Raw genomic sequence first — 144,179 nt, 5'->3', positions numbered from 1 at the left:
GTATAAGATTCAATAAAATAAGACTTTTTAAATCCATTGATTTTTCCAGTTGTTGTAACCAGAGTCTTTCAGAGTGCTTTGATATAAAACTTACTGGGTCAGAATTGTTCACAGTGGTGGTGATAGGAACCAGACGTCTGAAGAGTTTCTTGTGTCTGAAAAAACCCTTTCACAGAAAGTGGTAATGAATAAGCTGCCTGTCTGAGATATTGTTTTATGGCAGTTTTGAGATCAGTTTTTAGCCTAAAATGTATTTTTTAAACATATTCACACATTTTAAACACAAACCTTTTTTTTGGAGATATATGACTATTTAACCATCATCAACAATGGATGTCATGACCCCTGGTTCCCATCACCATCACTGTGTCTCTACAATGAACCATTTCACACCAGACCACTCTGAATGACTCTGTTTACATCTCAATGACTATGCAGGAGTTTTGCAAAATGGGTGGAATTCCCCTTTAAACAGCCTTTCTTCACCTTTAAATTTGTAAATGATACCTAAATCACAACAATCTTCATTTAAATTTTAAATGCATTTTGTTTGTTTGTTTGTTTTTTAGGGGGGTTGGTGGGTTCCTTCATTGTTGTCTGTTTTTGTTTTTTTTTTTGTTTTTTGTTTTTTTGTTTTTTTTGCCGAACACAAGGCTCTCCAGGAAAAAAATAAATAAATAAATAAAACAAGCTACATACTTGGTGAAGTGTTTTGAAACAGAAAAGTGGTGTCTAGACAAAATATATCCTCATCTGTTTTGTTAAATGAATTATGCAAAAGAGGGGTCCCAGCTCCTCGTTGGTTAAAAGTAAATATTTAATATTCATCGGCGCACTCTGAAATTACAAAACACTTTGTGTGGCTAAATGTTTTTCCTAGCCCTGCGAAAATTGCCCATTTTAGCCAATTTGGTTCGCGCCCCTGAAGACTTTGATTTGGATGTATCGAGCTTTTAAGTCCAGGGCGCTTTATAAGACTCCACTTGTTGTACTGTAAGCGCAAATAAATGGCTTTCACAATTAGAGGTTTAAATAATGCAGCGGCTCATGCTCGGTCTTACGCAGGATTCCAAAGAGCTTTCTAATGCACATAATGATTAAGTGTAATTCAAATACCAACTGTGTTGTTCAAAATCTGACAGGCAATAATTTGCCCTATTATATTGTGCCATTTAATTGCCCGCTACCGACATCCTTTGACATGTCATGAGGCAATGATTTACAATTACTCTAGCAGTGAAGCTCGGCGAATGACAATATAATCATCTACATATCCCCTCTCATCTGCCGCAACTAGTACGGCAAGTAAAAATAGTTACCGCTTGTAGTTTTAACGGGATTCTATTCGAGGATTAGAAAATATTACAGCAGAGGACGACGCTCAACAATGGGCTCGGTTTAAGAGTCGGCCGGGAGCGGAGATGAGTTTGATTTGCTGTCAGGAACAGGCCTGTAAGTGAGGGTGAAGCATTACTGATGTCAGGCTTTAATCTTAATGGGGAAAAAAAGCAAAGTGAATGATCTAAAAACAGGCCGGAGTCGTCTACCCTCGGACATTAAAACCGACTCGACGCAACTTTATCACATCAGCGAGAACGCGCACAATAACCGCACTCCCGAAAAGCCACACAGTATTTATCCGCTGGATGAAAATGACCAGAAATGAAAAAAAAGAGATAAAGAAAAGGAAGCCATCAACTACATCCAGCAGAGGCTGGCTGGAGAAAGTAGGGGGGAGGGAGGGGGAGGTGGGGGGGGGGTCTCGAGCACTGAATAAAGTTAAAGTATCCTGCCCTAATTTGAGCGGGGAAAGATGGAAAACAAGTTTGTTCCGTATTAAACCAATGTTTCACAGCGTTTAAGGAGCTCATGCATAATTTAGCGGGTACAAAAACGAGCACAAACGTGGTGGGGGTGGTGGCGGGGGTCCTTAGAGGGAAGCCGAGGCTGCTGAGTGCACTGCCTGTTTTAAAAATGATGGAGGAGAAGAGGGGATTCTCATTAAGTGGCTTCACTCCACCCCGAGCGGCAGACACCAGAGAGAGGCGCCCGCAAAATCACAGCCTCATGTTTCCCCATTAAATATGAAGAATCGCACAATATGTGCAGCGAGGCAGTTTGCCGGGGTCAGCCGCCGCGCCGCTTTTCTGCTGTATCTGCAGGTCATGTTGTGATGACCGACTTTACCCGCGTTCAATCAGGTCCCTCTGTTTTAGGAGAGATGGAGCAGGGAAATTATAACAACACAAGGCAGGGGGACTTTTAATGAGGAAAAATTAGGTTTAGTGCAGCGCAGAGTGCAGCGCAAAGCCTTCATTTGCATGGAGAACATGGGAGAAGTTGTCCAGCGCCAACTTCTGACGGCTGCTTCACCTCGGACACTTACCACCAGCCAAAAGTGTGCAAACAGGGAGTTATTTTTTTAGTACGTTTCAAACATATTTGACTATGAAGTCAAGCAACCAACACATCATAATGTGTTTACAACACTACATATATGTATGAATGTGTGTATATCCACTATATAAACACTTAAAAAATATGGTTCTTCAAGGGTTCTTTAGTAAAAAATTGGTTCTATATAGATTGCATGATTAAAAGGCTCTTTGCATCATGAAAGCGTTCTTCAGATTGATGGAGAATGTGCTGTATATGGTTCTATATAGCACCAAAAAGGGTTCTTCTATTATTACACGCTTGACATCGTAACAGTAGAAAAACCCTTTTGGTGCTATATAGAACCTTTTTAAAAAAAACTATATAGAGCCAGATACAACACATTCTCCATCAATCTGAAGAACGTTTTCATGATGCAAAGAACGTTTTTATCATGCAGAAGGGTTCTTTCTTTACGTCCAATTGGCCTGACTGCATGTTTTTGGACTGTGGGAGGAAACCGGAGTACCTGGAGGAAACCCACGCAGACACGGGGAGAACAGGCAAACTCCACACAGAAATGACCCTGGTCGCCCGGCCGGGAATCTAACCCAGGCCATTTTTGCTGTGAGGCAACAGCGCTACCCACTGCGCCACCGTGCCGCCCGGCATATATATATATATATATATATATATATATATATATATATATATATTGTCCTGTCTTGTATTTGTTGTCTTGTGTATTTATTGTTCCGTATATTTATTATCTGGTGTATTTATTGTATATTCTGTGCTCGTTTCACTCTGTCATGTTCCTGCACTCTATTTAGTCCTGTGTAATGTGCTGCTCTTGTGTGTTTGGGGCCTGAAAAATGACACTTCGTTCCAATGTATACAAGTTATATTGAGGAATGACAATAAAGACTACTTGACCTGACTTGACTGACATCTAGTTTAACCAAAGAGGTCTGCTGTACTCTTGCTCCAGTGCCCATGTGTCAAACACAAGGCCCGAGGACGTTTCTGGCACGCAAAAAGTATTTTAATTTTCTATTAATATCAGCCTGTTTTACAGTGCGCTGCACTACAGTCCCCAGCATGCACAGCTCATTCGCTCTGACTCTCCTACCCCAACAATACATGGGACAGCGGTTAAACCTGAATTCTACACACGTCTATGCAATTCCACCAAACACACTAGCTTAATTTCTGCTGCAGTTCAACCAATATAAACACTTAACATCAGCTCAGCAGCTTAGAAATTGAGCCTAAGTCTTAATGAACTTGCAGCGAAGAAAGGATGCCAGGTGTCTAGTTCAAGCAGATAGGTAGGTTTAAAAGACTGAGCACCTAGAGACATTTAAACTTTGAAGGTTTGAAGTATTCATGTAATATTTCAAGGTCTACCACAGGTCTATGGTCTATGTATTTTGAATAAACAATGGCCAGCACAACATTGATTAAAAATGAAATAAAAACATTTTTTCTCTGGCCCACAGATTTGTTGAGGTTTTTTAATATGACCCCTTTAGTGGTTGAGTTTGACACCCCTACTCTAGTTTATTCTACGGGAAAAGCCTTCTTTGCTCACTTCGTTGATCATTTTTAATAATTATACCCTCCTAATGTAACACCTGATTGAGCTGCTAAACCTTCAAGAGCTTCTGAATGGACGAATCAGGTGGATCTGATTAGAGCTGCAATAAAACACCGCAGGAGAAACAGCTGGAGCTCAACTCATTAACTATCAGTTCTACACAAATGCTTTCAAATATTCCTGCAGTTGTATGTAAAAGTTTGAACCCCCCTGGTCACATTACATCTTGTTCTGCCTAAAACAAACTTGGATATTTTCTGCAAATTTTCGAGCACAGTTTCTATCAATTTAACATGCGCCAAATCTTTTTCACAGGCATTTTATATTTTATTCTTTTGCCCAAATATGCTAAATTCAGCAAATAAACAATAATTGTGCACTAAAATATGCAGAAGTGTGTTCTTTGTAGAGGATGTGTTCACTTATTTTCACTTCAAATCAACAAGACGTCAATTGACCGGGGTGCCCAAACTTTTGCATTTGCCTGTAATCACTATCTTTGGAAAAATCACATGTTCAGATTTACAAAGTGAGCAGCTACCATTCAAAAGTTTGGAATCGCTTGCTATATTATGTTTTTTTAGCTATTTTACATTGCTGTGCAAAAGTTCACATTATATTTATTTAATTTTCAGTCAAAAGAGCCACTAAATACAAGTTACTCATTTTTCATTATTAAGAACAAAAACAGTAAACATATTGAACAGATATTTATACAGACATAGAAGCCTCAGTAACTAAATATATCAATTTTTCAGTACTTACTGTGTCCACTCTTTTCTGCATCTCACAATCCAAGTAATCCCAAACACATTCAGTGATGTTGAGGTGTGGACTCTGGGGTGGTCAGTCCATTGTTCAGCTTCTTTGTTTGATGTGTCCATCTCCTTTTCTCAGTGAGGGCTTCTTGACAGCTACACATCCTTTCAGACCCATAGTGCTGAGTCGTCTTCTCACAGTGGAAGGATGGATGTGGATGTTTTCAGATCTGAAGCAGCTTGATTTTCTCCTCTCTCTCAAAGATGAAAGCTTTAAGTGCTGTTTATCTCATGGGGACAGTTTTGGAGTCTACCAGGTCTTCCAGGTGGTTGTTAGGAGTCTTACTTACTCTATAGCTTTTAAATGCCATGACAACCAACAAATAAATTTGGCAGAATTTGCAGTTTGTATGCTTGCTTGAGGTGATTTTAGTTGATCGATTCAATGAAAACGTTTTAAAAAAATGTAAATATGAATAAAACAGTCATGTGACTGATCAGGCGTTTCCGTTTTTGTGGCCATAGTAACAAAACATGACAGGAGGTGGCAAATGCCATTGAACTAATAAAGAAATTAAAATATAACAGTGAGACAATTCAATCTGAATTCGACTGAATATAATCCAACACCTGGCTAGTGTTGCTATTGGCCTATAATGTTGTTCAGTGTGTCCCACTGCTGGAGAGGACAGCCCGTTTCACTGCTGCAAAGCTACAGATGTTGAACGAGCAATGAATGGTGCTGAGAACCACAATGTCAGAAACAAAGGTTCTGTGTGGGTACATTTTTCATTCATAAAGGTATAAACAGTGTAGATGTTCCCTCAAAGGTTCAGCAGTGGTTTTAAGGTGCAGTTGTGTACTTTAGGTAAGTTTGTTGAAGAGCAAAGGCAAAAAATAGTACCTTTTTATAACCTAATGTTTTCAAACAGAACAATAAGATAAAAAGCCTGGAGACGAGACAAGGTGTGTAGAGTCAATACAACTTAAAATTATGAATAGCAATGTATCATGGCCCAGTTATGTTCCCTAACTAAAGGTCCTGAGATGTACCCTTGAAGATACCAACCCAGTGACAAGAGGAGAACCACCTCCTGTGACAGTTTAGTACCTTTTATGCTGAGAGTGTACAAGCCAACACTGATCTTAGAGCCGGACACCAGTTCCACCATCACCCATCAGCAGTCTATTCCTTTGATCTCGCCTGTCTCCAACTTCACTGCCTCCTGTCTGACCCCCGTAAAGACTCTGACCTTTCCCCTCCTCTCCTCCATTACACGAGGCCTTCTGGGTGCAGGCTTTCAAACAGCGAGAGTTAGTCCGGCCATTAAGGAGATGTAGATGGGTGTCGGTGTCTGCGCTGGATTCCCTGCTGAACAGCCTAACTGGCTCCTGACCGTCATTTGCATTCGTTAATCAAATGTCACACGGAGTGGAGCGTTCTCAAGGAGTAGACGGACACGTGTGCTTTAAAAGGGTGACGGAGAGCCGCAGTGAAGAAAAATTTCACCGAAATACTTCACTCATTTTGAGCTGGATCCACTCAGTTATGTAGGTTAAAGGGAATTTTTTTACAGATTTTCCAACATTTCTGTGTAATTTAGTGGTTGAGATTTATAACAAGTCAGTCAGAGTTGTTTGATGTGAAATCAGTCGTTGTAGAGAAACTTACAGACTCTGATTTCTTTACAGTGGTGGTGATAGGAACCAGGGGTCACCATGACTACAACACAAATATAAACATTTTATTTACTATCCAAAACCACCAGTGAACACTTGTTTTCTGAGTTTTATATGGAAAATTGATGGTAAAATAGTGGTAAATCTGGAAAAAAATAGTTTTCTTTTGCATCTAATTTGCCTCACTACCCCCAGAATGTATCCCACCACCATGAATAGATTTGTTGAAAATAAGTTTTACCTTCTCAAAACTACTGTAAAACAATGTCTCAGGCATCACGCAGTGTCTTTGTGACCATGTCATGTTTTAACTTTATGTGATGGAGCTTTTAGAGCCATTTAGATGTCTGGTTCCCATCACCACCAATGTGAAAAATCCTGACATGGTAAGTTTCTCTAGAACAGAGTATTTTACACCAAACCACTCTGAATGACCTTGTTTACATCTTAATCATTTAATAAAGTAGAAAACAGAACATTTTAAAAAATGTTGAAATTACCTTTTAAGTTGTTGGTTCATGCATTGTGCTGTTCACAAAGGCTGCTCCTGCCAAGCACACAGATCATGTAAAAGTTAAAAATTTCTTACAATTCAATCACTGAGAAGTAGTTCAGAATTGAGCGGTTTATCGTGAAATGCTTCATTGTAGAGAAATTTACTGACTCTGATTTCTTTACAGTGGTGGTGATAGGAACCAGGGGTCGCCATGACTACAACACAAACATAGCTATTTCATTTACCATCCAAAACTAGCACTGAATCTACATATGCTTAATGTGCAGTGTTGGTAAAGGTAAATATTGGTATATATTTGGGTACTATGGGCCTTAAAATGCCCTGCTTGTACCTCTTCGCCATTAATGGCTTTATAAAACTACATTGTAGGCCAGAAACATATCACAGAACTATCATGAAACAGCATCTCAATCAGACAGTGTTGATAATTGTTTTGCATAATATCTTTCAGAGATGTAGCTTTTAGAGATGGATGTCTGGTTCCTATCACCGCCACTGTGGACAATTCTGACTCTGTTTCTCTAAAACGAAGCATTTCACATCAAACCACTCTGAATGACTTTCTTTACTTCTTAACAAATTAATGAAGCAGAATTTAAAAACTGGTGAAATTCCCCTTTAAGCTACTAGAACATCATTATCCTGTGTATTTCTGTGCTTTCCCTGCTCTAACACAACTACTCCTACTGATAATATAATTAAAAAGCCCTTTTTGAGTTAAGGTGGGTGTGTTAGAGCAGAGAAAACACTAAAAGGTGCAGGTGAGAGCGCTCCAGGATCAACCACTGAGTTAAACGGATGGGCCTGCTAAGAGTATCAGTGTTAAAAGCCCAATGTTTCAGAAGCAGCTCAAGCTCTGCTGGCCAAAGCTGTTCCTGGCAAGCAGGTTGAACATGAATTCCAGCACTTTTTCAAAATGTCTGCACAATTCAATCATTGAGATGTGGAATAGCTCATCGTAGAGAAACTTACTGACTCAGATTTCTTTACAGTGGTGATAGAAACCAGGGGTCGCCATGACTACAACACAAATATAGTCATTTTATTAACTTCATGCTCTTAGACCAAAATCTTACCTCATAACTATCGTAAAACAATGTCTCGGACATCAAGCAGCACATGCATTTCTATTTCATGTAAGAACCTTCTGTGACGGAGCTTTTAGAGGTCTGGTCTGATTTCAATTCAGACAATTCTGACTCGATACGTTTCTCTAGAACACAGAATTTCACACCAAATCACTCTGAATGACTTTGTTTAGATCTTACCGATTTAATTATGCAGAAATTTTGGAACGAAATCAGTAGAATTCCCATTTAATACAACATTGTTATGCAGTCTATAGACGTGGCTGTTTAAAGCGCTGGCCTAATGGCCAAAATGGCGCATCTCACTCTCTAATTCAGTCGTCGGCTGATCGTGAGTGGACAGTGGCCCTCTCTTTCTCTCTCCCTCGTCTCTCCCCAGACTGCGAGAGGCTCTAAAAGGTCAAAATGGCCGACATTAATCAGATCCGCATATCCGCGGCCCTCCCCTCCATCATTACTGCGCTAATCACGGAGGGGTTTGGTCGTGGAGAGGTTTACTCCTAATTATTGTCATTAATAAATCAGACGAGTCAGGCCTGTCGGGATGAAAGAGAGGGCGTCCCTGCCCGCCATCCATCAGAGCGGCGGAGAGCATCGAGTCCAGCCATTAGCAGGCCTCCGAGACACACCCAGCCAGCCAGGGCTACGAGAGGACTCCGGCAGCCTGGACAGCACGCACACATACAGCCTGTGACTTTATCAACAAGGAGAAGACATCTTAGAGAAAAGAGAGGAGCTGACTGATATTCTGTATTCACCATTACGATAATGGTAAATAAAGCCATGGAGTTTCAATGATAGGCTATACCATCCACAGTAAAGAACAGTTAATCAAGAGTTTTACACCTAAACAAGGCAACAGACATAATAAAACAATAGCAGCCACACTGAATGTGCCTATATTGTCACCGTTCTAACAAAATTTCCTAAATTATAAGTTTATAAGAAGAAAAAATGCATGTAAGTATAATTATTGGACCATTTTCATGATATGCAATGTTCACACAATGTAAGGTGTATAAAAAACATGTTGGTAACACTTTACTGTAGGGTACAGTTCATAAGACTACATGATGCCTACACAAGCTTGTCATGAAACTGACATAACTGTACAGAAATGTTTATTAATGCTTATTCCAATAGGTGTCATCTGTCATAAAGGCTACTTTGATCAAAATTGGCAAATGTAACATTAATAGCAAATAATGCCTATTGGAATAAGTATTAATAAACATTGATGTAGGATTATATCTGTTATCATGACAAGCTTATGTAGGTGTCATGTAGCTTTATGATTTGTACCCTATAGTAAAGTGTAACCTTGTTTTTTTTAATGTTACACTAATATTGTTTATATAGAAATATAAAATTTAGGGCTTTCAGGTGATTAAAATAATGCATCGTGATTAATCTGATTATTTTGTGTTGTTGATCGTGATTAATCACATTATTTCATGCTTTTGCCCAAATTTGACCACAAAAAAAGATTTATTTCCGTGTAAAAGCAAAACATTTAAAATAAAAAAGTCTACAACAACATGCAAAAAAATATAATAAATTTGGGCTGTCAGATGATATAAAAATTAATTGTGATTAATCACATTATTTTGTGTAGTTAATTAAAAAATAGTCCATATAAAAATAAAAATAATATATAAATTATATATAAAAATATAACAATTAGGGCTACCAAGCGATTAAAATAATGAACTGCAATTAATCATATTCTTTGGTAGTCAATCACGATTAATCACATCTGTAAAATTTGCACTAAATGGACCCTATAGGTGATTTTTCCATTTAAAAGGAAGTGAGCATAAAAAAAAACAATTGAGGCTGTCATGTTATTTAAAATTACTTGCGATTAATCGCATTATTTTGGGTAATCACAATTAATCGCATTTGTCTTAATTGTTCAAATTTGCCCTAAAGTTTTTTTTTCCATCTGGAAAGCAGCGCATTCAGTTGCAGCTGTGTGAGTGGACAAAATAAGCTTTATCAGAATGTATTTATTATTTTCAATAATTCAGTAACATTGTCCACATTGTGTTAATGCAGGCATGTCACTAACATAAGGTAAATATACCTTTCCAATTTTCATCCCCAACATCCAGCGAGGGCAACAGTGCCTGCATGTTCCAACCAATGAGTGTATATATCATGTATGTCACTCATACAGTCAATGGTTCTGTGATTTATCCATCACTGTCCAGCGTAGTCTGCCAAGGATGCTGCTTTAAAAGCCATTTAAAGGCTGTATTTGTATGAGACGATTACAATCGACAACGTGCTGCAGCTGGGCTTCAGCTAGGAAAACCACAGATGGTTCAAAGGGTCAAAACAGGATAATGTGTTAATGCCTTAACCTCTTTCTGCAGGACTTCTAGTGACCATCCTGCCACTAGAGGGCCTACAGATTGGAAATGGACTTAAATATTGTCAATAGAATCAAATAAGATATTTCCCTCATAACTCTGTTATCAGATTAACAAGGACACTGTCGTCTCTGTGTTGAGTTGCTAGTGAGCAATGAGGGGTGAAAAGGGAGGTTGAGACCCCCCTGCTGTGAAAATAATCCACAAACATGGCTGTGCTGACATAAAATGAACACAACTGTGAACGATTTCATGTCCAGTTCACTTCTGATTTTGCACATCATGCATATTTCCATCCAAATATATTCCATCAACATAGAAAAAAGGGAACAGTTCAAAAATGGAGGGAGTTTTTTATGGCTATGGTGAAAAAGGGTTTAAAAATGCATGGCGTCCATGTTACTATGTTATTACCATGTAAATACTGCATTATTAATGTGTTATTAATGCCTTCATGTTGACAATCCTACCAAAACCCACATAAATACAAAACAAACACATTTCCACCTTTTGTTTCTGCCTTTTTTTAACCGTATAGTTTCCCCAGTAAAGACTCCACATTACTTTTGCTTCGGATGAACCCTGGATGTAAGAGTTATTTACTTCTCATAGCCTCCCGATAACGTGTTAGCACTCATTAGGAGCTTCTCGAAGAGCTAATGCAGTCGCGTGTGGTTCACTCACTGCCAGCAAGCGCACGCATCACGTCTTAATGTGCTAACGAGTACTGATCCGCTACAGCTACTCACAAAGCAGTTACTGCTAGCGTACCGCAGTGCAGTTTATCGCCAAAGCCACACTTCCAGCTCAGTCAGCATCACAGGCCGAGACTGGTGAGTGAGCATGTGTCTGCGCGAGCGTGCGTGCGTGCGCGTGAGTGTTTCCCATGCCGCAGGGAGAGCGGGAGATGGAGAGAGACATGGCATCTCACTGCCATCACATCTCATCAAATTAAGGGAGTCCATTCCACTTAAATGAGTTCTATGAATCTGAAATTGACCATTAATGCAGTGTCATGTTAAATTAATACTGTCATCTAAATTGCTGGTATGAATCTTTCACATTTGAAATGAGACCAAGAATGACTTATTCATTCGCTACTATCTCCTCTGATGTCATCCCCATTAAACATAACCAAGCGAGCTGTCTCCTCCTAATTGTATTAGAGCGTTAAAGAGGAACTCCGCTCAAAAATCATCATCCAATATGCTGATCACCAGCTTCTGAACACCGAATATCACTTCCAACGTTGCACGTGCTGACAGTGGTTAGAAGTGACAAGAGATGAGTAAGAAATCAAAGCGGTTTTAGTGGAGCTGTGTTATGGTAAACATGCACAAGTGGGATATTTCAGCTGCTGAAGGCTTATCCTAAAAATTTAATATAATAGTTTATTCAGAATGGATAAATGGGTCCCACTTGGTATTATACATGTAGTTACACATTATCAATGCATGTAACTACAATGTAACTACTGGTGGTGAATTACAATAGTACAACTTATGTAAACACACATGTATCAGCTTCTGCTTGTACTTATGTAATGTCTCAAGTCTACCTTAGTAGTTGACGGAAGTTACTCTAATGTAATTACACATGTATAATAGGGTCAACTACTGTTTTCACATAAGACTTTTTCTGATTGTAACAGATGTGTTATAACCTATATTGTGAAATTACATTGCATGTGCACAGGAAACGCCAACTATCCTAACATTTAGCTAGCTGTAGAAGTGTACTTGGGACATTATAACCAAAGTTCTGGCTTTAAATCATTCTGAAATGTGACTGTATTTACATTGTTGTTGCATGCATTGTTAATGTGTAACAACACAGTTATTAGAGACACTTAATATGGGATCTAAATATAGGTTGAGTCAGTGTTATGGAGCCAGTTCCCCAGACCCAGATTAAAGGGGAACCCGGATTAAGGGGAGAACTTCTTAAATGGTTGAGATGTAAACACAGTCATTCAGAGAAGTTTGATGTAAAATGCCCCGTTCTGGAGAAACATAGTCAGAATTGTCCACAGTGAAGAAGACAGAACACAGTGTCATGTCCAAGAAACCAGTTTGAGATGACTTTTGCTTTGACATGGATCATGGATTGCATTATCATGCTGGAAGTAGCCATTAGAAGACGGTAAATTGGGGCCATGACTGGATGAACATGGTCAGCAACAATACTCCAATAGGCTGTAGCATTCAAGCAATGATTGATTGGTATTAATGAGCCCAAAGTGTGCCAAGAAAACATTCCTACACCATTACAGCACCTCCACCAGCCTGGACTGTTGACACAAGGCAGGTTGGATCCATGTTCATGCTGCTATAACCCTACCATCTGTGGTATGACCCTACCATCTTTTCTCACTAGAAATTAAGACCAGGCTACATTTTTCCAGTCTTTAACTGTCCAGTTTGGTGAGCCTGCGCCCACTGCAGCCTCAGTTTTCTGTTTTAGGCTGACAGAAGTGGAACCCGATGTGGTCTTCTGCTATTGAATCCCATCCACCTCAAGGTTTGATGTGTTGTGCATTCACCACAATTGTAAAGAGTGGTTATCTGAGTTACTGTAGCCTTTCTGTCAGCTTGAACCAGTCTGGCCATTCTCCATTGACCTCTCTCATCCACATTTTTTATTTATTGCACCATTCTGACTTTATTGCAACTCTAGAGACTGCTGTGTGTTAAAATCCCAGGAGATCAGCAGTTAGAGAAATGCTCAAACAAGCCTATCTGGCACCAACAACCATGCCATGGTCAACACTTTCACACAACATGGACAATCACACTTACGCCCCATTCTGATGGTTGATGTGAACATTACCTGAAGCTGCTGGCCTGTATCTGCATGATTTTGTGCACTGCAGTGCTGCCACAGTGCATGAATGAGTAGGTGTACAGGTGTCCCTAATAAGGTGCTTGGTGAGTGTATTTTTAAATATTTTATGGTGAAGGGGTACATGCAGAGGTGCATACAGGCAAACCAGTCCCCATTATTATTATTATTATTATTTATTTTATTATTTTTTTTTTTTTCACAACTATTTGTGGATTGGAGAACTTGATTTCAATTGTAAAATATACATTGGTAAACCAGTTTGCTGGGGGTTGGGTGGTGTTGCTTTACCTTTCCTTCCCTATTCTCTACCTTTATTTGACAGTGATGAAGCTCCAACTCCTATACTATTACTGTATTTACTCTGAGTTTGGTGCCAGAGCTGGCCTGATCTAACAAGCGACATAACTTATTGCTGCTAAGCAACCATGGCCAGCAGCAGGCCCCATAACTATACGCCAGCGATAAACATCTAATATGATTAAACTTATGTTTTCTCCCTCCACAAAAGACAGAACAAGCCACAAGCTAATATATTCTGAAAATGTATTTTGTTAAGTTTCACTGAACATAACAAAAGGAGATTCACTCGAAAGAGGCCCTGAATATTCTGTTATAACTCCCGTTAGGATGAAGCCTCCTGAACTTAAAAAATATACATACCTTGATGTATGTGTAATCGATTGCATTACATGCGATGCTGGAAGTGATCTCTGTTTTCTGCCAGACACATGAGGGGGTACGGGGGTACGCACCCGGAATTTATAAACAGAGGTTAAACGTCGTGATGGCTGTCCGGTGCCTGCCTCATCACTCTGACGCAGGGGCATCCTGGCTTGTTCGAAGCTCCATATACTGGGCAGCATATTGCATGTTGTTTTGTTCAGATTGCTTCGTCCTAGAGAGAGTTATTACAGAATATTCAGGGCCTCTTTCGAGTGAATCTCCCTGTAGTTTGGAAACACAGATGATGGAGGCGTTGGTCATTAAGAGACCGTCTATAAACTTCATAGTGTGTACATCTAGGTTTTATTTCTCATGTATTTAGCCAAAAGAAGGCAACAGGAAAGAGGCTGTCTTCCTCTAATTGGGATTTGTAATAGGCCTACAGGAAGTCGCTGTCATTACTACAAGTGATTTGATGTGATTTTGCTGTCTTTTGGCTCAATCCATGAGAAGTCCAGTGCTGTGCTCTCTGTAGCCACTTGGCTTGACTGTACGAGAGCTGAGACTTTATAGTGTTTTTCCTGAAACCCTGGTTTGAGGATGTCCTAAATGTACAGCAAACCATAGACGGCTTTTTGTAGGAATGATATCTGCCTGCAGCACCAAGCGTGTTCAACCAGCTCAGCTCAACAGCTTCATATGTACAACAATTTCATCTACAATAAATGTGGTATTAATGTAACGTAATGTTTAAAAGTTCAGTTATGTTCACATGTGGAAACCTTAGTGTCTCGCTATGGTCTGCATGAAATAAATCAATAAATGAATGTTTAAAGGACCTCTTGCCGAGACACATTGTCATTTTCTTGCATGTACAGATCCCAGTTACACAGCAATGCACGGACATGAATCAGTACAGATCAGTACCGTTCATAGCTGACTGGTACACCAGTGACAATGTCATTGGCATAAATTCAAAACATGGTCATTTCCAAAAACATGACATCTCCTTTTAGAAGCAAATGTGATTAATTGCTTTTAGACACTCTCTTAAATGCGATATCTTTGATTAATCCGTCAGAGCATGGAGCTAATTAAAGTAATCTGGGAGAAAGCCAGTCTCAATAAAACTGCTAGAGGTCAACCGCCTCGCTGCAGGTGAGGCTTGGAGCATTTCGTCTGTTGTTTTAGGAACATGTATGCTTTCAGTCTAATTTATAAGCTTTATTGACAGGAACTACCCACACCATAAAATCAGCAGTTAAATGAACTCCAGCAGAGTTCATTTTGCTTCTACAGTGTCAAATTAGATGTGGTTTATCTCTCCAGGAGTCAAAACCAGGCGATTCCACTGAGCTGTAATGCTCAGATCTCATTTCTTCACGTCATTTTTCTTTTCACTTCTGCGCTTAGGCGAGATGTGCGATCGGTCGCGATTGAAAAGCAGTCAAACGCGGCCCAAAAACTGAGATTGAGAAGATGAGATTCCGTGTGTTCAGCTGCAGATCAGATATGCAGGGAAGAATCAAATCTGACTGCCTTAAGTAGTCGAGGTGTCACACAATACATTCCTCCAATTGCTGATGCCACAAAGGCTCCTTAATCTTTCTTAGGCTGCTTACTTTGCATTCACAACACATTTACTAAAAAAATGAGTTTTAATATGTTTTACTTCAGATATTTGTGAAATTAACAACATCTGAGATAATATAGCGATACTATGTGATTGGACTTTTGTCTAGAAGATTTGAAGGCAAAAACAAAAACAAAAACAGCCTGTTTCCCTCTCAAACATGTCCATCTCTGCAGCAGATCACTATATTTAAAGGAAATCATACACAGTAATGACCAAGTATTTGTCGCCATCTAGTGGTAAAGGACACAACATTCAAAATCACTTTATTAGAAACACCCACCCTGTGCTTCCACTCAATGGCCACTATACTGGAAACACATACCTTGTGCTTCCACTCGCTGGCCACTTTATTAGAAACGTCCATCTTGTGCTTCCACTCACTGGACACTTTATTGGAAACACCTACCCTGTGCTTCCACTTACTGGCCACTTTATCAGAAACACCTATCTTGTACTTCCACTCACTGGCCACTTTATTGGAAACACTTACCCTGTGCTTCCACTTACTGGCCACCTTATTAGAAACACCTATCTTGTGGTTCCACTAACTGGCCACTTTATTAGAAACACCTACCTTGTGCTTCCACTCGCTGGCCACTTTATTGGAAACACCTACCCTGTGCTTCCACTCACTGGCCACTTTATTGGAAACACCTATCTTGTGCTTCCACTCGCTGGCCACTTTATTAGAAACCAAGGCAGGTGTGCCAGATATGAACCTCTCAATCTAAGAATAATTCTAACCATTCTGATTCCGCCAAAACATTACTTGAAAAGCTTAAAATGTCCTCCTGAGGCCTAATCTGATAGCTAGTCGAAACAGAATGAACCGTTTTATGGTTCTGACCTTTCATCAAAGTTCAAGGAGCGATAGCCCTTGGAGAACACATCTCAAGAAGAACACAGCGTACGTGCAAGTCCGTCTGTATCAGGAAAGTGCATAAAGATTAAGCCATGGCACATAAAAAGGAATGCAAATAATTTTATCTTCTTTTAACTGGGTACATTTCAACATCTGGTCTAAAAGCCTCTCACAGCAATTCATGTAGCAAACTTTGACCTGACTGTCATGTGATGGCCTAATCAATCGTCAGAAAGCTCACCCACGGTCAGACACATTGCATGGAAAGAATGTTAAGATTTTGGGGATTAAGCAATAAAGGGTTCTTGTACTCCCATCATGAAGAAACTGCATCTTTTCAAAACTCTTTTAGCTTTTGTCACTTTTTTTACTTTCTTTCTTGCACCAAAAGAAAACATGGAGTGTGATTATCAAGTCGGAGTTGAGTCTTTTGTAGAGAATATTAGTTTAGTCTTATTATTAGTTACAGCATGTTACAAAAATAAACTGTCAAGTTTGACAAAATAGCTTCAGGCTTGAAATATCGAGCCTTTCATTACAGAAAAACCTTCAGTCTTTGTGCTTCCACTCAGGGGCTGCTTTAATAGAAACACCTAGCTTGTAGTTCCACTTGAAAAACCTTCAGTCTGAAGGACAGACCTGAAGCGCTGCATGCAGTAAATGCAGCATCTAAATAAGGTCAAAACCTGAAATGGCTGGTTTGTCTGTAGTTTGTGCAAGATGCATGCTAACTAGCTAGCATAATAGCTAATCCAGCTGAAGCTTTATTAAGTTTTAAAGGGATCTGTTATTTATTGTGTCAATTGCATTAGCTAGCATACTTGTTGTCTAAACTATATGCTAGCTAACCATTTCTGGTTCTTTTGCTTCATAGTTACAGCATTTGCTGTGTGTAGTGCTTCATTCTGTCTTTCTGATTGAAGGTTTTTCTAAAAAGAAAGGCTCATTATTTTAAGCCATATCAAATCTAAGGTTGCTGCATACATGACTGCGGATACAACTTCATTACTTCTGCTAGCTGGCTAGTTAGCATGCTCAAGGCTACACGGCTAACAAGAACAAAAGGAAAGGCACTACATCATGGTTCTACTCCAAGTTTGTAGCCAGACAAAGTGATCACTTGCAAATGTTATGCTGAAACTTAATAAAAAAAGGTTTTACATTGCAAAGTTTGCATGGTTAGCTGATTAGCCCACTGAGGCTGACCTTCTGAGGCTAAGAACAAGCCTCTCCTCACTGTCCCCTCCTCGATTTCTGCCATAAGTGGATACTTCTGTAATGTAGGTGTGAGGCACATCTGAGTGGTGAGTCAAAGTGGATGAGAGCATTTAAAAAAAGAAGAATTAAAATGGGATCCAAGAATCCTGACATCATAACAGTATACATCATAGCAGTAACACTGATGTAGTGGTGGTATTGTGTTAGTGTGTGTTGTGCTGGTACGAGTGGATCAGACACAGCAGTGCTGCTGGAGTTTTTACATACTGTGTCCACTCACTGTCCACTCTATTAGACACTCCTACCTTGTCAGTCCACCTTGTAGATGTAAAGTCAGAGACGATAGCTCATCTGCTGCTGCACAGTTTGTGTTGGTCATCCTCTAGTCTTACATCAATGGTCACAGGATGCTGCCCACAAGACGCTGTTGGCTGGATATTTTTGGTTGGTGGACTGTTCTCAGTCCAGCAGTGACACTGAGGTGTTTAGAAACTCCAGCAGCACTGCTGTGTCTGATCCACTCAGACCAGCGCAACACACACTAATACACTACCACCACATCACTGTTACTGCAGTGCTGCGAATGATCCACCACCCAGATAGTACCTGCTCTGTGAGGGTCCATGGGGGTCCATATGCTGTGTCTAATGATCACTTACACTAAAAAACAATAATTTCTCTGTACTTAGTAAAAGAACAGCAAAAACTACTGACTTATATCACGGTAACAGTATTGTGCAAAAGTCAAAGACAACCTTCCAATCAAATCAGCCATAAAATTATTCATTTTCCAGGATATTTATGAGGACATTAGATAGAAGATGATCCACTGGCACAAGGAATGAGAAAGTCCAATAAAGTGCTCAATCCTGGTCCTGGAGATCTACCAGCCTGGAGAGTTCAGATCCAACACACACCTGGCTCTAATATTCAGAAGCTCTTAAAGGTCTTCATTACCTGGACCAGGTGGGTTAGCTCAGGGTTGGAGCTAAACTCTGCAGGGTGGTAGATCTCCAGGCCCAGGATTGGGCACCCCTGTTGTAGAGAATATGGGACTCCTAACAACCATGCAAGACCTGGTAGCCCACCAAAACTGCCTCCATCAGATATACAGCACTAAAGCTTTCATCTTTGAGAGAGAGGAGAAAATCAAGCTGCTTCAGATCTGAAACATCCACATCCATCCTTTCACTGCGAGAAGACAACTCAATATGGGTCTGAAAGGATGTGTAGCTGTTCAAGAAAAGGAAGCAAACAAAAAAGAAGATTCACATTAAAACACTGAAACTGGACAGCTGTGATGTGGAGTAAAGTTTTGGGTCTAAATTTGTGTTTGGGATTATTTGGATGGCGAGAAGCAGAAAATGCAACCAACTTCTAAGACTGAACTTTGGAGGCGTGGCTGAGGATTTCTTTGAGAAAAATGAAAGTGAGTATCCTAAAAAGAATAGTCAACAACATAAATACTGAAAAATGTGATATTGTATTTAGTTGTTGTCGCTTTAATTTCCTGTTAAATACAGATTTTCTGATTTGTTACTGACACTGAAAATTGAATACTTTGTACTTATTGGCCGTTGCTGGTCTCAGACTGTACTGTATAATAGAAATCTATGGGCAAATGCTGAATTGGCTTCTTCTATAAATGTATTTTGAGTTTATTATTGAGATTATTGTCCATGGTTGGTGGTCATTTTCATGATTTTCTGACTTTCAAATGCCTAAAAAAACATGCCTGATTCAAATTATACTAAAAAAAAATGCATCTATTATTGCCAAAGCTTGGAAGCTCTACAGCTAAAATCACACTTTTGTATACTGGAGACCCAGTTTCTCCAAAACCACATGAAGCATTGTGAATTGTACATCACAGCATTTGAATGTCTCCTCACCACTCTCCTGTATAATACACCTCCCTGTTCAGTCTATAAAGAAGAAAAACCTGCATTTGCTTTGAGCTGTGACATCCTTTTCACCAATCAGGCCTAATCTACCGTGGCTTTGGAGCTCAAAGCGAAGCCTAGTAAACACGGCTCTTGCATTCAAAAGCCTCCGCCGCACGCCTTTTCCTGCTGACAGCCTCCGCCACAGGCCATGGTGTCTCGCAAAAGCGATGTGCACTTCAACATGGTGAATTTATGGAGGGGAGGAGAGAAAAAAAAATGGAAAAAAGCAGTCCGACGGACCTTTACTGTTCCGAACGGAGCAGAGGAAAACGGAGAGACGTAACGAATCTTAAGGGCAGAGACAGGCTGTCCGCTCCCATTTGCAGAGCGGCCGTCACTGAAAGTTAGCGCCACCAGACAAGTTTGTCCATTCGGATCCGTCCACCTCGCCGGGGCCTGCGCTCATGCCCTTCCTCGGGCTATGAGAGGGGGAGTGTGGGATAGATGTGACCTCCCGCGTGCGGAGGACAGACCCACCGGTGTGCTGTCAGTCCACCTGTGGGCACCACGAAGCACACCAGCAGACAGATGTACCGGGGCAGGAAATATATTTATTTATTTAATAGCTTTTTTTTTTTACCCTCATGTGTCACGGCATCAAAGGCAAAAGCTGAGCTGTTTGGGCTGTGAAGTGCATTAAATCAAAAGCACTGGAAGTATTCCGTGGCCGCACACGTTTGTTTTCCTTCTGTAGCTGCTTCGAAGCACAAATTCGCACAGCGTTGAAGCATTTCTAGCTGACAGCGTGGCTAGGCGATGTAACGATATGTCAAATGGAATTGGATATCAGAAGTGATGCTGAATATTGCAATATAGCCTAAAGCTAACCTACATCTATTCTTGGCCTTTGACGCTGCATTGTATTATTTTGAGCCTAATATCCAGAGGCCTTGTTTATCAGGACTGTCGCAGTAGGAACACTGATCCTGGACCTGTTTTCAGCTCTTAAATTTGAACAAATTCAATCTAAAGGTCATCCTAGATCAGTGTGGGAGAGCGGGGCATGACATAATTTGTTTCTTGTTATTAAATTTAAAAGCTACCTACACACTCCTGCTACAAATTAAAACATGAACTTTTTTTTCCAGCAGCGTTTATGAACAATTCAGCAAGTGCAAATGTTACAACTTACCCCATAGGTGAGGTTAATGGTAACAGATTGAGGGGCTAGTTGTAACATGTTGCTAAAAGGTCTGGTAAACTGATGAAAAGCTCTTCAACCTGAATACATAAAAAATATATTCATCAAAAACAACAAATATTAAAAGAGGCTGTGTCAAAGTAGAACAGCATGATGAAACTGAAATATATTTTATTAACATGACATTTATAGTCAATTCTCTTCCTAGGAGATATGTACATGGGAAATGTGGTGCATGTTTCAGGCATTGGAAAGGTAAATGAATTAATATGAATGATTATAGATGCAACACACACTGTTGAAATAAAGGTTCTGTGCAGGGACATTTTCCATTCATCAAGGTACAAACAATGTAAATGTTCCCTCAAAGGTACAACAGTGGTTTTAAGGTCCAGTTGTGAACCTTAAATAAGTTTTTCCAGGTGAAAAGTTCGTATTTGTACCTTTTCATAACCGAATGTTTTAAAACAGAACAGTAAAATAAAGTCCTGGAGACGAGACGGGGTGTGTGGAGTCAGTACAGCTTAGAACATATCATTTCAGTGGATTATGGTTCAGTTATGTTCCCTGACTAAAAGTACTGAGAGTGACAAGTCCCACCCCAGTGACAAGAGGCGTACTGCCGCAGTGACAGTTTCATTCCTTGAAAGCTTTCGTCTTAAATGCGACAGTCAACATGCTACAAACTAATGCTAACTAACCAAGTTAAGGTCCTCTCAGCATTTCTCACTGCCCACCTACTCGGATATGTCCTCATCCTCACGTGAATCACGTATGAAAACTGAAAACAAAGTAATTAGTGTTTATACCACTGCGTAGAATTTTCTTATTCAAGTTTATGTTCCACCTTAAACAGTGCAGCAATTACATGCTAGTGACTATACAGGCGTCTGAATGTAACTGCTACATCATTTAAGGCGGAACGGGGAATTAAAATGCTAACTTGAGTTTCATCTAATCTCTATCCACTTTTACGAGACCTGGCTACAGTCAGCAAACCGGAGCTGTACTGCTTGAGGTGGGGTAACTGGTTTAACCCCTAAATCACTAAAAATATACACTTAGGTAAAACATGTATAGCTTGTCTGAGCGTTCTTGTCCTTATCTGCGTAAGTTTATACATTAGCTCACAGTATCTGGCCCATAGCGCTACCGGCCCACCAGGAATTCTCCCGAATCTCCTGATTACTCTCTCCGGCGTTGCTCAAAGCCCATTACTGCAGTCTATTTCCCCTCTTTTAATTCTTTGATGTGAATGCACATGCAAATGTCAAGCCAGCCAAATCATAACTTGCCAACCATTTTTAGTATCTATGTTATCAATATTGCCGATTACTTGTTGCAATTTTTTAAATTTATTTATTTATGCTGTGGGACCACCCTTTGAACTAATACTGTAGAATGATCCACATTGATGTGAATTCTGTGACTTATACACAAACCCATTAATCTAAAAACACTTAGGATGGACAAAAGTTACTTTTAAGGTACAAACACAGGGTTTTCAGGGTGAATCTTGAGAAATATCTGTCCGGCCTGCTGTCAAAATTCTCTGAAGGCATTGCTATGGGCATTTGAGAAGTAGACGAAAAGCAAATTCTGATTAACTACACAAACAGATCACATTTTCCTCCCTATGCTTCGTAACTGTAAGGCCAAGCTTTCATTGTGATCGTCAGTTAATGAGAAAACTGCAGATTTGGTCATAAAGCTGTCAATGAAACTTAACTGTGCTAATTTCTTACAGATTATTTCATTCATACATATTTTTTCATTTGTTAGGAAAGGTAGGAGCCAGGGGCAGATACTGACTTTCATGTTGGAACCACACGGGGGCGCCAACCACCTCACGTATGCCTTTATTAATTGTGATGAGGCTCAGCCGGAAGGAGGAGACCAACGGCGGGAAAACGGGGTCTTGGTTGGAACGGCAAGCGGTGGACCGGTGGGCGTCTTTCTCTCTCTCTCTTAGGCTCTCGTTACCCTTTTTGGACTCTTAGTGTATATATTTTGGATTTTTATCGGAGCACCCATTCTATTGACTGATAAAACCTGAACGCTATCATGGACACGGCTTGAGCTGGTCGACCACGGGCTCAAGGCTTGGGCTGACCCCAACCCCTTTCCATGTGACTCAGAGACTTGGCAGCAGGTGGGTTGGCCTTCGGCGGGGGATTTCCAACTAGGCTTAGGCATGCACTTTTACGCTAAATCGCAACACGTAGGGACAGTGGGCCTTGGTTACAGTCAGGACTAGAATATATTAATTAGACCCTAGACAACTTGCCATTTCCTTCGGCCTTAGTAATTCCTGAGCTCGTAATACATTGTTAAACATTTTTAATCAGCACTTAGCTTTCTCTATTTTTTCTTGTGTTTTTTCCCCTCATACTGTAACGTCTGCAGTAACTTGGCAGCAAAATAAAAAAAAAAAAAAACTAATATTGTGCTGATATTTGTGTCATAGTAATCCGCACCTCTTTCTTTGACTCGTTTTTTCTCTTTGATTTCTGTGTAGTGTGCAAATAACATCACAACAGTTTACTTTGCTTGTGACTTGCGTATTTCATTTGTGTAAGAAGTGAAAAATATGTGAACATTCTTTAAAGGGGAAATGGAAGCTTTAGCGAAAGTTCTGCCAGGATGACTCTAGTGCTACGTCATTCATTCATTCATTACTCATGCCCAATCATGGGCCTACAGCTGTCTTTAAAATGACTCGACTTATGTACCTTCTGCTGCTTTCAGGTGTCTATGTTTCAACATTCCCCTCCTTCCTCCCCACCACCACCAGCTGGGTCCCTATCTGGACCCAACTGGGGGTAGGCTCCGCCCCTGCCACAGAGGGTCTTGATGCTCCAAGACCTGGACCAAGGACGGGGCCTATGTCAAGGACTGAATTGTTCACTGTCAACTTGTAAAATTCCATTCACTTTTGCCTCCTGAGTCCTTCTGGAAGAACTGTACTAATTTTTTAAAAATGTCTGAATAGTTTAACACCTCTAACAGCTCCCTTACAGAATTTTTGCATGAAATTATGAATATGCAGCCTGAGACATTGTTTTACAATACTTTCGAGGTTTTGGCCTAAAACATATATATGCTTTTTTTAAATCTATTACCTATTTTTAAATCTATTTGTGGCAGAAAGGTAAAGAAAACCGTCCAAAGAAAAGCATATATAAATTTTTACTTTTCACCATTAGAGCTGTCTTTTGCATTCTGTGAAAATTTCATGATGAATGAACCAACAGAAATGCTCCAAAATTGCTTGGAACACATTAACTTACATTGAAAGTAAAGAATGTTTTTTTTCATTCCCCAAGAAAACGTATTTTGTCAGATTTACCACTATTTTACGATCAACAACATTATATAAAAACTCAAAAGACACGTGTAGGTTCACTGGTGGTTTTGGATAGTAAATAAAATGGCAATATTTGTGTTGTAGTCATGGCAACCCCTGGTTCTTATCACCACCAATGAAAAGAAATCTGAGCCAGTAAGTTTCTCCACAATGAGGAATTTCAAATCAAACCACTCTGAATGACTTTGTTTACATGTGACCGATTTAGGGTCACCCCAAATGGGTGGAACTCCACTTCAATATTTATTCCTGTGCAATTAACTTTCACCGTTCAGCAAATGAGAAAGTCAGAAGTCTAGAAATTACAGCCAGACTGATGCAGAGTGATGAATGATCCATGTTTTTATTGTTGACATGTTTATGAGAGTGCATATGAGGCAGTGCGCAGTCGATTAATGTTGGATGAGGTGAAAGACAAAACGGACAAAGACAGTCTACCACTGTACGCTAAACCAGTTTGAGAACACTTAGCAGCGTTGGATTAAACAAAGAAAGTGGCAGCTGAAGAAGTAATGCAGCCCTTCTGCACACTGAGTCAGTATCTGATCTGTTCAGTGCGCCACAACCGTCAGTTAGATTGTCAATTGTCATCAAGGCTTGGTGTTCATTTAAAACTAGTCAAAATCCAAGCCACTGCTTCCTGAGATGCAAATTAACATCGCTTGAAGCACATTAAACAGCATATTTGGACATACTGAGATTAATTCATACACAAAAAACTAACACCATACTGAAGAGCAGCGTTTAAAAGGCTATGATGACACATACGGCTTTCTTGACAACCTGGATAAACTTTTATAAAGGCTTATTCCAACAAGCGTCAGCTGGCATAAAGGCTGCTTATATACGTTTGAACTGGCCCCTGTTAGAATAAGCCTTTATAAATGTCTATATAAGTTGTCATAACAGGCGTCATGTAGCCATATAAACGCTGCTTTTCAGAAAAGTGTGCCAAAATACTCAAAGGCGTCTTTTCCACTGTACTGAATGGGTCTGAGCACACAGAAACGGCATTTCCACACAGACATGGTTTGACAAGGCCCAGCACAGTGATCTCAACATGGTTCACTGACCATGCTCAGGGCCACAGAACTGTTTGTTGGGATGATGCAATAGCGTCGCTATTCGCTGACTGGCTCTGCGTTTATATTGCTATCATGCTTAATTCCGGCAGAAACTGAAAAACATATGTTGAGGTCACGTACACGGCTGTCAAAGAAACGAAAGCAGTGCATGATTCTCAGTCCACCATTCAATAAACGTCACACCATCAATCTAATAACAATTGTTAAATCAGTGCTGCTAACTAGGAGAGAGGAGCTGGTTAGCATTAGCTTAGCTAGCAACCTTCCAGCTCTTCTCACCACAGAACAGGTTCAGTTCCGACTAACAGAGGCTTTACTGATGCAAGTTTAGATAACAGATTTAAATCTGGGGAAGCAAAGTTGAGCAGCTGGAGGGGCAGAAAGCCATAATTGAACCTGTGTGGTAGTGCTTTGAGCTGCAGCTTGCTGGGCTGGGCTAACACTAGAGTAAAGATAATTAGCAGGCTAAAGGTTCCACCCACCAAAGAACAGGCTTGGTTCTTGCTAACCGACACTCAAATAAAACCTATTTAGTGGACAGAGAGCACCACAGTGACTGGTGTGGGAGTGACAGTCTGAATGTTCTGTAGCATTTCGCCAGTTAGCTGTCGTGGAGCTACCGTTTTGTTTAGATTTCTTCTGGTTCTGATTTAGCAGCGCAGCCGATGGCAAAAGGTCTCATGACTCGGAAAAGAACGGTACGGCTACAGCCAGACCCATCTGGCTCCACAGTGGAAAAGAGGCCAAAGGCTTACATGTGTTGAGGTATATCAGCAACATATAATGCATGAAATACAATGCATAAGTTAACTTTATGTAATCTTTGTTTAAATGGACTGATGAGTGTAATCTTAATGAAAATTTCCATTATGAAGAGTATAAACATACCAAGTGCTGCTCATGTGCAACACCGGAGGACGACGGCTGAAAATGAAGTTATGGTTTCTGGCATATTTCCTGCAATTTGCTGGCAATCAGCTTACTGACATTTTCTTAACAAAAGTGTCTTAATTTGCTGAGATACATCATATTAAGACATCCTGGATGTACTGATCCAAACGGGTCCAGTTAACTGAGCTGAGATACTTCATGGAAGTAAGCGCCCAACATTTTGGTGCCCTGGATGTAGTTGGACCTGTTAAGGAAAAAAATAATAATAATGAAAGAGGACCTATGAAAACAAATCACACTAGAAAAGTGGTTGTTTTTACATACAGTGGAATTGGAGGGGAGCCATTTGATTATCATCCTTTAAAAAGTGAAATCTAAAATTTCACCATGATTCGATTGGACTTGACTGAGTTGGTACGACTCAGTACCGAAACATACTGAATAGTTATTCACACAGTGGTGGAATAGACGATTAAAACTATCCTCCAAAATAGCTTGAAAATTCAGAATCTGAAAAAGTGACTTCACTGAACAGATTAATAAATCAACTATAATCAATTTCAAACGTTTTAAAATCAATGCAGTTGAATGGTCACTTTCAGATAAACAGTACTGTGAACAAAGTTTCAGGCACCTTTAGAAAATTATATTTAACCAGCTATTTAATAGGTCACTAAGCATTTATGTGTTCCAAAAAACAACAATAAACACAAATAATATTAATACGTAGTGATTTTATCAATGTGCTCCACCATTTCTAAACCTCTTCTCAAGGAAGCTCAGTATTATTTGCAGTTGTCTTCCAATACTTGATTTAACTAATCAATGCTTCATTAAATGAAACGGAAGCTGCTGATGGAACTTGTATGGCTGGAAGTGTCACGTTTTATTGTATTAATGTGTTTGAATTTATTCTAATGTTATTTGGTGTTTTAACAGGCAGAAACACAGCTATTTTCCAGATGAATGGTTTTAACAATTTGCTTAGCGGCCTAAGGCTCTTGCACAAAACCACAATGCATTTTCACAGCCCTCGTGTGATCAGTCACAAAAGATCAGCCACGCCCAGCCTAATTACTGTGGGTTAATATTACCTGTTGATCTTCTCGTTCTGGGAGTGAGCTCCATCATCTGATGAGCCGACAGGAAGCAGCATGACGTTGCGTCCGGTGGCCTCCTGGAAGGTCAAAGTCACTGGGATACTTCCTCCTTCACGGGTCAGATCGGGCTCCACTCCAAATACTACAGAGAGAAAAAGAGTCAAGAGTACAAATTAGTCTCCATATCAAAAGAACATAAAAGGCCATAAGTTGCCAAACAGGGCCTTAGAGATCCCCATCCAGCCACATTTTGCTGCCAATTCAGTTCCCACTCTAATGAGTCAACATTCCGACCCAAATTTAGCCCAGAATTTCTCATGCTTATCCAGAGATGCTCTCATTACAAGATCACATCAGATCACATCTGGCTTCGCAAGACTAAATCATCCCCGTGGAATTATAAGGTCCTATCTGACATTTTCGTCAAAATTAAGTTATTCACATTTTCTTATTCTGTCACTTCTTAACATTACGTGGTGTTTTTTTTTTTAAGTTGTGTGCATTTTTTGGGGCTCTTCATCTAGAAAACAAATAGTTTCTTCTCCAAAGTCAAACTCTATCTTAGTTCTATAAGGTTCTATCTGTGAGGCGATCAGCACTTCAAATACACACAAGAGGACCAATCAGGCTCTGCTTCTTTGTCAAGTCGCCCACTGCTCAGTGGCTGCAGGAAAAGTTTATAAAACTTTTTGAAACATGAAAACATGTTACTGAAACTCTGCCTGTCTTCTTACAGTTCTTTAAAAATTCTTATCGCCCTACATTTTATAAATATTAAGCCTTAAAGGCAATTAAACAGGGTACCATTGAATTGATAGGGTCTTAATCACAACATAAACATTAATTTAATTAATTTATCCATCTCTTCTTTTTTTTCTTTCTCCCAAAATAAAACATTTTGGTACATTAGAGTCACATTTCAGATATAAAACAAAACCTCACACAGCCTTTAGACTGACCTGCTACACTTACTTGCTGGGACAGTTTTACAGTAGCTGGAAACTTAAACTATTGGTTTCTACCTAAAACTCTAAAACTGACCTCTGCACTGGACAAAATATTTAGCACTGAACTTTATACTTAATCTATCAATCAATGCTTTTTTGAATAAGATTGAATAATTTGTCCTAAAACAAAATTAAATACATAAATAATAAAAATGTCATACATTTCTTTTAACTTTTTTTTAAATGTAACTTTCTAATAATGTAGACACTCTGTTATAACACTAATTTATGTACAGAGAGTACAGACTGTTTGTGTTCCTTGAAAATCATTGCTTCTTTTCATGTTTTGCCAGATAGAACCTTCTCATCCTGGGAACTCTCTAAAAGCTTGGAGTTATAAGGTTCTATCTGGCAAAACATGAAAAGAAGCAATGATTTTCAAGGAACACAAACAGTCTGTACTCTCTGTACAAATTTACAAATTGGGTAGGATTTGATATTGTACATTTATAATAAAATTAGGGTGTCTGTCATTTTCATGTATAAAGAGACGTGTTCCACATAACAGTTTTGCTGTTTAGAATGCAAAATCTTTGAAGCTCAATACCTCAAAACGGCTCAGAACACAGACAGAACCTTATAATTCCAAGGGGACGACATGTCTACTAATACATACATCCACTGTCTTTTGCCTTCAGTTCCACTCAGGTCTTCCTCATATTTATACTGTCATCATGATTTCATTGTATTCTGCGCTGCACTTGTCTTATATCGACTGGGTATTTTGTACTGCACATGGAAATGAGCTCATAGCTGGCGCTGATGCAAAGCATCTCTTCTCACTGAAGATTAATGCCAAAATAAACATAATAAACCCAAATAAACACTTTTACCACCAAGAGCTTAGATAAACACAGGGCAGCTCTACTGACTGCATCTACACTCTTAAAAATGATGGTTTTTCAAGGGTTCTGTAGTAAAGAAAATGGTTCTATATAGAACCATGAACACTCAAAGAACTCTTTGCATGATTAAAGGGTTCTTTGCATTATGGAATCGCTCTTCAGACTGATGGAGAGTGTGCTGTACATGGTTCTATATAGAACCTTTTTTGAAAAAAGGTCCTATAAGGCACCAAAACAATCTATTGGTAGAAGCCTGACATATCTACATTTCTTCAGATTGATGGAGAATGTGCTTTATATGGTTCTATGTACAAACTTTTTGAAGAGAATTCTATACAGCAAAAAAAATGGGTTCTACTAATATTACAATGTCAAGCTTGTACCAATAGAAGAACCTTTTTGATGCCATATAGAGCCTTTTTGAAAAAAGGTTCTATATAGAGCCATATACAGAATATTCTCCATCAAACTAAAAAACAATTTCACAATACAAACCTTTAATCATGCAAAGAGTTCTATATATAACCATTTTCTTACTAAAGAACCTTTGAAGAACCATCATTTTAAGTGTGTACAGTAACACAAAATGGTCTAATGGTAACTTACCAGTCTTCATGGCCTTTCTTCCAGCCATGTAGTGAGGATGGTTGAAATCAGACACCCAGGCTTTGGCTCCATGGCCCATGTACACCTTCATCTTGTTGGGGCTCTCCAGCTCGGCAAACTTCTTCTCCAAGTAGGAGGTTACCTAAGAGACAGGCACGTCATATGATTTCTGCAAGGTCTCTTAAAAACAGTGTCCAAAACACCAAGTTTGTTCCAACTCTTTCTATCAAAAGCTGAAATTCATCTGCAGAGAGAAAATTCAAAAAATGATATCTTCCAAGTGCAAACATGTTAAATTTAGTCAAAACATTTATTATCCCTCATTATGAGACTGTTGTAAGAATATTATGATATAATTGTATTTATTTATAGATGTTTGTTACTTGTCTTGAGTAATTATCAACTGAAATTTGTCTACTGGCAGATAATTTTACTTTTTTTTTCTATTAAGTCAAGTTGTGCCAACAGGTATTGTAAGTTTATCTGCAATGTTTTTGTTCTGATGAAGCAACATAGCAACAGGGCGTATAATAATCTTTCTATTCTCAAGGGATGACAATCATGGAGGACATTTCTTGCATTGATGGAAAGGGTGTAGGTTATTGTTCTTTCTGTCAGAAGCACCTGCGGGGCCACATGCTCTATATGGTTGGCACTGCTGGAGGGCCAATCAGCCAACAGCTCCTCAATGCTGACACGTCTCCAACAATGACTCTTCACATTCAACGCATCAAAGATTCCTGACTTCCTTGAGGACCCTTATTATACCACATTTCAGCTCCCAGTACATATGAAGCAGGTGGTCAACACTTGAATCCCTCACTTCTAGGTGTAAGAAACCAAAAGAAGTGGCCTGGCTGGAGATCCTTAAAGGAATGGTTTGGCAAAAAATCGAATTTACACAGTTTTTCTACTCCAGATGTAGTCAGTCCGCCGAGTCCAAATTTTGCTTCTTTAGTTTAGTTTCAGCTACCGTTGCAAACAAACACTAGAACCCAATAGTCACCCAAATAGCCCACATCATTTCTGTAAAAATCCATCAGCAAAACTTCTCTCAGCTTGCTCAGACCTCATCCAGGCATACGTCATAATGCCGTAAATACGGAGTCTGATTCAAGATCAGCCCTGCTTTTTGCTTTGTGAATACCAGCCCTGGTGTTGTCTGAAATGGCTGCCCAAAGTTTTGCTCACTTTTATAGCTCACGGCAAGTCACACTGTGCTGTAAACCACACTGACAAGGCTGTGCAACCTTAAAGAAGACCTGGATGCAGTTCAAGCAGATCGAGAAAAGTTTTTCTAATGTATTTTCACAGAAACGATTTGAGCTATTTGGGTGACTATTAAGTTCTAGTGTTTGTTAGTTATGCTTGCCTTGGAGTTTTACACTCAAGAAGCAAAATTTGGGCTCCAAACATGTCACGGCCGACTGACTATATCTGGGGTAAGTGTAAAATGGTTGAATTAATTAATAACATAATCATGACTGGATGGTTTGGAATGCTGCAGACAGGTGCCGGTTACATGTTTAGGCCTGCAATAACTACCCACCTGTTTCTCCACCACTTTTGGGTCCATGTCTGGCACCAGGCGGATGGAGAACTTGCCGTTGACTTTGCGTGGGATGACTGTCTTGGCACCACCACCGGAGAAAGCTCCCTCAATTCCATGCAGCGACAGAGAGGGGAACCTCCATCGGTGCATCAACACTTGCTCCTACAGGGAAAAGAGAAACTTATACTATTTCATCTGATTTGTTAATAATTAGTAGGAAATGTTTCAGTTATTCAAATGCATGGTCGTATTTGTTTATTTAGTCAAGCTGCATGCAAAAGTTTGGGAACCCCTAGTCAAAAAGCATGTTTTGTTGATTTTCTAAGTGAAAATATGTTAACACCTCATCTACAGAGAACATACTTCTGCACATTTTTATGCACAATTGCTGTTTAATTGCTGCATTTAACACATTGGGGGGAAAATAAAGTGTGAACCTGTTTAAAAAAAAATTATGGCACATTTTATATTTTACACTTTATGTTAAATTCAGTAAATAAATAGAACTTGTGCACTAAAATTTGCAGAACATGTCACATTTAAATGTATTCTCTGTAGAGGAAGAGTTTCTTTATTTTCACTTAGAAAATCAACACAACAGCCAATTTGTACAAACTTAAGACTGTAAGACTGTAAACGCAAGACTGTAGTTTGGAATTGAAGTGGAATAAACCCTACAACATCCTTTTTTTTTAAAATAGTGTTTGCCTGAGTGCAATGCAGAGCTGTACATGAAAGCATTTCATATAAAAAGGTGAATAAAGGCAAGTTGTGCAGCTCCGAATAATCATTATGTAGGTCAACATACCTCTAAAACACAGTTAAATCACTAAATCAACCCAAACTATCAGGTATGGCTCACATATTATGCTACATGTTTGCAATAAACGAATGTAAATTTTTATTTGGTTAATTTTCACTAGTTTTTCTTCATAGCAGCATTAACCCATCCCTAATAATTATCAGATTAGGACACCATATAGAAATAAGATATAGGGTGTGGCTCTTTCACCTCCGTACACAGAAAGCACTTAACCGAAACAGCTTTTGCCTTTTCGACAGGTCGTCTGTGTCTGAATGGTAAAAGAGAAAGGTAGGTGTACCTTGGTGTCGTGCAGCAGCCGGTTAGCGCCCACATCCTTGGCATATTCTTCCAAGTCAAAGTCGATTTTCTCGTAGAGCTTCTTCTCATCTTCAGTGAGGGGAGCCACGTCATCATACATGCCTGGCACCAGGATCTTCCCCTTCTTATCCACCAACGAGGCTGAAACCCCAACACAATCACACAAAATACATTACACAGGAGGTAAGAGAACTGTGGTGAATTAAAGGGAATTCATCTTTCACAGTCAAAATTATTAAAAATATATTTAAAATAAAATATATAACTTAATATAAATCGCTGCTGTCGGAAGAAAACCTTGTATCTCCATTTTTGTTGTTTTTCAGTTTTTGACATAAGTTGAAAATGCCTGTTTTTCTTTACATTGTGTGTAAATTTCACAAAGAATGGACCAAAAGAAACGGCCCAAAATGACTTGGAAAAAACTCTGGTTCCATTGACTTACATTAAAAGTAAAGTAGGTTTTTTCCTTCTCCTGTAAAGTTATCATTTTGGAGATATGAGGTTTTGTTCTGACAATAGCAATATATCTTTTTTAATAAATTCAAGCCAGAGAGATGCTTAGAGGACATTATGAGGCAAAATAGTCCCTTGAGAAAACTTTTTTGTTCAGATTTACCATTTTTGTACACTTATACTTGGCAAAATTACATATAAAACACATTGCAGATATCAGAGTCCTGGTTTCAATCACCATCGCTGTAAAGAAATCAGAGCTGATAATTTTCTCTGCAATGAACCAATTCATATCAAACCACTCTGAATGACCGGGTTCACATCTCAACCACTGAACTATGCAGAAATTTTGACAAATAAGTGGAAATCCCCTTAAGACACTAATCACTTCACCACCACCCTAGCTTCCATGATCATCTCATGTTATTAGGACAGAAAAGTCAAATGGTCTTAATAACCAACAAATCATAAAGTCCAAAAGATAATATCCTACTATTAGAATATAAAAGCAGTGTGATGGCAGTATAGCATTGTGTTCACATCGTGCAGCACAAGTGGAGTCGTGTCTGCTCAGACTCACCCATAAGAGCAATCAGGTCAGTCATGGCTTCATGAACAGAGCCTCCAAACACTCCAGAGTGCAGATCCTTATCACAGCACTCCATCTAAGGGCAAAGCAGAAAAGCACTCTGATGTGAGACAAAAAGATGTAATATGACTGTCCAACTGAAACAGCATGATAATCTATAAAACACCATATATGATGAAATGAGGTCTAAATAATATTAAGAATGTCTCTTCATAAAACTTGTCGCATCAAGATGATGAAACACTGATAGGATGTCAATAGGAAGTATACCGGCATAAAGCTGAATACCAGTGTGGCATTGTCCCATGACATGGATTTTACTGAGGACACTGTGAGAAGCCCAACATTGTTTTTATAAACTCAAAAAAATCATAATGCAAAATATAAACAGTTTAAGTATTTACAGTGTTAATACAGATCATTATTTTGTGATGAAGAACGGGCTTCCTTTTCCATTGTTCTACTGGATAAAAAAAAAAAATCATATTTATTTCATATCATTATTTCTGTTGTTAGTATTTTGCAAATTGTGATAAACATGTTACTGTGCTAATAGTGGAAAATTCTGGAATATTAACTGAATAGAAAAACTGTGCAAAAGTCTCAGGAGCTGAAGCAAAACCACAATTTAGTGTCTTTGCTTGTAAAAGCACGACATAACACTGGAATAAACAAATAAAAAAAAAAAATTAAATGTCATAAAAAAATAGGAAAAATGTCTTGTTTTCAAAAAACTAGTTCAGATGTGTCCATCACCAGCACTTCTGATTTAACAGGTGAAGCACTGATAATCCAAACTAGGTAAAATCACTACAATTAATACTGGGCTGCCACAATGGTAGGTTTGGAAATGAATGAATGAAACCAGGGACATACACAAAAAGCACTGTTTATTGAATATTAATAAATTAATTAATCAATATTATTTGCATTATCCTAATATATGTATAATATGTTTTTTATGAATAAATGAACACTTACTGCCCAGATAAACAGCTTTGTAAATATAAAATTATCAGGTGCTAATACTTTTGCACAGCACAATAAACACACATTAATCATCAAGTGTGCTGACGATGGATATTATGGATATTAATAAATCCATCTGATGGCCAGGGAGAGAGAAATCTGGAACCAAACTTGGTTCTTTAAACTAGCTCACAACCACATTTTTGCAAAATATATGTGGTGGGTGAACTTAAATTTATATTATATTGATTGTACATAAAGATTCATCTTGCTGAGCACTGGACAGGAGTGGCTGAATGCAGAGAACAGTTATTTCTTACTTCAATAAAGAAGTAGCAGATTCCTCTCAGGCCGTAGGTGATGCAGGGCTTGTTCTTGCCCAGCCAGTAGTTGTCGGAGATGCAGACGTAATCCACATCTTTAAAGAAGGAGTCTTTGCGGGAGAACACCAGCTCGTCCAGACCCTCAGAGCCAGACTCCTCCATCCCCTCAAAGCAGAACTTAATATTAATGGGCAGCTCCTGCAATGAAGAAGAAGGAGAGACCCTTTAAACCCGTTATTTCAACAGAGTGGTGTAGCACTGGTCCTGTTTCAGGATGTTCTGATCCACACAGGCAACACCATCACTGCACAAGAAAACATTTAATCTCAGAGCTGTTTTCCCCTTTCTTTACGCTCTTTTAAGGATGACTAGTCTGTGAAATTCTTCTCTACTGAAAACTAGGGCTGGGCAATGTGACAAAATGTATCATTATCGTGATAAAATCTGTCATAATATGCTTTTCTAAGCATATTGTGGACATCATCAGTGCTTAAAAACACTTCCCATCTGGATGTTTCACTAAAAATGGCAAGAAGAGAGCATAATTTGCCCTGTTTGAGTGGATATACTGCAGTACAATGTGTGAAATGTTGAATACAAATCATTGTATTCACAGTTTTTGATAGTTTTTTTTAAAAAAGGCGGCACTTCATCTGTTCCAACTTATCAGATATCAGGAAAAATTAATACCATGACATATTGTGTATCATGAAAAGTTTTATATTGTGATGTAACATTGTAATATTTTATATTATGCACCGATCAGGCATGACATTATGACCACCTCCTTGTTTCTACGCTCATTGTCCATTTTGTCAGCTCCACTTACTATATAGGTGCACTTTGTAGTTCTACAGTTACAGACTGTAGTCCATCTGTTTCTCTGCATACTTTGTTAGCCCCCTTTTACCCTGTTCTTCAGTGGTCAGGACCCCCATGGACCCTCACAGAGCAGACACTATTTGGGTGGTGGATCATTCTCAGCACTGCAGTAACACTGACGTGGTGGTGGTGTGTTAGTGTGTGTTGTGCTGGTACGAGTGGATCAGACACAGCAGACCACAGGAGGTGGTCATAATGTTATGCCTGATCGGTGTAATGTAATATTGTGATATTACATTTTTGTCATCTTTCTCTAACTGAAACCATGCAATCCTTTGAATACAGGTCTGCAAAGTCAGTATTTCCTTTAATGAAAAGCCAACCAGCTTGAACGAAGTTCACAAAACGACCTTTGGATCCCGCTGCCGCTCTACTGTAGCGGCCTAATAAGTGATCTCTGAACTGAATACATAATGACATACTGTACTTCAGCCAAGCGTGCTTTATTATAGGTTACACAATTCTGAAGGATGGAGATGTTTCATGATCTCTGGCGAGTGACTGCATAAAGTGCTGAAGGCCGGCCAACAGCGTGTAGTCAGCTTCAAATGAAGTGTATGCCTCAGACTGACCTAGCTGGACGTTTAGTGTAGTTTTATTAACTTGCAACACTGCGTATATTTCAGTCATAGCACTAAAGCAGAGGTCTTCAAATCTGGACCTTGAATCCAGAGTTCAGTCCAGGATTTTGCAACCTCTAGTTGTTAACTGAACTGTTAAATGTAGCTGATTGGTCACCTGCTGTCACATCTACCAGTAATGTCAAAATCCAGGACCGGAAAACGGATTCAAGGTCCAGATTTGAAGGCCTCTGCGCTGAAACCTGTGTGCAACCCTGAAATAGTTTAGTATTAAATAAAAAAATTAAACAAACAAGTGCTCTGTACTAATGTAGTTACAAAGCAAGCAATTCACCTGATTTGGGTGATGCTAAATGTATGACGTACCTGTCCTATCTTCTGAAAGGCCTCAATAACGTTGAACCAGGCGAGCACAGGCCCCTTGTCATCTGTAGATCCACGTCCATAAAGCTTTCCTGCAGGATAAACAGGATTTCAGTCATGACCTCAGCAGGATTCTAAATGGTCCATATGTGCCAAAAAGTCATTTCCGTGTGAACATTTTGTCTTCATCCCATTCATTCAGGGCCCATATCAAGGAAAACCATATTTTCCTCACTTTCTGAGAAAAACAGTTTGATGTAGTGCATAAACATTGTTCACGTTTTGAAACACATCATTCACTCTCCACTTCATACAGTCCAGGGAAACTTCATAAACTGCCCAAATAGAATTCAGTGTTCCTGTAAAGACATTTACATATATCCGCTTATTCAGCCTACAGCAGTTTAGCCCCGCCCATTTACACAGACATTATAAGGAGTGTTTCAGTCCGGACTGCTTTTTGAATGAGGCACAATGCAAAGAAGCCAATCAGAACAGAGTTCATGTACATACATCAGTCTTAAAGTCATGGTTACACAAATAGCCGTTTAATTGTAAGAGATAAAGAGACAAATAAAAGATGAATAAATTATGTTTTTGGTACATATAACCACATAAAATGTTATGACTGGAGTTAAAGGGAGAAAAAACAACAAAAATGTTGGAAATGGTCCCTTTAAACATGCTGTTTTCTGTTACTGTGCCTTTAAGAATGACGTAAATGAGCTCTGTTCTGATTAGATGCCTTGCACTGTGCTTCGTTCAGAAAGCAGTCCAGGCTGAAACACTCCTTATAACTTCACAGAGAAGGGGCAGGGCTAAATGGCTTCAGGCTGAATAGGGCCATATATGTAAATACATTGTTTTTTGTGACATCATAAATAGAATTTAATCAAAACTAATTATTTTCTATGTATGGACTGTTCAGACTAAGAGAGAATGAGTGTTTTAAGTGTATGTATATATATATATATATATATATATATATATATATATATATATATATATATATATATATATATATATATATAAATAAAACAATGAGAGCTAATTAACAGTAATAAAAAAAACACAATTCTGGGAAGCTCCATATTTTTAAGACATTGATTTTTGTGTTTATCTGAGTCAAACATTTTTTGCAACTGACAACATGTAATTATATTCATCAGTGAATCACTGTTTAACTAAAACTAGTGCAGCCTGATCCATTACTGACCATATTATATTTTTTATATATAATTATATTGGCTTATATTATTGGCTATCTGATTTTTTGTTAGCTCTTTGAAATCGATATCAGTCATGAAATTCACATATTGGGCCTTAATGTTTTGTGTCTGACCTTACTAATTAACAAACTAACTAAAAACAAAAACTGTATTAATTAAGTTACAGTAAGTGTTGGTTTCCCAGAACACACAATATTCTGAATGGGGATTCCCCATCAAACGGAAAATGTAATCCAGCACTAGGCTTAATCCTTGTCTGGAAAAATGACCCTTACAAGTAATAAAATCTACACTGCAATACAGATTATTGCGCAATCTCTTAGAACAGAACTGTCATGAGACAGGATATTCCACATTCTAACAAGTTCTGCACACATTAGTTTCGTTTTAAGGGGAGGTGACGGCAACTAGCGTACGTGCAGACATCAGCAGACAAGTCACAAGGCTACTGAATCAGGACTTTTTCAAAAGGAAGAGAAAAAAAGAACTCTCTCTGCTACAGGCCACAAAATAAAGTGCTGAGTCAGCGTCACATCTCTTGTTTTTTGGATCATCAGCCTCACGTAAGCTGCGCATTTCTGCATCTTTTATATACTAGCAAACTGATCATCAGTGTTAATGCAAATTCATCCTTTTTCAAAGCTAACCACACATTTTGGTGACACCAGTCACAGTCAGAAGTCCCCAGAGTTTCACCTTTCATCTAAAAGCTTCACAGTATTTTAAATAAACAATAAAGGCCAAGCAGGTTTTAACTGTAGATGAATGAATGGTCACTTAGCTCTTGTATTCTTTAACCCGAGACTAGAGTAACCCAGAAGGATAGTTATTTATTATTCAGATCTGTGAGAACTTGAATACATACATTTTCTGCTAATTTGACTGCAATTTCTATTTATGTGCTGATTTAAACATATTGGAGGACAAAACAAAGATAAAATGTGCCATAGCTTTTGCACAGGCCACACCAATCTGTTCAATTCAGCACATAAACAGTAAGTGTGTATGAAAATGTGTTCTCTGTAGATGATGGATTAACGTATGTTCACTTCTAGGAAATCAACCAAATATGTAATTTGACCAGGGGCGCCCAAACTTTTGCACTGTGAGCGCCCACACTGGTGCCCTTCAAAGATGTTCTTCCGTAACTGTGGCATTTATTTTAGACCTGTAAACGATCCAGACTGGCAGTCCAGTCCTGCATACCGTCTTTCTCCACCAGTGTGAAAGGCTCCGTGTCCCAGCCGTCCTCAATGTTGGCTGGCTGGACGTCCAGGTGACCGTAGATGCACACAGTCTTCTTGCCAGGATCCGAGCCCAGCCTGCCCAGGATTATGGGTGGAAGAGGGATCTCCTCACCCCCTGGCAACTAACACAGAGAAAGATAATGTGATGTGATGAAAAGACATGACGAGACATGACGAGACATGACGAGACCACACCCACCTTGCATCTCATGCAAACTCACTTGACTTCATCACATCAAGAACCTGGCATCTCACCACTCTTACCTGCCTTATTATATCTTCAGCAAAAACAAATACTCCAATATTCTGTCAATTCAAGGCATGCTGTACTGACATAACCTCAAAAGACTCCCAGAATCCATTTGTTTTGATCACGATTGAAAAAAAACAGCAAATCATTCTCAATGCAGAAAAAGGCTCGAGAGCATCTCTTCAAACACAACAGCCAGAAACCCACCTTCTCTTTGCCAATGTCCACCAACTCCACAGTGCCCCCGAGCCTCTCTATGTCTTTAGCCGCCATCTCCATCATTTTCTTGATCTCTCCTCGTTTCTCCGGCCAGGCGGACACGCTCTGCACTGCCACCCATTCAGCCAGACGCTGCAGACATGAAAAGACTGCAGTTCAACTGATTCTTCAAAACAAAACCATTAATTTGTAAATGAAGTCATTCGGAGTGATTTGGTGCAAAAAGCTCTCACTGCAAAAAAGAGTATCTTGTCAAGTGAAGTGATCTTAAATCTAGTCGATATATCTAACATTTGCCATTTGGAGATGTTGTGCACTTCTAAGATTAACTAGCTTATCTCTAGACATTTTTACTTGTTTTAAGTAATTTTATTAAGTAAAATGATCTCACTATAGTGGCAGATGGGTTTGCTTATTTCAAGCACATTTCTTAAAACAATTAAAATTATCTGCCAATATAGTGAGATTTTGAATTTTCCTTAATAAAATTACTTAAAGCAAGTAAAAATGTCTAGAAATAAGGCAAATAACCTTAAATTATGCTTACAAAATTTCAACAGGAGAAATATTAGATATTTTGACTACATTTAAGATGATTTTACTTGACAAGATTATTTTTTTTGCAGTGCTGTTCTTGAGAAACTTATTCACAGTAGTGGTGATAGGAACCAGACGTCTGAAGAGTTTAACACCTCTAATAGCTCCCTCTTAAAAGTTCTTATGAAATGGTTACGAATACTTTGAGAGACATTATTTTATGATCATTTTGAGCAGATTTTGGCCTAAACTGTTTTTTATTAGTTGTTCTAAGCGCATTCACAGCTGATATGTACATGGAGAATGCTGTGAGGCAAAATAGTCCCTAAAAAGAACTTTTGTTGCAGATTTACCTCTATTTTACCATCATCAACATTACATATAAAGCTCAGACGACACATACAGGTTCACTGGTGGTTTTGGATGATAAATAAAATGTTTATATTTGTGTTGCAGACATGGTGACACCTGGTTTCTATCACCACCACTGTAAAGAAATCAGAGTCTCTACACTGAACCATTTCACACCAAACCACTCTGAATGACTCAGCTTACTTTGAATTGTGCAGAGACTTTGATAAATTGGTGGAATTCCCCTTTATGATCTTCACTACATGGTAAAAAGTGGTCAGATCTACTTAAAACAATGACTTCATGTGGTAACAAGTAACTGAACAAGTGTTATTCAACTTAAAAAAATTGAAATAATCGTTTATTCAGTTTTTATTTAGGTTGAATAAAACTAGCTAATTTACTTGTTACCACATGAAGTAATTTTTTTAGGTAGATCTGACGAGCCACATTTTACAGTGTATTTATCAGTTACAGTCATCAGTCATAGTTGCATTGCTCTCGAAAAGGGTTTCATTGATAAAAGAACGAGTGCAAGATCTGTATCTATACCTGGACGTACTGGTCCTGGTGCTCGTCCACATACTTGAAGAGAGCTGGAAGGTAAGACATGATGTTCGAGCCCTGAAACCTGTGAAAGGAATCTCAGTCTGAAGCACTTCCACCTGAAAAAGCACACAGACTTTGCTTTTAAGACAGACAGACTCCACCTATCCAGCTCTGCAACTGCTGACAGCTCTGTTCCTTTATCAGAGCTGATAAGAGCGCTGCTGGGTTTAAAGGTAACTTTAAAACAGGAACTGATGGTCCTTCATCAGATTATCTGAAGGTGAGGTCTCAGTCTGAGGTCTCAGTCTTGTCAAGTTCACTGCTGTCTGATAATTACATCAGACTGTGACCTCAAAGTAGGCTTTGTTTTTCCCTTTCACCCTTTTAACAGTGATCTGATAAATAGCTTAATTAGATCTAACAGTGATCTACATGAGGAACTGATTAACGTGTGTATTTCACATTCAGATCACAGTTAGATGAAATGCATGGCTGTGTACATTTACTCATTAGCTCACTGTTACTGCACACTTAAGCACCTCTTAACCGCTGAAATTCAAACCTGAATACATCTATCCTCTCATTCACTCCTCCATGAAATACATACCTGATCAGATTTCTCCTGTAACCCTCTCTGACCACTGCTAGACAAAATTGTAGGCTACTTTATCCGACTCGTATTTCCGCTTCTGCCACGCCGGCCTGCAGCGCGACGCAGCGTTTACAACCAATCATATCTCCGGATTCGCGCTTACTGTGAAATTGACACCTGCGTGGACCAATCAGCTTTCGCGTTCCGCTGAAGCCGTCGCTCGCTCGTTATCATGTGATGACTCGAACTGACTGAAACAGCCGGTGGGAGGCTGTGAACGAGAACAGCCACTAGATGGCAGCAGAGATGGCTGAATATTCAGACAGCGACCGCAATAACAACATGAAACCGTTAGTTTTACCTCAAGGAAGGAAATGCAGTAGAGGCAATTTACTAATCGCACACTTTTCACTCATTTAGAATGAATTTGAATTCTTTTTTTCTTTATTAAAAAAAAATATGAAATTTCCTCCAACAAAGAAACTTTCCTCCCTTGCAGCAAAAAAGTATGAGTTTTTTATGACTTACTCTGTCAATATTTTTACTTATGTCGAAATCCTGACTTAAAATAACAACTTTTCTTAAAATCTTGAAGAAAATGTAAACAAACTTAAATAACTCTTGAATTTATTATTTTTGGAATTATTGAATTATTGTTTATATTCAATATACAAGTACTCATACCTTTTTTATGTACACTCATTGTCCATTTTATCAGCTCCACTTACCATATAGGAGCTCTTTGTAGTTCTACAGTTACAGACTGTAGTCCATCTGTTTGTCTGTATATTTTGCACAGCTGTGTCTGATCCACCACATCAGTGTCACTGCAGTGCTGATGAATGATGAATGATCCACCACCCAAATAATACCTGTTCTGTGGGGGTCCTGTGGGGGTCCTGACTATCGAAGAACAGGGTAAAAGGGGGCTAACAAAGTATGCAGAGAAACAGACGGACTACAGTCTGTAATTGTGGAACTACAAAGTGTAGAACTACAAAGTGCACCTACATGGTCATATATATATATAAATATATATATATATATATATATATATATATATATATATATATATTCATGAAACATTAAAAGAATAATTACATGAATAAAACTGCCAAACACCGTGTGCTGCCTGTGCTCTGTTTTGTATTTATTGTAAGTCTTTTGTATTTATTTACTGTACTGTATTGTCTGCACTGTGTATATTGTATTGTCTCGCACTTGTGTTCCTGTGTGCTGGTCTTTGTTTCGTTTCACTGTGTACTTGTTTAGAGCTGGAATGACAAAAAAAGCCTCTTGAACTAGAAACAGTGACAGTGAGGAGCAGTGTGAATTAGGTGGAAAGTTTTTTCCATGTGCTTTACCAAGATTTACTGGAATTGTACTCTAAATGTGTTCTGAATTCTTTGCTTTTTGAGTATTGTAATGGAATATGTTACACTTATCCTCCTGGGTCGGAGTGGGGGGTGGTTGGGGGGTGCTGGAGCCTATCCCAGCGGTCAGTCATTGGGCAGAAGGCAGAAATCCAGACACACAGACATACACATTCACACAAACCTAGGGCATCTCCAATTCTCCTGACTGCATGTCTTTGGACTGTGGGAGGAAACTGGAGCACCCGGAGGAAACCCACACAGACACGGGGAGAACAGAGGGGACCCTGTCGCCCAGCAGTCTGGGAACTGAACCCAGGCCCTACTTGCTGTGAGGTGACCCACTGTAAATACATGTGTACATATATATGTATATATATATACATATATACATATATATATATATATATATATGTGTGTGTGTGTGTGTGTGTGTGTGTGTGTATCTAGCATATCCATATGGGCCCCATGTGGGTTTATGATGGGCCAAATGAAGTGACCCATTTTGGACCCAACTCATTTTGTCCTCAGTCTCCACGAAGGCCCAAGTGGGTTAAAGATAGGTATAAGATGGGTACAATGTAGAACTATAATGGTTAGTGTATGTTGGGTTTATATGGGCCATTAGTTTATAGCCCAAGTGGGTTTTACATGGTTTTACAGCCTGGGCACAGACTTCGACCTTCATTGGCAAACTGGGCTCTAGGTCATATATATATATATGTATATATGTGTGTGTGTGTGTGTGTGTGTGTGTGTGTGTGTGTATTGTACAAACTTGACAAATGTTTTGAAAAATGTATGTACATATTCCCTTTAATGCGGGATTTACCTTCGGTAACTCTTTTGTCCTGCGTTGTTTTTAAACTGTCAATCCCTCTGCGTGTCTATATTACATTGTTCAATAAACAAAACTATTTTTCTGTGATTTTTATCCGTAAAAGTAACCAGAACTCAGGAATATGTCTCTGAAACTAAAAAAGGCAAAGGAATAAAACTTCTGAGCTTTGTTAGCGAGTCTTGCCGGCTACTCTAGCGTTCTCAGGAGTGTAAAGCTTTGCATGAAGAATCGTCCAAAAAGATAGAGAAGTTTCATTAGTTTGTTGTGTTTGTGGAATACTTTACAGACAGCTGCCCCAGCGGAGTGTTTGGGAGTCAAATTAGTCGTTTCCAAGGTAACAGGATCCGCTGTGGGCGGAGTCAGAGAGAGAGAGAGAGAGAGAGAGAGACTCTTACCTCCTGCTGCGAGCAGACAGCCTCCTCATCAGACCCCTGCAGGAGAGACCAGTGACTGGGAGCCGTTAAAGCAGAATAACTCAGTGTTCAGGGTGTCTCGCTGTGATCAGGGTGTCTCGCTGTGATCAGGGTGTCTCGCTGTGATCAGGGTGTCTCGCTGTGTTCAGGGTGTCTCGCTGTGATCAGGGTGTATCGCTGTGTTCAGGGTGTCGTTGTCGGACTATGTTCTGAGAAGATGTCCGAAGGTGCTGGTGTGAGCGCCGGGAGCGCTCAGCGGCTGCTGCAGCTCAGCCTGAGAGCAGAATGGATCGCACTCGAACAAACACTCAAAGCCTTGGACAAGGGAGATCCAGACATCTGCCAAGTGGACGAGGTAAGTTTGTCTGCACGGGTTTCTGCTCTGCACGCACTCAGATACATTTTCAGTTGTAAGGAGCAGTTAATTGAAAGGGGAATTCCACCAACTTTTCCAGATTTCTGAACTGATTAAGTCCTTACGATGTAAAAAGTCATTCAAGAACCAGGGGTCACCATGTCTACAACACAAATATATTTTATTTACTATCCAGAGCCACCAGTGAACCTACACGTGTCTTCTGAGTTTTAGTATGTAATGTTGAAGATGGCAAGTTTTCTTTGGAGATTATTTTGCCTTACAACACCCTGCATGTACCCCTCCACCATGAATGGATTAAAATAAATGGATTGAAATACATTTTGAGCCAAAACTTTATCACAAAACAACATCTCAGACATCAGACAGTGTATATCTAAACATTTCATCTAATTACTTTCTGTGAGGGAGCTTTTAGAGATGGACGTCTGGTTCCTACCCCATCACTGTGAACAATTCTGACTCGGCAAGTTTCTCTAGAACAGAGAATTTCACACCAAACCACTCTGAATGGCTTTGTTTACATCTTAACCATTTAATTATGTAAAAAAAAATTAAAAATCAAAAGAGTTCCTCTTTAAGTAGGAATGAACTGATGTGGGAACTGTGGGCCGATGGTGATATCTTTTATTCATAATGTTCATGTCTGTATCTGCTGGGACTAAATTAGCCTGGATCAGCATTACAGAGAATAATATTTCGCTCTGTAGGGTTACACATGCAGGGAAATTCATTTTTTAAGAAAGCAATCATTTGCCGATACCCTTTTTAAATTCTGATACTTTCGTGCGTCCCTAGATTTACGCTATAATGAACAGCTTCCTTACAAGTAGCAAGGAATCTGCTTACAAACAAAGAGGAATGCAGATTAGTGTCATTTAGTCTGAATAAACCTTAGTGAGTGTACACTCGAATCCAAAATCTCCAAAAACAAAGTCAAAGTTGTAAATTGACTAAGTTAGTACTATAAATTAGTGTCATTTAGTCTAAATAAACCTGAATAAGTCTATGCTAGTATCCAAAACTGGACTGAAACTATGTTATTTCTATAAATTAGTGTAATTTAGTCTAAATAAACATAAATAAGTCCAGAGCAGTATCCAGTACTGGGATTTGACTATGTTAGTGTCATAAATAAGTCTATGCTAATATCTGAAAACTGGAATTTAACAAAGTCAGTGTCTTAAAATTAGTGTCATTTAGTCTAAATAAATCCAGGCTGGTACTCAAAACAGAATTTCACTTAGTTAGTGTCATAAATTAATGTCATTTAGTTACAATAATTCTAAATAAGTCCAGGCTGGTATCCAAAACTGGACTTTGACTAAGTTAATGTAATAAATTAGTGCCATTTAGTCAAAATAAACGCATGAATCCAGACTAAAAATCATTGAGTTTGACTGTGTTAGTGACATAAATTAGAGTCATTTAGTCACAATAACCTGCATAAATCCAGGTTAATATCAAAAGCTGGACTAAATTAGTGTCGTAAATTAATGTCATTTAGTCAAAAATAAACCTAAAAAGGTCTATGATGGTAACCAAAACTGGATTTTCAATAAATTAGGCTGCTGTGTACTTCAGTTTTGCATGCCTCTAACTGCACTAACTACATTGACGTGCTGGTATTTCTGCCTCTTTCTTTAAAGGAGTCAGGCTTAAGCCTTATGATGATCGCGGTACGAGAGAACCGTCTTGCTATAGTGGAGAGGCTGCTGGAGCTGGGGGTCAGTCCTGGAGAAAAAGCTAAGGTAAGACTGGTTTATCGGCTGCGCCCAAAATAACATATTAAGCTATACGTGCTGAACTAATTAACGTGGTACTATCAGTGATGTACTATTTTGGTACTCTAATATGAGAGTATGTGCTATCGGACGCAGCCACTGTCTGCAAAGATTCTATCGGAAAGTGACCTTTCACATCCCAGCACACTGAACACACATGCACTTAATTAGCCAGTAATTAAGTGATTTAATGGAAACAGCCTTTGAGGGGAAACTAAGCATCAGTCAGAGCATCTTTGTGAAGGAGTGAGTGCCCAGTTTTTAATCCACTGCACCTGCAAACACACCAGCATTTCCAATGTATATACTGACTCTCTCCAATGCAAACCGTAGGTGAACATTTATCACGGATGATTCTTCTGCTGTGCAAAAGCTCTCAGCACTCTCAGGCAAAAGGGGAGAGCAGGGCACAAACTAACACACAGATTTTTAATGTAGTTAAATGAGTGTCAAACGTTTAAAATAATTCATCACAAGTAATCGCTTTATTTTGTGTAGTTCATAGTGATTAATCACATTAGAGAGTCCTAAGAAAAACTTTGAACCAGACGCACATTAACCCTTGTGTGGTGTTCAGGTCTGTGGGACCCATTTTCATTGTTTACCAAAAGAAAAAATGATGATTTATTATTATTTCAAACCCAGATTCCTTGGCCTTTGCTCATTTTCTGTGAAGAACATATAAAATAACACATTTATAGTTGACTTCACACTGAAACCCCCACACATTTATATTACACATGTGGTGTTGGGTGAACCCGCAAGGAGTAAAAGTGTGGAGGTGCTGTGTCCTTCACTCTGTTCTCCTCCTACATGGCCTGCTGTTAGTGTGTGTGTGTGTTTGTGTGTATGTGTGTGTGTGTGTGTGTGTGTGTGTGTGTGTGAGGGTGGACAACATGGACAGGCTGCTGACTGGCTACAGCTGCTAAAGGAGAACCCACTGGCCACTTGTGATATTTTAAACATCTAGTATTTTTACATAAATCGTTATGGCTGTATTGATTTAAAAAAAAAACATACATGCGGTGGGTCCACCAGACCACCGAGTAACAAACACATCAACACCACACAAGGGTTAATATATATATATATATTCAAATCTGTTCATTGCAAGGCAAAATAGTCCCCAGAGAAAGCATTTTCTCCTGGTTTTCAAGTATCAAGTATTTTAATAAATTAATGTCATTTTTCAAGTATTCAAGTATTTACCACAAATAAAATGGCTGTATTTGTGTTGGAGACATAAAATATGCCAAAGTGTATCCTCTGTAGAGGATGTGTACTTTGACCAGGTGTAGCCAAACCTTTGCATATGGCTCTTTATGCTGCAGACGTAGTGACCCCTGGTTCCTATCACCATCGCTGTAAATGAACCATTTCACATAAAACCACTGAATGACTTTGTTTGAATCTCAACAATTTAATAATATAATAATTTTGAAATTCATAGGACTCTCCCTCTAAGTGTCTAGGCTTGTCTTTATTTGAATGCTCAATTAATAAATGCTGCCTACCTGTGTATCTCCAGCATAGCAGTGATGCCCATAATTATATGCCTAAAGGGCGTCTGCTTATCGTCAGCTTGTCCAAAGCACTGGCACAGGCAGGTTTAGAACAACAGCCAGTGTGTGTTAATGGGTGGATGGTTAGAAAGGGGGGCTGGTGGCAGTCTGGGAAAAGGTCATTTGCTTAGAAGGGTAGAAGACTTAATGAGAGTGGTGAGTTTTAATGCCGACCTTTACAGTGGAACCTCACTGGGATGCCTCGTCCTCTTTTGTGTTGAACACCATCGACCCTAACCTGGACTCAAAGCCTGCGAGCCATTTCCAGCCACTAAAATCAGCAAGCAGGGGGACGACATGCATAGAGACAGACAGATCTTAACAGTTTGTTTTGATCATTTGAAAAACCTGTTGTACTACCTAGCTAGATACATAACAAATACTATGTGGAAGGGGAATTCCACCCATTTTTCAAAATTTCTGTTGAATTCATTGAGAAGTAAACAAATTCGAAGTGGTTTGATGTGAAATGGTTCACTATGGAGAAACATACAGGCTCAGATTTCTTTACAGTGATGTTGATAGGAACCAGGGGTCGCCATGTCTACAACCCAAATATAGCCATTTTATTTATTATCCAAAACCAGCAGTGAAACACAAGTTTTTATATGTTGGTGATGGTAAAATTGTGGTACTTATCTGAAAAATAAGTTTTCTTATAACCCTTCCTTCACCCTGCATGTACTTCTCCACCATGAATCGCTTTAAAAAACCCTCAAAGCTACCATCTCAGACACCACACAGTGTATTCATAATGATTTCACGTAATGATGTCCTGTGCAAGACTTTTTAAAGGCATGAAACTCTTGATGATGGTGGTAAAAGAGTCATAAGATAAAAAAATAAGTTGTCTTTGGGGGATATTTTGCCTTACAACACCCTGCATGTACCCCTCCACCATTAAAATAAATGGATTAAATTACATTTTGAGCCAAAACTTTATCACAGAACAATGTCTGAGACTTCAGGCAGCGTATGTCTAAACATTTTATCTAATAACTTTCTGTGATGGCACTTTTAGGGACATTCAACTCTTCAGACGTCTGGTTCCCACCGTGAACATTTCACACCAAACCTCTCTAATCTCTAATCACTCACCTCAGTGTTCACATCTTAACCTTTTAATTATGTAAAAGTTTTGAAAAATTGACCACCATGAATGGATTTTAAAAATGTCAGAACTACCATCTCAGACATCACACGGTGTGTTCGGAATGATTTCATCTAATATCTTCCTGTGATGGAGCTTTTAGAGGCATTAAACTCATTCAGACGTCTGGTTCCTATCACCAACACTGTGAGCAACTCTGACTTTTAAAGTTTCTCTAGAACGGAGCATTTCACACCAAACCACCCTGAATGACTCTGTTTACATCTTAAACATTTAATTGTGGTGATCTTGGTGGAATTCCCTTTTAACGCTGGTATTTTTACTGTTTGGTATTGAGCCATGGTTTTCAAAGCAGATGCCAGCCTTAAAAAAGAATTCCATTGTTTTTTCAAAGTTTCCACATAATGAAATGAATTAAGATGTAAACAAAGTCATTCAGACTAGGTGGATGTTAAATGAGCCGTTTTAGAGAAACTTGCCGAGTCAGAAGTGCTCAGTGCTGATAGCATCCAGATGTCCAAAGGGTCTAAAAGCCACCTCACTGGAAGCTGTTACATGAAAATGATTATGAATACACTTCCTAATAACATAGATATTCTTGTTCAGTACTTTTGACATAAGGTTTTGGCCTAAAATGTATTTTTGAAAGTTGTTCATGGCAAATATAGGGCATAATGAGGCAAAATAGTCCTCAGAAATTCCTCATTTTACCATCATCAATAGGTATAAAAACTCAGAAGACACGTGTAGGTTCTCTGGTGGTTTGGATAGTAAATAAAATGGTTATATTTTGTGTTGTAGACATGGCAACCCCTGGTTCCTATCACCACCACTGTAAGTCTCTCCTATGAACCATTTCACTTCAAACCACTCTAAACGACTTTCTCAAGAATTTAATTATGCAGAAATTCTTAGAAATCATAGGAATTCTCCATTAAAGGCCTATGAAGATGAACCATATGTGAACCATTAGGCTGTAAAATTGGTTTTGCAAGCACGTGTCGCTGTTGTAGAGGGTATAAAACCACTTTCCTTGTGATTAGGAAAGTACAGGGGTTACGATATCTGTGGGACGTCTATGAAACTTTTCAAAGTGGAACGTTTTTTCTGGATGAATGCAGACAGCTCTGTTTTATAGGAACGAACCGGAGGGTGGTCTAACAGAGCGGTTTGGAACAGACAAATATACGCTTGCTTCTATATTAAGACCATCGCAGTTGATTTACGTGATTTAAGTGCAGTACTCACAGATGCGGATTCAGGAACCACACTTGTGAATGGCCATCATTAACTTCTGCTTCGTAATCAGAACTTTTGATATGAGAACATTTGATGCTAGAGTGGTGTGCCTGAAAGCAATCTGACTCATGTGAGTCATTTCAATAAGAAGCATTTTAGTGAGGCGGCTAATGGAGGGTATCAGAAGTCTTTTGTTGAATCTGCTATTCCGGATTGGCCACTGGGGAACAACAAGTGGAATATTAGACTCAGGAAATGAGAATTAGCAACTATTATAAAAGTCATCAACAAAGTGTTTACTGTAGAGGACTGAGGTCTGTTTACAGCATCTTATGAAGAGTGTACCAATAAAAATGCTCCAGAATTACTTGGAATAAAATCTTTGTACATTAACGTCCATTGAAAGTTAAGAATGTTTTAGTCTTCTCCTGTAAAATGACCATTTTGGAGATACATGTTTTTTTTTTATTTATTATATACATGCTTTTGTTCTGTTTTTTTTTATTATTATTTTTGGATAGCGACAATATTAAACTCTATTTTTAATCACATCACCATCCAGTTATTGATGTGCAAATGGTGCAAGTTCCCTCCACTTTTGGAAATGATTAATAATCATCATTTTGAGGGCCGTAGGATGGTGGTCAAAAATTACATGGCTACAAAAGTTAAAAAAGAGCTGTCAAATATGAATTATTATAAAGAGTGAGGGGAAACAAGTATTAAGACATCTTTGTTTTTGTTATTTACTGCCCTTCTACTGCAAATAACTGCATATCACTGTTTTCAGAACAAAACCTTGTATCTGCAAACATACTTTACTTTTAATGTAAGTCAATGGAACCAGACTTATTTCAAAGTCATTTTAGGCTGTTTTTTTTGTCCATTCTTCATGAAATTTACACACAATGTAAAAGGCAACAGGCATTTTCAAATTACGTCAAAAACTGAAAATCTGCAAAAATAGAGATATGAGTTTTTTTTTCGACAGCAGCAATATACTCTTCTACCGCATATATATAACCAATTCCTGGACATTTGGTTGAGTAATATTGGAAAGCTCATGGAATGAAGATTTTTTGGGTGTGGGGATGGGGCTCCTAAGTGGATGTAAAACGAGTGACATCATTGTTTCTTTTTTTTTTTTTAACTGTATAGTGCGTCACACATCACAGCCACTCACTAAGCTGGCTGCCTTAAGATACATATGAACAAAGCATGAAGCAGTTCTAATAAATGCAAGTGGCGAGTTTCAGAGATGATTTCAGAAACACTTTATTTTGGATAGTCCACTTAAGATGCTTTGGAGATACTTAATTTACTTTCAAGTTACATTCAACTAAATATCTACTAAATTAACCATTTTCTTTAACTCTAAACCTGCTCTAATCCTAAACCTAACCTTAACCTCGACCCAAAACCTAAACCCAACCCTCACCCTGGTCCTAGCCCTAACCCTGGTCCAAAAACTAACCCTAACCCCACCACTGTTTAGAATCAACTGAGTTTCAACAGATCGTTTGTTAACAATTTGAACATCTGTGAATAATCTATCGAGGACTATAGCGGACTATCCAAATAAAGGAGGGCCATGATTTCTCGCTGTATGACTGGAGCAAACAGTTCAAGGATTTTGTTTTTTTGTTTTGGATTGTATCCGACATCCAATTGTCTCTGCGTAAAAGTCATTGTCTAGCTTTCAGGACTGAGTGCGTCCTCTCCAGCATAAGTTGCCAAAGGATGCCATTGCGATGACTTTGCCCTTTTGACTGGCATCCCGTCTCAGTCCACGAATTTATTGGGTCTAGATAAAAGTTCTAACACAGTTCTGGCAGTGTTTTGATCCCGAGCTGCTAGAGCAAAAAGCATAGCACTGATCGAAGTTGCTTTCAGTGTAGCTCATTCAGGCAGTGAATCGGAATTGTCACTAATCCCTTCTCCAGTTTTTGGTTGCAATTAAAGCAAAGAACACAGTCTGTTTCTGCTGCGTCATCTAACCACTGCCATTTTTTCACACCATTCTCGCTGCAAAGGTCTCTTAAAGTTCTCTGTGCTGAAATCTTCTTCTAGGAAGTGTTCTGCTTTGTTGAAAGGACTCCTTGTGGCCCTGGTCATCCCAGCATGGGCAGAGTTGGCGCTAGTGGGCTGTTGTTTCCCAAAGCCACGGTTGCTGCTCCTGCTGGAGTGACTGGCTGTGCTGCGCTGCCACTGCTAACTCTAGCTTGAACCTTATCTGTGGTAGCTGCTGGGGTAGGTTCAGTTTCAGCAGCTGCAGTGCTGTTGTTTTCATCATCAGTAACACTATTGACAACATTCATTTCTTTTGAGGACATTAACGTTACTTCAGAAAAAATCTGAATCTTTTTTGCTTGCCACTGTTGCTTGAACGTGTTTATATGGCTTATTAGTGGAGGAGGAGTCTCCTCAACAAATAAGTAGAATAATTTAAATATATTCTTCCACACATCCCTACAACTCTGGTTTTACTCCTTCTACACCTAATTTATGTTGTTAAATGTTTTGGTTACATTTTTAAAGCTTACAGTTACTGTTGAGCGTGAGGAGCTACAGCCTGCAGTCATCATAGTGGGCAGCCCTCCCCCTTTCCCATGCTAGTGGGTGCACAGTGCAAGATTTCTCTCATACTCAAGATTTCAGTGTACTCTGGTCACATGAAACAAAAATATAACTCATTGGAAGTAATTCAGCTTGTCATGTTTGGAGAAAGAAGGGTTGCATGTATGATCACAAGAACACAAAACCCACAGTGAAGTATGGTGGTGGGAGCATCATGGTATGGGGCTGCTTTGCTGCAAACAGTACTGAGGCGTTAAAGGTAGTTAAAGGAATACTCAATTTCCTCAGTTTCCTTTATTAAACCTATCTTTGCCTACGCTTATGAATCCATACGTTTTGTTCATATTTGTACATTTAAAGTGGATATATATGCACTTGACGGATATTGAGTGCAAATGATAGTGTCTGACGACTTTTTTCCCCTCGCTCTAGCTGCCAGTTATTCTCATAAATGTCTAATCAAAGGCCGAAATAGATTGTAGTTTTCTTAGTGATAGTCAGTAAGAAATGCTGACCTGCCCTGCCTGCATGTTACAAACGGAACTGTTGCTTTAAACTTTTTTACTGGACTATTTGTTGACTTATACAACAGCAGTTTTTAATAATCTTTCATATTTATTCTTAATTACCATCACATTTTATATCATTGATGTATGGTATGCTGCTAAAATATTTATGCAAATCACACTAAGAATTGTGACGCAGTGGAAAGAAAAAAAAACGCATTGTAATTGGCATTAAAATGAAACTGTACCTAATATGTGTGACATTCCTGTAATAATATTTTTTATTTTGCTGTTTTAATAATTACATAAAAACCATCAGATGCCAAATGAATAACTCTAATTGTAGGCATATGTTGCCTAGTTTTACATTTGATTTGCTGTATGTGATCTATAGCCTCCCGACATTAGCGCCCACCGACATTTTAGACCATATTTTCTTCCAGTGTGGTAGTCGTATTAGAAAAGCAGTGTTGAATGTGAAAAAAAACGTGATGATGCAGATGCCAAATTTCATCAAACAGCATCTGTGAGATCTCACACTTCTCTCCCACAAGCTAATGGCAAGACCCCCAGCTATGAACAGCATGTGGCACAACTGGAGTGTAGACCCATGCACTGCTGTGTGTTTTTCCTGGATGCTACTTCTCTGTGTAATTATTGGATCCATTGGCAGTAATTTTGAAGCAAATTACCATAATAGCTAAAAGTCTTTATGGAAACTTAGATTCCCATCCCTTTCTGCTTGGATGTTGACACATAGTTCACTTTGGAGGCGTATCATCTCAAGACTTAAGAAGGATGAGACTCGCTTTCTCTGGCTGTTAGGAATCAGGATACCATGCCAGGTTGTGCCTTCGAGCTCCGTGGCATGCCAGAGCCCATTGGATGAGAAAAGCAGAGTAGATTCTTTCTCTGTAAAGCATGGCTAGCTGCCCTTTTCTCAGTCTGGACTTATATTTTATGTCCAAAGTATTCAGATTCCACTGAATTCAGCAATTTGGTGCACCCACTGCTGATGCAGGCATTCAATTTTGCATGAACAGCATGTATAATATACATGGAGAAGAACTGACCAGTAGAATGGGACACTGTGAAGCAGCCACACATGAGCCTGAGGTCACCATGCTTAACTCTTGTGTGTTGTTGATGTTTTTGATACTCAGTGGTCTGGTGGACCCACCACATTAAATCAATACAGCCATAACCGTTTATGTAAAAATACAAGATGTTTAAAATATCACAAGTGTCCAGCGTAGGGTTCTCCTTTAGCAGCTGTAGCCAGTCAGCAGCCTGTCCATATTGCCCACCCTCACACACACACACACACACATACAAACACATACACACACACACACACACACTAACAGCATGCCATGTAGGAGAAGAACAGAGTGAAGGACACAGCACCTCCACACTTTTAGGTTCACCCAACACTACATGTGTAATATAAATGTGTGGGGGGGGTGAAGGCTCTGAAAATGTGTAATTTATATGTTCTTCACAGAAAATGCACAAAGGCCAAGGAATCTGAGCTTGAAATAAGAATAAATCATCATTTTTGTCTTTTGGTAAACATTGAAAATGGGTCCCACAGACCACAACACCACACAAGGGTTGATGTGTTGGTTAGAGAGGTATAAAGGCTGTGGACCAGTAGGTCGTATTCTCTGGAGTGACAGAGCTCCATCCAATACCTTTAGGATGAGTTGGAGTTATTCAGAACTAAACATCCAAAATCAGTACCTGGCCTCACTAATGCTCAATTAAATCCTCACATCAATGTTCCAACGACAGCTGTAAGGTCAGAGACGTCCCTTCATTTATTACATTTTCAGTCAAAACAGTCATTAAGTACTATACATTCATATTTCAGGAGATATTTCTAAGGACATATAATATAATATATAATATAATATAATATAATATAATCGTCTTGCATAAGAAAGGAGAAAGTCAATGAAAAATGAGTGAACAAACAGGCGTTTTTTTGGAAAAAATTATTAAAAGATACAGAGAAACTGGGACTCCTAACAACCACCTGGAAGACGCCAATACTGTCCCCATCAGATAAACAGCACTTAAAGCTTTCATCTCTGAGAGAGAAGAGAAAATCAAGCTGCTTCAGATCTGAAACATCCACATCCATCCTTCCACTGTGAGAAGACGACTCAGCACTATGGGTCTGAAAGGACGTGTAGCTGTCAAGAAGAACCTCACTGAGAAAAGGAGACGGACACATCAAACAAAGAAGCTGCTGGTGTTCTCAGAAACATGGACTGACCATCCCAGAGTCCAAACCTAAATATCACTGAATGTGTTTACAATTGCTTGGATTGTGAGAAGCAGAAACTACTATGCAACTAACGTCTTCCTGTGAAATGTGCTGCTTTAAATGCTGAGTTTTTCATTTTGATCCTTGCTGTTAACAAGGAGAACAACCATCTTCCCCAGCAGCAAATCAACACGTTGATTTATGTGGACTGTACGCTGAGAGCTAAACGATCGAAATTACACTGCAAGTAGCAATCATTGGGTCCAAGCACTAAATGCCTTATGCACTCGGTGTAAACATGTTAGCAGATATGATGGGTGGAGTTTTTATAATTGAATTTAAAAGTTATAGAATAAATTATAGAATTTATAATTCAGTAGAAGGCAAGAGCAGATGCCAACACTTGTATACATTGACATCGGCATGGTAAGCCAAAGTCTAAATACTTGCGAAGCAGGACAGTTTATATGATGTATTTTGTCATGGTTGTTGAACTTCATTCTATTGCAATTACTTCATTCCATGTTTTTTCTCAGAGTGCAGCAGAAAGCTTCAATTTCAATAAAAAAAAAAAATTCAATACAGTTTTCAGTACAATTTTCTCCCGGGGGAGCAACCCTCCAAACCCCCCTACAAGAAGTTGTCGCCTTTTGCTTGTTGATTTTGAAATTATTAACCTCATAATTAGATATTTTACTATATCTGCTACAGAAACACAGTGAATCATTTAGGGAATGAGCTCTGTAAGTAGAGTATTTAATGTTTAATAAAGTGTTCTCTTCTTAACAAATGTATTTGGAAATATTATGACATAATTATGGAGCTTTTTGAACTTCAATGCATTTATTTATCCCCTCAACAGAAACTAGGGCCCTGTGTTAAAAATTGAATGGTCACTGCTTGTTTTTAAAGAAGACTGATGATAGAGAGCAAGAACAAATTGCCCAAGCTCTGTTTTTACTAAGACTGAGGAAGAAATGTGTATACTGAGGAGGATGGATGAGGGGGAACTCCCAAAGCTCAATAAAGGGTACATTTTGCTGAGTGACGTTTTAGGTGGTCTGCGGTTGGCATTCTCACCAGCTCTCCTACCCAAACCACATTCACCATCACTGATGTTGGCATGGTAACCCTGCTGGAATGCTCTCATAGAGAGGCTCAAGCTCTGCTTACCCTTCATAAATGGCTCAGATTGCATTTCAGTACAGCAGTTGATCCATAGCACCTATTTATCAGGCTTTTCCGGACTGTTTTTGACAGGAATGTAGCGAGCTCGACTTACGAAGATTTTTGGGTGTTTTCTTTGTGGTTCACCTCACTATGAAGTTATATAAGTGAGTGAATATACCTTTAGTGTCATAAATCATGAAAAAGTTCTACTGAGAAAATAATCAGAGCGAGACAGACTTTAGTAAATGTCAGAGAATGGAGAAAATCTCCAGAATCTACATTAAGGCAGCACCTGCTTAGAGGAGCTTCAGAATCTGTGAAAGTTTGAGTATAGTGTAGTTACATATATCTGCCTTTTTAGTCTGCAGCAGTTTAGCTCCACTCATGTACACTGATGTTATAGGGAGTGTTTCAGCCTGAATGAGGCATAATAGAGGGCAGCCAATTAGAACAGGGCTCATTTACATAAATCGGCAGCATTGGGATGTATCAGAATACAAGTATTTGGAATATGTATTAAGAATACAGAAATCAAGTATTAAGTATCCGATATTAAGTATTTGTATGCAGTCCAAGTTATATTTTGTAAATACAGTTACTTTTTACATTAGGAGAATCCTTTTAGAATAAATACTAACTAACTTTAACATTCAGTTAAACATATACCATCTTTAAAAGAAACACTATCATTGCTTGATTATTAATTATTTCAAAATGAGCACACAGCATGTAAAGATGTACAACAAAGAAGAACTCTTTACAAACACAAACAAAAATTCCTACTAAAGCCTGAGTAGACTGATAAATCAATATGATGAGTCAGGTATTAATCTCAGTGTTACTGAGCTCTGCTAAAGCCTGGGTAGACTGATAAACCAATATGATGAGTCAGGTATTAATCTCAGTGTTACTGAGCTCTGCTAAAGCCTGAGTAGACTGATAAACCAATATGATGAGTCAGGTATTAATCTCACTGTTACTGAGCTCTGATAAAGGCTGAGTAGACTGATAAATCAATGTGATGATTAGTTATTAATCTCAGTGTTACTGAGCTCTGCTAAAGCCTGAGTAGACTGATAAATCAATGTGACGATCAGTTATTAATCTCAGTGTTACTGAGCTCTGCTAAAGCCTGAGTAGACTGATAAATCAATGTGATCAATTATTAATCTCAGTGTTACTGAGTTTAACATCCACATGGAGATGACTGAATTTTACAAGGGATAAGCTGAATATCAGTGTTGTACTGGACTCGTGCATGCATTTTCTAACAAGTTCCAAACGTCATTAACTGAAAATCACATAACTAACCACTTTATAGTTAGTTATAGATGGGATATGGCAAATGGTTTGCTTAGTTCATGAAACGGCAGTGGGATTATGGGAGCAGCAGTGAACTCAAGCAGACCATGAAAGCCTAAATAATATTGAGAATTTTACGTGAGTAACTTTTTACGTGAAAGAAAGATTCTTAACATTCATATAAGCTAACATAATGAGATATTATTCTAAACCTTTTAAATATACTTCTGTTAGTACATTTTCCGTGAAATTTTCATACATTGTACAAGACATTTTCAGATTATTTAAAAAAAAAATAATAAGATTGAAAAAATGACGTGGATTTGATCTGACAGGAATGCTATCAAATGATGCCATCAATAAGTCGGAGATAGAGCTTTAATCAGGCACAAATTTTTGGTCTGAACCTGAATACAACCTGAGAATTTTCTGTCCGAGCCTGACCCAAACCAACACAAAGCATCACGTTTTGACTCTGAACCCAACCCAGGCCCAACAAAACTGAAACCCAACCCAAACCACATCATCAAATTTTGAGTCCAAAACCCGACCCAAAAACAACAAAATTCTATCTGTGAAACACATGCCATAGTGAATATGATCAGATGTCCAAAATTGAGCTTATATCCTACTTTAACAAATGTATTTGTTAAACGTTGCTTTTAAACATCCTGAACCTTTTTCAGTCTGGATAAACCACACTCCACTGTTCTCACGCTGCACAGTCTGATATAGCTGAACATATAGGTGATACAGCTGTTAGTCTTCACCTGTTTAATCTTAAAACATTTCTTTCTGCATATAGAAAGTTACATAAAACATTTTCAACATATAAGATTAAAACGCTTTGGCCAAACAAATTAAACATCCTATTGGCTGCACTAAACTGTGCTCTTCTGAAGCAATTCACTGTTTCATTCCCATTTTTCTCACGAGCGTGGGCCTTCCCACACATTCCCCCTTTGACATGTCATCTGTAGAACTATAAAGGATCAGACTTGCTTTCTCTGGCTGTTAGGAATCAGGATGGCATGTCTGGCCGTGCCTTGGCTTCCATGGCACGCTCAGTCTCATGGGATGAGAAAAGCAGAGTAGATTCTTTTACTGTTAAAGCATGGCCAGCTGCCCTGTTCCCAGACTGGACGTATGCATTTGAGAATCAGGATGCCATGTCTGGCCATGCCTGCGGACTCCATAGCCTCTTTGTTAGGGCTGCGTAATATATCTGTTGTTAATCGGTATTGTGATATTGGGCTTTGCGACACTGATATCATATTGCAGAGAGCAACAATGTGCAGACGAACACTGTAACCAGATATGATTTACTGTATTCAAATGAGCATCCAATCACAGTTGCAGATAAGTTTCAGGTATTCATGTAATCCAACAAAAATCAATTGTTCTGGTCATAATAATACAATCTTTAACCATCTTATATTATTGACCCAAAAACTTGGGATCTTCAAACTGCACTTTCAGAGCAGTAACTACTGTAAAGAAGTCGGACTGCAAGGGTCTGTTTTGCTTCTGCTATTGTTCCTTATGAGTCGTTGGTTGGCAGGACAGGCCTCACCACTGTAATTGAGTCCAGCTAGAGAATTCAACCTGCTGCAAAGCTTGATGATCCAGTTCCACACAGCGATCACTGAGTCCATCCTCACATCCATGACCATCTGATTTGGTTCCTCCATCTCACAAGAATGAGCAAAACTCCAGCACATCAAGGATCATTGGATGCAGTCTGCCAACGGTCAACTGTCAATTTTCTCAAATGTTATGTTATTGTATCATATTCTGTATATAATAGTTTTATAGTTTGTCTACACAGACCTGCATATGTATGGACATTCATATCTGCACATGTACAGACATTCACACTTCTGTTTAGCACCTTTCACAATGGCTGTTTATTATTCTTTCTTATTTTTTATTTTTCCAAGAATCACAATCTTATCTCATTTGTGCCTTAATTAAATATTTAACAGTCTGTCCGCTTGTCTGGTCTGGTTAGTCTTACTAATACTCATATGTGACTTATCAAGACAAATTCCCCGTATGTGTAACATACTTGGTGAAATAAAGTGATTCTGATTTGATTCTTGTATGCATCTGCTCTTCAGTGTGTCTTTGTTTAGTATTGAAAAATTGATATTTCAGCTTTGAAGTGTTTAATTTTGTGCCTGTTTGCTCCTTTGGTTTGGTCTGTGAGGCATTTGGTTTTTGGTTTGGTCTGTGAGGCATTTGGTTTTTGGTTTGGTCTGTGAGGCATTTGGTTTTTGTCGCATTATAAATTCCTACAATTCCAATTATTAAAAAAAAAATAATACGAGACTGCATTTTCCATAATAAGCTTTTAAGTCCCGCTTATCTACCTGTTGTTTCCATTAATTACCCACGCCTCCCCCCCAAAAAAAAATAAAAAACATACAATTGGTTTGATACTCCAGTATCTACACATCTATAGAGATACTTCTCCACTGATGGCAACAGATGGCAGTTGCTGTTCCGCAGTTCTGACCTGGTTAAAATGAAATCAAAATCAGGATTTCACAAATGACAGGAGACAGAGAAGAAGCTAAAAAGGGCAGGCACGTTCTAATCTGTCTCTTTCAGGAAACAGGTGAGCCTAAAGTGCCAAACTGTAAATATGTTGTAGTAGTGTGAGCTAAGGTTAGCTAGGTAAGCTAGCTAGCAGTTAGCTTCATTTGCAGCCATCTGTAACAAACACAAGCTGATAAAGAAGCACAGGATTTGCTTCAAAGCAGCAAGTAAGATTTTTTAAAAATAGCTAATGTAACAGACAGTGTTTCTGTGATCATAACACAATCAGGTTAGCCCAGCAGCTAACCTGGAAAACACTGTCAGTTCCAGAAGCAGCCACTGTCACCTCTGCCTTTACTGATGCAGCTGAAGACATCAGACAAAGGGAGCTCACCAAAGTAGGTAGCTAATAGGTAACTTTCAAGTAAGTATTTGTTGAGTAGTTTTAATGAAAATGACTAAATATATGTACATATCATTGTAATTACAGTAAATATTTTAAACAGCAACCAAAGTTTAAGTCTAATTCTTAATGAACTACAGCAAGATTGATAATTCAAAGCACACCCACATTATTGTCAGCGGTTTAACCCTTAAATGCAAACCAACCAGCCTCATAAAGAAATATAGCACAATAAATACATTCTATTTTTTTTCCTTTTCTTTAATTTCTTGCGAGGGGGGGGGGCTGGGCACACTACTGTGGCCAGGGCCCAGAATTTGGTGCTACACCCCTGGTTGTACTCTTTCGATGTGTGTTAGCTAGCTAACTAGCTAACAGGATTGGGAGTGGTGTTTTGAAGTAGTGTAAACAACAAGTTTTCCTGTAACAGTTTTCACACTTTATTTGAAGGCTACATACATGGGGACATAACACATACACAAGGATAGTATTTGAATAACTAATCAATAGTCATTCCACACACACACACATTTTCTAAGCCGCTTATCCTTCTGGGGCGTGGGGGGGACCTGGATCCTACCACAGCGGTCATTGGGCAGACGGCAGGAAACACCCTGGACAGGTCGGCAGTCCATCACAGGGCATAATCATTGAATAATGTGTTATAAAAGCTCATATCAGTATTTCTAAGAAGACATCAGATGTTTGTGGAGTAAATGACACTGTACTGACATAAGGGCTCTTCAGTGACAGACATTTGTTCCATGGATAAGATTGTTATGAAGAACTTATAAGGCAGAGACCTTGTTAAGATCACCAGATAGTGTTCGATCTCAGTTTTACGAAAGATGCCCTCAAACGTAAGTGATGGAGAATTATATGTATGACAATCATAACTTTAGTTAGAGTGAATCAAAATGCCATACAATGAAATATGGTGCTCTTAACTAGGCCCCTGCTTTGTAAGTTCAATTACATAGTAATGATTCTTCAAAACAGTGTTATAAATGGAAAAAAAAACATCCTTAAGTTTAAGGACACTTATGTCAATGCAGTGTCATAAATATATTACATTGCACATATTACATTATTCAGTGTTAATGCACGTTATAATTTATGCAGCCTTTATATATGTATCCTTCAAATAAAGTGTAAGCTGGCAGTTTGACATGGTGGCAATTAGGGTAAATAAGGGGTTAGTCTAGCTCCCTATAATAGGGATGACTAGCAAACTTTCCACTTTTACAAGAGACTTAGTCACCCTAGGTCACACCACTGGAATGTCTGTTATGAGCGTGAGTGAATATCCGAATGGATGGATTGAATGGAGAGACTAAAGTCCTACAGTCAGTATGTATCAAGCATCCAGCCCAGCTTTGAAAAAGAAATGCTGCAGATATGTTGGCAAAGGCATTTGCGTGATAACTGATACTCTTTCCGCCAAAAGCAATTATGCACAACTTCTGCAGACGCTGAATGACCATAACTGAACTGCATGAAGCTGAAAAGGAGGGAAGGGAGACTGAACAGAGAGGCTGAAGCTGAAAGTGAAGTTATTATTGGTTGCTTAATAGGCATAGGACAGGTACCACTTTACCACACATACAGTATGTTAAAAAACACAATGATAATTCCTAATAAGTCACAGATCACGCTTCATTAATTTTATGTGCAGTCAAAATGGCCCTTAAATACAAGTTCTTCTGAATATTTACAGTAATTAAACTACACAGAAGCCTCAACAACTTATTATAATTTACATTTCTTCAGTATTAATTGTGTCCACTCTTTATCTTTATTACAACTTCCATTCTTTTCAGGAGACTCACTTTCAGTTTCTGAAAGAAATCTGAAGCCACACCTCCACAGTTCTGTCTTAGAAGTTGGCTTCTCTCGATCCAAGTAATCAAACACATTCAGCGATGTTGAGGTATGGACTCTAGACTCTGGGGTGGTCAGTCCATTGTTCAGCTTCTTTGTTTGATGTGTCCGTCTCCTTTTCTCAGTGAGGTTCTTCTTGTCAGCTACACATCCTTTCAGACCCACAGCGCTGAGTCGTCTTCTCACGGTGGAAGGATGGATGTGGATGTTTCAGATCTGAAGCAGCTTGATTTTCTCCTCTCTCTCAAAGATGAAAGCTTTAAGTGCTGTTTATCTGATGGGGACAGTTTTGGTGTCTGCTAGGTCTTTCAGGTGGTTGTTAGGAGTCCTATTTTCTCTATATCTCTTTTAGCTTTTAATCATTTTTTAAAATTCCGTTTTGGGAAAGCCTTGTTGTTTCGCTTTTTTCTTTGGGCTCTACCCTTTGTACTGTAAGTGAATTATCTATCTATCTATCTGTCTGTCTGTCCGTCCGTCCGTCCGTCCGTCCGTCTATTTATCTATCTGTGTGTAATGTGTCTGTGTATGTAATATTCTGATAAAATAAATATCCAGAATGAAGTTCTAATAAGTTCATATCCAGAAGAAAGGTATTATTAAGAATGATGTTCTAATGCTATTATTATTCAGAATGTCTTACCAAAAATATAAATAGATAATTAAAGTATTTTTAATCATTTATTGACTTCTTAAAACTATCTCTATCTATCTATCTATCTATCTATCTATCTATCTATCTATCTATCTGTGTCAGTCTGTTTCTCTATCTCTTGTCTACATATCCAGCTATCTATCTATCTATCTATCTATCTATCTATCTATCTATCTATCTATCTATCTATGCCAGTCTGTTTCTCTATCTATCTATCTATCTATCTATCTATCTATCTATCTATGCCAGTCTGTTTCTCTATCTATCTATCTATCTATCTATCTATCTATCTATCTATGCCAGTCTGTTTCTCTATCTATCTATCTATCTATCTATCTATCTATCTATCTTCCTACTATTGTAGGACATAGGATACCCTTTAATCCCAACCATCCAAAGTTTTGCTCTGTTTTGTGTTGTACAGGATGGCAGGACTGCTCTACACATCGCTGCTGCCCACTCCAAAGACGACCTTGTGAAACTCCTGGCAAGAAAAGTAGATCCCAACAATCCTGGAGGGGTGAGATCCCCCCTCGTCCATTCGTCAACTTTTATTTCTCTGCACACTCTGTCTCTCTGGCCTTCTCTTTCTTTTTTCTCCTCTTTTTTTGTTTTGTCTGTATGTTTGTTCACTGTGTTGGTAAGAAAGGAGCACTGGAAAGTAATGCTTTATATTTGCTTAATTCAAATGTGTGCATCATTTCCACATTGATAAAATGTGTGTATTATGTCACTTTTGGCGGTAATTAGCAGTAATTGTGTTGATGTGTTCTGTTCATGCAGTAATAATGTACACAGTTGAACCAAGTAAAATCAATTCATTACTTTTTTTCAGCGTGTTCCTCTCTTATTCCTTGTTCTTTACTCTTTCTCGCTGTTTCTCTCTCTCTTCTCTGTTTTCACCTTCCTCTCTGTTTTAGCTTACTGCCAGAAGACTCTCTTCACACTGAGAAGCCTGTGAAGGATAGGATTCCAGCAGCTTTGTGTCGTTGGCTATTTCTTTTCAGTTAAACACAGGCTGTAACTAAGCCTGTTATTAGATACGTACAGTAGGTTTTGGCAGACAGTGCATAGAGGCTCTTTGATTGACAGCAACTATTAACTGCTGAGGAGGCAAAAGAAGTTGTTTTTTTTTTTCTTTCTGTTTGGATATGCTGTAGTCAGGTTATGCTTACAGTCATTCCTGGTGTTCATATGCATCATTTTACAGCTTTGATTTGAAACATTGACTGACTGAGAATGATCATTTTTGCATTTGTAAGACGTGTTTAGAAATGAGAAAACTCAGAGAAAGAGAGTGCAGGGTGGGAACTAAGCGGGGGGTGTGGGGGTAACGGGTCATTTACAATAGGTCACTAAAACGGGACCTGCATGCAAAACGAGTGGCGGGAAAAGTGCCACCGAATCGCCAGGCCAAACATTCCTATTCCTCGCACAGGCAACTGCAGGGGGCGCTGCAGACGCATTTTAATAATAATACTAATCATGTGCAAAAGTTTGGCCAATGGGTCGATTGGCATGTTTTGTTGGTTTTCTAAGTGAAAATAAGTTAACACAGAGACAGAGGACACACTTCTGCACATTTTAACAAACAATTAACATAATGGGGGGAAAATAAAATATAAAATGAGGCCAGTGTAAAAGGTACATTTTATACGGTATGTTTACAATATGTTAAATTCTGCAAATAAATAGAAATTCAGCACTAAAATTTGCAGAAGAAATTACGTATTTAGGTTTGTTCGCTGTATAGGATGTGTTCTCATAGTTTCCCTTAGACAATCAACAAAACCGGGGTGTTCAAACTTTTGCCACTGATTTTTTACTTAAACCAGGAAATAAACAACAGAGCATTTTAGAATTAACTAAAAAATAAAAACAAAGAAAAGTTCTGACATGTAAAGTAAAGAAGAAATATTCAAGATTCTGTATTATTTCTAGGTCACTATTGAAATTTAAGCCTTTTTAAGCCTTAAGGACCAAAACATCTGGAGTCCATGCCAGCTAGAGTGCAGTGTGTCATTAAAGCAGAGAACAGACACACTACCAAATGCAACCCTGTTTCCAGAACAGTTCCAAAACAGGTACGCTGTGCAGAATGTTAATGAAAACAGAATGCAATGATGTGCAAATCATTAAAATCCTATATTTAATTGAGAATAGTACAAAGACAACACATCAAATGTTGAAACTGATCAATTTTGTTGTTTTTTTGAAAAATATATGCCCATTTTTGGGACCCATATGCCCACTGAATTTGATATTCCAAAAAAGTTGGGACGGGGGCCTGTTTACCACTGTATTTCATCACCTCTTCGTTTATCACTCTGTAAGCGTTTGGGAACTGAGGAGACACTGCTGTAGTTGTGAAAGTGAAATGTTTTCCCACTCTTGCGTGATATAAGATTTCAGCTGCAAAGGGTCTCCTTTGTCATATTTTTCGTTTCATAATGTGCCAAACATTTCAAATGAGTGACAGCACCTGGACTTCACTGAAAAAGATGGCAGCATATGTTGCTCTAAAACCTGTATATATTGTTTAGCTTTAATGGTGCCTTCACAGATGTGCCGGTCACCAATGCAATGTGCCCTAATGCACTCCCTACCATTATGGATGCTGGCTTTTGAACTGTGTGCTGATGACAAGCTGAATGGACCCTCTCCTCTTTAACCTGGAGGATGCAGCATCCATGACTTCCAGACTTCCAAAAAGAACTTCAGATTTTGATTTGTTGGACTGCAGGACACTTTTCCACTTTGCTTCAATCCATCTTAAATGAGCTCAGGCCCAGAAAAGGTGGCAGCATTTCTGGTTCCTGTTTATATATGGTTTCTTCTTTGCATGGCAGAACTCTAGCGATGAACTGTGTTCACAGACAGTGGTTTTCAGAAGTGTCACTGAGCCCATGCAGTGATTTCCACTACAGAATCATGTATCGGCCACCTCTGGGACCAAAGATCATGGCCATACAGTATTGTTTTTTGGCTTTGTCCCTTGCATACAGAGATTTCTGCATATTCTCTGAATGTTTTAATGATATTATGTACCATAGATGATGAAATTCTTTGCTATTTTATATTCAGAAATGTTATTCTTGAATTGTTGCACTATTTGGCCTCACAGTCCTTCACAGAAAGTTGAATCCTCCCCATCTTTACTTCTGAAAGACTCAGCCTCTCTGGGATGCTCTTTTTATACCCAATCATGTTATTGACCTGTTGCCAAATGACCTAATCAGTTGTGAGATGTACCACCAGGCATTTTTTTTTTTTTCTCATTACACAACTTCCTGAGCTCCTGTCCCAACTTTTTTGAAACATGTTGCTGGCATCAAATTCAGAATGGACATATATTTTTCAAAAAAAACCAATAAAATATTTGAGTGTTCGTTTTAAATCAAAAATAGGGTTTAAATGATTTGCACATCATTGCATTCTATTTTTATTCACATCTTGCACAACTTTTTTGGAAATGTACTAGGAAATTCTGGAATTCATATTAAAATGAAAAAGATGCTACTCTTCACTCAAATAGCTATGCTTATAAAATAACTTGTAATTGAAAACTTTGTAGTAAATTATAAAGGACTGTAAAATAGAAGAGTTTTCACTAGTGGTCTCAGACCTTTGGACCCCACTGTACATAAGAATAGTCAGTTGCTGTGATTTGGTTTGAGTAAACTAAGCTGCCAGCTGAAACTGTTTTATTGACATATCAATCACTAAACAAAACATAGAAGGTCCAGTTTTTACTGGTGATAACAAAAGCATGTTGTAAATGAATAGTAATTATTTATCACATAAACAATGTAGCTCATTAAAACAGATGGATGAATCATAGAGAAAGTGCAGTGTAATCTGTGCCTTCTTTGTGTTTATAATCAGAAGATGAGATATATTATTATGAACTGAATTTCTTGAATTGTTATTGTGAGTTAATATTTGTGAAGTCTTGTTTTGCAGAACGAAATCCTTTACATTATTGCCATGATTTCACATTAAAATGCCAAAAAGCACCCAGAAATGCGGATTTGAACTTGTTGATACAGAGTGTAAATTGAATGTGAATGCAACTAATTATGTAACAAATTACAGAATAATTTATTGGAACTCAGATGTGTAACAAAACAATAATAATAGCTCTCCTTCTGTAAGAGGTAAAGGCATTGATCTTGCTCAGCCTTTCAGTTTCTCTTGTTTTTAAACTTCAGCTTCATTCCCACTCCTTTACCACAGAGCCATGCTGTTGCAATACGTGCAGAATGTGGTTTGACATTGTCGTGCTGAAATAAGGAAGGCCTTCACCGAAAAAGACGTCATCTGGATGGCAGTATATGTTGCTCTAAAACCTGTATATATCTTTCAGCATTAATGGTGCCTTCACAGATGTGCAAGTCATGCCATGTGCACTAATGCACCCCCAGACGATGACAGATGCTGGCTTTTGAACTGTGCGCAAAAAAATCCAGAAATGCGAATTCGAACTTGTTGATACAGAGTATAAATTTAATGCGAATGCAACTAATTATGCAACAAATTATGTAACAAATTACAGAATAATTTATTGGAAATCAGGTGTGTAACAAAACAATAATAGCTCTCTCCCTGTAAGAGTTAAAGACATTGATCTTGCTCAGCTATTCAGTTTCTCTTGTCTTTAAACTTCAGCCCAAGTCCCAGCTGCCCCTGCACTACGCTGCCTCTCGCTCTGCTGGTTCCCCTGCAGCTGTACAGACGCTGCTCAAACTCTCCAATAAAGAGGCTCGCCTAACTCCAGACAAGGTAAAGCACTTACTATACTGCCATCAACTGTCTGAGCCGCTGGTCTGTTCCCAGGCCTGAATCTAATTACAACATAACCCAACCCTTCCGCACTGCCTCTAATAGCTTCTGCCTGGTCGAATCAGCCGCATTTGCAAATTAACTTTTAATTCTGGGAGGAAAATGTGGCTTCTTAAAGGGTGTTGTGATTAAATGAGGGGTTTGGTTTTAGAAATGTATTGGAGTGTCTCAGTGGAAAACAATGAGATAGGCCTAATTTTCTCAAGACTGATTTAAGGCCATAATGTCATGGGAATTCTTCTACACAAGCTAGGCCCTACTTGAGGGACATGTTAGCTGTAGTAGTCATACCTCCATTCATCAGTTAGTAGGCCAAACATATCTAGCTATATATCCATATATATCCATATATCCAAGTAATTCAAATTTATACAATTTTCCCCCTACCCCAAATGAATATGATCAAATAAGGCATTTGTCTATTTAAAAATGGACAAGCGTGTGGACAAAATTCCAGGGGGGGTTGCAGCCAATACTGGGTGGGTGGGGCTATGCTTTACAGATTCCTAGTGCTGTTTTCTGTCTGTCTAGCTACACTGTAAAAAAAAATCACTGTAAAATTACCGTAAAATTACTGGCTGCTACTGAAAACGGTATTTTACTGTAAAAAAGTTGTTAAATCTTGGCATTAATTGACAGTGTATGACACACACTACTCTACTTGAGATTACTTACCAACTCAACATGGTTCTAGAAAAATGTGTGATGCCCTCTTGAAAAAGATGGTTCTTTGAGGGTTCTTTAGTGACTAAAATGATTCTATGTAGAACCATGAACACTCAAAGAACGCTTTGAATGAATAAAGGATTCTTTACACCTTAAAATGGTTTTGTAGATTGAAGAAAGTCCTCTAGATAGTTCTATGTAGAACCTTTTTGAAAAGGGTCTATTCCTCTATTGTAACAAGCTTGCATAACAATATCAGAACCCTTTTTGGTGCTATATGGAATGCTTTTCAAAAGGTTCTATATAGAACCATGTACCACACATTCTCCATCAAGTCTGAAGAACCATTTCACAATGCAAAGAACCCTTTAAAAATGCCAAGGGTTCTTTCAGTGTTTACAGTTCTATACAGAACCATTTTCTTTACTAAAGTCGTGGCTACGACTTAATTATTTCATTCCCACACCTTACTAAGTTGTGGCCATGCATTAGGATCTCATCCCCACACCTTACTAAGTCATGGCTACGCCTTAGGATCTTATCCCAATGTCTTACTAAGTTGTGGCCACGCAGTAGGATCTCATCCCCACACCTTACTAAGTCGTGGCCATGCATTAGGATCTCATCCCCACACCTTACTAAGTCGTGGCCACGCATTAGGATCTCATCCCCACACCTTACTAAGTTGTGGCCACACATTAGACTCTCATCCCAACATCTGGCCACGACTTAATCATCCCATTCCTATGCCTTACTAAGTCATGGCCACCACTTAATTATCTCATTATCCCAAAATGCTGTGCGGTTCAGCTCAACATCAACCTCACAGTAAGTTGCTGCTTGAGCTGAGTTGATTTCACAATAAATTGATAAAAACGGTATTTTACTGTAAAAAAGTTGTTAAATCCTGGCATTAATTGACAGTGTATGTAACACACTACTGTCCATGTCCATGTGATGCCCTCTTAAAAAAAATTGGTTCTTTGAGGGTTTTTTAATGACAAAAATGGCTCTATGTAGAACCATGTACCACACATTCTCCATCAGGTCTGAAGAACCATTTCACAATGTAAAGAACCCTTTAATCACGCCAGTGGTTCTTTGAGTGTTCTATACAGAACCATTTTCTTTACTAAAGAACCCATGAAGAACCATCGTTTTTAAGAGTGTATGGTGCAAATTGGTGAGGTATAAGGTCCTGTTACTCGTTAGCAACATTAGCCTTGTAGCATTTTTGCCAACACCAAGCATGTCTTGGCTGGTGGACTATATTTGGGGGAAAACTGTATCAATTTGATTTCTCATCAAATTACTTCAGCTGTGTTTATGGCTGTATGGCTAAGTGATTAGTCAGCAGAGGAGGTTCAGTGTCATATACAGAGCTTTTTTTCTGTATGTTCTCTGGCTTTGGCATACTGTGGCTTTTTGCTGTGAGATCAGATGAACAGTGTTTCATTGTTTCCACTTCTCTGTCTTTTCCTCATCCAGGATGGCTGCATTCCGCTGCTCCTGGCTGTTGAGGCGGGGAATGTTGGAATCGTTAAGGAGCTCCTCTCGGGCCAAACGGAGCCCCAACTCCACGCTCAGAGAACAGTAAGGCCAGCTGGGTCTCACAGAGTGCTTCACACCCAGAGATCAAATTATTCCACTCGTTTTTCCACTCAGATATGAGTGAATTCAAGAGTGTGAGTCATTGTTCATCAGGTATGAAGTCCTTGTAATGGAAGGCGCCTGTGGAGATAATATAGATGTTTTTAATAACAACTTTTATTGATTTTCCACTCTATACTGTCTAACAGAGTCATACTGGTGTTAAATTAGTGAACCGCATCAAGGCTTGGTTTTAGAATGAGCAAAACTATCTGAAAAGATTCCAACTTTGGTGATGAAACCCTGTTTCCTTTTAAGATGTGCTGTAATCGTGTATAAAATAGGGTAAAAAGGCTTTTTGAATCACATTCAGTTACAATGAGGTGACGCAGCCAACATAGTTCGCAAACACGTTATAAATGATGGTTTTACGTCAATGGAATACTGGATCCACGCTCAGTGTAAGATGTTGGAAAGCTGCGTTTACCAGACCACTGAATTCTGGGATTGGTGTGTGGTTTTAAAGAGTAATATCGCTCTTGCTTTTCAGTTTACGGCTTCATATTGGGTGAGTGATGAAGTTGCCTCCCGAGCGTGGGAATCTAACACTTGTACCACCTTCTCAGAGGAAAAATAAAATGATTCAGATTTGACTGTAAATATTATAAATGGCATTCAATTAAATATCTATTCAGTGTTGATTATAAAAAAAATCTTCAATATATTTTAATAGATCTCTTTCTTGGCGCACCCATCAGCCCTCAGCCAGAGATCCGGTCATTGTGTTGTAGCCTATGTGTTTGCTGTCGAAGTTTACTGTGTTTAAGCAACAGTTTACAGAATCCTCCTGTTATCTACTGTTGCTTCATCTGCCAGACTTTCAGTTAAGGCTACCTTGTTGCATCGGTGACACTTTTACTACCAGAATAAAGAGCTCAGTAGCACAAATGACTACTTACGTACTTACTTACATACATATCTATTTATTTATTTATTTATTTATTCATTTATTATAAAGAGATGTATATACCATTGTATTATTTAAAAGTAAACTAGCTTTTCAGGGTGTTCACTGGAGACATACGCATTTGAGAAGTTACAATAGATGAAAATAGACCAGGGCCTAATGATTTGGTGAAAAAATCCAATCGCAGCTTTTCTGATCAATATTGTGATTGTATAGAGCCCCGCACGTGACATCCTGTATAAATAAAAAAATAATGTGTGGCCATGACTTAGTAAGCCGAGGGAACAAGATAATTAAGTCGTGGCCACAACTTAGTAAGGCACGGGAATGAGATTCTAATGCGTGGCCACAACTCAGCAAGACATGATCTTGTTCGTGGTCATGGCCACGCATTAGGATCTCATCCCAACGCCTTGCTAAGTTGTGGCCACAACTTAACTATCCCATTCCCACTGCTTACTAAGTCATGGCCACAACTTAATTACCCCATTCCCATGCCTTACTAAGCCATAGCCATGACTTAATTATCTCATTCCCATGCCTTACTAAGTCGTGGCCAAGGCTTATTTATCCTATTTCCACACCTTGCTAAGTCATGGCCACGATTTAATCATCCTATTCCCATGCCTTACTAAGTCATGGCCACGACTTAATTATCCCATTCCCACACCTTACTAAGTTGTGGCCATGACTTAATTATCTCATTCCCATGCCTTACCAAGCCGTGGCCATGACTTAATTATCTCATTCCCATGCCTTACTAAGTCGTGGCCATGGCTTAATTATCCTATTTCCACGCCTTGCTAAGTCATGGCCATGACTTAATTACCCCATTCCCATGCCTTACTAAGTTGTGGCCATGACTTAATTATCTCATTCCCACACATAAATTCAATTATTTCCTTCTTTTTCACAGAGAAGGTCAGCATATCCATTTTTCAAGGCTTGAGTCTTGAACGCTGAATGTAGTGCACCAGACTGCCAGTTCATGAGCTCCATCTTTCCTCACTTAAAACGTCTTATGACAACTTTGAATAATGTAGGTTAGAAATAAACTAATCTTTTAAGACTGATAATCGTTCAGCCCTAATGTCGACCAATTTAAATAAAAAAGGATTAATGTTCACATTAATCAAACCAGAGAAATCTTACAGTGACTCAGCGTTAAAGCAGCAGGTTTTCCTGTCCAATAAGAAGAAGGTTTAAACTGGGAAGGCTGCCCTTAAGATGAGCTTATGCTAAAACACAGAAGCTAGTCGGACCAACGTTAGATGCTGAGGAGGGCATGGCCTCTTTTACCTGGGACCTTTTAGTACCAACCCCTCCCTGCCCTCCCATGGCTGAGAATCATGGGTTTGAACACTGGGTGCTTTTTCGTTCACTTGATCATTAATGCTAAGTGCCCCCTGGTGGATTCAGGAGACATAGCATTGACTTGGAAATCTGCTGTTTGCTACATTTGTACATTAATCACTTACTTAAAAATTGGAATATTTCCAAACATTAGACTAAAAACAAGGGGAACATTTAATTTCTAAAGCCATCTGACGACCTGTGTATGAAGCTGATCGAACTGAAATAGGTGAACAGGTCTGCTTGAGTCTAACTTCTAACTGTATTCTGCTCGTAGGGAAGCGGAGACACAGCTCTGCACATCTGCTGCCGACGGAAGGATGTTGAAATGGCCAAAGTGCTGGTGGAGTTCGGCTCAAATCTTGATTCCCAAAATGTAAGAAGGCAGCGCTCACGGACACAGGGTCTATACACGCTTAAGACCCAATTTTTACTGATTACTTATCAGACAGATTCAATTCAGATTAGTTACTTAATAAAGCTTTACTTGAGATTTGGTCACTTTGATTTGACTGTAGGGGGATAACACAGAGGGATTTGTGTTGCTGAGAGGTGTGTATGTGGCTTTGACTGGCATTAAATCAGACTTCCACTGATTTTTAAAATTGTTTGCATAATGTAAGCTTTGAGATGGAAACAGTCATTCAGAGAGGCTTGAAGTGAAAAGGTTATTGTAGAGAAACTTACTGACTCAGATTTCTTTACAGTGGTGGTGATGCGAACCAGGGGTCACCATGACTACAACATAAATATAGCCATTTTATTCACTATCCAAAACCACCAGTGAACGTACATGTGTCTTATGTAATGTTGTTGATCATGAAACTCTGATTAGTCTGAAAGAATGGCATACTAGTTGTCTCAAAATGCATTAAAATGTACCTCTGGCTTAAAAAAAATACTTTTTAGGCCAAAATGTTATCTCAGAACTATCATAAAATAATGTCTCATGCACCAGACAGTGTATACATAGACATTTTATGCAATAACTTTCTGTGAGGGAGAGTTTTAGAAGCATTAACAGGCCCATATCCTTCACTTTTCTTTTGTTATATTTTTTCTCTGAGGTGCACTTAATGATTCATTTTAACATGACCATTTTCTACCCTCTCTTTATCCTTTTACAATTAAACAGGCTGATTTTCCTACTGTGCCTTTAAGACCAATATAAGTACAGGAGCTCTGTTCTAATCAGCTGCCCTGTATTGTTCCTCATTCAAAAAGCAGTCCAGGCTGAAATGCTGCGCTAGTAACTTCAGTGTCAATAGGTGGGGCTAAACTGCTGAAGGCTGAGAGCAGTATGTAAATGTGTTGTTTTTGATGACATCACAAATGCAGGGACTGTTTTTTGCAGTGTACTTTCCATATACGGACTGTGTTGATTGAGGAGTGAATGGTATGTTTGAAACAATGTTTACATACTACATCAAACTAATATATGAAAAAAAGGATAGACAATTCAGTTTTCCAAGATATGGGTTTTTTGAACTCTTCAGACGTCTGGTTCCTATCACCACCACTGTCTCTCTAAGTTTCTCTAGAACAGAGCATTTCCCACCAAACCACTCTAAATGACTTAAACATCTTAAGGCTTTAATTATGCAGAAAATTGGAAAACATGGTGGAATTCCCCTTCAATAAAATGCATGAGGGGTGACTGAGCTGTCTGGTTTTATTTCATTCTTACAGGATGAAGGACAGACCCCTCTTCACGTAGCGGCCTGGGAGGGCGATGAGGCAATGCTGAAGTTTTTCTACCAGAGCAAAGCGAACCCCAACATTGTAGATAAGGTGGGGTTAAAGAAATATTCTTCAGTGGAGCATATTAAACTCCATTTCATATTCACAGACATAGACCAGCCTGCGCTGTCCAGGGATTTTGGGTTTTCCAGAATGACCATAACACATTAAATGCCATACAGATCTTTCAAAAGTTTGTAGACAGCTTTGTTCTTCTGAAATCAAAGATATTAATAGTGAGTTTTGCTACAGTAACAGCCTCTACTCTTCTGGGAAGGCTTTACACTAGATGTTGGAACATTGTTGTGACGATTTGATTGCATTCAGCCACAAGAGCATTAGTGAGGTCAGCTACTGACACTGGATGATCAGTTCTGGATCACTATAACTCCTCCCAAAGGTACTGGATGGAGCTCCATCACTCCAGAGAACGCAGATTGACTGCTCCACAGCCCAATGCTGGGGGGCTTTATACTCCTCTAGCCCATGCTTGGCATTGGGCCTTGTGGCATTAGACGCTCATGTGCTGCTGCCTGAGAGTGTCCCATTCTCGCAATGTGTTTCTATGGGGATTACAAACTGTATGTGCACAATGAAATGCTGCTGTTACCAGGGGGTGCAGCTGCTAGTATTATGGTCACAGGGTCATATTTCCCTGGAATAACTTGGAATTATTGGTAAACTTACAGCTTTAAAGACCCTGTATGTTTTAAATATCATTTATCTTCTGTCACACTTCTCCAGATGGATAGATCTCCTCTGCACATTGCAGCAGAGCGAGGTCACACCAACGTGGTTGAGATCCTCACTGAGAAATTCAAGTCCAATGTGTTGGCGAGAACAAAGGTCAGTGTCTTATAGTCTCTTAACAGGTTGAATGTACAATACTTGGTTGTTGCCTACAAATTCTGTCTCTCTGGTGCAGGATGGGAGCACACTACTGCACATTGCATCCCAGTGTGGTCATCCAGAGACTGCCCTCACGTTCCTAAAGAAAGGAGTTCCTTTACACATGCCAAACAAGGTACTGCAGTTTCATGGTCTTCCAGGACTGGCTGATATATTTTATATACTGGTATATCCAGTGTTGGAATTATAACAATGTTATAAGGTGGGAAAAGTGGGTTCAACAGCTAGTTGGAGGTGAGGGTACTCCAACACATCCAACACAACGTGTATAAATATCAAACTTGGGTGGAATTAAAGGGCCTGTGTCTTACATTTACATGGTTTTTATATTTTACCCTGAGGTTCCCTCAATAATATAATATGTTACATTAAGTCAGTTTTTATTTTTGCATGAGCGTTTTCTAGAATTAAACAGGTTGTTGTTGTTGTTACTGTGCCTTTAAGACTGATATATGCACTGGGTATCCTGTATTATGCCTCATTTAATAAGCAGTCCGGACTGAAACATTCCTTATAACTTCAGCATGATTGGGCAAAGAATTAGACCTCCGCATTTAACCCATCTGTGCAGTGAAACACCCACATACATGCACACTAGTGAACACACACACACTAGGGGGCAGTGAGCAGCCTTATCCACAGTGCCCAGAGAGCAGTTGGGGGTTAGGTGCCTTGCTCAAGGGCACTTCAGTCACGTACTGTCGGCTGAGGGGATCGAACCGGCAACCTTCCGGTCACAAGGCTGGTTCCCTAACCTCCAGCCCACGACTGCCCCGATCAAAATGGGCTGCCTTTGTGGCTTACTTTTCATATGAGGACTGTATGGACTTAGTGAATGGTATGTTCTGAAATTTTGTTGAAACATTGTTTACATACTATATGAATCGTTTATTCTAAAAAGAAAACAAGGAGAAGTCAGTGTTCCATGAAATGGCCCATTAAAAATGTCTAGTTTGTGGGCCTCATAGTATCTAGGACCTGATCTAATTTTCTTGATTCTTCAGGTTGTTTTAAAAGAACAGTTAGCATCAATAAAAAATAAATAAATAGTTTCCTTTCTGGAAAATGTGGTTTGTACAATGCTGTGGAACAAGCAAACCTGACACGCTATGTCAGACTTGTGAGACATTCTTGTTTGGGATAGAGTAGCAATGCTCAGGAAGCATGGGGTCATTAACTTTATTAGTGTAAGCTTAAGCTCTTAAATGAGGTCCAAAAAGGGTTCAAACCTTTATTGCACATTTCTATAAATTGACAATAACTTGGCTGGTTTGCCTTGTAGCCCATATAGTTACTGAATAATAAGTGTTATGCTGTAATAAACATGGGATTTGAAGGGGTGAAATATCTCCACATAATGTGTGCTAGATTTAATAAGATATCATGATACTGTTCTGCTGCGATGGACTGGCGACCTGTCCAGGGTGTATCCTGCCTTCCGCCCAATGACAGCTGGGATAGGCTCCAGCACCCCACCGCAACCCAGGAGGATAAGCGGTTTAGACGATGGATGGATGGATGGATGGATACTGTTCTGGTTTGTTATTGTTGTGTTATTTCTGGTAGTCAGGTGCGGTGTGCCTGCACGCGGCTGCGAAGCGGGGCCATGCAGCTGTAGTGAAGTCTCTGCTCCTGAAGGGGGCACATGTGGACGCCACCACTAAAGACGGCCAGACAGCGCTTCACATCGCTGTGCAGAACTGCAAGCCTCAGGTGGTGCAGATGCTGCTGGGCTTCGGAGCACAGGTGCAGCTCAGAGGGGGAAAGGTAACCAGACACCTGTCACGTGTCGAGTCAACTCAACTGAAGGACATTAGACTTCACCCAACACAAACTTCTTAGTTTAGTCAGAAGTTCTCTTAATGTTCAGTTTTAGATATAAGGTATATAAGTAAACAATATAAAATTTGTTTTCTTACTCAATTATCCCACCAGCTGGGACTCATTCCATCACGCAGTCACCCGTCAGGCATTTTCTCCTCCTGGGCTCCAGATATTCATAACTGGGGCTTTGCTGGGCTTCAAACTCGCAATTTCCTGATGTTGAATGAATTATTGGGGAGTTGCACATGTGACAGTGCTAGTTTTTAAAGTTTAAACAGCAAATATTTTCTACAGTGTATTAAACATTTGAGGACATAAAATCTGAGTAATTACTGGTTCCCAAGTCATGCGACGGATTGAGTCTTCACTTCAACAGGAAATTCTGAGTCTGAAGCCCAATTGTGTAGCCATCCATAAGTGGGTGCCCCAGAGGAGAAAATGCCTGATGGGATTGTGTGATGGAAAGAGTCCCGGTTAGTCAAAAATCAAATGCTGTATCATTTACCAAACTGATATGCAGAAGTGAAAAATTAAGAAAACTTTTGACTGAACTAAGAAGTTTAATTTGGGTAAACTCTAGTACTCTTAAGCTGAATTAACTTAAGAAAAGCAGTGTAATCAGTTACCTTATTCATATTACAGCATCCAAAAAAATCTGAAAACATTTAATTAACAGAAAAGAAGATTTAGTGTGTCCACTCTTTACATTTATTTCAGCTTCCATTCTCTTCAGGAGACTTGCTTTAAGTATTTCAAAGAAACCTGCAGGGATATTTTTACACCACCAAAGTTCGGTCTTAGAATTTGGTTGCTCATTTTCTACACACATTCAGTGATTCAGTGGTGTTGAGGTCTGGACTCTGGGGTGGTCAGTCTGTCGATCTGAGAACACCAGCTGCTTCTTTGTTTGATTTACAAATGTTCTTTTTTGTCTATTACCTATGATACCTATGACCAGCGGATTTTTCCACATCTGAAGCAAGAGTGGATCTTGATTTAAGTGCTGTTTATCTGATGGTTACAGTTTTGGTGGTCGATCAGGTCTTGCATGGTTGTTAGGAGTCACTTTTTCTCTGTATCTCCGTTTTGGAAACTCCTGTTTTTTTCACTTATTATTCCTTATATCTTGGTTGTCTCATAATCTAATCATCTCTTCAGAAATATCTCCTGAGGAATGCATAATTTGTACTTTTGCAGTTTTGGCTGGAAATAAATAAATCAAAGGTGGTCACAGTACTCATATTTCAGGTGATCCTGTGTCCTGTGTGTAGGACTTGGAGACCCCTCTGCATGTAGCAGCCAGAGTGAAGGAGGGGGAAAAGGTGGCAGAGATGCTGCTGAAGAGTGGAGCTGAGGTCAACGCAGAGCAGGAGGTCAGAATAAAACTGTACTGTGTAATTTTTATTTTCCTGGTTCTCAGCCTTGGCTCTGGAGTAATCCTGTCCCGCATATTTTGGTGACTTTCCAGATCCATTAACCATTAAATTTAATAAAATAATAATTTACAAACCCTTCCTGAGATGAATTTGGTGAGTTAGAGCAGGGAAAACATTAAAACATGCAGGACACTGGTGCTTCAGGGCCAAATGCAATCCAGTTGTTCACTACAGTCCCCCACAATCTACATTTTTATTACAGCTAATGCCCCTGAACCATTTATTCCAACTATACTGTCTATTGGGACCTGGACTTGTAGTGAACATGTAGGTAACGGTAAGCTATTTCCACTGTGTTTGCTATCTTGTCCACTATGTTTTCCTGGCCCAGAATGGTGAGACTGCAATGCATGTGGCAGCACGTCATGGAGCCCTGCAGATGATGAGAGCTCTGATAGAAGAGGGAGCCGACCTCACCTGGAGATCCAAGGTGAACAACTAGCTGCACAAAAACTGGCCTGTCACAAAAAAAATTGACATCAGATAAACATTTCATGTAACATTCTGTGATGTGGCTGTTAGAGGCATTACATTCTTCAGAAGTCTGGTTCCAGTCACCACCGCTGTTAACAATTCTGAGTCAAAAACTTTCTCTAAAACAGAGCATTTCACGTCAAACACATGAAGAGTGGAGTCAAGAGTTTAACGAAAAACCTGTTCAAATATCTACTCTTTATCAGAAGTTAAATTAAAGGTGCAGTATATGATTTTAGCCCAGTACGCTTTTTGTCAGATTCAGTGATTGTCTCCTCACTGTCTGCCGTTCTGTGTGCATGCTAGAAAAAATCCAGTAAAATCAGCAACATGGGGTATTTGTGCTTGTGCACAGGAAAGGGGAAAAGGGAGGGGCAACATGCTAAAATCCACACAATGTCAAGAAGGAGAGATGGCTGAGAAACAGCCAAACAGGAGAAGATTTAAAGAGAAAAGTTTTTAGATCAGGCCCAAAGAAGGTGGCAGCGTTTCTAGATCTGTTAATATATGGTGTCTTCTTTGCATGGTTAGTTTTAACTTGGATGCAGCAACGAACTGCGTTCACAGACAGTGGTTTTCAGAAGTGTTCCTGAGCCCATGCAGTGGTTTCCACTACAGAATCATATCTGTTTTTAATGCATTGCCGCTTGAGGGCCCGAAGATCATGACCGGCCAGTATTGGTTTTCGGCCTTGTTCCTTGCATACAGAGATTTCTCTGGATTCTAGGAGCGTTTAATGATATTATGTACCGTAGATGATGAAATCTCCAAGTTCTTTGCTGTTTTATGTTGAGAAACGTTATTCTTGAATTGTTGCACTGTTTTGCCCATGCAGTCTTTCACAGAGTGGTGAACCCCTCCCCATCTTTACTTCTGAAAGACTCCGCCTCTCTGGGAAGCTCCAGTCATGTTACTGACGTGTTGCCATTTGACCTAATCAGTTGTGAGATGTTCCACCCGATTTTTTTAGCATTACACAACTTTACCAGTCTTTTGTTGCTCCTGTCCCAACTTTTTTGAAACATGTTGCTGGCATCAAACTCAAAATGTGCACATATATTTTTCAAAAAACTTATTTTTTCTAGAATTTCTCAGTTTCAACATTTAATATGTTGTCTTTATACTAATGTCAAGTCAGTGAGTGTATCTGTGAAGGCTTTTAGCATGCATCTGTGTTTCTGTATGTGTTCAGGCAGGAGAGAACCCACTACATGTTGCAGTGCGTCACTGCCATGCCCACATGGTGGAGGCGATCTTAAACTATCTGACCAACAACAGGAGCCGAGGAGAGGCGGAGCTCTGTGTACGTCAGGAGAACCAGGTCAGCCCTGAGAGGAATGTTAATATGTGGAAAAGTTTCTCGCAAGTAAAAGAATAGTTTGGCAAAAAAGTCTAATTTGCCAAAAATTCCCCAAATGTAGCCCATCAAGCAAGTCCAAAGTTTGCTTATTTTAGCACTGGATTTACAAGGCAAGGGTAGCTAAGACGTAATGGAAGCTATACCCCACCAAATAGCATGGTGCTAACTGCATGCATAAAGATAGTTGCATAGAGTTGTTAAGTAATCTCTGATAAGCTTGCTTATGTGGTTTCTGACACTGTGTGACAAACTATTAGCAGTAAGCATGGACAGAAGTACAAAGAATAGCCAATGTGTCACAAACCTCCACATAAATATGGAAGTACATAAATGTACTTCACACTTCACTCAGTTGTTATTCTGATAAAACCAATCAGTGATTAACCCTTAGCGATCAGAATTCTCTTCTGAATGAAATTATCGCAATACTTCCAGTAATAAGGGCAGCGTGGAGCTTCTTTTATACAGTGATAGAAAACACAGTATAACACAGAAAGCTTCAATTCGACATACTGATCCATTTTACTCACAAATTTTGGCAAATTCTTTTGACCAATTACTAATCATTGTTAGTTTACGATTAATGGTAAACTGAAACCTTAAACCACAGACATTACTCATGAGAACATCAAACACAGCACTGTGTTTTGTATAAACAAGGCTTTAGCCTTGATTGAATGAACATAATGTAACATAATGTAGTTTAGTTACTTGCTTTTACTACATAGAATAGCTGAAAAATCCTGAACTGAACCCCTGAATTTTGTCTGTACTTTAGCCTAATTTTTAGCCTCGTATCTCCGGTGCAAAACTAAAGAAACAAACTTCAGACACCAAACATGTCATGTTAATCGACTCCAAAGGGGTTTTGCTGAAAGGTATTAGTAGTTACTGTGTGAAATCTCTGCAGAGTGGAGAGACTGCCCTGCATCTGGCAGCTGAACTGAAGAATGAGATGGTGCACAGAGATGGAGAAGATGTCCTCATTATCAGAACTCTAATGGAGCACAACGCTGATGTCACAGCAGTTACCAGACAGGTACATTACTCTCCTAATAACTTCTTCATTCAGAGTTACATGTTATTATTTCTTCATCGTAGCTCATTGAAACAAATGGAGAGATGGTGTGGACTGGTTTGTTGAAAAACATCATTTACACAATTTTCAATTTTCCACCCCAGATGTAGTCAGTCAGACAGTTTGTTCTTCAGTTTTAAACCAGAGCAACAAGACTAATGTTGTTAACACACACTGAAAGTCTATGGTCACCCAAATCTTTTCTGTAAATACACCCTCAAAACTTGACCCCCTTCAACCCAGTCAAAGCACATTTGTTAGGGTCATGCAGACTTTTCGATGTGGTTTAAGTCACAGTATGTGTTACTGTGAACTTTAAAAACGAAAACTTTATCGTGTAGCAGCAGCCACGACAGGCACTGTGCCGAATTCTGACTTGCCTGTAGAATTTGACTCCCCTTCACATTCACACACTTCATACAGACGTATAGACTCTAGATTATGTTCACAGTTCCTGCTGTTTTTATTATTAAACATATGTCTTTGGGTGTCTGTAGCAGCCACATACCTGCTTGACGTGTGTGCGCTCGACTGTGAAGACTCACAGTAAGTCATATTGTGCCTAAAACCACATCGACAAGTCTGTAAGACCTAAAGAAGAGCTGGATGCAGTTTGAGCCAGTTGAGAGACATTTTGGGGATGACTATTCACTATTCACTTTTAGTGTTTATTAGCAATGTTAGCCTCTTAGCCCCAGCACTGAACTAAAGAAGCAAAATTTAGACACCAAACTTGTCTCGGCTGATCGGCTACGTCAGGGGTAAATGGATTTTTCACCAAAAAATTGCTTTAAAAGGCAAAATTAATGCTCATCCAGAGCAAATAAAGCTGCTTAGACTGTAGATTTTTCTTGAATGTCTGTGTGTCTTTACGTACCTGTGCTGCTCCTACAGATGGGAGAAACTCCACTGCATTACTGTGCCAGAGTTGGCAACGCTGCGGTCCTGCAGGAGATGCTCAATCACGTCCCCAGCAGCCGTCTGCAGACAGCCATCAACAAGCACGCCAAGGTACTCACATACCGAGCTCAGGCCTCTCTGCTAGAGTGATAATGAGAGCTGAAGTTTGTGGTTAGAAGCAGTTGCTGCAGTTTTGCTGTGATCAGTCACTTTTTTGCGTTTAATCATGTAATCATTCTTTCTGTATATCTGTCCAACGTTCTTATTGTCTCACCACTTGACTGTCCATCTGTCCAAACTCTTTTTCTTGTGTGAAACAGAACGGCAGATCTCCGCTGCTGTTGGCAGCCGAGCGGGGTCACACAGCGGTGGTGAGGGTGCTGCTGGAGAACAGTGCCAGAGTGGACGTGTTTGATGAGGTGAGGCAGATAAAGTATCTCTCAGCCTGACAGCAGCCACAGCTGTAGGTTTTGAACCTGTGAGGTAGTCAGTGTTGAGTTATTCTGTGTAAAGTCAGACAGATTATTTGATTTGACAGGAAACATGAATAGTGGGCACCGAAATTTGACACGAGATGTTGTTTATCAGTCTCAAGGGATGAAGCCTTCTCCCTGTGTTCAATTCAGGTGTTACACACGCTTTTATTACACCATACACTAAGTACTTCACTATCTAGTGCGCAGACGTTTGTAGGGTAAGATCTCAGATAAGGTCTCAGACTGAACACAAATATTTTGCACTAAATGGAATGACACATAACTGTGCAGTATCTCATACCATTGAATTGCATTTGAATAGCCTTGATATAAATAAACCAGCAATTTTATCTGCATCTGTTGTTCACTTTGAAATCTGAGCCAGGATCGAACTCCAATCTCCCACAAGTAGGACTAGTGAATTAAAACGTGTGAAGGCTACTGTAACGGCTGCTGTTACAACAAATCTGCATCACCATAAGGTATACACTCTATGGACAAAACTATTGGGACACCTACGCATTACACCCACAGGAGCTTTTATGACATCTCATTCTAAATCCATGGGCATTAATATGGAGTTGGTCCCCCTTTGCAGCTATAACAGCTTCCACTCTTCTGGGAAGCTTTCTACAAGATTTTGGAGTCTGTCTGTGGGAATGTTTGCCCATTCATCCAGAAGAGCATTTGTAAGGTCAGACACTGATGTTGGACGAGAGGGTCTGGCTCGCAATCTTCATTCTAGTTCGCCCCAAAGGTGTTTGATGGGGTTGAGGTCAGGGCTCTGTGAGGGCCAGTCAAACTCTTTTACACGAAACTCACCCAGCCATGTCGTTATGGACCTTGCTTTGTGCACTGGGGCTCAGTCATGCTGGAACGGAAAAGGGCCTTCCCCAAACTGTTCCCACAAATCATACAATGGAAGCATACAATTTTTCAAAATGTCTTGGTGCTTAAGCATTAAGATTTCCCTTCACGGGAACTAAGGGGTCTAGGCCAACCCCTGAAAAACAACCCCATTGCATTATCCCTCGCTGGACCCACTCTATGAGTTTGCTTGGTCTGTCGCTTTGTGACTAAGCTGTTGTTGCTCCTAGGTGCTTCCATTTCACAATAATAGCACTAACAGCTGTCTGGGGCAGATCAAGCAGGCCAGATATTTCACAAACTAACTTGTCAGAGGTGGCAACCTATGACAGTGGCATGTTTAAAGTCACTGAGTTCTTCAGTACGACTCATTCTACTACCATTGTTTGTCTATTGAGACTGCAAGGCTATGTGCTTAATTTTATCCATTAGTAATGGGTGTGGCTGAAACACCTGAACTCAATAATTAGTGACCAGCTGCGCTCATGAGGTGCCGGGTTTAAAAGACTTAAAATTGAAACAACTGAGCCGTTAACAAGCTCGAGACAAAAACTGAAACTGAAAAAGAAACTTCATGTTGAGTCATGAAGAGATAGCGGTGTTAATAAATACAGTTTGTTCCCACCAAAACTGTAATTCTACTCCAGCTATGAAACATGGGGTGTGAGTGCACACACACACAGTGGCAGCAGCATGTACATCTAGGGACTGTTTCACAAACTTTGCTATGTGCAAGCAGAGATCTGTGAGATGCCATGATTTTCTTCTCTTTTTTTTTTTTTTGAAAAAGTAGGAGCTGGAAACAAGGTTTACATTTTCTTCTCTATATCTCTTATCTGTCTGAGATGTGTGGGTTTATTGTAAAAACATTACTATATCTCAATGTACCCTCCCACATTTGGCACAGTTTTCCATGCATGGGTCCCAGGAACTGTGCGTTCAGGCTCGGGTGCTAGATTTGTACCGAACGCAGAAAGAATGCGGCTGTTGGAAAAGTTTCACAATGCATGAGAAAATGTTTCTGTTTATAAAAAAGTCAGAGGCACAGTGTTTTGTATCAGAAAGTGTAATAAGACAACCAGTCAGCCCTAACTAGTCAGGCCAAATTTGCACTCCTGGTTTCTCTTTTCTGCTTTGATGGCTGTCTGAGCATCACCTCGGCATTAGCAGTACACTACAGCCAATGACATCTCCCAGTGTGGACACTCTACTTGTGCTAGAAGTGACTAATACACTATGGACTGTGCATTTGTAAGCTGCTGTTGCTAGTCATGTGGTATCCATGTTACCAGTCATGTGACCTTTGTGATATACAGGAAGGCAAAGCCGCCCTACACCTGGCCGCTGAGCAGGGCCACGACGACATCGCTGACATCCTGCTGTCCCATAAGGCCTTTGTGAATGCTAAGACCAAGCTGGGCCTCACACCACTACACCTCAGCGCGCAGAATGGCTCCGCTCGTCTGGTCAGACTGCTGGTGGAGACTCATCAGGCCTGCGTCGACGCCCTCTCTCTGGTCAGAACTGCTAAACTGCTGAACATGTTTTATCAATCTTCTTAGCATTATCATATGAAGATCTGTAAGAGATACATAAATGGCTGTATCCTCTTAAGAGCTGCACAATAGATTGTTTTTTAATATTCATCAAAATACTGACTTTACAGTACTAATACCGCATGATCCTGCAGCCCTCCAGCCAATCACAGTGGTGTTTATTGTGAGCTGTGAGCATCATGACAAACCTCTGAGTTTCTTTGCATAGTTTTTTAATGAATTATGATGGTCATGTGATCCACAAATGTAAATGATGTTGGTCAGAGTAATGCAGGACACTTCAGCTCACATCAGGGCTTCTCTAATGTGTTTTTAATATAGTGCAAGACGTATCACAATGGCTGTATAGTGTTTTTTTACAAATTGTGAAGCCCACTTAAAGGGGCTTATTTCTGCATAAACATTTCTGCATAATTAAATTGTTAAGATGTAAATAATGTTGTTAGGAGTGGTTTGATAAATGTTCAGACTTGTTCACAGTGGTGGGCATAGGAACCAAGTTTCTTGATAAGTCTCTCATTTCATATTAAACCACTTTGTTTACATTGTAATGACTGAATTATGGAATAATGAAGGTGTTTGTAAACAGGGCTTACTGTTTGTTTGTTTTTTACATTATTTAATGCTTTTTTAACGATTAATTTTGTCTCCCAGAGCAAACAGACTCCACTACACTTAGCCGCTATTAGTGGACAGTTAGACGTGTGCAGCAGTTTGTTAAACCTCAGAGCTGACCTCACCGCTGCAGATATCGTGAGTATTTACTCAGAATTGTCTTTCCATCTCACTAGTACAGTTAGTTTGATCTTTGTCACCATTTTAATGTGTGTTGTGTGTTGTGCAATACTCATCAGAAAGTGTTTTGGAAACACCTGGCTTTTCAAAATGTCCTCAAATGAGCATGTGTTTTTTTGTCTGAAGTGGCTGCCCACTGCCTTCAGCTACACTACATTGTGTTGTTACTTTTTATAGCTCACAAGACGTCCTAGTGTGTCCTAAACAAGTCTATACATGTGTGTGTGTGTGTTCCCTCAGCATGGACAGACCCCTCTTCACCTGGCAGCGGAGAACGACCACTCTGAGGTGGTGAAGCTCTTTCTGAAGCACAGGCCTGAGTTAGCCACACTGGCCAACGTGGAGGGAGCTACATGCACCCACATCGCAGCGGCCAAGGGCAGCGTGGCTGTCATTCGAGAACTGCTCAAGTTCAGCCAGGGAGGGCTGACCACACTGCACAACAAGGTCAGGAAGCCCCAAAGGCTGAAGGTCACTTAAAGCAATTGGATGATCACACCAAACCAAACCAGAGTGTTCTTCTTTCCTTATTATACTGTTACGCTCAAAATATTCAAAACCTACCCTTCTTTTGGAAGCACCTACCAATACATACATGCATACATACGTAACTAAATAAATAAATAAATAGTCAAATAAATACATAAATAAATAGCCAAGTCCTTAAATATTTGAAATATTTAAATATTTGGACATTATTTTAGCTGTCACGGTATATTGGAGTTAAAATAACCTAACAAATATGAACTCAAAATATTCCTAATTGTCAGACATTCCACATTAATTTGAGGGTATTTACATCAAATGTATACAGTGTAGGAATTACCACCATAGACATCACCAGACACTGGGTTTCGTCTCTGGTGATGCTCTGCCAGGTGTCTGTAGCTGTCTCCAGTTCCTGCTTTATCTTGGTGTATTTTACCTTCAGTTTGGCCTTCAGTAAGTGAAATGTATGGTCGACCGGATTGAGATCAGATGACCAACCTCGGAGAACGTTTCACTTCTTTTCCTTTCACAATATGTTTAAGGTCATTGTCCGTCTGCATTATGAATTATCTGGCTGAATCTGAGCAGATAATATAGCCCTATACACTTCAGAACTCATCCTGCATGTCACGCATCCAGCAAGCTCTCAAGAAGAGACGGACTTCACATCCCAAAATCCCATGGGAGATCATGTGACTGAGCAACCTCACTCCGACTCAGACTCCGACAGAGACTCCATTGGCCATAGTTCAATGGAAGCTCACGTTACTTCTGACTCTCGCTTGCGCTCCTATCAGCGCTCACAATCACCAGAATACTAACTGGTTTCACCTGTGTGTGTTGTCATATGACAAGAGCAGTTAGTATTTAAGCCCAGGCTTTAGTTAGTTTCTTTGTGCAGTATTGTTTCCCTGAAACCTACTGAGCGTTGTTACTCTGATTGCCTGTACTTCGTGTTTTTGACCACTTCTTTGTTTATCCCGTTTCTGACTTTTGCTTACAGTTACATCATCAATTAATTCAATGGAAGCAGTTTCACTGGCAGCCATACATACCAACTCCATAACACTACCTCCACCATGCTGGACAGATGGGGTGGTATGCTTTAGATCATGAGCTGTTGCTTCCCTTCTCCGTACTCTTGTCTTCCCATTGTTCTGGTACTGGTTGATCTCATCTGTCCATAAGATTGTTCCAGAACTCCACAAGTTTTTAGATGCTTTTTTGGCAAACTCTAATCTGATTTTTCTGTTTTTGAGGCTTACTTACTAAATGGTTTATATCTTGTGGTATATATCTTGTAAACTCTCCGTTTTCACTCTGATGAAGACCTCCTGAAGATGTTCTTGATCTGAGGGGACTTTTATCAGCAGGGAAAGAATTCTTCTGTCATCCACAGTTGTTTTCAGTGGTCTTCTGGGCGTTTTGGTGTTTCTGAGCTCCCCAGTACATTCTTTCTTTTTAAGAATGTACCACATAGTTGATTTATTACGGATTTGGCCACACCTAATGTTTTTGCCCTCTGTCTGATGGATTTTGATTTTTTTTGGACCTTGGACATGTTAAGAGTTAAGAGCAGTAGATTCGAAATGCAAATGCCAAACTTGTATTCAACTCTAGAACTTTTATCTGGTTACTTGTAAGGGAAATATTGAGGGACATGGAACAGCTGAGCAGCCAGTGATCCAATTACTTTTGGGTCCCTAAAAATGAGAGGCTGTGTATAAAAATTAGTGTAATTCCTGCACCGATTTGGAAGTAAATGTCCTCAAATTAAAGCTGCAGATAATTTCAACTGCAGTATGCTATAGTAGAAACTAAAATGACAGTAACCCTGTAAATGTTCAGATATGTTTGAACCTGACTATATTTACATATATGTGAATATTTTTTAATAATTTAAAGGGAGACTTGTATTGAGAGATACAGCAGGTTTGCAATTCATTTTATTTATTTATTTTGTTATTATTTTAATTTTGAATAGTTTTGTTATAGGAATGCAGCTATGTACTTCACACAAACACAAGTGCAAGTTCCAAGCACTGCAAAGCTATGCATGTTGCTATGTGTGTTATATAACATTTATTAACGCAAGTATTTATCCTTGTAACAGTTATTAGACGCACCTGTTAAAATAGGATTAATAACTATCTGCCTCCACAGGCTAACGGCTCGTGTCCTCTGCATTTGGCTGCTGCAGGGGGTCACACAGAAGTCGTCAAGGTTCTTCTGGAGGCGGGAGCTTCAGCTGCAGAGGAGGATTTAGTGAGTTAATACAATATCAGTAACCAAAATGCTTATAGCTTCAAAGAACAACTGAAGCCTATGCTTATAAAGTAGCACAACAATATCAAAGCTCAACACATTGCCCTGTGCTGATGTGTGACTGCAGGAGGGAATGACTGCTGTCCACCTGGCTGCTCGGAGTGGACACACACACATTCTGGAGGTCCTGAAAGCCAGCATCTCTCTGAAGATCATCAGCTCCAAGGTGTGTGTGGTTGTTTTTTTTATGCATTATGTAGGAAAACCAGAGAAATCCAGGCTAATATGCTCCATGTATATATATATATATATACAGGTCATACACTTCATTAAGTGCATCTCCTTGTTTCTTCACTTATTGTCCATTTTATCAGCTTCACTGACCATATAGGAGCACTTTGTAGTTCTACAGTTACAGACTGTAGTCCATCTGTTTCTCTGCGTACTTTATGACCCTGTTCTTCAGTGGTCAGGACCCCCAACAGGACCACCACAGAGCAGGTATTATTTGGATGGTGGATCATTCTCAGCACTGCAGTGACACTGACAAGGTGGTGGTGTGTTAGTGTGTGTTGCGCTTGTACGAGTGGATCAGACAAAGCAGTGCTGCTGGAGTTTTTAAACACCTCAGTGTCACTGCTGGACTGAGAATCGTCCACCAACCAAAAATATCCAGCCAAGAGTGTCCGTTGGGCAGCGTCCTGTGACCACTGATGAAGGACTAGAGAATGACCCACACAAACTGTGCAGCAATCGATGAGCTTTACATCTACAAGGTGGACCAACAAGGTAAGTGACAGGGTGGACAGTGAGTGGACACAATGTTTAAAAACTCCAGCAGCACTGCTGTGTCTGATCCACTCAGACCAGCGCAACACACCACCACCACATCAGTGTTACTGCAGTGCTGAGAATGATCCCACCCAAATAATACCTGCTCTGTGGTGGTCCTGTGGGGGTCCTGACCATTGAAGAACAGGGTGAAAGGGAACTAACAAAGTATGCAGAGAAACAGATGGACTACAGTCTGTAATTGTAGTTCTACAACGTGCACCTGTAGGGTTAGAGGTGCTGATAAAATGGTCAAAAAGTATAGATATTTATTTGATAGAAGATATTTATGAGGAGGTTAAATGTAAGATAATCCTCTTGCGTAACGAAAGAGAAAGTCAAAGAAAATTAAGTGAAAAAACAGGAGTTTTCAAAAACGATCGAAGTCTACAGAGAAATTGGGACTCAACAACTAAGTAACAACTATGCAAGACCTGTTAGACCACCAACGCTGACCCTGTCAGATAAACAGCACTTAAAGGTGTTCATCTGTGAGAGAAAGGAGAAAATCAAACTGCTTCAGATCTGAAACATCCACATCCATCCTTCCACTGTGAGAAGACAACTCAGTGCTATGGGTCTGAAAGGATGTGTAGCTGTCAAGAAGAACCTCACTGAGAAAAGGAGACAGACACATCAAACAGAGAAACTGCCGATATTCTTAGAACAATGGACCGACCACCCCAGAGTCCAGACCTCAACATCACTGAACATATTTAGGATTAAGGTGGGTGTTGAAAAATATCCCTGCAGATTTCTTTGAAACACTGAAAGTGAGTCTCTTGAAAAGAATGGAAGCTGTAATAAAGGAAAAGTGTGGACACAATAAATACTGATCTTGTATTTTGTTATTGAGGCTTCTGTGAAACGTTCTGTGAAATATGTTTTCTGCTTTTTTATGACTCTGTAAAATGAATAACTCAATGCCCAGTTTGACTGGAAATAAAGGCACAATGGTCTCTGACTTGTGCAGAGTACTGTGTATAATACATGTGGGTGACCCCATGTCCTAAAAAGGCGTGTTTGTGTGTCCGTGTCCTATGTGTGGGCTGCTCTGTGGTTTCTGGGAGGGATGTGACTTAGTCACATATCCATCACACACCCATTGGATGCTGGTGCAGCAAACACAGTGGGTGTTAACAGAAAAGGAAATTAAATCATTTTTACTGTGTCTTTGTGTAGACGGGGCTAACGGCTCTGCATGTGGCAGCCTGTTTCGGACAAGTAGACTTTGTGAGGGAGATTTTGACCAAAGTCCCAGCAGCTATCCGCAGTGAGCTGCCCACGGGGAGCAGCAGTAGCAGAGACAGCACGAGGAAACACCAGCTCTCGACTGAGGTGACCCCAGTCTGCACTTTCACAGCATACACTAACACTAATATCGCTGAAAGCAAGTCAGTATGTGTGCAAGCATGTATTGTAGGGCTACACAATATATTACTTCTTAATTATTATCGAGATATTGGCCTTTACAGTACTGATATCACAGAAGACTGCAAGGTATGAATGAGCCTCTAACCATGCTGTGAGCATCCTGACCAATCACAGCTCCAAATGAGTGTTTTGATAAATCAGTACAGTTGAATGGAAGGAAATTTGGATTGATGACAGTCTTTTGGGTGCACACTGATTAGTTAATTTATCCTGATTTTTTCTATTTTTGCTTTTTTTGTTTGCCTTCAGAGGTGGCACGGTGGCGCAGTTGGTAGTGCTGTCACCTCACAGCAAGAATGGCCTGGGTTCGATTCCCAGCCGGGTGACCAGGGTCATTTCTGTATGGAGTTTGCCTGTTCTCCCCGTGTCTGCGTGGGTTTCCTCCGGGTATTCCGGTTTCCTCCCACAGTCCAAAAACATGCAGTCAGGCCAATTGGACATGCTAAAATTGCCCCTAGGTGTGAATGTGTATGTCTGTCTGCCCTGTGATGGACTGGTGACCTGTCCAGGGTGTATCCTGCCTTCCGCCCCAATGACAGCTGGGATAGGCTCCAGCACCCTACCGTGACCCAGAAGGATAAGTGGTTTAGATGATGTATGTATGTTTGCCTTCAGTGTTTTGTGCTTTTGATAATTTTAATAGACATCAGCGTCACTAATTAATGACATTCTATTAAAATATTGGTGTTACAAGAGTGACACTGGAGTATTCTCACCTAAAATTAGTTGATAAAGCAAGAGTCTTGTTACAAAAACAGTAATAGGACATCAGAGTCATAATTAATCTTTCAGTACTTTCACTTCTGATATTTAAGTGCATTTGAATACTTTTGTACTTTTACTCAAGTGGAGGACTAAAGGCAGGACTTCTAGTTTTACTGGAGTAATAATTTACCTTGGGTATCTCTACTTTAACTCAAGTACATGATTTGTGTACTTCATCCACCACTGGTTACAAAGCCTTCTCTATGGCTTTGGCACTCCAGCAAACCACTGTTTGGACCGTCATAGAGGGAACTTGGAACAGTGATAAATCTTCCCAGAAGTGGCCAGCCTAGCAAAATTCCAGTAAGACAACTCGTTCATGAAGTCACAAAAGAACCCAGACAATCATCTAAGTAACTGCAGGCCTCATTCACCTCATTCAGGTGTTAGCATTCATGGTTTCACTATTAGAAAAAGCCTGAGCAAAAATGGCATCAATGGGAGAGCTGCAAGGGCAAAACCACTAACCACGAGGAACATAAAGGCTCGTCCCACAAGCCTTTTGGAATAATGTTCTGGAATAATGAGGAGTGGAAAGTGAAACATTTTAGAAGACAAGGGCTTTACAACTACGGTAAAGCTAACACAGCATTCCACAATTTTCTGTAATCGATGGAACCATTAATTCTGCACTCTACCTGAAAATCCTGCAGGAGAATGTCTGGTCAGAAGTCTGTGATCCAAAGCAAAAGACTAAGCCCCAATCCCAGTTCTTATTTTTACCCCAAACCCTTGTTTTCAAGTGTCACCTTGCCCCTTGGAATTGAGTTAGAAGGGGTAGTGGTTGAAATCTTCCCCTACAAATTGGGACCCTCAAATAAAGACGAACATTACTTCATTAACAGGCTACAAGCACTGCTCTGTAGGCAACCCTGCCAGTCTGCAGTGATAGCAGAGGAGGGTAAAGTTCAGCTCCTCACTGCTGGGCTTTAGTTACATTTAGGAAATGATATGCCTTCAAAGGGGGGCGGGGGGTGGGATTATTTATTAACGCCCACCCCTAATTCTTCAGTGATATGAGGCTGAAATTAGCTGTTCGCTAACTTGTTCAAATGTTCCCGTTCCACCCATTCAGCTGAGGCGCAAGAATATAACTGCTGTACCATTTAAGGTGGTAATCGTAGTTTTTTTGTGGAGAAAATTCTCACATTTGTGGGTTTCTTTGGTCTCTTGTTCAGCCATCTTGCCAGTTTTTCTTTTTTTTCATAATGCTCTGTTTGGAGCCTCTGAAAAACCTCCGTCTGGAGGGTAATGTAGCCCTAACACTTCCCCCTACCCCTCTATCTCAACAAAAATTGAGACACCCTACCCTTAGGTGTGAACACGCAAAATGGAGGGGAAAGGCTAAAGTGGTAGGGGTGAGGAGTAAAATGGGATTGGGCCTAAATTCACCTCTGAATGACTCAAAAGAAACAAAATTAAAGTTTTGGGGTGGGCTAGTCAACGTCCTGCCTTAAACTCCACTTAGATGCCATGGCAGGACCTTAAATAGGCAGATCAAGCTCAGTAGCCTTTAAATGTTGCTGAATTTAATACATTTTACAGTGATTGGCAGACACTCTTATCCAGAGTGACTTACAATTTGATCATTTTTACACAGGTAGGCGAAGGTAGTGTTAGGAGTCTTGCCCAAGGACTCTTATTGGTATAGTGTAGGGTGCTTAACCAGGCAGGGATTGAACCCCATTCTACAGTGTAGAAGGCAGAGGTGTTACCCACTGTACTACACCAACCACATACCTGCACAGCTATGTGCAAGACTGATCTCCTGTTGTAGAAACATTTGGTTGCAGTTGTTGCTGCTAAAGGTGGCACAACCAGTGATTAACTTTAAAAAAAAAATCTTCAATTAATAAATTTTCGTTTAGAATTATTGTTTGTGTTTTGCATTTCCTCATGTTTGCTTTGTTTTGTATGACATTTTGTATTAGGATCTGAAACCACTTAGTGTGACAGATATGCGAAAACAGAGGGAGTCAATAAGGGGCAAACACTTTTCACAGCACTGTAGAAATAGAATTGGCTTTTTTTGAAAGTAGAAAGAAAGTTGTTCAAGCAGCAGTTTTATCAGTTTTGAATTACACACAGCTGATGTTACACAATGTTCTGCATGTCGCATACAGTTGCACATTTTCAGAAAGAGGTCTCAAATTTTATGGCACTTTTTTTACGTCACAAATTACCTGATATATGAGAGCTGTATTTTTTATGTAATTTCTTTCTTTGATTTGTTTTTTATGTTTCATTTGTTTTATATTCTCTCTCTCTCTCTCTCTCTCTCTCTCTTTCTCTCTCTCTCTATATATATATATATATATATTAGTTTTATATATATATATATATATATATATATATATATATATATATATATATATATATATATATTATAGCTTAGACTTATACATAGTAGTATTTTGCAGCATATGCACAGTAGTATTTTGTCCATGTGTAATATGAATTTATTTTGTGTCTGGTCGTGTGCAGTCAGGATATACTCCCTTGCACCTAGCAGCTCAGTCTGGGCATGAGAACGTGGTGCGCTTGCTTCTGAATTCATCTGGAGTGCAGGCTGATGCTGAGACAGACTCAGAGGCAAGTCCCCCTAGATACCACCACTTAACACACACAAACACACACATGCATACACAAATATATAGGTCTCTGCTGTAATAGATCTCTGCTGTAATAGATCTCTGCTGTAATAGTTCTCTGCTGTAATAGGTCTCTGCTGTAATAGATCTCTGCTGTAATAGATCTCTGCTGTAATAGATCTCTGATGTAATAGATCTCTGCTGTAATAGGTCTCTGCTGTAATAGATCTCTGCTGTAATAGATCTCTGCCGTAATAGATCTCTGAAGTTTTCCAAGCCTGGCAGGTTTTGTCCTGTGTATACTTTCCCTAAGAGACACTGAGAGTCACTGGATCCTCTGGATTATGAAGTCATTTAGAAGTCAAAATATGAATAACATTACATACACAATACAAACAAGCTACCAGTGGCGTGTGCTGAAATGAAGCTACATGAAAGTAAATTTACTGTTAAATTTTAAGGAAACACTTTATTTGGAGTGGTTCTTTGTAGTCAACAACGTATCAGTGAATTAGCAGTAGTGAAACATCTGAATACAGTGAAGTAAATGTCTTGTAGATAAACTGTTGATCCATTACTTACATTAAGCAGATATTTTGTTGATGTGTTACATGAAGTAGATTTAATATGTTACTTCTATTAAGTAAAACAACTCAAAACCTAACCCTGGCCCTAATCTTAACTCTAACCTTAACCTCAACCCAAAACCCAGTCCTAGCCCTCACCCTGGCCTTAATCCCATCCCTTCCCTTGACCTCAACCTGAAACCCAGTCCAGTGAAGCTCTGGTTACATAATGGTGTCAGCAGTGTGTCTGTAACAGCTTGTTGAGGATGTTGATGGTCTGTATTAAACCTGTTACATGTTCAGTTCCTCTCAGGTTGAACATCCACAGATATGAATTTAGACGCTCCACATAAAGTGAAAAACAACTGAATTCAGCAGATTATAAAGAAATTTTATTTATAGTCTCTTGAGAATCTACCGAATGTATTCACTGCTGCTACATCATTCATACGGTGTTGATATGTTACTGAGAGTGTTTATTTCATCTAAAAAAAAGGACCACTTCAAATAAAGTGTCATAGTTTTAATACTATTAAAACCCAACCCCAGCTGCTCAAAGAGTACACTGCCACTGCCAAAACCACTTAACTGCAGCAGCCTTAGCTTGCACGTAGCAGTCATATTTTGGGTTCTTAATGACTTTGCAGTTCTGTGGAGACAAGACAAATCGGCTTTGGAACATTTTTGTTTACAGCAGGATGATTTTCCAAAATGCTGTTCATTTTTCCCTTAGAGAAATCGGTGCTCCTAATATGGCGCTGACTGCTGAAAAACAACACAGCGTTGAGAGTTCTGTTGTCCTGGTTAAACGTCAGATGATTTTTATGTGAACAGTTAACTACATCCGAGTGTGGAAAGCGACTAGCGGGCACATTTGTGTTCCAGGGTTTGACTCCTCTGCACCTGGCTGCTCAGAGTGGTCACACGGCTGTGGTTGGTCTGCTGCTCAGCAGGTCCGCCTCTCTGCTGCACCTCAGGGACCGGCGAGGGCGCACCTGCCTGCATCTGGCCTCCGCACACGGGCACGTGGCCACGGTGAGGGTCCTGCTGGGCCAGGGAGCTGACATCAACCACACCGACAAGGTCAGACATCAACAGCATATTACTTACATCACAAAATTCAGTCCTGAATATTGTTGTTAGTACTGTTTTCAGGTATGATGCATCTATTTTTATAGGTAACAGTATGTCATACAGTGTCAGAAACCACATAAGCAAACCAGTTAGAGTTAAAGGAGAATTCCACCATTTTTTAAATTTCAGCATATTTCAATTGTTAAGATGATCAATAATTTAATGTATTCACTAATGCAATTAAGTATAGGATTCATTGACAAAGGAAAGCAGTATGTAAATTCCGGCTGCCCCGTTGTGCAGTATGCTCAGTCTCTGTGTTTTGGCCTCAGGGTGGCTGGACTGCTCTGCACTATGCGGCTAAAGCCGGCTGTCTGGAGGTGGTGCGTTTCCTGGTGGAAAGCGGAGCAACGGCACGGGCCGAGTGCCACGCCGGCCGCACCCCGTTGCAGTATGCGGCCGAGGAGAACCACCAGGCCACCGTCGGCTTCCTGCTCCGCCAACGGGACAACAACACGCTGCGTCTTCTAGAGGACAAAAAGGTGAAACGAGCATCACTCGCACCCCCTTTAGCCATGTTTTCCAGTCTCCATGATAAAATCTACCGACATTTGATTAGTGTGCTGAAAAACAGCTTAATTGTCAGACCAGGGCAGAAAAAGAACAACAATATAAGCATTCACACAACAAAACTTGTGCAACATATAATAATATACATACATCTTGAAAGAGCAGTAAATTAATACATTATTATAACAATAATACACTAATAAATGTTTGGTAAGTCAAACTCTGCGTTCAGGGACGTCTACCAGCATTAATGTTATTTTTTACAGCTGAAACAGATCTTTACTCTTTGTTCTCTTAGTTTTTAAAGATATAATAAAGATATTAAGTTATAATCTAATCTTTTAGAACCCCTTCCTCACTTTTAGTATTTGAAATTAACTCTGTTTTCCTGTTGTAACACTAGAGGACCAGCCAGATTTCCATCCTGTCAACCTAAATTCAAGCAAATACCTGAAATGTTGCAAAATATTATGCAAATTAGACGCTATTTCCATCAGTCTCTACAAAAGAATAGGACTTTCATGGTGATTTTATTTGATATTTGCTTTTTTATTCAATGTGTCAAAATGCACATAGAAAACGTGGGTGGAAACCTGACCATAACTATTTTTTGCTTCCTGTTGCAACACTAGAGGGCAGTATTGTACAGTACATACCTGTGAGTATTTAGTGTGGTGGAATTTTGGGTTGGAATAGGGGCGCATTCAGAAAAACATTCAGTTGTGAAACATTGGACCACGCCTGCTCAACTAGCAAGCGAGCTTGCATTCAGTCTTTTAGTGCTATCTCAATCTACAGTGTACAGCAGTGTTTTGCTGCTGAATGTGACCCTGTGGAGGTGTGCTGTGACTGGCATTACTGGTGGTTCTAATGTTGTTATATTTACCTGTAGTTTGTATTTGGTGTAGAGAGGCCACTTTTTTTCTGATATTGGAACCTTTAGTATCAGCCAGTTTTGATACTGATCCAATATTTTTCTTTTCTTGTATTCATTTAGTTTGTGTGTGATCTGATTGCATGCCGTTGCTTATTTACTGTCTGAAGTGCATGAAGTGTCTCATGTAGTGTTGAATTTGTTGCTTGTAGTTTACATCTGACTGTGTCATTTGTTTGTCTTTAATGCTCACATAGCACATTCAACTACAGCTTCACAAAACCTGGCATGGAAACATGGTTAACTGGTTTCACAACAGCAGTTAATGACTTTCTCTGTTAAACCAGCTGTAAATATTCAAGCAGTGATTAATCTTTATGTGCATCTCAGATGAAAGCATGACATTAATGACGAACAGCCAATCGCATGAAACATGAGGAGAAGTGAGATTTTCAAAAGGAAGGAAGAAACCATGCCAGGCATAAGTAGAATGTAGAACGTACAATGTTTATAGCAGTAAAAAGCTTTCGCCATTGCCACCATGTTAGTGCTCACTGCAGTTATAAGTGCTGTATAGTCTTAATATCTATGGCGGAATCTCAAATGGCTTTCTATGTAGGTCATGAAATAACAGCTTCTGCATTTAAATCATGCATCTTATGTCTAGTATACATTCATTTGTGTTCATCTATAAGCTGTGCAACTCCCTGTCTAACATTTAGGCTACTATTTGAGTGTGAAAGCCATAGTTTAATGCAGGTCCACATGGAGCCATGTCTGTTCCCAGAAAGGAATGTAAGTGTGCACATTGTGTATCGTGTGCTCATCAAGTCCTATTTACTATTTATATAAGATCCTCGAGTTTGCTATTTACTTTTAAATGCTGCAGTAAAAATCACTTTTTCAGATCTGCATATTGTGACAATGATCATTTTTAGTGCATTTAGTATTGAATTATCATGCAAATTGACTGACTGTCATGATGATTTGGCAATCACCCTAATATGCTGCAGTAAAATCATTTTTTATATATTTTTATGATTTTTAAAATGTGTATTGCAGGATACACTCTGATCTGACATCTTATGTTTTTTGGACTATTTATGTGAAATAATCATTGTATACTGTCGTGAATACGCCACAATTTCGTACGGCTCTATCATGCATTGTGATAGCCTGCTCCTTTCTCTCCATTTGGAACACTATTACTGCAAGTTTGCTTTACGCTTTCCCCATCAGTGCGTCTGTGTAAACCAGGCTTAACGATGGTTTATACCAGAAGTGGTCAAAAATGGACCGGGCTTAGCTGATATCCATTAAAATATGGCTGGCTCTGATTCTAATGTGGACATTGTTAATATTTTCTTTTTGAGGACTGCTAAACTATATTAAAAAAATATTATTTTCCACAGTTTTCTAAGCATAACATTTGGTGTCTTGGCCCCTTTACAACTGGCTAGGACCCTGAAAGCTCTTCTCTGTGTCCCTCTTATAGGTGACCCAGGTTTCATGACCTGCGTAATAAACTAAGGCTTCTTTTTCACACGATTCTTCGCCACAGATGTCAAAAAAAATAAACTAAAAAGGACCAGAATGGTCCACCTTGGTCAGAAAGCTGCCTCTGAATGGTCAGATGTTTGCCCTGATTGGTCAAAGAGCTGTTTATGATGAAGTCTTAACTTCCAAACCTGGAGCAGGTTAGACGTGCAGCTTAAGTTGACATGGTGATGGAGCCCTACATTCAAAAATGTTTTAAAATGTACCTAATTTAAATGTGTACATCAGTTCCACACAAATGAAATGTTACATCAGTTTAAATTAAGTCAATTAATTAAGTACTTACACATAGTAATTATGTTGATGTAACATATTTCATTCATGTGGAGTCAATGTACACATTTGAATTAAGTAAATTTAAAGCAAACTTTAAGCAGTTTGCTTTATTTGTCAGTGTAGAGGTGGACAATATGACATTATTTTTTATATTGTGATACATTTTATTATTATGATGCACAAAATGCTTTTCTGAGCATGTTGTGGATATCGTCATTAATCCCTTAATATCCCAGGCTTAATACATACTAAGGCTTATTATTCAGTAACTACAGGGACTTCAGTGCAACCTCGCTGAGCTATTCTTAGGTTATAAAGTGTGTAATAAAACCCACCCGCCGGCGAGCCCACGGCTTGTTAAGGGGTTAAAGAAGACTGACCAACTGCATGTTTTTTTAAAAGAGAGCATCGTTAGTCCTGTTTAATTGTGTTTAGTGCAGTACAGTATGTGAAATGTTAAATCCCTAATCATACATGTGAAATAAAAATCATTGTGTGTCAAAATATGTATCAAAATATTGTGATACATACTGTGTATCGTGAAAGTGTCTTTGAGTATCTTGATGTATTGTTGCCATATTGCCCACCCCATATGTAGCCCCATAACAATGACCCACCATCGTGAAACAGAGTTATATTGAAGTCTATAGCTAGCTAAGCTTTGTGAGACAGAGCCCTGATGTTGTGTTTATCGCCTGTAGTTCGTGTTTGACCTGATGGTGTGCGGGAGGCTGAATGCCAACGTAGCTCTGGAGGAGCTGGTGCTTCACTCTGCGGCTCCTCTGACCACGGCCGTGCGCCTGTCCAGGGCCCTCAGCCTGGCCGCTCTGAGGGAGAAGGAGCGCTCCGCCCATCTGCAGGCTGCCGCTCAACACTGCGAGGCCATGGCCTCTGATCTCCTGAGCCTGGCCTCCTCGACCGAGGGCCGGGGCGCCGGGGTGGTCCTGAGGGCAGTGGATCACCGGGGAGCCAGCGTGCTGGACTGTCTGATAGAGGGGAGGCAGAAGGGTGTGGTAGCCCACCCTGCAGTGCAGAAGTACCTGACCGAGGTGTGGTACGGCAGCCTGCAGTGGGACTCGTGGAGGATCTTGCTGCTGTTCTTCAGTCTGCTGCTCTGCCCTCCACTCTGGCTCGTCCTCTCACTGCCTCTCAAACACAGGTACTCTCACTGACCTGAATGAAACATGGATATTCAGAAGATATATAATATGGAACAGATTATTTCTGTACTAATTTATTGACTGTTATTGAAGCGATTAACGCACAGTTTCTTCTATTATGGTGCAAAGAAGTAACAGAATCTGGTTCTCGTTATCCTTCCTCTAGTGTCATCGACCACTAATAGACTTTGTCTGCTAATCATTACAGCCATGCCATAATTTTATGCATAGTCAATCAGCCTATTTACAACAAAGATTTTACTATTTTTTTAATGTTTACTGATAAAAATTGATAATGGCCTTCCCTAATATTCACTACCAGCTTCCGTAAATTTGCTTAGGATCAGAAGGAAATCAGAATCGTTTATTGTTATATATGATTCACATAGCTTGCAAGTAATTTGTTACAAAGAGTCTTTCACATAAAGACAGAAGACAGACATTATCAGCATCTAACAGATGTTTCAAACCAATATTTGATAGCATATTCATTTAACTCCAAAGAAAAGAATGTGTAGGTGACACTGGATTATTGTGCTAAAATATCTGCATTTTATTCATTTTACTGGATTTCTAACTCTCTACAAACTACTGTTACATTTCTTTGTAGTACTTATGTAGGCAGATTTAGTCCCAGTTTCTGTATTTTATTAATGTGTTTAGTTCAGCATTGCCAGTACACTGAGAATATTGGATATCAGCATCAGCCAACATTTCCCACATCCATGTGCTCCTAGTTTAAATAGCAGTCGTACTAAATAAAAGTCTAAAGTATGTGCATAACAACAAATAGGTGACGTGTATCTGGCCATTTTGAACATATCTCCATGTACACTATATGTCCAAAAGTAATTCAGCTACTTTAAGGTGCACTCATTGCTGACACAGGAGTTCAGTGCACATGCAGCTTGTATAGTCTCCATAGAAAAGCATTGGCAGTAGATTGGGACACTCTGGGGAAGCTGCACAAACCCAAGGTCTCCATGCCAAATGCCAAGAGTTTGCTAGAGGGGTATAAAGGCCTCCCAACACTAGGCTGTGGAGTAGTGGAACTGTGTTCTCTGGTGTGATGGAGCTCCGTGTGATGAGTCGGAGTGATTCAGACCTGATTATCTGACATCAGTACCTAACCTCACTAATGCTCTTGAGGCTGAATGCAGTCAAATCCTCACAGCAATGTTCTGACATCTAGTGTAAAGTCTTCTCAGAAGAGTAGAGGCTGCTACTGCAGCAAAGAAGGACAAACTACCCATTGATATCCTTGATTTTGGAGAAAACATAGGATGAGAAAGTGTCTACAAACTTTTGGACATATTGTGTATTTCTAGGTACTGTGTCATTTTCTGTAAGAAAAGCTTTGCAAGGTTTATGACCGACCTCCACATTCTCCACAGGTTCAACACGGTCCCAATCGTGAAGTTCATGAGTCATCTGGTGTCCCACGTCTTCCTCCTAGCCCTCTTCATCCTCACCGTCGCCTACCCACCCGTGAATCCGCTGTCCGACGGCCGTCTGCTCCCGGGATGGTGCGAGTGGCTCTTGCTGACCTGGCTGTGCGGGATGCTAGTGTCCGAGCTGAGCCACCCTGGGGAGCGGGCCGGTCTAGCCTGGGTCAGGCTCCTTCTCCTGGGCTTCTCCGCTGCCGCCCTGCTCTGCCATCTGCTGGCAACCGCTCTCCAGAGGTGGCCCTCAGCTCCCATGCACTGCCTGTTTGCCCGCAATGTAATGCTAGCAGTTGCCATGACACTGGGCTTCATCCAGCTCCTGGAGTTCCTAACATTCCACCACCTCTTCGGTCCATGGGCCATCATCATCAGGGACCTGATGAAGGACCTGTGCCGCTTTGCCGTCATCCTGCTACTCTTCCACACTGCCTTCTCACTCAGCCTCACTGCCATCTGCCAGCCCGTATATCCAGTAAGTGACCTTCGGAGAAGCAGGGGAAACAATAGCAGTGTTGAGGAGACCAAGCCTGATATAGAGCTAAACCCCCTGGATGTCTCTGTGCTGCTCTTCTTCGCTCTGTTCGGCCTGACCGAGCAAGAGGACATCCCTGCTCTGGACCGCTCCCCCGCTGCGGCAGCAGTCTTGGCTCGCCTGGCCTTTGGGGTCTACCTGGTGGTGACGGTGATCGTGCTGGTTAACCTGCTCATCGCCATGATGAGCGACACCTACCAGCGCATCCAGGCCCAGTCGGACACCGAGTGGAAATTCGGCCGTGCCGTTCTCATCAGAGACATGAGCCGCAAGTCTGGAACACCGTCCCCTTTCAACCTGCTCACCAGCCTCTTCTTCTATATCAAGATCCTCTGCAAACATGGAGGTGAGGATTTACCTTATATTTATGCATAACTGTTAATTTTGTGGTTGGGCTGATTCTGTTTACTGTACTGTTGATTCTGAGTGTCGAACTTCAATGACAACAAATCTGACAATGTCAGTCAGTCGTGGGCTGGAGGTTAGGGAACCAGCCTTGGGATCAGAAGGTCGCTGGTTCGCTCTCCTGAGCCGACAGTATGTGACCCTCACTGCTCCCCGGGCTCTGTGGATAGGGCTGCCCACCACTCCGGACAAGTGTGCTTACCGCCCCCTAGTGGGTGTCTTTACTAGTGTCTATGTGAAATTTCACCATTGTGGGACTAATAAGGGTCTCTTAATCAAATTAATCATGAATTAACGTCGATGAGAATTGTTAAAATCATTCTATAGAGCTTTAGAGCTTTCATATGACATGCGCAGCCATGCTGACAGTGCATCACAGAAAGCTTAGGGGGCATATTTATCAGGGGTGGGAACAAGTCACTAAATTGCAAGTAACAAATAGGTCTTAAGTCTTCACACTCAAGTCCCGTGTCAAGGTGGTCGAGTCTCGATTTAGGCCCTGAGTCAGTACAAGCGAGTCTCAAGTCATGTCCCAAGTCAATAGTCCTAATCTTCGAGTCCTAAACAAGTCAGTCTGCATTCTTTAGCTAATTTAAGGCCATAAAACTGAATGATGGTAACAGTACTATAGCCTTTAAATGACAGCACATTAGCAGTGTATGGCTATATATTACTTCATTATTATTATTTATAATATATAATACAAAATCCATGGTACAGAGATAACCATGACAGGCATACTGGTACACGCAAAGAGTAGTGCAACTACACATGAAATGAATTTTAAAAGTATTACTGAACTTAATTAAGACATTTTATTTATAATTATTGACGATTTTTGGGAACATTGGGATTAAAACAAATACTAGCTCAGCCACCTAAAAACAACCGCTAGTTTAAAATGAATTTAAACAACAACATGATGGTGAATGTACGAAGCTAAACTTGGCTTTTTTTTCACAAGATTCTTATTTAAATGGTGCAGCAGTTGCGATCCAGTACCTACTTACTGCACCATTTAAGATGGAATGGTAAATTCCAATACGAAGCTGGCGAATAACAAGTCAACTTCAGACTCATGGTGAACGTTGCGCTTGTTTTACCTGCAGTGTCGAACAGAGAGAGCTGTGTTTCATTTGGTTAACTACTATGAGGAAAATGGTCAGTTCGCCTGGTAAGTTTCTCCAGTAAGACTGGAGTTTAAGTGCTGAGTCTTTCCGAATTGTGGCGTTCAAGTCCGAGTCATTGGCGTTCAAGTCAAAGTTGAGTCCCAAGTCTTTCTCAATTTTCTCGAGTCGAGTCTAAAGTCATCAAATTGGTGACTTGAGTCGGACTCGAGTCCACACCTCTGATCTTTATTGCTTTTATTGTTTTGTAAGAAATGTATTAAAATTTTTGCATAATTCAATCAAAGTCATTCAGAGTGGTCTGATGTGAAGTGGTTCATTGTAGAGAAATATACCTATTCAGATTTCTTTACAGTGGTGGTGATAGGAACCAGGGGTCACCATGACTACAACACAAATATAGCCATTTTATTTACTATCCAAAACCACCAGTGAACCTACACGTGTCTTCTGAATTTTAGGCATCAGGCAACAAGCCTATAGGCATTTAAAGCGTCAGATGTCTGGTTTCTATCACCACCTCTGTGAACAATACTGATTCTGTACGTTTCTTTAGAACAGAGCATTTCACACCAAACCACTCTGAATGACTTTGATTGCATTTTAATTATTGAATCATAAAATCAGAAATGTTGAATGTGGAATTCCTCTTTAATGCACAGGGAGAAATTTGAATGACGGTGTGGGCGAAGGTAGAAAAGGCATAAGAGTTAAATTACTTTGTTGAATAATAGTATTTTTGTGTTAGTCTGAGGTGTTTACTATTCTGGGGTCTCCACAGGGAAGCTGTGCTCAGTGGAGGGTCGTGATCTAATGGGTGAAGAAGAGGATGCTGAAGGGTTACCAAATAACCGTTCTCTGGATGCAGTGGCACACACCTCCACCAGCTGGCTCAGAGGAAACAAGAGAACCCAGATCCTCCCTGAAAGTGAGTGCTGTGCTCATGTTCATGAAACTCATTTAGTACATACAAATGTAATGCGTGTAATAGAATGTTATCTAACTATTTACTACTTACCACCCTTCGTTAATTCAAATGGGTGTTAAGTATGAAGTTACTCATTTTTCAGTGTCAGAAAAAAGCAGAAAACACAGAAAATTACACAGAAGTGTCAAAAACTAAACACCATTTCTTCAGTATTTAGTGTGTTCACTCTTTACCTCTATTACAGCTTCCATTCTTTTCAGGAGACTCACTTTCAGTTTCTCAGAGTAACACCTGTGGATTTTTTCAGATATGAAGCAAGTGTGGAGCTTAGTTTTCTCCTCTATCTCAAAGATGAAAGATTACTGTGATTTTATCACGGGAAGGCTGTTCTTAGGCACAATGCCAAGAAATGTAGTTCCTTTAGTGTGTGGCGTCGTTGCAAAGCAGCCATGGAAGAACATTCAGTCACCCATCGCTGTATATTGCAGTCATTTCGTGAACTTTTTGTCGTAGAACATTGGACATATGATAACAGCACAGTTTAATGCAGAAACATTCGCTTTATAAATACTTTTGGTCACCAAATTACTACCACGAGTCTTATTTAGCACCAATTCAGTGGCGCAGCTCTTCTCACGATGGGGCTGAATCTCAAGTGGCTCCCTGCTCCCTACATAGTGCACTATGTAGGAATATATAAAATACTGGATCCTGCAACCCGACAGTGCAAAATGCTGCTAAGAAATAGTTATTTGGGACTCAGACACATCCACACTCGATAAATGATGCACTATTTGGCTGTATAAGCTAGAATTTCTAAACTTTCATTGCTATCACACTATTTAGGGAGTACAGAGCCATTTGGGATTAAACCTGGGTTTGACGCTACTTCTGACAAACACAGACATTTGAAGCGTGCAAGACATTCAAGTGACATTTTTAGACTTTTATACTGTTTTACAGTTAAGTACTTTAATTCATGTCTGTGATGTCAATGATGGAGCTGTTTAGGCTGTTGGGTCTTTTAGCATGTTAGCTAACTGACCAGCCTGGTTCTAGTTAAGAACATAAGCCGCCAGCCCCACAGTTTAAACAGAAAACAGGTTCTTACTTTGTCAGTACACTCGGTGGTCCATGCAAGCAGCATTAGTGTCAAAGATTATTCCATTAAAGCCCAAAGGTTTTTTTTGTGCTGTTGCATAGTAATGAGTAAGATTTCAGTCACTCTGAGGTGGTCATAGGCGTATACTGTGGATATATTGTGGATTTCACAACTCAGTTGTAAAAACTGGGGACACTGGGGACAGTTTTGGTGGTCTACCAGGCCTTGTTGTTAGGAGTCCCATTTTCTCATCATTTCATATAGTTTTGGAAACTTCTGTTTTTCATTATTAAGCTAATGTAAATAACAAGTAATGGAGGCTTTATTATCATGCATGTCGCTGCCACTACATGGCAAGATCAAACTGTGTTAGGTGATCTCTAATAGACTTGCTTATGTGGTTTCTGACAATGTATGACACACTGTGAACACAAACAAAAGTGCTCACATAGTTGAGAACAGCAGTAGCAGCTGTCCAGAGGCCTGGATTCTATCTGTACATGTGCTTTTTGGAGTATCGTGGATGCAGTTAGATGTTGTGTACTATGCTCTTTGTCTAACTCTGTCCTGTGTGTTTTGTGTAGGCAGCCCCATTGAGATGCCCAGAGTGGGAGGACAAGTGCGAGTAGAGAATGTGACTGACTGGGCAGTGGTGGTTCAGCGTTTTCTAGCCCTGCAGAGTCAAAAAGACAGAGCACCAATAGAGACAGTCAACCATCTAACCCCACTTCATCATGAGTAACAAAGCAGACCCTGCCCTATACCCTGGCCATCTAGAACTAACAGCATGATGTCCAATTCTTTCTGGTTACATCCATGTCACCACTTTCGGGGTTTCAGGGTTAAGCATTAGCTTTGCATCTTTACAGACTACATCCAATCCTGACCATCCACTGGACATATTAGTGATAGGCTGAAACTCCAAGCCTGGAGGTTCACTATGTTATATCCAACCATATAAACACAGGTGCTTTTTATGGAACCCCATAGCACTGCCTTTGATGAAATGGTGATGAAGTAGTAATATTAACAGTATTATATTTGTTCATATCATGAATGCCTTGACATTAACTTTGTATTATTGATGTTGTCATGTATGTAAAACTGTTTCAGACCTGAAACAAAGACCATTGTAAAAGCAGACATTTTGAATTAAGTAAACTGGATGTATCCTGACATATACAACAACAGACACTCTGTGAAATCCAGCAGAGTTTTAAGTGATATTTCTATACTGTTATGATGTCATAATTTTCAGTGGGGTGATGTATCTTCTGTCCTGAGTTGGTTTCACTGAAAAATAACATAAAAGGGAAGATTTACTAAAAGAGGCATTAGAAGTAAAGCTGCACTATGTAAGATCTTTTTGTTAAAATTGAAAGATGTATCATTACTCAGTCAGGAGAATAACATTCTTTACATAATAATGTCACACACAGGCTCAAAAAGAGGATTCGGCTCAATGTTTAGGTGTCAAATGCAAAATCAACATTATACACATGAAGATATGATGACAGTAGTAGATAATTTACTCAGATCCTTGAAAGATCTTTCACCAATTCTGACTGAGTTCTCTTTGAATACTTTGCTGGCCGTCATCAGATTCATCTGTTTGGGGAAGAGGCCTGAAGCACAACCCACATTGTGTAATCGCATGCCATTACACATTTTTACCAGAGGGGTCTCCAAATCCCTGAAACTTACACGGTGCAGCTTTAATCGACAGTCTGCAGACACCTTGCACTGGTTGGGGTAACCAATGTAACAGATCATCTGCTAAGAACTTTCCATGCAAATAAAAATGACACCTTCAGTATAAAGTGTTACTATAATTTACAAACTCCTGTTTTTCTCACAGCCATTTTGTATGAAAGGGTATTTCTGCCAGGTGGGAGAACCAGTGATGATTATGTTGCCATAATGAGTTATCACTCTTTCAGAAAGCTTAATCATTATTTTGAGAAAATAAATTAAAAACAGCAAGTGATACTTTTTCACCTGGAGGTGGCTCAACAAGAGTGGTAGCCATGTTAGCATCAAAAATAAGACTTTATATTCAGATACACATGAATTGCTCAGTGAAAAATCAAATTTACGCAATTTTCCATTTACCCCAGATGGAATCGATTGGCCAAAACTAGCTTGGAGTCCAAGCATTGCTTCTTTAGTTCAGCACTGGGGCTGTGAGGCTAATGTTACTTAGCAAACAGTAGAAGTCAATAGTCACCCAAATCTTTTCTCTAAATACATCCCCAAAACTTCTCTCAACCTGCTCAAACCACAGCCAGGTTTTCTTTAAGGACACAGTATGACTTTGTCGCTGTCCAAAGAAAAACAAGTATCTCCAAAACGGTAACTTTACAGGAGAGGGCAAAAACTCCTTTAACTTTTAATGTAACTTAATGTAAAGAGATTTTATTCAAAGTGATTTTGGGGCATTTCTATTGGTCCAATCATAATAAAATTTTCAGACAATGGCAAGGTCAAATGACGTAGAAAAAAAAGGCGAAAATGGAGGTACATGTTTTTCTTTGGACAGCGACGACTTGATGTGAGGGATCAAAATGAACAAAACTTCAGTGTAGCTGCCATTTTAGACAATTGTCTCCAATTTGTATGCACAGATTTCATAAGATTATGTTTACGATTTCTGTTATTTTTTTTAATAAATAACTGTCAATTTTGATTTTTCTAACTGAAGATATTTGGTTGTAAGGAAAGACGACAGAAATCATAACCATAATCTAGCATCTATGTCTATGACCGCATGACGTGCATGCACAGGAAAAGGAGTCAGATTCTGCTGGGGAGTCAGAATTTGGAACAACACCTGTTATCTGAAATTGTTGCATGCTGTGTTCAGCAGTTTTTATAGTTCACAGAAAGTTATACCACATCCTAAACCACATGAACATGCGTTTTGAGTGGGTTGAGAGATGTTTTAGGGATGTATTTACAGAAAGGATTTGGGTGACGGTTGACATTTAGTGAATAGCAACATTAGCCTTGAGAAATTTAGAAATTGTGTAAGTTTGAGTTTCACCAAACTTTTAGTTTTAATAGCACATAATCACCATGTCAGTGCTTAATGTCAGCGTAAATCAGAGTAGGTGCTTCATTATCATAATCACCTTCCAGCATTTTGCAATCCATAAATGAATAGAAAGAGGCAAAAACTGCAGCGAATGCCGCTTTGGTCTTATTATGAGCGTTAAAGGGCCACTGAGCAAATCAATTCTGTTTTTTTTTAATGACAAAAATATGATTTGTGATGGTGCAAAACTTTAGTACATCTACTCCCTGGACTAAATTCAGTCTTTTGGATCACTACATCTAAAATTACAGTTATGTAAGTTTTTATGTGACCAGGCTCAAACATAGCCATTCCTTACTGCAAGGACAGCATTTGTCTTTTGTTTCTGGAAACTTGTCCTAATGATGTCAGCTCGCCTTGGACATGTGGAGCAGTAGATGAGAAACCACAGTATTGCCGTCTTGTTTATAAGACCCGTTTGTCTGCGTTCCTGCCTGGGCCGGTTCTTCAACACTGATCCAGTCTCGAAATATGAGGAACTTTTCAGAAAGCCGTGAGACATTTATTGAACCTAAAGTCCCGTTGTCCACACCCTTAACGTCAGATGTGCAAGACGTTTGAAGACAGCATTGCACTGGCCTCCCTCGTGATACTAAACAGGTGCATGTGAGTGTCCAAAACCCTGAGGTCAGATATACGATGTCCCGCACTCTCATCCATCCCTTCGGCCCCCTCAGCAGGAAGTGCTTTCTGTCTAACCATGATGAAAGCTGAATGAAAACAAAGTGTCCTCAGCTCACTCCCAAGATTAATGGCTCGGACGCCTAAAACGTTTCATAAGTCACAGGTTCGGACCCTCTGTGGAGTTTAACTTTGGACAGGGAGGTGAGCGCTGCGGTAAACACTGATGATGAGACAGTATTTTTCACTTTTATGAGGACAGGGTTTTTGCACCGTGTTTATCTAGACGTAATCAATAACCCAGCTTTCTGTTTTATTACAAATTTATAGCAACTGCATATTTTGGTGGATCTCCGTGTTTTGGAGAGTCATTAAATTATGCATGTTTGAATGGAGCAACCAAATTTTTTGCTTTTACGACTGAGACTTTAGACTGCCTTGAATCCGTTGTTTCACATCCTCAGTGCCACTTCCAATTTGATTCTCTCTCTTTCTCGCTCTTGCTCTCTGTGCACTTGGCTAACCTCTTATGCTTGTGGGTATATTTTGGTTTGTCCATTTAAATTCACATGACCAAATCGTAAGGCAAATTATTCAGTAACTGCATGAAATAAATGTCAATTTTTATTTTATTTTATTTGTATTTTTTGTAAAAGCTCCCCTCAAATTAACAGAACATGTGTTTTATGATCATAAACATATTGCTATATGCTTACAATTTACTGCTGAAAGCCAAAAACCTTAGACGCTCTTTGTATTATTTTATAAAAATAATTTTTACAGAGCAGATCACTGAAGAGAAGCCATCTGTTTATAGTTTATAGCCCAGATTTGTGAAAAAATGGGTCGACTTTCAGTAGATAAAAAACATTGTGAGTTCAGCTTCTTTTATTATAAGGGTTTAAAATTACATCACCCATCTATTTGACTGGACAGAAGACAGTTACAGCTCTCATATGACACCCACCTTCTGAATGTAGCTTATGAAATATGAAAGTTATGAAGAATATGACGAAGTGTGTTTTGGAACCACCGGTGGTCTCAAGGAGTTTAAAAGGTTAATGATGACAGTCTACTAGCATTGTCCATTTTGCACAAATTTTTATGGCACAAAACTTTGTTACTTCATGAAAAAACTGCCCAGAAATAAAAAGCAGAAATTTTTGTTCAGCAGCCAGATTAACTCAATTTGCTACAAATATACTGACATGATGTTCTGGATATTTCTTTGCTTTGTCCAGCTGGGCCTAATTTAACCAGGTCAGTGTGGTTTCTGTACCACATATTTCAGACGTGTTTGTGTGCAGATCCACTCAAAGCCATGGGAATGGAGCAGTTGTGGGAAAATAACAGCCTTTGGATCTTCTTTGGAGCATATCTCCCAGTGCAGCAATACTCTTTTGAGATGTAATGTCTGAATGCATAACAAATAGTTTTAAGGCTTTTTTCCAGCTCCCTCAACACTCCCCTGATAACAAGAGGATAGTGGGCCACCATTGGCCTGCTGATGGCAAAGCTGGTGGTCCACTGGCATTTTGCATAGCGTTTTCTGGGTGGCCCACTGGTGGTTTAGCAGAGTATTAGACAAAATTCCACTTTTCATTGCTTATTTTCCTCACAGTCCAATTTACTTATTTTTCCTTCCTTCCATTCTTTAGTTACACTTTATAAATTAATTTAGTAAATTAGTAAATCATTTTGAATTAGACGCAGACATTTTTTCCTCAGTTGTTTGTAATATTTGTCTTAGCCTTTTATTTTAGAAAACGTCTGTGCATTTAAAATCTGAGGAGATTAAAAACTAGTTAGACCTTGGATGCAGGACAGTAATCTGGGTGGTCCGAGGGTGAACCAGCAGTGGCAAACAGGGTGCCCACCTTATCAAGCCAGCGGACTGATATATGTGCTTGCTGCATCTGTTGTTGCAATGCATTTATAATGATTTTGCTTGTATAAGAGTGTTAGAGGTGCCTTGCAGGCCCACCCACCTTGCCATTCGCCACTGTAGGCCTCTGAGATCATGTGTAATTCTGTAGTTGGCATTATGCCTTTATTGGGAATTCCCGACCTAAGCAGGTGTTCTTCAAGGGAAAAATGAATGCCGTTTTCAAAAATTTCAGACCCTGTCGCAACCAAAAATGTTCTAAACCCAATACATCTTCCCCCCAAAGTCTCACTAGTGTGGATAATGCTAATGCTTGCTACATACATGCTCGCTAACACTCCAGTGCACTGAAATGGCGTGGCATGAAAATACTTGCATAGTATTGTAACAACACCAGCTACTCAAAAAATGGCTTCTAATGCCAAAGCCTCCAAACTACCACATTTAACAAAGCTTGCTGGTTTGTGTGATGCATTTTCACGAGCTCAGGGTTATGATGTCAGTTCAGTGCACAGCAGTGGTAGCTCACATGGCAGCAGGATTCATATTTCAGCTTCTTAACAACCTCATAATGGGGACTTTTCACAAAGAGTCATGATTACTTCCGGTTTAAGTGTTAGCAGGGTACAACTCACTTGCGCTCCGTATCACTGCTGCAGAAGCCATGTCAAAATGTTATAGTAATGTACCATAATGCGCAAACACTGAGCTAAAGCAGCCATAATTTAGATTTCCTGCATTGTTGTGACAAATAGTGAGGATAAGAAGTGGACGGAAGCCCTGATTTAACTTTAAACGGAGCTAAAATACTGTATGTGTGTAGCCCTGTTTACTGCTGCTGCCTCACATCAAGCAGTCTCTGTCTTTGTACAACATGCTAGTGATTTTTGTAATATTAATGTTTTAAAAAGAGAGTGAGTTTGATAGACTTTGTTTATATTAAGCTAGCTACTGGCTAGAAGCCACTGCTAACAGTTTCTATCAGAGCTGGTCTATGAGGAGCCTGGCCTCTTCTTATTTCCCCCGTTATATCAAAAACAGGACTGCAAATAGCCAGAGGGCACCCGCGAGAGTCCTCAACGAATGCGGGTGAATAGAGCTCAACAGTCAAAAACAAAATGTTAAAATATTCTCTAATCACTTGCCCAGAACTTTAATTTTAGAAAGTAGAAGTATGTATTTTACTAAAAAAAAGCAAAGAAAACATACATGAGGCGCCGTTTAACTCGAGTTCAAAAGCACTCAAAATATAACAGAGGTGTTAAAATATTTTATGCTGTTCTTTGTTCAGGATATGAATGTATTCTTTTATATTAAAATTGTTTAACCATATATAAACGTATGTTTTTGTTCAAACGCTCCATATTAACCCATTCATTTTGGTTTTGCTCCGGAGCGCCCTCTAGCATTTGAGAAACCTGAAAGACAGAGTGGTAATTATTCTCTGCAAGTTCTCTGCTAACCGCATCTATTATCACAAACTCTTAGCTGGCTAACATAAAGCTGCTTTTCGCACATCACGTTACCAAGCTAATGCTACAGGCAATAAACAACAAAACATTACTTCTTACATGTTCAGCTTGGAATGAACAGCTTATGCATTATGTCAGACACACTGCATGGCCCTTCTCAGATCACAGACAACTAACTATGCCAGAAAATGGAAATCAAAATGTCACAGCTTCACCCCGATGCTAAGATACAAGTTAGCTATGAGTTGCGTTTTTAATTGAGCAGTGAAGGTGGATGTTCTCCGAAGTACTGCTTCAAAACCTGATATGAAACTACAAGAATGATGCTGTTTGGCAGATTGTTAACATAGCTAGCTTTAAGGTGTGCTACTCAGATGAAGCTGGTGTTCCTTAAACTGCTAATGGTATCCTAGCTAATTAGCGCCTGCAGCTGAGCTACACCACACATACAGCATTTTAGCTCTGCTTAAGGTTAAATCAGTGCTTCCATCCACTTCTTATTCTCACTATGTGTTGTGACAACGCACAAAACCTAAAATATGGCTGTTGTAGCTCAGCGTTTGAGCACTATGGTATATTACAATAACATTTTGATAACCCATATGCAGTAGTGATATGTAGCGGAAGTGAGTTTTACCCCTCTAACGCTTAAACTGGAAGTAAGCGCAGTTCTTTGTGAAAAGGGTCCATTCCGTGGATCTGGCAACATTTGATGGAAAAATGAACACTGACAGATCCCTTTATTAGGAACACTGTACAGATACTGGATAGGGCCTTCCTTTGCTCTCATAACAGCCCTAATTCTTCATGCCATGGGTTCCACAAGATGCTGGAAACGTTCCTTTGAGATTTTGGCCCATGTTGAAAGGATTGCATCATGTAGGTCCTGCAGATTTTTCAGGTCTGCTTTCATGCTGTGAATCTCCCATTCTACCACATCTAGATGTGTTTTACTGGATTCTACTGGATACAAAATAATGTAAATACACATCGTTGTTGTCGGAAGAAAACCTCGTATCTCCAAAATGGTAACTTTACAGGAGAAGGAAAAAACCTACTGTACTTTTAATGTAAGTCAATGGAACCAGACTTTTATCCAAGTCATTTTGGGCTGTTCCTTTTGGTCCATTCATCGTGAAATTTACATACAGTGTAAAGGGCAACAGACATTTTCAAATGATGTCAAAAACTGAAAAACGACAAAAATGAATATATGAGGTTTTCTTCCGACAGCAGCGAAAGCACAGCTAGTGCAGAAGCCTCACATACACTACAATAATAAAGTGTTTAAATATGTCATTTTAGAAAAATAATCACACTACACAGTCACATCATTCTAAGATGTTTTGTTCAGTTTCGTTCATATTTTATTATTTCCACTTGTCGTAATTTTAACACTATAAAGTTTGGTCAGTAGGGGGAGCAGTGTACTCACTTCACCTCAAACTCTGCCTACAAGCACAGCCATTGGCTCACCAGCAGCTAAATGCTGTCATTTAATTGGCTGTCTAGCAAAAAATCAGCATGAATTAGGGCTTGATGTAAATGATGTGTGAATGAGAGGCTTGAACTTGATTTTTATGCAATGAAGCTTATTTGTCATTTGCGCTCAAATCTCTGCTTATTTGCACCTTTTATGGATCACAGAGCAGCTTAAACCTCATTAAAGACTGTATGATGTGCTACAGTCTTAGCAAAAAGCATTTGATATAGTACAAAATAAGTGTTCTTTGGCTTATAACAAAGTGGAAGCCTTTTCAAAAAGGTTCTATGTAGATCCACATACAACACAGTCTCAATCAATTTGAATAACCAATTTATGACACAAAGGACACTTAAATGATGCAAAGGGCTCTTTGAGTGTTCATGGTTCTATATAGAACCATTTTCTTTGCTCAAGAACCCTTGAAGAACCTTCTTTTTTAAAGGGTAGTCTAGCATACTAGTTGCACGTTAACTACCTCTAGGTAAGCCTTGCTAACCTGAGCTCTTTAATGTTTCAGCAGCTAATAAGGCATCACTTTTAGCAAAAGGGGTTCTATATAGTACCAAAAAAGGGTTCTTTGGCTTGTAACAATGGTGAAACCCATTTTGGTGCTATATAGAACCCTTTTGAAAAAGGTTCTATATAGAACAATATACAACACAGTCTCCATCAATTTGAAGAACGCTTTTACAATGCAAAGAACCCTTAAATGATGCAAAGGGTTCTTTGAGTGTTCATGGTTCTATTTAGAACCATTTTTTACAAGGAACCCTTGGACAACCTTCTTTTTTAAAAGTGTAGTCTAGCATACTAGTTGCACGATATGTTAACTACTCCTGGGTAAGCCTTGCTAACCTGAGCTCTCTAATGTTTCAGCAGCTAATAAGGCTTCACTCTCAGCAAAAAAGGGTTCTATATAGTACCAAAAAGGGTAACAATAGTGGAACCCTTTTTGGTGCTATATAGAACCCTTTTCAAAAAGGTTCTATATAGAGCCATATACAACACAGTCTCCATCAATCCGACGAACCATTTTATGATGTAAAGAACACTTTAATCATGCAAATGGTTCTTTAAGTGTTCATAGTTCTATTTAGAACCATTTTCTTTAATAAGGTACCCTTGAAGATTTTTTTCTAGCAGTGTAGTAACAATATTGTAAAAAAAACAGGCTATGGCTTCAAAATAAGGCCAAAACATTCAGAAACATTTATAATCAAGAGGGCTGTCATCGATCACTGATGTCAGAATTAAATAAAGGGTTTGTAAACTATTAAACTCTCAAGTATAACCATTGATTTTAATTATGAATTTATTTGTTTATTTATTTATTTATTTATTGTAAGTTTATTTGTCGGCTGTGCATGCTGGGCTGGTGCAGATTTATAGTATGTTCCCCCAGCCCCTTTTTTTAGGACCACACCTCTGTTTAATAGATATTACTCTATATATGTATAGGTCTTTATCTACAAGGGTGCTGAACCTTATTGAGACCAAACTGCAATATTTAAGAGCCAAAAAGACAAAACAGAATGCAGATAAAGAAGGTAGGTAGGTTTTTTATGTTTTTTAAGACGTTAAATATAATGTAAAAATATTTCAGTTCTGATGGGCAAATTTAAGCGACCTCATGGGCCGACTTTGGCCTGCGGGGCCACTCTTTGGACGTCCCTGGTCTATATACTTGTAAGTCACTTTAACTATGGAATCATTTACATTTCTGGCATTTGGCCTTATCCAGAGCAACTTGCAATTTGACCATTTTATACAGGTAGGCGAAGGCAGTGTTGGGAGTCTTGCCCAAGGACTCTTATTGGTATAGTGTAGGGTGCTTGGCAGGGGATTGAACCCCAGTCTACAGGGTAGAAGGCAGAGGTGTTACCCACTATACTACACCAACCACTTTATGCGAATCCTTTATGCAACTCAAAGCCGTTGGTGACCTTCTTTGTTAAACTCCAAACACTGCAGGTATATTAATGGTTCAGTATCTACTATGAGTTATTCAGTAACATCTATGAAACTAACGTGTAAGAGTATTCTTGTCGTAAAGGGACAGTGGACCCATATATGGACGCTTTCAGTACAAGAGGTCATTGGAAGTTTTTGAATATCATATGGATACATGATGAGCGAAAGGCATGACATCACAGGGGTCAAGTAAAGCTCTATTTACCACTCACTAATGGACAACTGTAAACTCTCCAGTGTTATTAGACGACGGACGGTCGGGATGGTCACCATACAGGCACACCTGCGCACTCCTGCTGTTAGTCCCACTGTGTATGCGGAGGACTGGATGTTTTAATACAGCTATTTTATAGGGGTTTAAAAGGCCAAAGCTGAAATACAGCGGCCCTCTGGGCTCCATCACGGTGACACATGTTTAAAACATGAAGCCCGAGGGGTCCAGTCCACCGCCAACCTACGTTACAGACACAGCAACAATGCTGAAAGTGAGAGAATTACTGCGTGTTTGACAAACGCTGTCAGCATTCAAACAGCCTCGTGTTCTTGTTTTGAATGGTGTGAAAAGAACCTGCGAATGTACCACCACTTCCAGAGCTGTGATATGAAGGGACTGACCGTGACGGTTTTCTCTCACAGCAATATTATTGTGAGGCCTATGTTGATCTTGCACTACAGGCTGGAAATATGGAACCATGGTTTTTAAAGTGTCAAAAAAATTTAACTAACTAATTTGCCAACAACCAATACAACAATTTACTGACATCTAGTTTAACCAAAGTAGTTTGTTACAAATTGTTCCATTGGTTTGGTTTGCAATGCTGTACTTTTACTTTTGCACAGCGTCCGTCAAATCCAGACCTTTAGTGCAGTTTCCAGCCCTGTATTTCATAATCACTGCTTGCCAATTCAGCTGTAACTGATCAGCCACCTAGAGCGCAACACTAGGACTCCAGGACCTCTAGTGTACATTCTTAGCAAAAAAGGGTTCCAAAATGTCCCACTTAGTCATTCAAAGGGTTCCTTGAGTTGCCATGGTTCTATACATGACTGTAGCCTTTACTAAAGAACCCTTGAAGTAGCCCCTTCTAACAATAGCAAAACCCTTTTTGGTGCTACATATAATCATTACCTTTTAACCTGTTATTGCACAATGTTGCCTCAGGGCAACAAACCTGTTTTCCTCATTTTACAATGGTGTAATACACATTAAATGACAATGAAATGGTTAATAGTGAAGAGAAGAGGTTGAATAAACCAGTAAAAAGCTGTCAAATTCTCCTCTGGAGTTCATTTCAAAGCCTCTTTCTATTATGGTGGTGCTTGTGGACAACACACCTTTGCTCCACACAGAAAAGCAATTTTTCAACATTTGTCATCAATCCAAAAATGCAATTCACATCTCTTACAATAAAAAGTTTTTTTTTAACATTAAGTTTCATATAAATTATTATTATGTTATAAGATTTTTTTCAGTAAGTATGTTGCCTACAGGCAACATTGTGCAATAGAATGAATATAACCTGTAGCATATGAAGTCTCTTTTACGCAGCCACTTCAGAGAACACCACAAGTTAAAAGCCATAGCGTTGGCCCTGTCATCAGGAGATCGCGAGTTCGATCCCTGGTGATGCTACAGCCGTCCGTAGCCGGGAGTCCAAGAGAGCACAATTGGCCTCGCTCTCTCTGGGTGGGTAGGATGGCCCCTCCTTCTCCCCCCATCACTCAGCGCGATGCTAGTCAGCGCAGGCGTCTGTTAGCTGACGTAACAGATCTGGCAGTTGGCGCTTTCCTCCGAGCGCGTTCGGCTGTCCAATGACGTTGCGTGAGCGGCAGCTCGAAAAGATGTGGTGGAGCTTCACAGGTCTCAGAGGAAGCCTGTGTTAGCCTTCACCCTCCTAGCGTTGATAGCATCGTGTGACTGGGGGGGTCCTAACTAGCGGGTGGAATTGGAGACGACTAAAATTGGGGAGAAAATCGGGTCAAAAAACAAAAAAAAAGCCATTTCTTACTTGAAAATTATTTGATTGTTTTTATGCTTTAGCATGGTTGGATAAACTATTAATTGTGGTTCTAAATTAGTGGAAGGTGTGCAACAAATCAAACGTTACTTCACGATTACTTCACGTAACATGGTTTCTTTAAAAACAACATGAAATTGAATGAATCTATTTTTTCAGTGTTTTTAGTATTTAAACATCAACAAAAGCACACAGTCACTCAGTTTCATTCCAAACATTTAGATTAAAATTCATACCACACTTTATATCATTTCTTTGCATGGTCACTCTCTGTTGCCTCAAGGCAACACACTGCAAAAAGACCAGCAAGCACACACTTTTTTTTACAATTTTCTGACTTTAATAATTAAGTTTATTTTACACAGGAAAATTGAATCAGTCATTTTTTTAACATGACTCTCATAATGCATGCAACAGATATAAATATACATGTATAAGGTACAGAATATATGTACAGATTATGTTCTCTTGGACTCCAAGCCATGGATGGCTGTGGCATCACCAGGGATAAAACTTGTGATTTCTTCACAACAGAGCAAAAGCTTTGATGGTTTACTTTTAAATCATTTTGGTCAAAATAATGCAGAGCAAACCTTAACCATGTTAAAAATGTATTTGTAATACAATACAAGTCATTTTGCATTGTATCATAATATGTAGCACTATAATCCCAATATAGCTTTAGTGTATATTATGCAGCCCAAGCCTTTACTAGAGAAGCCTGTGGTGTTGGTGAGATGAAAACTCCACATCACCCCATAAAACTGTACCTATGCCTAAAACACCCGACAGTGACATAAGAGGTGGCGCAGTAAAGAGGCCCGTAAAGATTTAATCATGGCAAAGCAGAGCATGATGGCAGACCACCCTGATCCTGCGTCAGGCCTGTCCGTCCCTTTTTATCCAAACGTGCTGCATCAGAGCTGTGAAACATGACCTTTCAAAACAATGGCCCGCCGCTTAAGCCCCCTAACAGAAACACAGGGAGGAGGGAGTCGTGCTGGAGAACCTCTCAGCCTCGCTCTCTTCAAGACTGCGTCGGCGAGGTGGAATGCAGAGACCCACCAGTGACAAGCCCACCATTAATTACACCTCGGGAGTTATTTTTGAATCGTTATTTGTTATTTGTAAAGTCGGTGTGAATCAATCTTCCCTGACAGAGGATTAAGCCATCAAGAGAATGAGACCTTGCAAATTCCAAAGAGTAAACTGTACGGGATAACGGAAAAGGTGGAAAGACTGGGCCTGCATTCTCGCTCTCTGTTCTGAATGTGGAGAAGCTGAAAGTTCTGCATTTATCACTTCTTATGGATCCTCAGGGATCTGTTCTCTGTACATTAGACATATTGCAACTGTTCACTGTGTTTAAAAGTTGCTCTTGTCACATTGGTCAGCTAACAAAGCATCCTCTCTGAAGGGCCGGTCTATTGTACTTTATCCATTAAATCCAGGGCTTTTATTATTCTTTTGAGTCTAACAGTGTATGACACCCCTGTGTGCAGCAAATCAGCCTCAAATGCATGCAGATGAGTGACAAACTGAAGGAAAACCAGAATAAATGAGCTGAGAAGACTAACAAGTGCAGATACCAAATAGGGGTACTACATAATACATTTGAACAGTTACCATTGTAGCATGCTTTGTGCATGTATAAATATCCCAGGGAGGCCCAGCTTACAGTTTTGGATCAAGATGGTAAGAGGAAAATATCTAAATGATGTTGAGGGAGGGTTCATTATTGGGGAGCGGATGGCAGGAGCTTCAGGAACAAAGACTGCTCAACTGGCCAGTGTTTCAATAAGAACAGTGACTAAGGTGACATCTACATTTAGATCTGTGCAAAGACATCAGTCAACAGGGTTGTAAATTGGGTTGAAAGTGGGCATGCGCTCATTACAAACATGGATGCACATTTGAGAGTTCAGTGGTGTTAAAACCATCTGCACTGGTCTACAGAGATAAAAAAGTGATATGGTCGGATGAGCCACCCTTCACTATCGTCTCTGCAAGTGAACAAGTGCATATGAGGCACAAACCAACAGAACAGTACAGGCCTGATTGCTTGACCTCTACAGTGAGGGAGTCCGGTTGCTCTGTTATGTTATGGGGGTGTATTTTGCTATGCTATGGCCTTTGCAGTCACCAACTGGACTCCTATTGGAGAATTTGGACCAATGTGTTGGACAGCGTGCCATCAGAACACCATTTGAGGGAATATCTTCTGGAAGAAAGGTTTTACAGCTCCTCAGACTTGTAGAATCTATAGCGAGGCGCATTGGCCGCTTTTCCACTGTATGGTACCAGTTCGACTCGACTCAACCTGACTCACCTTTTTTTGGTTTTCCACTAGACAAATCTGGTACCTGGTACTATTTTTGATAACACCTTCGTCAAGGTTCCAAGCAAGCTGAGCCGATACTAAAAGGTGACCTGAAAACGCTACAGAGTACTGATTAATTAGAGAGAATCACTAAATACCTATGCTAGCATTAGGTTCCAGGTTAGCGTAGCCACTTGCATCGCCTTTTTTGAGCAACCAGAATCGTCTCGTCGTCTGAACTCTGATTTCGTTTTATCCCAAACTCTCCTGTTTTTCTCAGCAGTCTTTTGTCTTGCTGATATCAGCCTATTCTGGACAAAATTCGTCTCCATCACGTCGTGGCAGTTTCATTTGATGACCAGCTCCATTGAGGGGGTACTATAACGGCAGTGGAAAACGAAGGAGCTGGTATCAAAGTTGGGTCGAGCTCTTTCTGCAGGCCCCCTAGTGGCCAATCCGCCAGGAGGGAAGGGAAAACACAACAAAATGACTTTTATAAATGTTGAATTGTTTGCCGAAAATCCAGTTTGCTTCTGGTTTTGTAAATCATACATTTTTCCATCACACAAATGTATTACATCAATGTTATTGAAGAAGAAAAATGCATGGATCAACCAAGGGTTCATGACAAATGGGAAAACTGCATCTACAGTGAGAAGTAGACTACAATGAGGTGTAGACTGTGTGATATGCAGGTACACAGGTATACAGGTATACACCATAGAGGAGACCCCTAGACTTTGTGCTTAACGGCTTAAACATGCACCATAACTGGTATTTGGATGTTACTACCAAAAGTTTAAAAGTTTCTCAGCGGAAAGTAAAACTGTCCCTCACTCCTTTTCAAGCTGCTGTTGAAAGCAAAAACCTTAATGCGTTATAAATGTGAGCCAGATGTAAAATAAACTATTTCTAGCTAAGGGTTTGAGTTGCATTGTTGTGTGATAGCTAGGCTAGTCTTGCTAACAGTCACAATATACCTGTGACTTTACTTCAGACTGGACTCCACCTCTGATATTAACCCTTTTTTCTGCGTTGACCGGCCCACTTGAAGACTCAAAATTGGCTCTCGCTCCTCTGTCCTTCTCGCCTCTGTTCACTTCTGCTCTGAATCTGGAGCCATGGGTGCATTTCAGTCGGAGATGATGTGATCCACAGAGCGAGCCACTTGACCTGAATTTCTCTGATTGCCCCATCTGAACGGAGGACATAAAGCCTTGATTTACATTAGTCAGTTTGGAAATGGACTCTTGCCAGGTGACTTAGTGAAGATGTTCCCCTAGCAGAGCTGAATGAATTAAGAAAGGTCTGTTTACAGTGAGATTGGAGTCGTTTAAACACCCCGCACGCTGTCCTATCTCTTCCCGGAACAGACACAGCACTGTAATGCTGTCCATCCGTGTGATGTACAGGAAGCTGATGTCTTATCCCATCCTTAACCTATAAATCTGTGGATCTGTCCAAAACAGCCTTTCTAATTAGTGAGCAGCTACTTTAAGGGACACCAACTGCTGACACATTCAATTTCACACACACAGGTTGTATAATTGACATGGAAAGGCATTGATTAATAGAACAGGATGCTATGGAGCAGCCACACATGAGCCTGAAGCCACCATGCCCAGTGCTTAGTGTTGGCTAGAGGGATATAAAGACCTCCCCCACCCCAATACTGGGCTGTACTGCAGTGGCACTGTGTTCTCTGGAGTGATGGAGCTCCATCCAATACCTTTGGGGTGAGTTGGGGTGATCCAGAACTGATCATTCGACACCAGTACCTGACCTCACAAAAAAAAAGACATAATTGAAAGAAACCAACAAAATAATTAAGAATGCATGGAAACACCTGTCCGTAATTGTAATAATGGTTCAGCAAACAAATCCAACTTGTACAGTTTTCCTCTTATCCCAAAGTTGATTAGTCAAGACATGTTTGTTGTCCAAATTTTGCCTCTTTAGTTTAGTGCTGGAGCTACAAGGCTATCATTGCTAACACACACTAGAAGTCAACAGTCAGCCAAATCTTTTTCTGTAAATACATCCTCAAAACCTCTTTCAAACTGCATCCAGCTGTTCCTTAAGGTTGTAAATACTTGTCGATGTGGTTCAGGACACAGTATGACTTACTGTGAACTGTAAACTCAAGGTCTGCACTGCTGCAGATTCCCACAGGACTAGATTTCAGTGTTGTGCGTGGGAGCGGGTGGGAAACCAGCTTACTGCAGGCGGGAGCAGACCAAAGCATGCATGAAGAGAAATCCTGCAAATTAATGAATAACGTAAATAAAGCAAAACGATTACTAAATCATATATATAAATAATATAAAATGATAAAAGTAAAACAATTAAAATGACTTAAGTAAACCAATCACGTGAACAACATGCAAATTCTTGTAGCTTACAATGACGGCAGAACCTTCAGTCTGACGGCCACAGCTGCCCAGCAAAACACCAAAAATAACCGCTCTGTGGTTTAATTCCTGCTTTATGTTTACTGGGAATAAATGCCGTTTGGTGATGTTGCTTCACAGTGAGTCTGATGACCATGACTGCCATGTTATTTCAGCAGAGAATAATGTATTTGTGAATAAAATATGTCAGATATTGTATGTCAGTTGACGGAACTTGACGGAACTGTGCGGGCGGGTGCGGGACAAAACATTTTGGTTGTGGGTGGGAGTGGAGCAAATGATTCCGATTTTCTGATTTTCAGAAAACTGTAAAAACTAACATGGGCAGCCACTTTGGACAACCGCTGTGCGACCTTAATGAAGACCTGGTGGCGGTTTGAGCTGATTCAGAAAAGTTTTAGAGACATATTTACAGAAAAAACTTGGGTGACTACTGACGTCTAGTGTTTGTTAGCATTTCAAGTCTCATGCTAAACTAAAGAAGGAAGAATGGAAACACGTCTTGGCTGATCAACTACATCTGAGCCATTGTTTTCCGTGTAATAATTGAATAATAACTCCAGGATGTATTAAGCCTGGAAATGTAAAGAAATGAAAATCTACCTCTAGGTGACCAGCAATGAGAAGATGATGATACTTTACCCTCATGAAGGACTCCACAAGTTTTACATTTCAGTTTGTTTCCAAACAATGACAAAGTGCTGAGGAAATAAGGGCCATTCAGAGTTGGAACATGTGCATGTGGGCAGTTGCTATCAACAACATTCTCCTACTAAGACTAATTTTATTAGTGTCACATCAAAACAGTTCTTGTAAGAAGTTGCACATAATCTCATGACATGAGACAAAACCACAGATGACAGTCATAATCTGCACTATCCCTCTTTTCAATGTAAGTTTACGAGACCTATCAATCTTGCAGACCTTTTCTAGCTAGCATTGATCAACTTCAGCCTAGAGTTGGTGCTTTTCCTCAAAACACCCACAGCATTCGATTTACAGGTTTGCCTTAATCAAATTGGACCAGATCATTTTTCTTTCCTTAAAATGCCGGCCTCGTTGCCGTATAAGGCGTTATCACAAGCTTAATCGTGTGAAGAGGTTTGAGCCCTTGATTCGCAGCCAGTGACGTCAGAGCAGGAGCAAATTTGGGAAGGTTTCTCTCTCATCCGAGCTCAGGGGAAAGAGGGATTTGGAAAGAGAGAGTGAGAGAGGCCCCAAACTCCAGCGCACACTCAGACATGGTGAAGGACTCAATAGCAACAACAGAGGCTTGCAGAACGGTACGCTTGAAGAGACACAGCCAACTAAAACTAATCAAGAAAGAGAAAGTGGCTTGTTTTTTGGAGATGATGTGATTTACAGCAGTCAAAGAGGAACAGTGGTCATCAGGTCGAGATCCAGAAATCAACCACTTCAAGACCCGGGTTCTTCACCATTCGGACATGGGAATTTAAATGTGTCTGCATGAATGATGCCTGCTGAATGCTAGCCTCTTGGTGACTGACCAATTGTGAGAAACCTGCTTCAGAAAGCCAACAGAGATCCATCAGACCGTCGGCTCTCAAAAGTAAGGCTCTTCTTTATGACGTTAAACAGTTCAAACCTTTTGTTTCAGTGTTAACAGAGTGTGCTTTGGTATTGTAGTTAATAATGGTTAAACCTTCCCCTTACATGTTCGGCTCCGATGTTCCATCATCCAATGGAGAGTTATTTAAGGAAGCACATATTAAATTGGAAAAAAAGAGAGTTTGCACTTTAGACTAATGGAGCTAACAAGCAATTGAAGCTCATCAGCACTGACATTCAGCTGTTAAGTAAACTTAAACCATTTGACTGTTCAAACCACATATTTTTAGAAGTACAATGTGGTTTGGAAATGTGCTGTGCAAAAGTCAGAGATCACCATTCTTGTATTTTCCATCAATTCCCAGTCGATATGGCCATTGAGTGCAAGTTATTCATTTTTCAGCATCAGGAAAAACACAAAAAAATTACATAGAAACCTCAACAACTAAATAAAATATTTTTTTTACAGTATTTAGTGTGTCCACTCTTTACCTTTATAACAGCTTCCATTCCTTAGGCTCGCTTTTAGTTTTTCAAAGAAATCTGCAGCCAGACCTCCAAAGTTCAGTCTCAGAATTTGGTTGAACATTTTCTGCTTCTCACTATCCGAGTAATCCCAAACACATTCAGTGATGTTGAGGTCTGGACTCTGGGATGGTCAGTCCATTGTTCAGCTTCTTTGTTTGATGAGTCTGTCTCCTTTTCTCAGTGAGGTTCTTCTTGAACAGCTACACATCCTTTCAGACCCATAGCGCTGAGTCGTCTTCTCACAGTGGAAGGATGGACGTGGATTTTTTTCAGATCTGAAGCAGCTTGATTTTCTCCTCTCTCTCAAAGATGAAAGCTTTAAGTGCTGTTTATCTGAGGGGGGCAGTTTTGGTGTCTACCAGGTCTTCCAGGTGGTGGAGTCCCATTTTATCAGTAGCTTTTAAGAATTTTTTGAACTCCAGTTTTGGAAATTCCTATTTTGTTCACTTATTTCTACAAGGTTAATGTAGCTAACAAGTAATAGAAGCTTATACCCACCAATTGCTATCATTAGAACTGCATACTAAAATCACCTTTTGAACTCCAGTTTTGGAAACTCCTGTCTTTTCCCTTATTCACGTATCCCTTATGCACATAGATCTTGTATCTCCATATCTCCTTCTCAGAAATTCTCCTGAAAAACAGATAACTTGTACTTAACGGCTGTTTTACTGGAAAATAATAAATGAAGCGATTTGCACAGTACTGTATTTGCTAAAAGTAATGCTTACATTGGTTTAACATTGTCTAATAAATGTTCTTTCCACCACCCGCATATCGCTGCTATCAAAAAACCTCATATCTCCAAAATGGTAACTTTACAGGAGAAGGAAAATCACACTTTTCTTTTAATGTAAGTCAATGGAACCAGACTTTTTTCTAAGTGATTTTGGGACATTTCCTTTGGTCCACTCGTCTTAAAATTAACACACAATGTAAAGGGAAACAGGCATTTTCAAATTATGTCAAAAACAGAAAAATGACAAAAATGGACATGCAAGGTTTTGTTCTGACATCAGCGATACATTCGTTAAAAAAGATCAGGAAATTTTACAAAGTATTGTTAAAATATGAACACGCCATGCAAATATACATGCATGAGCCCCACTAATTTTAACCCTGTATTTCCCAGCGTTTAAATGAATGCATTCTAAATCTCTTTAGAAGACTGATGTTTAAAAATAGTCGCTGCCTGTCAGACGAAGAGCTTCACCGAGAGGGTTCAACAGGAAAGCCAGGACAGAAAGAGAGACAGAAGGAGGACTTAATGAATGCTTGAAGTCTCTTAACAAAGACAAAAGGCAGCATACTTTCCATTTTTGGAACACTTGTGAGCTTCCCTTTTGTTCTGAAATATAGAAGATAATGTTTGCATTCTAAAATGTCTTCAAAGCCCATATCAAAGAAAATCACCTCTTTTTATTAAATAAAAGAGTGTAATGTACTCTGTAAAAGTTTCTAAATGTACTGTTCACCCTCCAGTCCATACAGTCCATAAATGGAAACTAAGCTGCAAAAACAGCCCATTTTGAAATATTGGGTTTTGTAATGTCACAAAAAACCGTCACATTTACATATATATACACCGATCAGGCATAAGATTATGACCACCTCCTTGTTTCTACACTCATTGTCCATTTTATCAGCTCCACTTACTATATAGGTGCACTTTGTAGTTCTACAGTTACAGACTGTAGTCCATCTGTTTCTCTGCATACTTTATTAGCCCCCTTTTACCCTGTTCTTCAGTGGTCAGGACCCCCATGGACCCTCACAGAGCAGGTACTATTTGGGTGGTGGATCATTCTCAGCACTGCAGTAACACTGATGTGGTGGTGGTGTGCTAGTGTGTGTTGTGCTGGTCTGAGTGGATCAGACACAGCAGTGCTGCTGGAGTTTATAAACACTGTGTCCACTCACTGTCCACTCTATTAGACACTCCTACCTTGTAGATGTAAAGTCAGAGACGATAGCTCATCTGCTGCTGCACAGTTTGTGTTGGTCATCCTCTAGTCCTTCATCAGTGGTCACAGGACGCTGTTGGCTGGATATTTTTGGTTTTCTGTCCAGCAGTGACACTGAGGTGTTTAAAAACTCCAGCAGCACTGCTGTGTCTGATTAACTCGTACCTGCTCTGTGGTGGACCTGTGGGGGTCCTGACCACTGAAGAACAGGGTAAAAGGGGGCTAACAAAGTATGCAGAGAAACAGATGGACTACAGTCTGCAACTGTAGAACTACAAAGTGCACCTATATAGTAAGTGGAGCTGATAAAATGGACAGTGAGCGGAGAAACAAGGAGGTGGTCTTAATCTTAAAGGCACAGTAACAATAACAGCCTGTTAAATTCAGGCATAGTGAAAGGTCTGAAAATGGTCATGTGTAAAACTTAATTATTACTGTTGTTGATGCATAAACACTCACAAAGTCGCCATCAGGGAATAAAATAAAATGCAAGAAAAATGTAGAATGGGCCCTTTAATGTTTCGACACGTCTATTTTCACAATTTCTTTATTCTTAATTTCATCAGCACTGTCGCACACATGCAACATGATGCATTTTTAACACCCAGTCCTAACTGCTCTCAGTAGCTTTGTTGTAATGCATGGAGCTTACTCTAGTGAAACTTCTTTCCATCCACAGAATCATTGCATAAGCTACTGTCAACGAAAGCAGGGCCAAGATAAAGAAACTTGTCAAGTACAAACATTCCCATAGTGTTCATCCAAGGATGCTTCTAGCTATTTTTTCCAAGGCCTCTAAGTCTTATGTGTGAGAAGTTATTTGAAGGAAAGGAAGTCATTTGAATTTAAAGGCAAAGTCCAGCGAAAATTCAAATGTCACATTTTGTCCCTTACTGCAAATGTATTTGACATGTTTGGTGTCCGAATTGTGAAACTAAAGAGGTAAACATCTACCAAACATGACATCCCTGATTGACTACATTTGAGTTGAGGGGAATATGGTGTACATTTGTTCTCTTGCCAAACTGTTCCCCTAAATGATAATCCTGCACTTCTCTCACGACTAGGGCTGGCTTTACATGGTGAGACTCTCATGCAACTAATTGCATGTTGTGAGTTGCATTTCCATGCAATTCAAGTTGCGTGCAACACATTCAGTTACTTCACAAGTTAGCCAAACGAGCTTGTGTTTTTTAATACACTATATTGTTCCCGCTACAAAAAAAGTAATCTGCAACGTGTTAGTATCATTCACATATTTGCAACATTTTTATCATCTTTGTACAATTTTTCCAGCTGTTAAGCCAGATGTTTATAGAAACACTAGCTTTGAGAAACTCATTAGTCTTATGTTTTGTTTTTTTCCTCTATTAAATTCAGTGAAATGAATCATTTTAAAAGATATTATTTCATATGATCACACAATGCGCTGTTGCTGTTTTGATCGGCTATTTCACGAAACTTGAGATGCTTGAAACTGTTGCAGCCGAGTTTCAAATGAGCTGCACGATGCTTTACAGCATGCAACAAAAGTGAAATTTAGTTTCACATACGTTTCAGGAAACTAAAGTTGCATGTAAGTTTCACTGTGTAAAGCCAGCCTGTGACTCCTGCTGACACCACAGTAAATCATTTCTCTTTGTTTCTTCTTCTCACAGCCATGGAGACCCTCCTCCGAGAGTTTTTCAACATCACTCCTGACCCTCCGGTCAACATCTCTCAACGCCTCTGGGGAGTTCCCTACCTGAAGCGACTGGCCCACCTGGACGAGGCCCTCTACCAGGACTTCTACAGCCTGTGGGTCACGCTCATGGTGGTCAACAGCCTCATGTTTGCAGTGGGCCTGTTGCTCAACAGCCTGGCCCTCTACGTCTTCTGTACGGTCACCAGGTCCCGCACGGCGCCGGTCATCTACACCATCAACCTGGCTGTGGCTGACCTGCTGGTGGCGCTGTCGTTGCCGGCCCGCGTGGCTCTCTACTACAGTGGTGGTGACTGTTTGGCCTGCTCCTATGTGCATATCTTCAGCTACTTTGTCAACATGTACTGCAGCATCCTCTTCCTCACTAGCATCTGCGTGGACCGCTACCTAGCAGTGGTGTGGGCAGCAGCTAGCCGCTGGAGGAGCCCAAGCATGGCTAAGGGCATTAGTGCTGCTATTTGGCTTTTTGCCATGGTGGTCACTTACTCCTTCCAGACCACGGCACTAGAGTTCAATGGCTCCTCCTGCTGCCAATTGACCGCGCTCTTCGCCGTCACCGTTCTGGAGTTTGTACTTCCCCTACTTGTCATCGTCATCTTCACAGCACGAGTGGCCTGCGCACTGACCGCCGGTCAAAGCCTCATGCCTCAAAGCTGGGGCCGGCGGGCACGGGCCGTGCGCCTCCTGGTGGCCGTGCTGGTGGTGTTCGCCATCTGCTTTACGCCTTTCCATGTACGCGAGGCCATTGTGTATTTCCGCCTAGGGGGCAGCAGGGAGCAGCACGTGGTGGCCTATCACACTACAGTCACCCTCAGCAGCCTCAACAGCTGTCTGGACCCTGTGGTCTACTGTTTTGTGCCTGACAACTTCCGGTCAGCCTTAAGGAGGGCGTTCCGCAGGAGGAATCCACAGAGGGGCGGAGCCGGGGAGGTGGCCGGGCCCTGCAGGACCTCTAAAGAGTCAGGCGCTGCAGTGGCCCTCGTCTATAGTGTGGCTACTCTGACCCTCACCCCATGTACCCTGCCTCCTAGAGAGCTGCCCGCTTAAGAGACAAGAGAAGAACCTTTGAGGATAATAATGTTTTGACATGGACTTAACATCTTAAAATCCCAGGATCATTACTTACTAAGGCTTATTTTTCAGTAACTACAGGGACTTTAATGCAAACTGGTTAAGCTATTTGTAGGTTATAGAAGTGTGTAACAAAACTTTGGGCCCACCAGTGGGCCCTGGCCATTAAGGTGTTAAAAGGGACCATATTTTCTTGTATTTTTCTTAAAAGTCCACTTAAACTGTGTAATTTTATCAGATCACTCGTGGCCTTTAGAGCTAGGCCTTCAGTACAGGCCTTAAGTGACCAAACTTGGTCAAAAAACAAGAAAAGACCCACCTCTATGACATTTGAAGCTTGTAAAAGACATGTTTTATTTAAAAATACAGACATGAAATAGACATTAGTATATACTTTTTTACTTTGTTACAGTTTTACAGTGACGTTTTCAACAATGTGTCCTGGCTGCTGCCACTATATTCCCTATATAGCAACTGACTGAAACCTGGTTAGGCTACAGCTCATATTTGCAGTCAGTAATGTATCTAAAGCTTCCAGAAGGCCAAAAGTGTTGTTAATTATTCAAAAATTGGTCCCAAACATTGTAAATCAAAACATGATTGGTTGATTTCCTTTATGTACATAGTTAAGTTAGCTCCTGAAGACTTAACCAAAGGGAGAGCTCGCTTGACTGTATCTACCTAGATACAATGTTTGAACTTGAATTCTTGACTGGACAGTTTTCCTTTCGTCATTTCTAGAGTAATGAAACAGTGAGATGAATGAAAATCTTACAAAAATGGATGATTCTATTAAACGAAAATCAGCTAAAAATGACAGAAATGTATTTTTTAGTTCTCAGAAATCAGTAGGCCCTCTTTGAAGGCCTAGAAGGCCCTGAGGGTTCAGGATTTTTATGTAAAACACATTTCTAATCCATTTTTAAATGACCATTTTCTAACCACTCTTCATCCCTTAGAATTAAACAGGTTGTTTGTTACTTTGCCTTAAAGACTGATATATGTAAATGACCTCTGTTCTGACTGGCTGTCCAATATTGTGTCTCATTCAAAAAGCAGTCCGAGCTTAAATGTACGTAACAAACTGTCAAGTTCACACTGAAACCTCAGGGACGTTGGAAAAACATTTGTGTTCCAGCAGCCAGGAACAGCACAACGTTTCATCATTTTCACTACAATCGCTCTATAAACTGTCTGCAGGAACAACACTCCATGTCTCTTCACTGTGACTGGGCGGGGCTAAATTGCTGAAGACTGAATGACCAGTCATATGAAGATGTGTGCATGGTTGTGACCTCACTATCATGATGAACTGGTTTTGTGGCTTAGTTTCTATAAATGGACTTCATGAGCTTTGAAGTAAATGGTGTGTTTATGTATTACACAAGTGTTTATGTAATCCATCGAACTTTTATTGCACCGATACTGGCCATGGATGATGAATGAGGAAAGAATTCACTTCACTTTGGCCTTGATGGAGAGTTTACATGTTTTCACAACACAGTCGTACCCCATTACAAATGTGTATGTAATGCAATTAAAGTAACAATGCAGAGTATTTACTGGTAAATAGCAGTGAGTCATGTCTGACTCAAGTGACAACTCACCTGTAGCCTCCTCTAACCACAGGGGGAGCACATGTACATTGTCTATTCTTCATTCATTTAATTATGCCAAATTAGCCATTATGTACAAGTTATTCTATTTTCAGGAGATGTTTCTGAGGACATTAGATATGAGATAATCCACTTGCATAAGAAAAGAGGAAAATAAGTAAAAAAAAAAAAAACAGGAGTTTCCAAAACTATGGTTCAAAAAATGATTAAAAGCTAGAGAGAAAATGTGCCTCCTAACAACCACCTGAAAGACCTGGTAGACCATCAAAACTGCCCCCATCAGATGAACAGCACTTAAAGCTTTCATCTTTGAGAGAGAGGAGAAAATCAAGCTGCTTCAGATCTGAAAACATCCACATCCATCCTTCCTCTGTGAGAAGACGACTCAGCACTATGGGTCTGAAAGGATGTGTAGCTGTCAAGAAGCCCTCACTGAGAAAAGGAGACGGACACAAACAAAGAAGCTGAGCAATGGACTGACCACCCTAGAGTCCAAACCTCAACATCACTGAATGTGAGATTATTTGCATCGTAAGAAGCAGAAAATGCAAAAGCAACTTCTAAGACTGAACTTTGAGGGTATGGGAAAATATCCCTGCAGATTTCTTTGAGAAACTGAAAGTGAGTCTCCTGAAAAGAATGGACACTGTAATAAAGACAAGAGTGGACACACTAAATACTGAAATAGATATATTTAGGAGTTGAGGCTTTGATTTTCTTTTAAATACAGATTTTCTGCTTTTCATCCTGACGCAGAAAGTGAATAACTTGTTCTTAATGGCTGTTTTGACTGGAAATTAAATAAATGAAGGCTGCTCTCTGACTCACACACAGCACTGTATACGTATTTCTATTACTGTGTAAATAGGAATAACAAGCAGGAGGTCAAAAATGACTGCCCAGACAATAAACTGACTTGTAGTGTAGCTATACCACACAGCATGTTGGTGCCTCAGCTGTAGAAGTTAACCTCTCCTAGTGAAAATGATGCTTAGATTGCTATAAGACAGTATAACCGGGATGTTATATAGAGGCAAAATATTATCAATTGTTATAAAAGTATTATACAGCAGTACAGAGATCTCATACTCTCCTATACTAGTGTTTTTTTCCCCAAGGCCTTTTTATATCACCAGCAAAAATTATTATGTGACCAGACTGCAGTTGGTAACAAAACCCATTAAAAACAAAAGGGAAAAATGAAAGTAAAAGTAAAAAAGCTATTACCGAGTCAAAATGTGCTGCTTCTGTTGAAATTTACTCCCAAACTCGTTACTACCCACCTAAACTTACTCTAAACCAGTTCCATTTTTCCATTACAAGATGCGAATGGTTCACCTCCCCCGAAAGTTCATGGCAAACGCACGCTTACCGTATACCCTAAACGGAATTTCATTCGCTAATTGTCTATTTTCTTCCTCACTTGATTTAATGGAGAACTTAGCTCATGTGTTTATGTCTGGAGGAGTGGAAGAGGGACTGCACAGTTAAACCTCTCCACGTTCTCCACTCTGACGCTCAGCCTGATCCCATCTCCAACCTGCCTGCAAAACCGGGCCTGGCATTTGAGAGATAAAATCCTCTTCATGATTTGTTTTAGCACCATTTTCCATTGCGGGGAACAGAAAACAGGAGCCTGCCACCCACCGAACTGTTTGGATTGTCTTTTACTTCTTCTGGAGTGCTGGAGGATCAGCAGGAAAGCCCTAAAAAAGGACTGGAGCTGCGTTTGGACGGCACACAAGAGAGTGTGGATTAACTACAGGCTTTTAGAGGGAAATGCTCAGTGGCCACTTTATGAGAAACACCTCTCTTGTAGCCCCACCTTGCTGGCGTACAGTTAGAGACTGTAGATCATCTGTGTTAGCCATCCCCTAGTGTTCATTAGTGGTCAGTTTCTGACCATAGAGCCACTCTTGGCTGGAGATTTTTGTTTGGTGGACCACTCTAAAGAGAATGGACCACCACCTAAGTAACACCTGGTCAACAGCAATCCTGTGGTCAGAAACTGACCACAATGTTCAATGGGGCAGGGGATGCTGATGAACCGTGCAGAAACAAATGGGCCACAGTCTGTAACAGTATGTCTATGTAGTGAAGGTATAAGGTACATACCTTATTCATACAGTTAAGGTTAGTATAAGTATATAACTGAATGGTGAGTGCAGAGTGAATGACTGTATCACATACCGAGTCATTTGCATCCTATTTTGCATTATTGACTTCTTGAATACAAATTTGGTGGCAAATATGAATATAAGAACATTTTAAACCTGTGTAGAATAAGGTCTATTAGAATTTTCAACCGGAAAGATCAGATTTATTCGAGTTTATGGCTTTTAGTTTTGTCCACAAGAGGGCAGTGTTCTATAAAAAGTTGAAAAACTAAATAAAAGGCCACAGAAGGGATTTAACATGACCCCTATGTGACTGACCACAACAAAACACACACAGAGTCAGTATTAAATGTGAAGTGGTTTGCACTGCTTTGAAAGATGGTGCCGTCTTACACCTCGGTTTGGTGTTACAAGTGTGAAATGTTCTCATGTTAAATAAAGGAATATTCTCACTGGTTTATAAACATACAAAACTGGAATGAACAAATTTAATCAATGTTGCATGTATAGTAGAACGTTATCAGTAATAGGCCAATTTTGAGCAGTAAAAGCCCATATTCACATAAAAGGACTATTACTTAACCCCTTAAATGGCCAGGGGCCACCAGGAGGCCCAAAGTTTCATTACACACTTCTATAACTGAAGAAGAGCTCAGCTAGTTTGCACTGAAATCCCCATAGTTACTGAATAATAAGCCTTTGTATGTAATAATCCTTAGATTTTACTATGACTTTAACCCTTTGGAGTCTGGGCCACTTTTGGTCTATTTTGTATGCCTCCTACTTTCCATAGTTTGTGCAATACTGTGTAAAAGTCAGAGACCACCCCTTTAACCCTAACCCATTTATTTCATTTACAGTCAAAACAGACTTTAAGTATAAGTTATTCACTTTCAATAGATTTTTCTGAGGAGATTAGATATAAGATAATCCACTCATATAAACAAACAAAATATGATTAAACGCTACAGAGAAAATGGGAGTCCTAACAACCACCTGCGAGACCTGTTAGACAACCAAACTGTTCCCATCAGATAAACAGCACTTAAAGCTTTCATCTTTCAGAGAGAGGAGAAAATCAAGCTGCTTCAGATCTGAAACATCCACATCCATCCTTGTGAGAAGACAACTCAGCGCTATGGGTCTAAAAGGATGCGTAGGCCTTACTAAGAAACAGCAATAGACAAAAAAAAGGACAAACATTTGCACAAACTGTATAACAGAGGTAAATAAGATTTTATGGACTGGTGTCTAAGATCAAGCGAATCAGAACAATCAACCAACTTCTAAGACTGAACTTTGGAGGTGTGGAAAAATATCCCTGCAGATTTCTTTGAAACACTGAAAGTGAGTCTCCTGAGAAAAATGGAAGCTGCAATAAAGGTAAAAAGTGGACACACTACATACTGAAAACATTTGCTGACATGGAAAAATGAATAACTTGTATTTAATGGCCATAACTAAATAAAAAAGCATCTAAATAAGTGAAAGTTGTCTCTGACTTATGCACTGCGTTGTATATTTATGAAAACATCTGCTAAAATGTTTTTTTTTTTCCAGTACGAACTGAAAAAAGGCTATAAAAGCTGAGTTGAGGAAGCCACTCATATTTAGTGTAACCTCGTGTGTGTGTGTGTCTGTGGTGGTTGTGGTTTGGTCAGTGTGTGAGACATGCTGTGAACACGACTCAGTCTGAGCTCCAACATTCTCTCTCTTGTGTGTGAGAGCGCGTGTGACGCAGCAGTGGCCTGTTTCCTCCCGAGCTGAGTGCGCTGAAAATGTGCAGGTCAGGAGCTTTAAACCAGCATCTGCCCACATCAGCGTCCTCCCTGCAAAAGTACGGGAGCTCCTGCAAGAGGAAACATGCAAACAAATGTATGCACACACACACACACAGACACACACACATACACACACACACACATACACACACACACACACAGACACACACACATACACACACACACACACACACACATAGACACACACACACAGACACACACACTAGATAGATAGAGCTATCTATCTATTCATAGCTTATCCAGTTTAGATAGATAGATAGATAGATAGATAGATAGATAGATAGATAGATAGATAGATAGATAGATAGATAGATAAATAGATAGACATAAGTTGTGATGGAATCAAATAATAACAACTGTCTTATTATTATTATTATTATTATTATTATTATTATACAGCATAGCAAATCCTATAAGTTTGACACAATTCACAATGTCCTTTTTGTGTTTTCTCTCTTCTCTCTACAGTTCACAGCAGGCATTATGCAAAAATGTCATACAACCGTCGCCCCCTCCCCCACCCACACTGATAAAGAAACCCACTGATGTGGTGACTAACATACAGATGTGCTATTCAACTCCCTAGCAGCAACATTAGCTTTATAAGCAGCCCACATGCGGTTCTAGCTTGTCAAATATCCCTCCAACCTTCAAGATACATCGTCAGAAGGTTGTTTTCCTAGGTTAGTCTTAAATGGCCAGGGCCGCCTGTGGTCACCTCCATAGCCCAAGAATAGCTCAGCCAGTTTGCACTGAAGTCTCTGTAGTTACTGAATAATAAGGCTTAGCATGTAATAAGCCTGGGGTTAACCTGGAAAATCTCACCCTAAAGACCACAGCAGGAGGGGAGTAAGCATGTGTGCACGCACATGTTCAGCTGTAGCAACGGTTACACTGTCATTTTGGTTGGGGTGCCCCTTTAAAGAGTAAAGATGTGATCATTTTTTAACATCTTCAAAGAGGCTCAAAAGCAAATCTCAGGACTCTTCCTGTACAGGTCAGACATGGAAAGCCACCAGAAGCAGGTTCAGCAAAGTCTCTCGGACGACTTCTTGGAAGCTACGAGCCACAAACCACTAACAACAATAAACTATGGTGAGAAAAAGAGCAAAACAAAAAGAAGAAGTATAACCAAGCAGGAGGAAATGGACCAGGATAGATAGCGCTCGCGTAATGGTCGAAACGTGATAGCAGGCTGGTAGCTGGAAGGATGTGAGTTGTTTTTTTTTTTTTCTTTTTTCATATTGAAATGTCAACACTACAGAAACAATGTAAAGACAATACACAGTTTGTGGGATTATTGGATGACCTGTCCGTACGCGCTCTGGGAACGGGGTGATTGGTGTAATATTTTGGTGGTCTGGGGGGAAACTAACACACAAAATGAGTCAAAGGCGCCGGGTACGAGTTTCCTGGTATAATACACACGTAAGAATAACAAACAGTGGGAAATCTCACAGAAGGCTTCCTGCTGCACGGCATCATGGAGCTGGACGCTATCACGCAATCTCCGGCCGCGGGCGTCTGCGTGTCAAGAAGACTGCGTCAGAATCTGGTGGTACATTCTTAAGTATGGTAAGAGCCGTGACCCCCGAGGAGAGGCTTTAACGGTGTAATTACATGTGTTTTTCAGCCCTTCCATTTAAACTTCCGGCTGTTTAGAGCACATGGAGCCCTGGGTTTCAATGGTGGTCAAGATTACACAAACTCAAACATGCTCTGCCAGCACAGAAGCAAGTGGCAATGATCCTGTTCTATGTAGAAACACCTGCACCTTTCATTTCGATTCAGCTCAGTCAAAGCAGCCATCAGGGACAAGTTTCATTTTTCAGTTGTTCTGTTACAACAACAGAACAACCAAATATAATATTAAATGATGTCTTTTACTTACATATATCACCTTTTCCAATATACATATATATATATATATATCTATATATATATATATATATATATATATACATGTGTGTGTGTGTGTGTGTGTGTGTTTTATATTGTGTTTTTTGGTTTTTGACATAATCTAAAAATGTCTGTTGCCCTTTACATTGTGTGCAAAAAGAAATGACCCAAAATGATTTGGAGAAAAGTCTGGTTCCATTGACCTACATTAAAAGTAAAGTGGGCTTCTCCTTCTCCTGTAAAGTTACCATTTTGGAGATATGAGGTTTTGTTCTATTGTTCTATCTATTTTGTTTATGTATGTTATACCTTTGTTATATATATTTATGTGTATGTATTTACATACTGCTGTCGGAACAAGATCGCATGTCTCCAAAATGGTAACTTCACAGGAGAAGGACAAAACATTCTTAATTGGTATGGATGTATATATATGAATGTGTGTATATATTTACACACATTCATATATATATATATATATATATATATATATATATATATATATATATATATATATATATATATATGTGTGTGTGTGTGTGTGTGTGTGTGTAGAATGAACATAGAATGAACTATATATTGAATGAACATTGATACATTTCGCATAAAATATAACAAAATTCATTCAATATATATCAAAGATGACCATGATCATGTGGACATCCCCTAAAAAAAGCAATTGCAGACACTGGTAAATCTACCATCAAGCAACAATATACATCTCTATCAAAAAAGTTTTAAGAAGTGATTTAAAAGATGTCAAATTAACTGCTGCTTGGATGTTATCAGGGATCTAATTCCATGGGAGTGGAGCAGCTGAGGAGAAAGCTCTGTCACCCATAGCATGAAGCCTGGTCTTGGGTGCTAATAGCAGTCCAGAGCAACATCAATGTGTCCACTCTTTGTCTTTATTACAGCTTCTGTTTTTTTCAGGACACTTACTTTCAGTTTTTCACAGTAATCTGTAACCACATCTCCAAAGTTCAGCCTTAGAAGTTTATTGCGCTTTCTGCTTCTCACCATCCAAGTAATCACAACCACATTCAGTGATGTTGAGGTCTGGACTCTGGGGTGGTCAGTCCATTGTTCTGCTTCTTTGTTTGATGTGTCCGTCTCCTTTTCTCAGTGAGGCTTCTTGAACAGCTGCATATCCTTTCAGACCCATAGCGCTGAGTCGGCTTCTCACAGAGGAAGGATGGACAGAAACACCTGTGGATGTTTTCAGATCTGAAGCAGGAGTGGAGCCTATAATGTTTCCTATGTGTAGCTATGCATTTTGGTAGGTCTTGATGGCAGGACAGTGCTCAGTGCTTTACAGTTTAGTAGAGCCACATCACAGCAGATTCCACATCATTTTAGTAGGTGAGTGTATAATACAAGTATACAACATATATAACTGAGGTACATAACTGAGGTACATAACCTACCAAAGTCTTCTGTGAGAGTAGCTTGAACAAGTGTTCATGTACAGCAGGTCACGTTGTGCTGATGTGTGAGTATATTAATGATGGCATTCAGTCTGCAGGTCTGCAGGATAAGTCACAGCTGTCTGACTTTCTAATAAGGACTCAAGGGAGTCACACTGTGTCCAGGACTCTTTCAGAGTAAAGAGTGATGGAGGGGTCAGGGGAAGCCGGGTCATGGGAGGCCAGTGCCCAAACTAGTTGGTGTGGAGCTGAGGGATGCTGGGATCTTCCCCCAGCCGCAGGCTACAGAGAAGGCCGGTCAGGAAGCCATTGTGTTGATAAAGTGTGGAATGAGAGGACGCGGAGCGCTGCGGGTGGCCTCTGCCCTGGCACGGCGCCAGAGCACTATTGTTCCTCTGTGTGAAGTGCCCCATTATCTGGAGGGTCCGTTTCACCTCCCTCACTTTCACATCCGGCAGAACCACATGGGGAGAGTGATGTTGACCAAACATGGCCACATACTGACCGCGCATGTGCAGCACTCTTAGGCCAGGCATAGAAAAATGATTGAACCTATTCATTAAGCCAGTAAGTGTGTTTACCTATAATATTAGATGACATTAGAACAAAATAACCCTTAGAAGTTGCAGCCCTGTTTATCACTTTCTCTGTTTCTTTCTTTCTCCCCCCCCCTCTCTCTCTCTCTCTCTCTCTCTCCCTCTTTCTCTCCCTCTTTCTTTCTCTCTCTCTCTCTCACACACACTCTCTCTTACTCTCTCACCCCCTCTCTCCCCCTCTCTACCCCACCCCCCTTCTCTGGCATGACTGTCTTAAGTACAGTGTTGCCAAAACATATAAACTTGTGAACATACTTTATAGAATTAATACCAATTAAAAAATCAATGATAGGAAAAACGATAATAATCATAGTGAAATAATAATAGTACAAACAAAAAGAAATAAATACAAAGAAATAAATAATACAAAGTCATATGTATTAGATAATAAAAATAATAACAGACAATAAATGTAACTTATTTACAGTAAGAGGTTTGATAGCGGGTCAGTGGGGTCGGGGTGTGGGATCTCTCTCTCTCTGACTCTCTCTCTCTCTCTCTCTCTCTCTGTCTATAAATACAAACAAAGGCCAAAGAGCAGCTTACGTGATGACCACACAATGTCCATCACTATGTGTGTGTGAACAGACATGAGGGCATGTGGACTTGCAAAATAAAAGTTTTCAAATAGCAGATTTCATGCTGACCTTCATCTTCCTCCTGATTAACATAGTCGTCTGTCAGCTTTACCGTGTGATGACCTTTGTTTAATGACCAGCACTTTTAAAAATAAATTCTGGCAACACACCTTAGCTTGCATGAAGTGCTGTAGTTCTCAAGTCCTCAAGACTTTGTATAATTGTCTCGGATTTGTCTTTGACTTGATAGTATTTGGACCTGGTCTCGATCATCAGTCTCGCCGGATTTAGTCCAGCTGCTGTTTGAAAGTATATATTTAATATATATTTATTTGTATCTTCTTTCTGTTAACCTGTCACCAATGCACACTGATTCATACTCCAAAACAACATTGTGTTTGTTTGTGTTTGATATGTCCAGTTGGCATTGGTTGGATTCATTCTGAATGGGCACCAAACATTAACCAATAGAAACTTGTGGGGATGCTGGCAATCATGCTGTGCAAGCTTTATTGAAGTGAATGTCAAAAGTCCATCATTTGTCACTGGGAGATTTATAGACCAGTATTATCATCTTAAAGTTGTACAGACTGGTATCCAGTTTAAGGATTTAAGAATGGGAGTGATGTGTTCCTTCTTTCACTTCTAGTAAGACTCTGGCAGCTGCATTTTGATTTTTTGGGAGTCCAGTTGGGAGACTATTACAGTGATCAATTATGCTAGAAATAAAAGCATGGATGAGTTTCCTCAGGTCTGCTTTAATCAGAAAACCTTTGACATTGTTGATGTTTTTAAGGTGATAAAAAGCTGATTTAGTAACTGCTCTGACATGACTGCTGAAACTAAGATCAGAGTCCTTTTGTTTTTTTAGATTTTAGGGCTCTTGAATCCAGATGGGGAGCTAGTCTGTGTCTCTCATTGCTATTCCCAAATAATAATAAATAATAATCTCTGTTTTATCTTTATTCAACTGCAGAAAGTTTTGTCCCATCCAGTTAGTGTGATGCTCAAGGCACTTACAGAGTAAGTCAAGGGGACCATAGTTGTTTGGGGAGAGGGCCAAGCAGGTCTGAGTATCATCTGCATAGCTGAGTTAAGATATCTCATAGTCTTGTAGTATTTGGCCAAAAGGCAGGATGTATAAATTGAATAAGATTAGCCCAAGAATTAAACCCTGGGGCACACCACAGGTCACTGGCACTCTCTCAGAAATATTGTTTTCAATTTCCACAAAGTAGTCCCTTCCTTGCAGGTATGAGCTGAACCATTTTAGGACAGTTCCCAAGAGCCCAACCCAGTTCTCAAGTCTATCTATGAGAATTTTATGGTCAGTGGTATCAAACGCAGCGCTTAGATCGAGCAGTAATAGAAGAGATGTTTTTCCAGAGTCTGTATTTCTTTCATTTTGAATTATGGACTCAGGGTTTCTTCTAAAATCTGAATTTGATTAATGATAATCAAGTCACGATCTTTTGAATCAGTGAAATATTTTAATATTTACAATTGAGTTGACATCACATTAAAAAAAAACTACCCTGTTGGTAGATTCTGATGCCTCTGCAATGTGGTTTAATGAAAAAAGTAAAGCTAAATTCAATCAGAAACATTGTCACACAGATGTGACCCAATCTCCAGTCAAATTTCAGTCAGAGTTCTCCATGGTCAATAAACAAAAACAGCAACAGGCATGCACAAGTTAACGGCGTGATGTTAGCATTTTCAGAAACAAAAACACCGAAAGTGAGATACATGTAGGGCCTAACTCCTTAAAACATTTAATACACAAGAAACACACTTGGCTTCCATGGTGAAAACATGCAGGTATAGCCATATTCATGTTGGAACTGACCAGTGAGATATAATGTTTCTTGCTCTTTGTTGAATTAACATAATTAGAATTTTGACTAGCGTTCACCTTTCTCCAACTCCATTGAGCCCAATTATTTTGCTTCTTTAACTAATGTGTGATTGCTCCTCTGAGGCTGGATTAGAGCCGAACACGCTGTCTTAGCCCAGCCACATGGTCGCTTTAACGGGAGAAAAGAACAAGTTTTGATTCTGCGCCAGAAGAACACAAGAAAGGCCCTCTTGTCCCCTTTATCGCCTTTAAAGTCGCTAAGTGTCTTTTCAAATTGTACGGTAAGTCTGTGGAATGACTAAAAGCTCATTAAAACAGATTGGAAAAGCAGCGAAATACCCTGACCAAGAGGAAGGACAAAAGAGAAAAAAAAGCCTGCTGGGCATGAGCGGACTTGCACGGGAGAGATAATCAGCTTCTCATATGTTCACATAACATCAAAACAGCGTTTAGCTGAAAGCAGCGTGCCAAAACTCCACCCTGTCACACAGCATGTGTAACCCCAGAACTATGCTATGAATCACTGCGCTGATTACCTTCTCAACACCAGCCATCTATTCGGGAGTGGCTGGAAGCTCTAATCTGGGGATTGTTGTAGTTTTATAGGTATTAAGACCAGGTTAGCGGAGTAAGTTGAGCATTAAAATTCATAATTTACATGTCCTGAGTCATAAAAAGTCATAATTCCCACAATAATCCAAGGACATGCGGTTTGAACCCAAACTGCATACAGTTCTCTGGCCTGTGGAAGGCTAAGTGAGGTACCTTACGCCTTCTCTTACTCCTCTTATACCAGACGACAATCCGGTACAGTCATCATCCAACTCGCAAATCAAATTAAAATGCTTCCGCTATTAATTATGCCCAGACCTGAGACGATCTCAGGGGAGTGACTTAATTTTGTTAGGCAGCAGTAGAGTGGGCCCTGTGTCTTTTAGATTGGCACACAAGCCAAGATCCCTGGCCGATGATACAATCAAGACGACCTTGGTTTTAAGAATGTTTTACAATGTAGGCTAATGGCACTGAGGGATTTTATAAAGTAAGGAACTGACCTTCAGGATGGGACATCTAAAGTCTTTCCTAGCAGCTGTAGACTGTGACCATTAGGGCTTCAGTTTGGGCTGTAAATGTAGACAAATATGAGGGGAAAACACCTTTGTGACAATGTTAACTTCTGCTATGGGATTCTAGTAGTATATTAGCGCTAACCTGAACTTTTCTTGGCTGTTCTACATTAAACACAAGCTTTCAGTAAAGACATCTTTTTCATTAAAGAGCTGCTGGCACTGCACTGAAACCTGGCTGGGCTGTGGCTCGGAGACATATCTAGAACTTCCAGAAGACCTAGATTGATGTTTTTTTTTTCATCAAATTGGTTCCATCTGTTGGAAATTAAAACATGATTCCACTGTCAGATCTTAATTATGATTGCAGTCAATCTAATGTGTAAGGTCTCCAGTCCAGCTCCTAAAGTCCTAACCAATGGGAGAGGTCGCTTGGCTGTATCTACCTAGAAAAATATTCTGATTGGACAGTTTTCGGTTGGGCATTTCAAGATTTTAACCCGTTTGTTTCCAAATGAAATATCATAATAAAATAAGAGTGCTACTGCAATATTTGCAGAGTTTAATGACTAATGGCACCGAGGGTTTTAATTAGGAACTGACCTGCAGAACGGGACATGTAAAGTCTTTCTTAAGCTGTGGTGAACCGTGACTAATAGAGCTACACCTTCAGTTCACGCCAGCTGTGTTTATAAAGTAAATGCAGCACACATATTTTTATTGAGTGCATTTATATGCGCTTAATAATCTGATAACTGCAGAAAATCTGATTTTGTCAGTAATTCTATCAACGTGTTTTTATGCACAATTATCTGAGCAATCAGATAATGGGGAAACGCGAGGTCTACATGAGTCAGACAGTA

General features: G+C 39.8%; 3 protein-coding genes across 4 annotated transcripts; 2 read left to right on the top strand and 1 right to left on the bottom strand.

Annotated features, from left to right (window-relative positions):
- Window positions 1-24,390: 24,390 nt before the first annotated feature.
- On the bottom strand, window positions 24,391-41,555 carry cndp2 (carnosine dipeptidase 2). 2 transcript variants are annotated; one of them, XM_036567599.1, is made up of 12 exons: window positions 41,433-41,498; window positions 40,829-40,907; window positions 39,377-39,520; window positions 38,879-39,041; window positions 36,447-36,535; window positions 34,615-34,815; window positions 33,317-33,401; window positions 32,261-32,421; window positions 31,155-31,319; window positions 29,606-29,747; window positions 27,142-27,289; window positions 24,391-26,291 (listed from the first exon to the last, which is right to left on the bottom strand). In XM_036567599.1, exons 2-12 carry the CDS (start codon window positions 40,886-40,888, stop codon window positions 26,225-26,227), a joined length of 1,425 nt encoding a protein of 474 aa, XP_036423492.1. In that variant the 5' UTR covers window positions 40,889-40,907; window positions 41,433-41,498; the 3' UTR covers window positions 24,391-26,224. The 2 variants fall into 2 exon arrangements, with proteins under 2 accessions (XP_036423492.1, XP_036423491.1); XM_036567598.1 differs by having other exon boundaries at window positions 24,396-26,291; window positions 40,829-40,941; window positions 41,433-41,555.
- Window positions 41,556-44,216: 2,661 nt separating this feature from the next.
- On the top strand, window positions 44,217-107,434 carry trpn1 (transient receptor potential cation channel, subfamily N, member 1). The gene is made up of 29 exons (XM_036567597.1): window positions 44,217-44,399; window positions 46,070-46,171; window positions 63,845-63,940; window positions 68,089-68,202; window positions 70,417-70,521; window positions 73,116-73,214; window positions 74,528-74,629; window positions 75,323-75,424; window positions 75,504-75,602; window positions 77,054-77,254; window positions 78,583-78,684; window positions 79,079-79,177; window positions 80,414-80,542; window positions 81,492-81,620; window positions 82,554-82,670; window positions 82,880-82,978; window positions 85,219-85,419; window positions 86,113-86,211; window positions 86,494-86,700; window positions 88,906-89,007; window positions 89,135-89,233; window positions 91,021-91,176; window positions 94,522-94,629; window positions 96,080-96,277; window positions 96,601-96,810; window positions 100,247-100,704; window positions 102,100-103,028; window positions 104,996-105,142; window positions 106,829-107,434. Exons 1-29 carry the CDS (start codon window positions 44,262-44,264, stop codon window positions 106,984-106,986), a joined length of 4,905 nt encoding a protein of 1,634 aa, XP_036423490.1. The 5' UTR covers window positions 44,217-44,261; the 3' UTR covers window positions 106,987-107,434.
- A 17,289-nt stretch (window positions 107,435-124,723) lies between these two features.
- Window positions 124,724-130,332, top strand: LOC118805139 (G-protein coupled receptor 20). Its single transcript, XM_036565748.1, has 2 exons — window positions 124,724-125,092; window positions 129,242-130,332. The coding sequence occupies exon 2, from the start codon at window positions 129,244-129,246 to the stop codon at window positions 130,330-130,332; it is 1,089 nt and encodes a 362-aa protein (XP_036421641.1). The 5' UTR covers window positions 124,724-125,092; window positions 129,242-129,243.
- The last annotated feature ends 13,847 nt before the right edge of the window (window positions 130,333-144,179 follow it).

This window comes from Colossoma macropomum, unplaced genomic scaffold (genome assembly GCF_904425465.1).
Source record: "Colossoma macropomum unplaced genomic scaffold, Colossoma_macropomum, whole genome shotgun sequence".
In the NCBI taxonomy this organism is placed as follows: Eukaryota; Metazoa; Chordata; class Actinopteri; order Characiformes; family Serrasalmidae; genus Colossoma; species Colossoma macropomum.
Note: the sequence above shows the minus strand (reverse complement) of the source record. Positions and strands in the feature narration are given on the sequence as shown.

What these genes read in the sequence shown, in the direction of transcription:
- cndp2 (XM_036567598.1), bottom strand. Translation starts at nt 40,888, where the DNA reads ATGTCTTACCTTCCAGCTCTCTTCAAGTATGTGGACGAGCACCAGGAC. An exon ending in CCTTTCAGAAGATAGGACAG is followed by an intron (nt 34,816 to 36,446) that starts GTACGTCATACA and finishes TCTTCATTGCAG; the next exon opens with GAGCTGCCCATTAATATTAA. An exon ending in TGACCTGATTGCTCTTATGG is followed by an intron (nt 32,422 to 33,316) that starts GTGAGTCTGAGC and finishes TTGGGGTTTCAG; the next exon opens with CCTCGTTGGTGGATAAGAAG.
- trpn1 (XM_036567597.1), top strand. Translation starts at nt 44,262, where the DNA reads ATGTCCGAAGGTGCTGGTGTGAGCGCCGGGAGCGCTCAGCGGCTGCTG. An exon ending in ACCTCACCGCTGCAGATATC is followed by an intron (nt 86,212 to 86,493) that starts GTGAGTATTTAC and finishes GTGTTCCCTCAG; the next exon opens with CATGGACAGACCCCTCTTCA. An exon ending in AACCCAGATCCTCCCTGAAA is followed by an intron (nt 105,143 to 106,828) that starts GTGAGTGCTGTG and finishes TGTTTTGTGTAG; the next exon opens with GCAGCCCCATTGAGATGCCC.
- LOC118805139 (XM_036565748.1), top strand. Translation starts at nt 129,244, where the DNA reads ATGGAGACCCTCCTCCGAGAGTTTTTCAACATCACTCCTGACCCTCCG.